The 122,948-nt window shown below is 52.6% G+C and overlaps 8 protein-coding genes, 2 long non-coding RNA genes and 4 pseudogenes across 15 annotated transcripts; 2 read left to right on the forward strand and 12 right to left on the reverse strand.

The window, feature by feature from the left end:
• Nucleotides 1-4,913: 4,913 nt before the first annotated feature.
• On the forward strand, nt 4,914-13,248 carry SERPINE1 (serpin family E member 1). The gene is made up of 9 exons (XM_006047297.4): nt 4,914-5,070; nt 5,715-5,986; nt 6,636-6,869; nt 7,410-7,604; nt 8,231-8,429; nt 9,536-9,636; nt 9,761-9,847; nt 11,168-11,251; nt 11,592-13,248. The coding sequence occupies exons 2-9, from the start codon at nt 5,716-5,718 to the stop codon at nt 11,627-11,629; spliced, it is 1,209 nt and encodes a 402-aa protein (XP_006047359.1). The 5' UTR covers nt 4,914-5,070; nt 5,715; the 3' UTR covers nt 11,630-13,248.
• A 4,354-nt stretch (nt 13,249-17,602) lies between these two features.
• Nucleotides 17,603-19,030, reverse strand: LOC102392251. The gene is made up of 3 exons (XR_003106530.3): nt 18,971-19,030; nt 18,496-18,598; nt 17,603-17,821 (listed from the first exon to the last, which is right to left on the reverse strand). It is a non-coding gene; the product is annotated as an uncharacterized LOC102392251 (long non-coding RNA).
• A 5,158-nt stretch (nt 19,031-24,188) lies between these two features.
• Nucleotides 24,189-31,216, forward strand: AP1S1 (adaptor related protein complex 1 subunit sigma 1). 2 transcript variants are annotated; one of them, XM_006047298.3, is made up of 5 exons: nt 24,189-24,312; nt 26,668-26,846; nt 27,675-27,783; nt 29,025-29,162; nt 30,431-31,216. In XM_006047298.3, exons 1-5 carry the CDS (start codon nt 24,310-24,312, stop codon nt 30,476-30,478), a joined length of 477 nt encoding a protein of 158 aa, XP_006047360.2. In that variant the 5' UTR covers nt 24,189-24,309; the 3' UTR covers nt 30,479-31,216. The 2 variants fall into 2 exon arrangements, with proteins under 2 accessions (XP_006047360.2, XP_006047361.1); XM_006047299.3 differs by lacking the exon at nt 24,189-24,312 and adding an exon at nt 25,636-26,043.
• Nucleotides 31,217-32,094: 878 nt separating this feature from the next.
• On the reverse strand, nt 32,095-40,065 carry VGF (VGF nerve growth factor inducible). 2 transcript variants are annotated; one of them, XM_044936239.2, is made up of 3 exons: nt 39,739-40,065; nt 35,013-35,232; nt 32,095-34,492 (listed from the first exon to the last, which is right to left on the reverse strand). In XM_044936239.2, the coding sequence occupies exon 3, from the start codon at nt 34,470-34,472 to the stop codon at nt 32,613-32,615; it is 1,860 nt and encodes a 619-aa protein (XP_044792174.2). In that variant the 5' UTR covers nt 34,473-34,492; nt 35,013-35,232; nt 39,739-40,065; the 3' UTR covers nt 32,095-32,612. The 2 variants fall into 2 exon arrangements, with proteins under 2 accessions (XP_044792174.2, XP_025131213.2); XM_025275428.3 differs by having other exon boundaries at nt 39,724-40,065.
• A 1,836-nt stretch (nt 40,066-41,901) lies between these two features.
• NAT16 (N-acetyltransferase 16 (putative)) lies at nt 41,902-49,066 on the reverse strand. The gene is given in 10 exon segments (XM_045164263.1): nt 41,902-42,301; nt 42,303-42,442; nt 42,445-42,579; nt 42,582-42,671; nt 43,164-43,520; nt 43,522-43,680; nt 44,317-44,384; nt 44,456-44,569; nt 44,657-44,760; nt 48,507-49,066. Coding segments are annotated over 9 exon segments (1,305 nt in total). The 5' UTR covers nt 44,757-44,760; nt 48,507-49,066; the 3' UTR covers nt 41,902-42,159.
• Nucleotides 49,067-60,842: 11,776 nt separating this feature from the next.
• LOC102394405 lies at nt 60,843-66,399 on the reverse strand (annotated as a pseudogene).
• A 1,708-nt stretch (nt 66,400-68,107) lies between these two features.
• LOC123331590 (2-acylglycerol O-acyltransferase 3-like) lies at nt 68,108-71,486 on the reverse strand. Its single transcript, XM_044935984.2, has 7 exons — nt 70,916-71,486; nt 70,595-70,702; nt 70,437-70,507; nt 69,971-70,175; nt 69,494-69,668; nt 68,591-68,802; nt 68,108-68,500 (listed from the first exon to the last, which is right to left on the reverse strand). Exons 1-7 carry the CDS (start codon nt 70,986-70,988, stop codon nt 68,346-68,348), a joined length of 999 nt encoding a protein of 332 aa, XP_044791919.2. The 5' UTR covers nt 70,989-71,486; the 3' UTR covers nt 68,108-68,345.
• A 3,311-nt stretch (nt 71,487-74,797) lies between these two features.
• LOC102393115 lies at nt 74,798-80,803 on the reverse strand (annotated as a pseudogene).
• Nucleotides 80,804-80,847: 44 nt separating this feature from the next.
• Nucleotides 80,848-82,836, reverse strand: LOC102394721 (annotated as a pseudogene).
• Nucleotides 82,837-83,006: 170 nt separating this feature from the next.
• LOC102395049 lies at nt 83,007-85,105 on the reverse strand (annotated as a pseudogene).
• A 7,855-nt stretch (nt 85,106-92,960) lies between these two features.
• Nucleotides 92,961-96,652, reverse strand: LOC102396022 (2-acylglycerol O-acyltransferase 3). Of its 3 annotated transcripts, XM_044935605.2 has the most exons (7): nt 96,022-96,646; nt 95,479-95,586; nt 95,148-95,218; nt 94,676-94,880; nt 94,191-94,365; nt 93,420-93,622; nt 92,961-93,330 (listed from the first exon to the last, which is right to left on the reverse strand). In XM_044935605.2, the coding sequence occupies exons 1-7, from the start codon at nt 96,092-96,094 to the stop codon at nt 93,176-93,178; spliced, it is 990 nt and encodes a 329-aa protein (XP_044791540.2). In that variant the 5' UTR covers nt 96,095-96,646; the 3' UTR covers nt 92,961-93,175. The 3 variants fall into 3 exon arrangements, with proteins under 3 accessions (XP_044791540.2, XP_044791539.2, XP_044791541.2); XM_044935604.2 differs by having other exon boundaries at nt 92,961-93,622; nt 96,022-96,652; XM_044935606.2 differs by lacking the exon at nt 95,479-95,586 and having other exon boundaries at nt 96,022-96,640.
• A 2,956-nt stretch (nt 96,653-99,608) lies between these two features.
• Nucleotides 99,609-100,461, reverse strand: LOC102395348. Its single transcript, XR_006548163.2, has 3 exons — nt 100,315-100,461; nt 99,961-100,162; nt 99,609-99,874 (listed from the first exon to the last, which is right to left on the reverse strand). It is a non-coding gene; the product is annotated as an uncharacterized LOC102395348 (long non-coding RNA).
• A 5,211-nt stretch (nt 100,462-105,672) lies between these two features.
• Nucleotides 105,673-109,578, reverse strand: LOC112577784 (2-acylglycerol O-acyltransferase 3). Of its 2 annotated transcripts, XM_025275433.3 has the most exons (7): nt 108,912-109,537; nt 108,097-108,204; nt 107,766-107,836; nt 107,294-107,498; nt 106,809-106,983; nt 106,038-106,240; nt 105,673-105,948 (listed from the first exon to the last, which is right to left on the reverse strand). In XM_025275433.3, exons 1-7 carry the CDS (start codon nt 108,982-108,984, stop codon nt 105,794-105,796), a joined length of 990 nt encoding a protein of 329 aa, XP_025131218.3. In that variant the 5' UTR covers nt 108,985-109,537; the 3' UTR covers nt 105,673-105,793. The 2 variants fall into 2 exon arrangements, with proteins under 2 accessions (XP_025131218.3, XP_044791861.2); XM_044935926.2 differs by lacking the exon at nt 108,097-108,204 and having other exon boundaries at nt 108,912-109,578.
• A 1,872-nt stretch (nt 109,579-111,450) lies between these two features.
• LOC112581855 (2-acylglycerol O-acyltransferase 3-like) lies at nt 111,451-113,480 on the reverse strand. The gene has a single exon (XM_044935738.2). It carries the CDS (start codon nt 112,288-112,290, stop codon nt 111,862-111,864), a length of 429 nt encoding a protein of 142 aa, XP_044791673.1. The 5' UTR covers nt 112,291-113,480; the 3' UTR covers nt 111,451-111,861.
• Between the last annotated feature and the right edge of the window lie 9,468 nt (nt 113,481-122,948).

Here is a 122,948-nt window from a genome sequence, read left to right on the forward strand (position 1 = left end):
AGAGGCCCTTTCAAGAGACTACTGCCCCCCAGTGACCTTCCCCCAGACAAACGAGGATAAATGAGGCATGGCGGTGGCCACAGCAAAGTGAAGGGCAAGCACAGAAACTTGAGGGAATTCCTGTAAAAGTGGTTCAGTTGTCATGGGGTGTCAGGGAGGAATCAACAAGACACAGGGGATGTGGGTGGCAGAGAAGGGGCCAAAGAACCAAGACTAGAAGAGTAGGCCAAACTCAGCCTAGCTTTTACCAGCTGATAAAACAAGCCCCTCTCCTTCCTGGTATGCTGGAGGGTTCAAGATTTGGGTCACGTATCCATGGGGTCCACATGTGACCCTGCAGCCCAGGGAGGAAAATCTTCCCAGGATCTAAAGACTGAGAAAGGGGGCTTTCCCTGACAGCCTAGTGGTTTAGAATCTGCCTGCCAATGCAGGGGACACAGGTTCGATCCCTGGTCCGAGAACTAAGGTCTCAGATGTTACAGAGCAACTAAGCCCGTGCACTGCAGCTACTGAAGCCTGCGCTCTAGAGCCCGTGCTCCACAACAAGAGAAGCCACCACAATGAGAAGCCCGCGCACCCCAACCAGAGAGTAGCCCCCACTTTGTCACAAGCAGAGCAAAAGAAGCCCGCGTAGCAGCGAAGACCCAACACAGCCAAAAATAAATAAACAACTTTTAAAAATATTAAAGCTTGCAAAATCAGTCAGTGGAGAGCATGTCAGGACTCACATGAAATCGGGGATCTGGCCTGAAATGGACAGAGGGGCTGGCAGCCTTTCTCTTGGGTAACCAGCCAGTCCACTTCCTAAGGCCTTCCATCCACTCTGCTTATCACTGAGAGAAGTCAAAATATGTAACCCAGGCGCTTGCCTAAGGCAAGAATTAACAGCTCAAGTTGTCTGGGTTTCTGTCATGCTTCTGCCCCAACTGGGAGCGGCTGCCTCTTGGTGAGAGACTGGAACATGCCAGACACAATATTTCATTTCATCTTCACAACAAGCCTGAAGGGTGGGAATCGGTGTCTGTCTAACGAAAAACTTCTGTCTACCTACCTACCTGCACATAAAAACCCCGATGCCTGCAAAGTTTAGTTCTGCCCAAAGACGCATAAGTAGCTAAGTGTCAAAGCCCTGGCCAGGCCAGGTCAATGGGCACTACTGCTCTCTCGTTTATGGGAGGTCGCTGTGTGGCCTCACACATATCGCCCTGCAAATTCAAAGGACTGGACCAGATGGTTCTTAGAGCCCTCCTGCTCTGAGACTCTGCAACATAAGTGGAGAAGAAAAGCTTCCCATGGCGGAGGCATTCCTATTTTCCTGTTTCGGGAATGTAAGATGGATGGCGAGAAGTGGGGGCTGGAGAAGGCAGAAAGGAGAGGGGCTCCATGGAATCGGACTAGGGGGGCAAGTCAGGCTTGGCGCTACTGTGAGGGGGGACCCTGGACGGGCCTAGGCTGTCCCAGGGCCGTGATCTTCAACAAGAAGAGGCTGACACAGAGCCCTGGCCTCTGCTCACTCTTACGAAGCAGGGAGAGGAGGGCTGGCAGGAGCCCAGCCCAAACGTAGGCTATTTTGGGCCCTGTGATGTTTGGAGAGCAACCAGGCCAGAAATAGCACTGTGAATTAGCAGGACCCCAGCCTCCTGCCACCCCCGGCTCTCCCAGTGAAATCACCAAGAATCGGGAGGCCGGCTCCAACATTCCAGAGAGCCTGTGTAACTAACAGGAGGCCCCTCCTCTCCCCAAGGAAGGCCCGGAGCAGAGAGAGCCTTTGACTGTAAAAGGGATTCTGCACACGAGGACGAGGGCGAGGGAGAGAGGGACTGAGTCACGGAGAGCAGAGTGGGAGAGTGGGGAGAGATCTCGTGGGGCTGAGACTAGAGGAGACCACCGCGGGGTGGGGTGGGGGGTGATGAGGGTCCCCAGTGGATGGAGGAGTGAGCAGAAGAGATAAGAGCAGGGGAGTCTCGGAGGCAGAGAAAGGGAAAGTGAGAAAGAGGCGGGTGGCTGGGACTTACAGAGCAAATGGGGAAAGAGGAAGAGCAGAGAGCCAAGAGGGCAGCCAGAGGGCAGGAGATGAAGAGTTGGAGGGGAGACCCAAGGCAACAACGGAGCCAGGGCTGCAGGGGTGGGAGGGGGCGGGGGCAGGCCTGGGGACAGTCAGACTCAACAGAAAGCGTTGAGTCTGGCCTTGTCACGAAACACCTGCAGTTGGAAACAGCTTTCCTAGTTAGCTACAACTGGAACTTCCCTGAGCAATCCACAGCCATGTAACTCATCCTCTTATCTCTGATTCTCCGGGAATCAGAGATCCAGTTATTTCAACAGCAGGGACTTTTGACCTCTTACAAAAGAGCCAAGGCTTAAAAGAAGTGATGGGGTCACAGCTGTTAGTTTGGGGGGATCAGGGAAAGGATAGAAAGTGACATCCCCTTGAGTCAGGCTAAGTTTTGAGGAGAATATTGCCGGGAGGTCTACTTTAGGGCCTGCTTCCCCGGTGGCTCAGTGGTAAAGAATTCGCCTGCAATACAAGAGTGTCAGGGGATGCAGTTTTGATCCCTGGGTCAGGAAGATCCCCCTGGAGGCCGGCATGGCAACCCACTCCAGTATTCTTGCCTGGAGAATCCCATGGGCAGAGGAGCCTGGCAGGCTCCAGTCCATGGGGTCACAAAGAGTCCACGACTGAGCACTCACGCACGTACTGCTTTGGGACAGCGGGCCATCAGGCTGCCCCTGCGGCGAGGAAGGTCTCCCCAGGGCACACCAGGGTGTGGGTGGGGGGAGACGAGGCCATTTCACAGAGAAGAGCGGCAGGGGCCACAGTCAAGTCTGAGTTCAGATCATATGGTGGCCCCAGCTGCTCAGAAAGACGAAAGGACACCATCAGAAAACCCAGCGTGGGACCCAGTTCCACTAGACTTTGCCTCCGCTTCTAATCCACACCCAAACACTTAGAAGGGTTCCCTAGTTTGGGAAACAACCCCTTAGTAAGTCAGCCCTTTCTGTTTCCAAAGTAAAAATGTGCTCCTTCTCTCCCCAGCAGGACACAGAGCTGATTCCAGGTGCTGCCCAGGAACAGAATGGCTTTTCTGGAATGACCTCAGAATCATTCAGGTCCAGGGATGGGGACAGAAGTGGTCACGTCCTTGGCAGGGCCCAGGTGATCCCAGAAAACAGCAGGCCCTTTGTGGCTGAGGCCGCAGTAGCCCACGGAGGGAGGGATGAGACTCAGCTGAATGACTGGAGAGGCCAGGCAGCGGGGCGCCTGGGCAGGTCCTGCAGACTCTAGACCCGCTGCTCTTCCAACCTGGGGCTTGGCACTCCCAATCCAGACTCCCAGCTCCCTGTCCCCCTGTGGCCCCCAAGGGTGGAGGGCAAGTCACTGGGGCCTTTCTGGGAGTCGGAGATGGCTGGGGGACTGGACTTCTGCTTTCTCCATCCGAGGGACAGCAGGCGTAACTGCTCTTCCTCCTCGCGGCTAACCACTTTCTCAGGGACTCTGAACCAGACGAAGAAAGAAAGACATAAACAAGAAGCAGTGACCGATAAACAGTCTGGTCCTGGGAATGGGTCGGTGACCCTAACTTTCCAGCTGAGGTTTCCCCTTCTCTCCCTGTTACCCGCACCCCCACCTGGATCCCAGGAGCAACGGAGAAAACAAAGGCGGGGGCACAGTGAAAGCGGGAAAGCCCTCCAGCTGTGGTTGCCCTTGGTATCTGTTTACTGAAAAAATCCAAAACAAACATCCCGACACATCCACCCACTTCAGCTTCCTGTGATGCTGCTGTCGGCTGTCTCCATGGATACCCCCAGTTGAATCCCACCACCCACACAAAGCATGACAGTGTGTGGACCCTCAAGTCAAGGGCACCGAGGCCCCCAGGACCCTTTCAGCCCCACCCTGTCCATGACATCCAGCTACACAGCCAAGGGTGCCTGACCCCACCAGAGCCCTAAACACAGCAGCCCAATCCTACTCACTAGCCTCCAGCCAATACCCATCATCTGTAGAATTCTTGGGTCACTTTTCCACCCCAAACTCCAGTGCCTTAGCAGCACACTCCACACACCCCGCCATGAATGAACGCTTTTAGTCTCATCCCTCCTCTTGCCACTCCAGCCCTCTCAACGTCTGCATCTGGAGGAAAAGGTTAGGAAATATTCCTCCGCAGCCGCAGCAGGCAATTCAGAGAAGTGAAACCTACACCCTGAGCTCCTGATCCCCTGCCAAGGCTTTACCCTTCTGCCCCGGTAAGCCACCACCCCACCCAGCACACCTCAAAACCCAGCCAGACAGAGCTGTTGACACAAAGAGAGCCCTGGGGGCACCGGGAGAGTCTGGACACGTGGGGGAGTCAGCCGTGCCTCACCCGACGGCGGGCGGGCACTTGGCAGAAAAGAGAGAAAGACGGGAGGGAATCCTCATGTCCTAGACAGTCAAAACCCAGACAATCAACAAGGCACGCTGTGTGCCCTCTGGCTTCTGGGATGCGGCCAAAAGGAGGGTGGGGTGTTCTTCCCAGTTTAACCAGCGCACCGGGCTGATGGACAAGGAATTTGCAGGATCTTGAGCTTTTTTGATAACTATGCACTGATCCGATTCTCCCAAGAACAAAGAGGAAGTGTAAACTCTCCCCACGCTGAGGTCTGGGGAACGTAAACCCTGGGTGCCAGGGGTCAAACTGGCTTAACATCCTGAGACCGAGGGCAGCAAGATCAAGGGCGGCCCTGGGCCCAGGCCACCAGGGTTGGCTCAGTTGTTCCAGAGCCCCCTCTCTCTCTCTCTCTCTCTCACGTACACACACGGATGCCTCAGCAAGTCCCACGGAGGGAGGCGCTGAGAGGGCCAAAAAGTGGGCGGGGTCGAACCATGAGTTAATCGACTTCCGGCTCACGTCTGGTATAAAGGGAGGCAGCAGCCTGCGGTGGAGCAGAGCTGCTTCTGGGTGAAGGGCAAAGAGCACCGTCCAGAGAGAGCCACACCTCCTTTCCAGTGGGGGAAGGGCTACCACCACCAACACCCGCAGCGGCAGCAGGAACAAACCGCCCATCCCAAGGCACTGAGAAATTCAGGTAAGAGCAAAGCGAACCCTCTCCATCTCTGTACCTCCGGCTAAGGCAGAGAGCTCCCGTCTGCAGAGTCCCTTCTGTCCGTGGTCCCCAGTGTTCCTCTTTCTTCCCTCGGCCCGGAGACCTGCAGCCCTGAGTTGACCCCCGTTACAGCGGTGATCACAGGGGAGCGGGGAAGATGGTCAGGACGCCCCAACAATCCCACCACCCAGAAGCAAGGGCCTCGCCTCTCTAGGACCCTCTCCGTGGAAGACATTCCCCCCTTCCCAGCTCAAGAAAGGGGTTTTTCACGCCTGCTAACTTGAATAAAACAATTGTGAAAGCATTATAAAGGAATTAGGAAGCATCGTGTAAATCACAGATGCTATTACAATTTAGCCTTTCAGCCTCCTGGAAGGGAAGGGAGATGCCACCGGGCTCCAGATTCCCACAGGTGAAAACGCACTCAAGATTCCCCAGGGCTGAGACAGAGGGGGAAAGGCCCAGGATCTGAACCCACCGCGGTTTCTATCTTGCCCGCTTGTTCACATATCACATGCCAGCGACAAACATGGGAGCCTGGCCGTGGCTGGGCTGCCATCACCCCTACTCCCTCTCTGTCCTTTCAGAACTATCCACCTCATCCAATCTTTTCCCACTGATTCCAGGATGCGGATGTCTCCGGTCTTTGCCTGCCTCGCCCTGGGCCTGGCCCTCATCTTTGGTGAAGGGTCTGCCTCTTACCAGCGCCAGTCTCCGGTGGCCAGCCTGGCCACAGACTTTGGGGTGAAAGTGTTTCAGCAGGTGGTGCAGGCCTCCAAGGACCGCAACGTGGTTTTCTCACCCTATGGGGTGGCCTCGGTCCTGGCCATGCTGCAGCTGGCCACAGGAGGAGAAACCCGCCAGCAGATCCAAGAGGCAATGCAATTCAAGATTGAAGGTGAGAGACGATGGGGCAGAGAGGGAGGCGGGCACTCAGGGAGTCTTCCCAGGACAGGGGTGTAGCTAACCAGAAGCAGAGGGAGGGCTGACCCCGGCTTAGTGAGCCAACCCCTGTCCTGACAGCCCACAGGGATGGACCACTGCATCTCCTTCCCACCACATCTCGTGTCACTTGGCTCTAGGCCAGTCACAAGGTGTATGAGCCAGTGGATCTGGTGTAAAATGGCCCTGCCTCACTACTCCTGCACTTTGTGATCTTAACCCCTCTGAACCTCAGTTTTCTCAGCTGCAAAAGGGGGACAGAGTATCTACCACATGGGGCTGTTGTAAGGATTAACTCCAAAATGATGCATGTGAAAGGCCTACCTAGCATAACTATTATTGTTATTAAAAGAAGAAGGTTAGGGTTTATAACTTAAAAACAGATAAAAATATTCTAAGCCAAAGCAAGGGTTAGGACCCGCGATTTTTGAGGAAAAGAGGGAGATGCAGGAGAGTTTCAGATTTGGAATAAAATCTCCCTTCAGAGATCCTTGGGGGAGTAGAAGAGTCCTGTCCATGTGGGCAGGTTTCGGGGAAGTCGGCCCTGCTGGGAGCCCTGGGTTCAAGAGGAGCTTAATGTGTCTTCCCTCCCTGTTTTGGCCCAGAGAAGGGCATGGCCCCTGCCCTCCACCGACTGTACAAGGAGCTCATGGGCCCGTGGAACAAGGATGAGATCAGCACAGCCGATGCCGTCTTCGTGCAGCGGGACCTAGAGCTGGTCCATGGTTTCATGCCCAACTTCTTCAGGCTGTTCCATACCACGGTCAAGCAGGTTGACTTCTCTGAAGTGGAGAGAGCCAGGTTCATCGTCAACGACTGGGTGAAAAGACACACAAAAGGTGAGCAGGCAGAGAAAGGCGGGCGGTCCCAGGGCCTGCAGAGACGGGGGTTCAAGTCTCAAGCGTCCTGACCCCTCCCTTCCAGCACCTTCTGCTCTGTGGACAGAAGGTCAAGTGCTTTAACAATCAAAGCATCTTGTTTTTTCCATAATTAGACTTGCCCTCTGAACCACCTCTAAAGGCATCCCTAAAAAGTACTGTGAGATGTTATAAGAACAGTAATAACCCATGGCAGGGGGCAAACACAGCCCTTCAAGATTATAGCTTAGGGAACAAAGTAAGGGGAGACTTACATTTCCAGGTCTGATCCTAGACAGGATCCCAGGACCAAGGCAGTGTGGTGAGCCAGAAGGCTTTCTGAGACACTTAGAAAGATGGAACGGGTTGAAAGCAGCTAGACTGGTTCACTAAACCTTACCCAGTCCATCTTCTGATGGGATCCCTTCTGACACACATCCATTTGAGGACTGGGAGCTCGAGGGAACCATCTAAAAGGATTAAAACAATATCCAGCCTCCTGATCACCTGGATTTCCCATAGGCATGATCAGCGACTTACTTGGTGAAGGGGCTGTGGACCAGCTGACACGCCTGGTCCTGGTAAATGCCCTCTACTTCAACGGCCAGTGGAAGATGCCCTTCCCAGAGGCAAACACCCACCACCGCCTCTTCCACAAGTCCGACGGCAGCACCGTCTCTGTGCCCATGATGGCGCAGACCAACAAGTTCAACTACAGTAAGTGCAAGACTCTCCCTTCTCCAGGTCCCACAAGGACTGAACCTCATCCCTGGGGTGGTCCACTCCAAGGGAGGAGAAACCCTAGAACACACCCCAGCTGCAACAAAGACTCCCCAAGTAGGAGACACAGGGATTATCAGAGTGGCAGAAAGTAGCTTGTTATCTTGTGCAAGATGAAGCTGAAATCCAGAAATTACCTTAGGATCCCACTTGACCACTTGATACAGTCTCTCATCTTCATGTGGTTCTGGTGTGATAACCTGGGCTTCCCAAATCCTCCTGGGGAAGAGCTATGTGAAGGCTGAGATTCAGGATGTGGGGATCGGAATGAATTAATAGCTGGAGATTGGGGAGAAGGGTGTGAAGGTAAAGAAGGCCAACCAGAGACAGAACGCCCAGAAGACACTGAACGGGCAGAAGAGAAGGCAAATGGAAATAAAAACACTGAACAGGAGAGTGCTGGTGGTGGTGGTGGGTGCGTGGGGAGCCTCAAAAGCTAGGATGGAGAGCTGGCTTCCAGAGAGGATGCACGGCCCGGGAGGACTAGTGGGAAAGCCAACGCCGGGTTAGAATCAACAGGAGCTGGAGTTATTGCCAATGCTCCATCTTGGTGTCTTTCCCAGCTGAGTTTACCACCCCCGATGGCCATTACTACGACATCCTGGAATTACCCTACCACGGGAACACTCTCAGCATGCTCATTGCTGCCCCCTATGAGAAAGAGGTGCCGCTCTCTGCCCTCACCAGCATTCTGGATGCTGAGCTCATCAGCCAGTGGAAAGGGAATATGACCAGACTGACCCGCCTCCTGGTTCTGCCCAAGTAAGCCACCCCTTGCTCTAGTCCCCTCTGCCTGCCCCCTCCCACCTCCTCTGGCTCCTTGCTGTTGCCACACACGCACCCCCCCACCCCACATGGAGTTTCCCAAACCTCCTGACGTTTTCAGGGCAGCGAGCTGCTGCGTGGGTGCGGATGGGACACACTCTGGCCTGGGTTTGATTAAGATTCTGCCCATCTTCCCTCTTGCGGTCGAGGGCAGCGGGGGTGGGGGTAGGGGGGAGCTTTTTGAGACCATGCCACATCCACCACCCCCGAATACCCAGCAAAAGCTAGCCAGAGGAAGAGCCAGAGAGATGATGGGAGGTGGGGGGCCGGGGAATACACTGGTCCTCACCCTTTTATGAACACCCCTCACTCCCACCTCCATCTCTTCAAGTCGACATCCACACAATGGAGACAAAAAGAATCACTTGTGCAGATGAAGCAAGCCTGAACTCTGGCTTCTAGCTGGCTTGCCACGAAGCAGATTTTAAAAATTCTTCTGCAGAAGTGAAGAGGGTGCTGGAGGCTGAGGCTAGGTCCATCCCAGAATCGTGGGGAAGCCTCCCACTCTGCCAACCCCACATTTCCGGATGCCATAATGCCAGGCTTAGGGAAAGAGGACAATTTAGTTGGTTAGCACGCCCTCTCTCTCTCTCAAAGAACGGAGGTAATTAGTCGTGCCCTGGTGGGAGGCAGAGCGAGCTCCCCAGAGCCTCGCTGCTGGAGTCCTCTTTGGGCTCAACTCTCAGAAACACAAGCTACAGACCAGATTTCTGTTCAGCTAGCCTTTGCAGGGAATTTGCCCTTCCCCACTCCCACCCCAGTCAGACTGAACACAATTGTGCTGCAACCACTGCCTCGTTTGAGGAAAGTAATTAGTCACAGATTTGAGGGGGTGGGGAGCTTGCAGAAGAAATGTTCATTAGGATCAGAATCTTCCCAGCAAGGAGAAAGACCTTGCCAACAGACTTGAAAGAAAAACAAGCCTCCCACCTCTGCGTTCACATCAGTCCCCCTCCGCTGGTCTCTGTGTGTGTAGGGGGCAGGGACACCCGGTAAGGCTAGAGGTGGCCTGAACTGGAGCCGTGTCCTGCTGCTGTGTGTAGGTTCTCCCTGGAGACTGAAATCAACCTCAGGAGGCCGCTGGAGAACTTGGGAATGACCGACATGTTTAGGCCGAGCCAGGCGGACTTCTCCAGTCTTTCAGGTAAGAGGTTTCCCTTTCCTTTTCTTCCCCTGGTGGACAGTGGGGTCTCCCGAGGACCGAGGAGCTTCCCCCCTCACCCCCGAAGACCAAGGCTAATGCGCTCTGGGGTCCACCTCCATTTCAGATCAAGAGTTTCTGTACGTGTCACAGGCGCTGCAGAAAGTGAAGATTGAAGTGAATGAGAGCGGCACGCTGGCGTCCTCCTCCACAGGTGAGTCAGGCTCAGGTGAGGCCTGGCGAGTCTCAGCCCCAGGCTTCCATGAGGGGCCATGATCTGGTACCCACACCCGGGGTGCACCGGGAAGACCCCACTGCTGTTGCTGCTGAGTCGCTTCAGTCGTGTCCAACTCTGTGCGGCCCCATAGATGGCAGCCCACCAGGCCCCTCCGTCCCTGGGATTCTCCAGGCAAGAACACTGGAGTGGGTTGCCATTGCCTTCTCCAGTGCATGAAAGTGAAAAGTGAAAGTGAAGTCGCTCAGTTGTTTCTGACTCTCAGCGACTCCATGGTCTGCAGCCTACCAGGCTCTTCCGTCCATGGGATTTTCCAGGCAATTCCATGGGATTTTCCTGGTAGAACAGGGCTTCCTGTGTGGAGAGCATTACCATTACCTGATCCCACTAGAAAATGGGCCTGCTTTCCCCAGGACCCCTTTCCCTCCCCCACTGGCTCTGAAGTCCCCCTGAATGGGAGGTCCTGGCTTGCTCTCAGAGTGGCCAGTCGACTTAAAGGCGCTTGCCTCCGAAATGCTTGAAAGAGTTTAGATAAACCCACCTTTGAGTGAGTGGGCTTTCCTTGTGGTTTAGCTGGTAAAGAATCCGCCCGCAGTGCAGGAGGCCTGGGTTTGATCCCTGGGTTGGGAAGATCCCCTGAAGAAGGGAAAGGCTACCCACTCTAGTATTCTGGCCTGGAGAATTCCATGGATTGTATAGTCCACGGGGTTGCAAAGAGTCAGACATGACTGAGCGACTTTCACTTTCACTACTCCAGTGAGTAGCTGCTAGGTCTCTACCCAACTGCCTTAGAGGACATCCTGACACTTCTGGCTTCACATTACGGGCTCAGTAGTCGTGGCACTTGAGCTCAGTTGCTCCGCGGCTTGTGGAATGCTCCCGGACCAGGGAGCAAACCCATGTCCCCTGCATTGGCAAGCAGATTCTTATGCACTATGCCACCAGGGAAGTCCCTGCTATGATTATTTGGCTTCCCAGGTGGCACTGTGGTAAAGAATCTGCCTGCCGATGCAGGAGACGCAAGTTCAATCCCTGGATTGGGAAGATCCCCTGGAGTAGAAAATGGCAACCCACTCCAGTATTCTTGCCTGGAAAATCCCATGGAAACAGAAGCCTGCTGGGCTACAGCCCATGGGGTCACAAAGAGTCGGATATGACTGAGCACACACCACCGGGAAACAACGGAGCCTCCCAAACCACTCCCCAACCCCCAGCGCTGGTGTTACTGGCTCACTTGTGACCGATGCAGGCGCCAGCGCCCACGCCTTCTGTTCTAAGATTCTGTCCTGTCTCTTCCAGCCCTTGTAGTCTCAGCCCGAATGGCCCCCGAGGAGATCATCATGGACAGACCCTTCCTCTTCGTGGTGCGGCACAACCCCACAGGTGAGCGGGGACCTGAGAGACCCTGCCACTCTCGGCGCCCCCTCCCCATTCTCCTGGACTCGGGTACCATCCAGGCAGGTGTAGACGCCCCCACTTCCCCCAAGAGGACTCCAGGCAGTGAATCACGGCTGTGTTCCCCTTCCACTTCTTGGAGGGGAGTGCTCTCTCTCCAGACAGGGTGCTCGTCTGTCCCTCAGTTCCAGCTTCGTCACTAGAGCAGCTGTGCCTCTGAACACTCACTCTTGTCCCCATTATCTCAGTTCATCCATAAACACCGAGCTGGGTGAGCTGGCCCCCGCCTCCCCCCACTTCTCATCCCCTGTGATGCTTCCGTCCTCAGGAACTGTCCTGTTCATGGGCCAAGTGATGGAACCCTGACCATGGGGAAGACAGCCCTCATCTGGGACGGAATGGAGATGTCCAAGAGGAAGAAAGTCCGGAGCAAAGAATTTTTATTAATTCATTTTCCTGGAAAAAGAGAAGATGTTTATTTATTTATTTTTCCATGGTAAATTCTTTTGAATCTGCCTCTTAGACCTAACTTTGGGCTCTCTCAGGAGGGGCAAAGAGGACCTTTGAGTTAAACCCTCCAATGGAGACCCTGGGAAAGACTGGGAGGCATAACACCCAGCCGGCCTCCCAACTGGACTGCAGGACTCCCAGGACTGCTGGCCCAGCTGCTTCTGCCCATCGCTCTGCCTGGTTGGGTCTTGGGTCCTGGATCCCACCGAGGCCCTGGTAGGATGGCACCACAAGGCTTACATGAAGGAGCTTTTGTGTGTTCACTAGAAATGTGTGTTCCGGTTACGTTGCTGTCAGTCTTGTGCTGCCTGCCACTGCTGAGAAGCCTGGCAGCAGGCCCGGAAGGCCAAGGCGAGAAACACCCTTTCATGCCAAGGTCCATCCTTCCTCAGCTCCGAGGTTTGAGACCCACCCAGGCCTGGCTGCTCCCTCCCCAGGAAACAGTGTGTATATATTATTTTAGAGTGTAGATGACTTGTTTACTCAGAGAAGCAGGTTTCTGCTTCCCACAAACTTTATGTTGCAGAAACGGAAGGAGAGACAAGGTGTGTGCCTGGTTCTTGGCTCCCATCTCCTGGTGGGGAGGGTGAGATGCCAGGGGTATGCCTGAATATTTATCACATCCTTGTCCTTGTGCGCTTGGGAGAGAGAAAGGTCTACTGAGAAAACAGATTATTTAGCCTTGTTCACCGTGTTCCCTTTGGGGGGGGGTCTGTGTCCTGCATCTCAGGAGAGGCCTCTTGACTGTCCCTCCCCTCCACCAGGTGGCAAGCCTCCCGGGGTCCATACTGCCACCTGGCGGAGGCCCACCGCCCCCGCGCCTCTCCTTTCCTTGATTTTCCACCCGATGGAGCCGAGTCCCTGGCAGGACCATCCAACTTCGGCTCACTTTTAGGGACCGAAAGGATGTGGTGGGTGAAGGGAGACGGAGTGGTTTCAAAATTTTCCAGTGTATTTAGGAGCGGGAGAGCAAGGGGCTCCACGACCTAGCAGGACAGAACTTTCCCCAATTACAGGGTGACTCACAGCCTCACTGGTGACTCATTTCAATGTGTCATTTCCGGCTGCTGTGTGTGAGCGGTGGACACGTGAGAGAGAGAGAGAAAGAGAGAGACGGTGAGCTCGGGCTCAATTACCTCCGGCAGATAATCTTTCTGAAAGCCAGCTAGCTGAGGGGGTACAGAGAGAGGACCGATTTACTGAAGAATTGCACAGAGATGTCGAATGAATGTAACCTAATAGAACCCTAATCACCCCGCTGTGCCCTTCAGCGAAAACTCTCCCTTCTTTGTGTATATGTTTTGTTTTGTTTTTCTTTTTTCTTGATGCACTGGACAGTGACAGCCACACTCAGTACCCCCACGTGTGGGGTCCATGGCTCTTGAAATTGCTTTTTCACTTTTGATATAGAAGCAAGTAAAAAAAAATGTTTTTTAAAAAATAATAATAAATAAATAAAAGAATGTTCCAAAATAGTCCTTGGCTGTGACTTCCCTTGTTTCACACAGCACAAAATCCAGACCCTATCAGTTTACAGACCTGATGAACTGGGATCTTTATGAAACACACACCCGCAAGGGGCAAGGCACACCGACCTGTCCTGGGTGAATCTGCAGGGCTGGCCACTGGACCCTGCAAGAAGACCCCCGGGGGCACACATTGTGTAGGACGGGCTTCTCCCTTTGGGCCTCATCCTTGAAAAGAAAAGAGGGACTTCCTCGGTGGTCCAGTGGTTAAGACTCTGTGCTTCCACTGCAGGGCGCGTGGGTTCCATCTCTGGTTGGGGAAGATCCCACATGCCGCCTGGCATGGCCAAAAAAAAAAAGGAAAGAGGGTTCCCCATACACCTGCCACCCACCCAGACACCCCTTTTTACTGTCCCTGTCACTTCCCATCTGTTCATTTCTTTCCCCACCAAATGTTCCCATCCTCCCCGTACCTACCCCACTCCCCATTTCTCAAAACACAAACCAAATCCATTTCCTCCACCCTGGATTCCCAGTGGATCCAGTCAACATTGTCGCTCTCTACTTGGCAAGTACTCACCTTCCTTTTTCCTGGTGTGTAATGGTGCATGCATGTACGCTCTTTAATTTGGGGTGTGCATGTTATCCTCCCCACCCCCATCGACATGTCAGGTTCTTTGAACGGAGGCTCTTTTGTTACATAGATTGTTAATAGCCTCCTTAAAATGTTATCCTGAACAGTCCTTTATTGTCTTCTTCCAGTATCTTGAAGGCTCTTGCCAGGGGACCTTCTTCCCCCAATTATTTTCCATTTATATATTCCACAGGAATTTTTAAATGGAAAAAATACCAAGAACTAGCTCTCAAATCTTGTGCTCTCCAGCTCCAGAGCCCTAAAGATGGGACTGACAGACCCAGCCCCCGGGAAACTTGGATCATGTCTTAATAGGAACCCATTCTTGTCCCGGGGCTGTTGGTCAAAACATTGTCTGGTAGTGAGCTTTCCATCACTGGAAGTGTTCAAGGACAGCCAAGATGACCTGCTGGTGGGCATCATTCAGCAGTCAGGGTAGAGGAGGTGAATTTTTTTTTTAATGGTAAGGAATTCCTTCTCATACTAAGACATTTGAACAGTTTGAAAGGGTAGAAGTGGATTGCTGATTGACATTTTGTTTCCTGGCTTAAAAAATATGTCATTGCTGTTACCAAGAATGCGGAGATGGACATCCTGGTACCTTCATCCCCCTGGATGTGTGCTCCCATATCCATAAGATAACTTCCTAGCAATGGGATTAAGTGTCTCTTAAGAACCTCCCAATCCCACAAGTATGTGATTCTGGTCACACAAACATCTTCAAATGGTATACAAAACAATTTAAAGTGACCATTTTGCCTGGTATGAATCTTATCTTTTCTGAAGCTTAAAAAAGCCGTCACAACTTTCCTAACTAAGCGCACCACCATGAATAAAGACAGACTTTAGGACTTCCCTGGTGGTCCAGTGGCTAAGACTCCAAGCTCCCAATGCGAGGGGCCTGGGTTCGATCCCTGGTCAGGGAACTAGATCCCACGTGCCACAGCTAAATTTGCCTGTTGAAACTAAAAAGACGCTGCATGCCGCAACCAAAACCCAGCACAGCCAAATTAAAAAAATAAAAAATAAAAAGATAGACTTCAGATCTTGAACTAAAAGAAGCTTCACATTATAATTTTCCCTAAAATTATGTTAGCCTGCCTTGGAGCAAACTTTGATTATAATGTTTTGGAGAGTAAATCCAGAAAGGGTCTTCATTCATTGCCTCCCTCCTCAATCATTCAGTATGTACTAAGGCTTTCTCGCTACCGGGGCCATTCCTGTTTCCCTCCCGAGGGTCAGTCCAGGGGCATCCTTGGGTGCCTCCAACATGATGTACAGGATGTTCTGAGGAGATGTGGTTGTCACACCTCCTTGTGGATTCCTCTCTTTACATTTCAGGCTGTCTTGTCTCCCATGAGGCTGTTGCAGTAAGAGGGGCCCCACAGTGGAATCGAGCCTGGAGGGGAAGTCTTCTTTTCTCCTTAAAAAGCCAGTGGGAATCAGGGCAAGACCCAGAAGAAAGAGGCCAAGGGTGAGCAGCTCCCCAAACCTACTCTCAGCTTTATTTTTATTTATTAAAATTTGTTAATAATAAGTTTATTATTTCTGGCTATGCTGGGGCCTCGTTGCTGAGCTTGGGCCTTCTCTAGTCGTGGTGAGTGGGGGCTACTCTCTACTTGCGTAGCACAGGCTCTAGGCCCTCATTTAGTACTTGTGGCACATGGGCGTAGTCACCCCAAGGCATGCGGGATCTTCCCGGACCAGGGATCGAACCGGTGTCCCCTGTACTGCAAAGCAGATTCTTAACCACTGGGCCACCAGGGAAGCCCTTAAAATTTATTTTGTCATTTATTTGGCTCCATTGGGTCTTAGTTGGGATTTCCCAGGTGGCGCTAGTGGTCAAAGAAACCATCTGCCAATGCGAGAGACATAAGAGACATGGTTTTGACCCCTGGGTCAGGAAGACTCCCCTGGAGGAGGGCATGACAACCCACTCTGTTATTCTTGCCTGGAGAATCCCATGGACAGAGGAGCCCGGCGGGTTATAGTCCATGGGGTCGCAAAGAGTCGGACATGACTGAAGCGACTTAGCACGTACGCACAGGTCTTAGTTGTGGCACATGGGCTCTAGAGTGGGCTGGCTCAGGAACCCCACGATATAGAGGATCTTAGTTCCCTGACCAAGGATCGAACACGTACCCCCTGCATTGAAAGGCAGATTCTTAACCAGTTGGACCGCCAGGGAAGTCCCTACTCTCAGTTTTGGATGAGAGATGCTCTCATTTAACCTCAGGGGCTTCTCCATCTTTCCTTTCCTATTCTCACCGTGCAACTGACAAGCCTGGAAGGGCCAAGATATGACTGCAGAACTAGTGGGGAGGAAAGGCCATAGAGGTTACTTGGCCTCTTCCGAGCTGGCTTAGACCACAGACACAAAGCCTAGACGTGGCGTCATTTAGTTAACAAGATACTTCTATAATGAGACCTGTGCCCAAAACTTCAGCTGGTGCCAAGGCATCCCTCCTACTTCCTGCCTCCTAGACAGATCCCGCTTTGGGCTCACAGCGGGTAGCTGCTCTCATGAAGGCAAAAGTCCAAGAATTCAGGGCACCAGGATCCAGATTTATCTTTTGTCCTCTTTATACCCTGAAAAGATGACCGATATCAGGCACTGGGCTAGTTGTTGAGGAGTTACCCATTTGAAACAGATCTGCTTAGAAACCACAAGAGCCTCCTTTTTCTGCACAAGATGCTGCTTTCAAAAGCAGGACACATTGTAGCCTTAATTCTGCAGGATGTAGTTCAAACACTGTCCGTACACGCTGAGAAGGCTCAGAAGAAAAGAGTCCTTCAGAAAGGACCTCTTCACCACCGAGGGAGTTCGCTCCAGGAAGTGCCCCAGTTAACAGCCCCTTTTGCTCTTCTTGGATATTTTGAGGACAAAGACCGGGACGCAGCCTCAGAGTGCAAAGCCAGCCCTCCTTGGCTTCACCTGGGCCCCCTCCATGGCTCTTCCAACCCACCCTTTCTTTATTTCTAGGGATGAAAACCCCACAAGACCTGCCCTGCCTCCATCGTAAAACTACCGGTTTCCTGTTCATCTCACCCAGTGGAAATTTTGTCTGCCCTCGTATAGGCAATGGCTATGGATTCTATAAATCCTTCAATAGTAAAATGACTCTATCAGAGGGAAGCTCGTCAAGGAGACACCATCTGTTTTCCAAATCATTTTTTAAAGGCGGTTCCTCAAATGAGTTTCCTTGTGCTAACCGTAGCAGGCACTTCTGTAGAGACAAAGAAGTTGAATCACTCGCCCCAGGCTACCAGGCATTACACTGTACCGCCCTCTCTGTGACACTGGTGAGCCCAGGTCACCCTGAACACACAGGAGGGCTCAAACGCAGCCAGGGTCAAGGCTGCTGCCCTCATGTGTCCATCACTAGGACATCCTGCCTGCACACCTGCGCCTTTCCAGCTTGAACACCAGCATCCTGAATGCAGCCTTTTGTCCCCTGGCCACCAGAGGGCGCTTTGACTCCAGTGGAAAGTGTCTGAAGCAAAGCAACTGAGGCTTTCACCATCATCTTGCCAAGTTTGAACTCCAATAAATTTAACACGTTTTTCTTTAAACGTGTCTGTATACTGGGGGCTATGAAGCACTTTTTTTGTGTGGAAAGCACTTTTAAAACTGAGCGTAAAGTGATGTTTCTTATTATCAAGTACAGGCATACCTTGGAGAGACACACCTTTGGTTCCAGAATCTCGAAATAAAGTGAGTCACACAGATTTTTCTGGTTTCCCAGTGCATGTAAAAGTTATATTTATACTGTGCTGAAGCCTATTAGGTGTGCAATAACATTATGTCTAAAAAAATGCATGGACTTTACATAATAAAGGACATCTTGCTGTCTGTGACAACACGGATGGCAGGAAGTTGAGGGTATTCTGCTAAGTAAAGTGAGTCAGAGAAAGACTAACACTGTATGGTTTCCTTGTTTGTGGAATCTAAAAAACAAAACCAAGAATAAATGAAAGGAAAGAAAACAAGACAACACTCACAGATACAGAATAGATTATCTGTTTATGAGAGGGGAAGGAATTCGGAGGGGAAAAAGATTTAAGGGGGTCAATTTTATGGTGGTGGGGCATTCACTAGACTTATTGTGGGGGTCCTCTGCAGTGAGTGCCAATATCAAATTATTATGTCATACACTTGAAACTAATATAATGTTGCACACCAATTCTACCTCAAAATAAATAATAAGAAACATGTATAGACTTTATAAATACTTTATTGCTAAGAAATACTGACCATCATAATTTTAATCTCTTTGCTGGTGGAAGGTCTTGCCTTGATGTTCATGGGTGCTAACTAGTCAGGGTGGTGGTTGCTAAAGGCTATGATGGCCATGACAATTTCTTAAAATAGGACAACAATGATCAACTGCATTGACTGACTCTTCCCTTCACGATTTCTCCGTAGTATGCTGTGCCATTTGATAGCACTTTACTTATAGCAGAACTTCTTTCAAAATGAGAGGCAATGCCCTCTAACCTTGCCATAACTTTATCAACTAAGTTTATGTAATGCTCTCACTACTTTCTCGTCACTTCAGCCTTCTTCACAGCAACAGCACCAGGAGTAAATTCTATCTCAAGAAACTATTTTCTTTGCTCACCTGGAATAAAAGACTCTTCATCCACTAGTTTTATCTCGAGATTACAGGAATTCACTCACATCTTCAGGCTCCACTTCTAGTTCTCTTGCTTTTCCCACTGCATCTATAGTTACAACAGTAATGTCAAAGGTCACTGATCGCAGGTCACCATAACAAAGATCATAGCAATTTCAAAGTTTAAAATATTGTAAGAATTAGGAAAATGTGACACAGAGATGCGAAGTGAGCAAATATTGTTGGAAAAATAGTGTTAATAGGCTTGTTCAATGTGGGGTTGCTAAAAACCTTTAACTCATTAAAAAAAAAACACACACAACTCAGTATCTGTGAAGCACAATAAAACAAAGCATAATAAAATAAGGTCTGCCTGCTTCTACAGAGAACAGACACCAAAAAGCTGAAATGCTGTGGGTGGACTGTGTGCTCATTCACTCGTCGTGTCTGATTCTTTGCAACCCCATGGACTGTAACCCACCAGGCTCCTCTGTCCGTGGAATTTTTCAGGCAAGAATACTGGAGCGAGTTGCCATTTCCTACTCCAGGGGATCTTCCCAATCCAGGGATGGAAGCTGAGTCTCTTGCATCTCCTGCATTGGCAGGCAGCTTCTTTCAACTGTGTCACCTGGGAAGTCACTGCAAAAATGGTTGAAAGGAACATTGTAGAAATAGTCACTGGGGTCTAGACTGGAGTGCCAAGGGTCATCAGGACTGGCTGCTTGGTTCAGACTTATAGGATGGATAAGAGGGATTTGGGTCTGTCGGGAGGGCATGGCAGGGCATTCCAGAAAACAATGTGAACAAAATCACAAAGAAAAATAAATAGTAGCAAGGCAGGTTCAAGTCACCGGAGAATGAAGTCCCAAGTCACCGGTGGTTTCCAGACTGCTGCCTCCCTCCTCTGATAACCTAGCCAGTGGATCCCCCTTTTTCATACACATTCTCTTAGTCTAACCAAGCAGTCTGATCTTTGTCCCTTGAACAGCCATGCTTTTGTTACCCTTCGTGTCCAAGGCTTAGAGTCTGCAAAATGAGAAAAAGGTAGCTGGAAAACCAAGAGATGGGATGGTTTCAGGGGAAGGGAGAAGGAAGGTACTCATTTGTGGCAAAGGAAGTTTGAGATGACAATGGAACTTTCCAGTCGGGGAATCCAGTACATTTATTCAGCCAGTGGCGGCACCTGCTGTGTGCCAGGCCCTGTGCTCAGCACAGGAGAAACAGAATATGAAGCCCTGGTGGTCCAGTGGCTAAGACTCCATACTCCTAATGCATGGAGTGGAACCGAGGTTCCGCCTCAGGTTAAGGAACTAGATCTCACCTGCCCCTACTAAAAATACTGCCTGCCATAACAAAGACCCAGTGCAGTCAAATAAACTATTTTTACAAGAAAAACAAAATGAAGACAGCTTGTCCTCCAGCAGGAATAATAGATATTGGATAGGTACTACTATTTAGAAATTAGAATTTAGCATATTTGGGGTGAGAAGTAAGATTTAAATATCTAGGACTTCCCTAGTGGTCCGGTAGTTAAGAGTCCACCAGCTGCCAATGCAGGGGACTCAGGTTAGATCCCTGATCTGGGAAGATCCCATGTGCTTTGAGACAACAGCCTGCACACCAAAATTACTGAGCACGAGCTCTAGAGTCTCTGAGCTACAACTACTGAAGCCTGAGGCCGCAACAAGAGAAACCACTGCAATGCGCACCACAACTAGAGAAAGCTCCAGCATAGACAAAAATAAATGAATAAGCTAAAATTAAAAAAAAATCTAGATGAGGTAACCATGCACACCAGTCATAACTGAAGTCAATCACCAAGCACCGTGAGAGGTACTGTAAAGAAATAAAAGATGAGTAAGACACCATCCCACGAGGCGCTTCCAAACCAGCTGAACAGGTGGGGCCAACTCGCATGTGTGGCCAACGGAAGGTACAACCTGATTACCAAGTTTACCAATCAGAGTTCTGAGTTACTGGGGACTGAAACCAACCCTGGCTAAATGAAACACAAAAGGAAACTGAGGAGCTCAGGGAATTGTCCGGAGGGCCAGAGAACCAGCAGAAGGTCTCATGCTAGAGACAGTGGCCCAAATCACAGATCATGGGATGCCTACAGGGTACCCCTTGCTAGCACAGGATGCTGCCGTTGGTGCCACTCCACCTGCGCCCTAGGCTTTGTCTTCTGACCCTCTGCCAGAATTCAGAGGTATTCAAGACCCTTCAGAATTCAAATTCAATACTTTGAATTCAGAATTCAAAATATTCAGGACCCTTACCTGTCCTCATTACCCCATCCCCACCTCATTCCCTCCTGGATCAAAGTCCAAGTTGGTGGATGGACTAGCCGAGTCCAGCAGACAGGCTCATGCTGTGGGCACAAAAAGCAGATTTAAATGCTACACTGAGAGGTTGTGCTATTTCCCCCTGGCATCATAATGTGAGGATTCCCAAACCCTAGGAAGGGGGTTTAGAGCCAGTGAAGTGAAAAAGAATGGCAAACATCTACCACACAAAGTATTCAGGACTATTAGGAACAGCACACGATAAGGTCCTAATTGCTTAGTTAAAAAAAGAAGAAGTTAAAAAAAACTCGAGATGACTCAAATGACATCATCAGAGAACAATGATTACTTACAGAATGAGCCAAAAATGGTTGCAGGGAGCATCATCATGAGAGGGAGAAAGACAGATCACAGACTCAGAAATGAAAGGCTTCAGGGGCCATCTGGGCCCCCCTTCCACCCACTGCAGGAACTGCTTCTACAACCAGATGAGGGAAGGCTCAGGGAGGTGTCAGCATGGGCTTTGCCAGATAACAATACAAACACCAATCGTACCTGTGAAGAAGAATCTCACCTCTTCTATTTTTCCATTTATACAAGTGGCACCACTAATCCTTCAGACTCATCTTTGATTCTTCTTCCTCCTCTACTTAGATGAGTTCGCAACTTCAATTGATTGGCCCATTACAGGTATCTCTCAAATTTGTCCAACTCCATGGGCTTCCCTCATAGCTCAGTTGGTAAAGGAGACCCTGGTTCTCAATCCCTGGGTTGGGAAGATCCGCTGGGGAAGGGATAGGCTACCCACTCCAGTATTCTTGGGCTTCTCTTGTGGCTCAGCTGGTAAAGAATCTACCTGCAATGCGGGAGACCTGGGCTCAAACCCTGGGATGGGAAGATCCCCTGGAGAAGGGAAAGTATTCTGGCCTGGAGAATTCCATGGACTGTATAGGTTATGGGGTCCCAAAGAGTCAGACATGACTAAGTGACTTTCACTTTCACTTTTCATTTCATCTTTATGTCTAGATTCCCAAAACTGCCTCCTAGACTGGTGGTCCCCAACCTTTTGGGCACCAGGAGCTGGTTTCATGGAAGATAATTTTTCCACAGATGGCTAGGGGTGGTTTTGGGATGATTCATGCACATTATAATTACTGTGCACTTTATTTCAATTATTATTACATCAGCTCCACCTTAAGTCATCAGGCATTAGATCCTCGAGTTGGGGACCCCTGTCCCAGATGATCTTGCAGCCTTCCATTTGTTCTTTCAAATTGTCCCCATATTACGATAAGATTAACCTTCTGAAAATGTTTTCCACTAAGTTATTCACCAGCTTGGACAATCATAATGACTCCCAACTTCCCACTGCATCAAATCCAAACTTACCTGCAGATACAAGTTTATTGGAGCCACTAACTCATAGATTATCTATGTATATCATTCACTAACAATGAAGAAATGTAGTCCACCATCTTCTAGCTAGTTTAAACCACTTAGGTCTGTGATTCTACATGAGCAAAACCCATATTTCTAACAATTCTCTCATGAATCTTATCTTCTCTGCAGCTAGGAACAGCATATCAAGATAAGGAATTCTAGAAAATGCCATCTTTTCAAGGAGTGTAGGTGCTTACATCTCTGGATCTTCCGCACTTCTTCGGGCTGTTGCCTAGATCTCTTCTTTGCCTCACTTCTCATTACTTCTTTATAAACAACCTTCTCCTCTCCCCCATGAGCACATTTTATTATTTTGCCTTCTGTCCTTCTTACACACTCTGATTCCTTCTTTTCACTCTGTAACAAAAGACTCTTTCTAACTCTAACAACTTACCTTATTGATATTATTTCTGACCTAAAAAAATAACACCAAGATAGTTCAGCCAACATTTATGCCATTGGCAAGCCTATGACATAGGCAGAGGAGAAAAGGACATGAAAAAGAAAGGATGAAGAAAAAGTACTAGAAGAAAGAAGTTGAGAAAAGCAAATAGTAGTAATTACTACTGATATTGCAATATCAACTGTTGACAATGTTTCAGATACTTTCTGCTACTGCTGCTGCTAAGTCACTTCAGTCGTGTCCGACTCTGTGTGACCCCATAGACAGCAGCCCACCAGGCTCCCCCGTCCCTGGGATTCTCCAGGCAAGAACACAGGAGTGGGTTGCCATTTCCTTCTCCAATGCATGAAAGTGAAAAAGTGAAAGTGAAGTCGCTCAGTCGTGTCCATCTTAGCGACCCCATGGACTGCAGCCTACCAGGCTCCTCCATACATGGGATTTGCCAGGCAAGAGTGCTGGAGTGGGGTGCCATTGCCTTCTCCCTCAGATATCTTCTATCCAGCCTCAAATCAGACCTGCAAGGTTGGTATTGCTATCTTCATTCTTAAAATGAGGAAATGGAGGTTTAAATGACCCACCCAAGACTGTACATCAGGTAAGGGTCAGAGACCAGATTGCATTGCAGGTGAATTAAGCCCACCCTCTTGCAACTAAAGCATATGACCTCCATAAAAAAGAGTAAGAAGAAAAGAACACAAAGCGGAGACAGGTAGGGCCTTACCAACAATTTCTTCAAGTGCTACTCAAAAATAATAGCATCATTAGTTACCAACAATTGTCTAGAAATATACCATTAAGCTTTTGGCATGACAAACTTTAAGATTTCCTCTTATCCATTTATATGCAAAGTCCTTTAGCTAGTCCTTTAGCACACACTCACACTTGCAAATCCTCTCAAAAAACATGTATTGCAATTTACCTCCGTCTCATCTTTACACCCTTGTCTGGGTTACACCGTCCCTTTTTAGCTTTGACCCATGCTAACTTTTCAAGATTTTCTTTATTTCTTCCTCTTTCTTTCCTCTTAATCATGTTTCTCCTCTTCCTTACATCACTTTTCTATCAGCTTCTCCTCTTCTCTTTTTATTTCTTGTCTGCCTCATTACCTATACCTTTCTCTTACTTTGAGTGTTGTTGCATCCAGCAGGTTCTCAGTAGATATCTGTTTTGAGCTCCATACTTTTCTCATACCTGCCCCACCACCACCCTTTGTCTTTGCCTTCCTCGTCTTTCCTCCTTCTCTACAGATAGTTTCCACCCTGCTCCCTCTCAATCGCCCACACCCCTTCCATTAAATCACCCTACTTCCTCACAAACTCCAGGGGTCATCTTATCCACCTCTCACCCCTTTTCCCGCCTTTTCCCCCCTAGGTTCCAAAGCGCGAGGACCTCATTGTCCTCCTCCATCTTCCAACCAGCCCACAAGACAGCCTTGTTACCATGACGACAGGGCACGCAAAGCTGAAGTCAAAGACCTGGTTGCCATGGCCACCGCTTCTCCGCCTCCGGCCCCGCCCGCGCGCCTCGCAGCGTCGGCGCCTGCGCAGTACGCAGCACATAGGTCCCCGGCGCCCGGGCGGACGGGGCGGGGCTTCAAGCGAGAGGGAGGGAAGGAGGCGAAAGGGTAAGAAAGGGAGTGGAGTTGGCGCCTACGGTGGCCGAAGAGGGACGCGCAGGGCCGGAGGCTGCAGGATGGTAGGCAGTGTGAAGAGGGAGGGGAGGGGGGACCGAGGGGCGTGGGCTGCACCTGCAGGGGTCCTTGGGGGCTGCCCTCTGTGTGAGCCGCTCTTTTCCTTCCTCCAGTTCTCAGAGGCCCTCACTTACCTGGGCGTGTGGGCGAGCCGGCCTCGGAAGGAAGAGCAGCTGAAAATGGCTTTCGGGAGAAGCGGCGGGGAGTGGGCGCGTTTGTAGGGCCAGAGGGAGGTGACTAGGGGGCGGCGGGACCGTCCGGAGCCAGGGGGAGCGCGCGGGTCGCGATCTCAGGGGTCCGAATCACTGCCGCAGGGAACTCGCGCGAGGAACGGGGGCTCTGGGGCCTGTTGGAGGACGGAGGCGGCGGGGGTCGCCAGTCTCCGAGACCCTCCGTCCACGTGCAGCCCAGAGTGGAGCGGAGGCCGGCGGGGAGGGCGGTGTGTGGGAGGGGATCGTTCAGGGTGCGAGGAGTGGACGTCCTGCCTCGGTTTGTCGTCCTGCCCACCTGGAGGCGGGGATGAGGTGGGGGAAGACAGGTGGGCTCGAGTTTTGCTCTCTGGGACCCAGGCTTTGGCTTCCCGGCTCCGGTGCTCTTGGTTCTCCGCCCCCCTGCCCCATCCTTTTTCCGGAACGCAGGCCTTCCTTCTTCCTGCTCCCTGGCCCACCCTCCCATCCTAGCCTCCCTTGCACCACTCTTTTGCCCTCCGGCCACGCTAGCAGCGCTTCCCCTTCCCCGCTAGCAAAAAATACAGTTCTTTTGAATTCTGATCTGTAGCCGTCTAGACTAGTAGTGTTCCTCACACCCAGGACTCCAGCCCTGGTGGCATACACGGAGAGAAGAGCTACAGGGGGAGGGAGATCACTCCAGGATGTGGCCTGGAGCCCCCGCCCCCTGGAAATGGGAAACTGGGGGTGCACGGGGTAGTGAGAGCTCTGCACGTCTCCCCGCTCCAACTCCTTGAGCTTGTTCCAGGAACATTCCCTAGGCGAGCCACCCAGAATGGCTGTGTCCAAACTGAAGAACTGAAACGGAAATTGATCACCTGATACCTGGGGAGGTGTGGGCATGTTAGGGAGGCACCCTAAAAGGAAGAAAAAAAGGAATACCTCTGGCTATATGCCTGGATGGCTGAGTAGAGTGGAGGGTGGTGGAATCTAGGGGGTCCTGGTATCATGTTATGGACTTCCCTGGTAGCTCAGACGGCAAAGCATCTGTCTACAATGCAGGAAACTTGGGTTCGATCCCTGGGTCGGGAAGATTCCCTGGAGAAGGAAATGGCAACCCACTCCAGTACTCTTGCCTAGAAAATCCCATGGACGGAGGAGCCTGGTGTCCATGGGGTCGCAAAGAATCGGACACAACTGAGCGACTTCACTTGGTATCATGTGCTAACATAAAGGATACCGCTGGGCATAGGAATGGAGGGCAGTGTGTTGAGGACATTGGCTAGGGTGTATGGCTAGGATGGGGCAGAGGGCTGAAGGAGCTTCTTGGAAAGAAAATACCTGATTTTAGGATGGTGGTGGGTAGAAAGAGCAGGAAAGAAAGCAAGCATCTCTTTGCCATCAACTAAGGAGCTGCTCATCACTGTGCTAGCATTTTACCCACCTTTGGAAACCAGGTTTAGGAAACAGTAAGTCAGGGAATAATAATAATGTGTTCCAAGGTGTTATAGCGCTTACTTCATGCCAGGCGCTATTTCCTATGTCAGTTCCACCTAACAACTCTGTAAGGTAGGTACTTTTATTATTTCCATCTGACACACGGGGGAACTGAAGCCCAGAGAAATAAAGTAATGCCCAGGGCAAATTTCTCAACTAGTAGAGCCAGGATTCGAACCCACATGACAGACTCAGAAGCGCTGATGCTCCCTCCAAGAAAGGCACTTGCTAATGGGAATACCCAGTTGACCAGAAGGGCTGATGTTTTGAAGAAAGTAGGGTCTGTGAGGGAGAAGGCAATGGCACCCCCCTCCAGTACTCTTGCCTGGAAAATCCCATGGACCGAGGAGCCTGTTAGGCTGCAATCCATGGGGTTGCTAAGAGTCGGACACGACTGAGCGACTTCCCTTTCACTTTTCACTTTCATGCATTGGAGAAGGAAATGGCAACCCACTCCAGTGTTCTTGCCTGGAGAATCCCAGGGACGGGGGAGCCTGGTGGGCTGCTGTCTATGGGGTCGCACAGAGTCGGACACGACTGAAGTGACTTAGCAGTAGCAGCAGCAGGGTCTGTGAGGAGAAAAGAGTTGAATGGGAGGAGTTTGGGACTGGGGTTTTGGAGGAAACAAGCTCAGAGAATCAAAGCTCTAAACCTTGGCTCTGACTCCTCCTTCCTCTCCCTACCCCCCACCCCCAGATGCGATTCATGCTGCTGTTCAGCCGGCAGGGGAAGCTGCGGCTGCAAAAATGGTACCTGGCCACCTCAGACAAGGAGCGGAAGAAGATGGTTCGGGAGCTTATGCAGGTGGTTCTGGCTCGCAAGCCCAAGATGTGCAGCTTCCTGGAGTGGAGGGACCTCAAAGTTGTCTACAAGAGGTGACTCCTTACCTACTTTCAGACCTGCCTGGATCCTCCCTGACTGGGGTGTGGGATGGGTTCACCTGGCTGGGAAATAGGCAGTCCCTTAGTCTGGCAGAGGTTCCCTGGTGGCTCAGACAGTAAAGAATCTGCCTGCAGTGCAGGAGACCTGGATTCTATCCCTAGGTTGGGAAGATCCCTGGGAGAAGGGAATACTTATCTGCTCCAGTATTCTTGCCTGGAGAATCCCATGGAAAGAGGAGCCTGGCAAGCTACAGTCCAGAGAGTCGCTAACACTAACTAACTAGGTCTGGGAGAGCTGAGAGCTAAGGACATCTGGAAGGCAGTGATGAACTCCAGCCAGCCTTTACTTTCCAAATTCACCTTGAAGAGAGTCTTGTTCCCTCTTGGTTTTGCTCAAGCCTGGTGCCTACTTCACGCACCTACCTCTGTCCCAAAGGCCCGATCTTACCGATTGCACACATCCCTTGCAGCCTCACCGAACAGTCGTAGACCCTGGGCCACTTTCCCAATACACACACCCACAGACACACAAACCCTTTGTGGTTCCTTCTCTGAGCAGGTGAATTTGTTGGCTCAGGTTTTTGCTGAGTCAAACTGAATGGGTCAGAGGGAAAGAGCCTGTGTCTTTACCTGTGTTTATGAGAGGCACTAAGAGACACAGTGAGTTACTATTTGCTTACCCTGGAGCCACCCCACCTGTGTCCAGTAAGGACACAGATCAGGAATGGGGGAAATGGGAGGTTCGGGCACAGAATGCCTGGGTCCCGAAGCAGCCCCGGCAGCACTTCCAGCCATCCATCCCTCCTGTGTCCCCGTCCTCAGATACGCCAGCCTCTACTTCTGCTGTGCCATCGAGGGCCAAGACAATGAGCTCATCACACTGGAGCTGATCCACCGATACGTGGAGCTCCTGGACAAATACTTTGGCAGCGTAAGTCTCTCCACCCACCCGTTTCCGTGCCCGGCAATCCCCTTTTTCTACCAGATTCTGGGACCCTTCCAGTCTCTGTCCTGATTCAGGAAAGGGGAAGTTGGAACAGTGAGAACAGTAATTAATCTCCCTCTTTAAGCCTTAAGCCTATTAGCCATGCGTCTTAATCAGCCCCCCGAGGGAGAAGGGTAGGAACCAGAATCTGCCACTTAATCAATCCATCTAGAGCTCAGCTCAAACTTCCTACACAAGGACGGAGGCCATGTTCAGATAGTATCAGTGGTTCCTGACCTTGACTTTGCTTTGGAGACTTCTGGAGAGTTTTTTTTTAAACAATAGCGATGCCTGGGAATCACCCCCAGAGATTCTGAATGAACTGATCTGGGCTACAGCCTGGGCACTGGCAGTGAGCTCATATCTTAAATGGGGAATAGTAATAACTCCGTAATTTGTGTTTTACTTAACAGTTTACAAAGAGCTTTCAGGTTCTCCTGTTTGTTCCTCATTCCATGAGTAGGTGTTGGTGTCTCCATTTTTGGAAGAGAAAATGGACTCAAGAGAAGTTAAATGGCATGTACAGTTAGCTGGTTTCCTTCTAGGCTTTCCTGGCTCAGTGATAAAGAATCCGCCTGCCAATGCAAGAGACGTGGGTTCAATCCCTGGGTTGGAAAGATCCCTTGGAGAAGGAAATGGCAACCCACTCCAGTATTCTTGCTGGGGAAATCGCATGGACAGAGGAGCCTGGCGGGCTACAGTATATGGGGTCACAAAAGAGTCAGACACGAGTTAGCGACTAAAACAAGAGTTAGCTGGTTAGTGTCAGAGTGTGGCCTAGAATTGAAGTCATTTACTCTGTGATCCAGAGTCTCCTTCCCTGCCCTGTCACAGTGCCTGGGGGTGCGGGGAGTGGGGTGGGGATGGGCGGGGAAGCTGACCCAGCCTCTGGTAGGATTTGTGTCATAGATTTAGGGGAGAAGGCAACAGGAGTCAGGGTCAAGGGTAGACTCGAGCAACTAATATCTCATGATCAGAGGAAGAGGCAAGAGAAGGAGAAGGAAAAGCCAAATCCAGGACGAAAGCCTAGGGGTCGGGAGGACATAGAGCTGGGGCAAGAACCCAAGGTGGAGAGTGGTCATGAAAGCCATGGAGCCAAGGTGGGGAAAGAGCTGGGGAGGCTGGGGTGCAGGCGAAGGGGAGAATGCACCTTGACCCTCATGTCTGCCTCCTCTCCTGCCCCCCAGGTTTGCGAGCTGGACATCATCTTCAATTTTGAGAAGGCCTACTTCATCTTGGATGAGTTTCTGATGGGGGGAGACGTCCAGGACACCTCCAAGAAGAGTGTGCTGAAGGCCATCGAGCAGGCGGACCTACTGCAGGAGGTACGGGTCCGGGACAGTGAGGAGGAGGAAGAGGACCGTGGCCGAGGGCACTCTCCCTACCCTGGAGCCCTCACCTGTGGACCCCAGCTGCCCCCTTCCCGCCGCTACCGAAACGGCCCCCCTCCCTGTGGCGTCTGGCCCCCACGCTGCCAGGTTGGCCAGCTGGCCCTCAAGCCCTGACTGCTCAGGGTAGGAGGTAGTGGGGGTGGCAGACAGCCCGCCTGGACCAAGTCTTCCCCCTCCTTCTCCTGAGACCCAGAGTGTCTCATCCCAGCCAGATCGCCTTTGTCCCACGCTTCTCTTGGCATTTAGTGTTGCCCGGAGAATTGGAGAAGGGGCACTCAATAGGTCATTCTTTTTCTTCCCTGGTGTCTTCCCTTTTTTTAAAACACACACACATACTCAAAGCCTCTGCTGCTGAGAAGCAGAATTTTGCCCTGGGGATTTGGGGGTTGGGGTTGAGGGCACCTGGTTGTTGATTCTCTCTTCTATCCAACACCCCCGCCCTCACCCCATTACTGCCTGCCCCCTCTCTGCTGTGCCACTGCTGAGCCTTGGTGCAAGGAGATGAGTCACCGGAACCTGCAGTGATGAGCAAGCCGGCCTGAGCTGGCTCTGAGGAGGGGGAGAGGGGAGGGGGGGCTTATCCGTGCAGCAGGAGAAAGGGTAAAATCCAACTTGCTACCTCACTGGTCTAGCTCCCCCATCTCACACACACACACACACGTGCCCTGGCACTCGCACACCCACCCTGTTACTAGTGCTCTGCTCAGACCCTTATGACTCATCTCTCTGCAGTCTGGTCCACTTTCCTCAGGGACCCTTTGCCAACTTCTTAATGCCTCCCCCAACTCTGGAGAAAAAAAAAAAGGTCCCACCCAACCATCTGCCACCTCCAGCCCTGGGAAAGCAGGTTTCCCAGCTCCCAAGCCCCCATTTTACACCCTTCCCTTCAGCTAGTAAGGTCGAGCCCCCTGCTCACCAAGCTCCTGGCTTTGGGTTCTCTGGGTGGTGGTGGACTCAATCTGGTTGCCTCAGTTGGCTCTACAGGGTGGTCTCAGGAGGCTGGGGAGCTCCCCTAAAGGGTCCCCAGCCATTCCAGCCTTGGGCTTACTTGGGCTTCTCTCTCCCCTCTCCCCCGTGTCTCTGTGTCCGCCCCACCCCCCAATCCCGGTCTGCCTCTGTGATTGCTGCCCTCCCCGCCCCCCTCACCCTCACCCCGTCTCTCCTGGTGTCTCCCCATCACCCTCTGTCTGTCTCTGCCTTAGGAGGATGAGTCGCCACGCAGTGTGCTGGAGGAGATGGGTCTGGCATAGCCCTCACCCTGGGGCCGAGTGGAGATGTGGGGATCTGGTGGAGAGGTGGGGCATCGGTGGCCCTTTTCCTCTTGGTGGGACCCAGCTGCGCCTGCTCTGCCGCCTCACCTTTTTCTGCAGTGAGCTGTGGGCTCAGGACCCTCAAGCATTCCCTCCTTCCACCCCCTACCTCCTGTTTCCCCTTTTCTCACTGAAGGTTTTAAGGAGCTAGGAGGCAGGAAAATGTGACCAAGTCGGGGGTGCTATTTGGCTTTCATTCCCTGCCTTTGAAGAACCAGTGTCACCCCAAACTTCCCCCACCCTTATAACTGTAAATATATAAATATGTCAGGTTAAAGGGAAAAGGTTTTCAGGGCTCTTCTCTTCTCCCTGCCCCATAACCTACCTCCAGCCCTCCCCGCAGCCAGCCGGGGGCGGGCGGCCTCTCTGCCTGGGAGGGGGACTTCTGTGTCTCCAGAGGGAAGTCCTTTTCCCTCATCTGCCCCTCCCCTTCCTTCTTGGCTGCAGTGGGGCCTCTGTCCAGTGCCCGGGGAGGAACAGCATAGTTAATTTTTTTCTAACCTTGCTACTTTGAGGGAAGGGAGGGCTGGGGGGAGGGCAGGCTTTACGGAAGACTGGGCCCTGTCCCTCCTTCACTCTTCTTAAATTCTGGGTGAGGCAGGAGCTAAGGGGGTGGGGTGGGGAAAGTGTCTGATTCTTTTTCCTTCTCTCTGAAATAAAAGGAAAAGCATTTCTGGACTTTGGCTTGCTTAGGCTCTGTGAAGGAAGGCAGGGCTGCTGGAATCAGTGAGGACAGAAACAGAACCCTGCCCATTCCATTCCACTCTTCCCTGGAACTAGGATTGCCAGATTTAGGGCAAAAAAAAGAGGACGCCCAGTTCAACTTCTTATAATAATGAATAATGATTTTTTAGGATAAGTATGTCCTATGCAGGGCTTCCCTGTTGGCTCAGTGGTGAAGAATCCGCCTGCCAATGCAGGAGACTCAGGTTCAATCCCTGAGTCACGAAGATCCCCTGGAGAAGGGAATGGCTACCCACTCCAGTATTCTTGCCTGGGAAATCCCATGGACAGAGGATCCTGGCGGGCTACAGTCCACAGGTTTGCAAAAGAATTGGACACGACTGAGCATGCATGTATATGCTTAGAAAAGGTTTGACAAGCGGCTAAAACCAGGATGTTTCTTTAGCTGCCAACACCTCCCCATAGGAGGTGTTGATCATGTGAAGAAGATAGGACCAGGGAATTTAGGGAGCAGTTAAGGAAGGTAGGTGGGTAAGGTGGAGCAGGGGCCGTGGGGGGCCACCCATACTGCCTAAGTGGCCCTGAGATGGTTCAAAGAGCTTAACTAGGTGGCTCAGAGCTGCAGTTCCTTATTCACTCTGCATCTCTCTGCCCAGGGCCTGGGGTCTTGTGACTAATGGTCAAGCTGGCAGTGGAACTTAGCGCTTTCTAAAGGATGTGAACCCATTCTACCGCCGCCCCTCAAATATGGTTGAAAGAGGTTCTATCACTCAACCCTCGCTTTTGAGCAGGAGGTGGCTGGCGCTTCCCTCACCGCCCCTTGGGAAGGACCACACAGGCCCAAGGGGACGGGTGAATAACCGAGAACAAAGTCCTAATAAAATAGTCACTTTTATTTCTTAGCAAAACTATTTCCTCCGTGAGGGGTATTTACAACAGAGTAGGGAAAGAAGGGGTAAATTCACAGCGATCCAGAGAGGGCAGAGTGGCTCTTGGGAGGCCCAAAGGGCGGGAGACAAGACCTTTCACATAGTTAACTGGAAATGCTTTTTCCGGTTTCAGATCGGGACATCCCGAGAGAGGGACTAGGTGGGGACTGGGTCCCGCATGGGGAGTCGGGGGGGTGGCGGGCAGGGACTCGCACAAACTACCCGTCCGCCCGTGCTGGCCCCGAGATCCCCGCGAGTGAGTTTGAGGATTTCGGGCTTCCCACCAGCGAAGTCTTGACGGGTCTGTGCGCAGCGCGGGGGCGGGGCGGCCCGCGGGCAGAAGGGGGGCGGGGGCGGGGCTGAGTGGCGGCCGAGGGCGGGGCCGGGCGCATGCAAACACCAAGGGGTAAAGGAGCGACACGGAGGGGGGCGCGCGGGGGCGGGGCCGGGGCCGGGGCGTGTCACGGGCGCCGGAGCAGCACGTGCTCGATGTAATTCTCCAGCTCCTCCTGCTCCTGCAGCCGGCGCTCCTCGGCCTCCGCCTCCTCCTGCGCACGCCGCGCCTGGGCCTCCCGGTCGAGATAGTGGCGCGAAGGCGGCAGGGCGTGGTGGTAGTGGCGGCGGCGCGAGGCGGCTGGCGGCTGCAGCGTCCGCGGCCGGATGTAGTTGGGGAAAGGGTGATAGGGCCCCGGGGAAAACACCTCGTCCTCCTCCCGATCCCACGGCGGAAGCACCTCGTTCCAGTCGGGCAGCTCTTCCCGGGCGGGGGCGGGGGCGGGGGGCGGGGGCTGCGGGGAGCGGGCGTGAGTCGGGGCCGGTGCGGCCCGGGGGGGCGGCACAGGCTCGGGAGGGGCGTTCTTCTTCCGCTTCCGCTTCTCTTCCACCTCCTCGATGATGCTGACCACGTCGTCCGCGGGCAGGTGGAGTTTGGTGGACAGCTCAATGAGGCTATCGATCGTCTGCGGGTCCATCTCTTCGTCGTCGTCCTCGTCCTCCGCCCCGCCCTCCTCTGCCCCCTCGGCCTCTTTGCGGCGGTGGCCGGGCGTCTCCTCCTGGGAGCGCTTGTCTTCGGCTCCGGCTTCGCCGTCCTCCTCCTCGGCGAACAGGAGCGCGTTCTGTCGCGCCCTCTCCGCCTCCTCCGCCTCCGCCTCCGCCTCCGCCGCCTCCTCATCCTCCTCCCCCACCCTCTCCTCCCCGCCGCGTCTCTCCTGCTCCGCCTCCTCCTGCTGCCTCGCTGTCTCTCGCCCGCCCCCCTCCTCCTCTTGCAGCCCCCGACCCCCCAGGCCGCGCTGCCGAGCCCCGCCCTGCAGCAAATACTGGAGCAGCAGGTCAGAGGCGAGGTCGGCCAGCCGCTCTTCCTGCGCCGCCGCCTGCCGGGTGGCCTCCGCCTGCCGCCTCCCGGCTTCTACCTGCGCCAGCCCTTGCTGTAGAAGGCGCTCCCCCGCCTCAGTGCCGCCCAGGAGGGAGGTCTCCGGCCGGCGCGCCTTGGGAAAGGGAGCAGCCAGGCCTTGGTACGCCTTGGACAAGGGTGCCAATGCCTCACCTAGGTGTGTTTTGGGGGAGGACCCTCCTTCCCCGAACTGGTGGGCTTCGGGAAGGGGTCCGCTCTCTGGCACACGCGCCTGGAATTGCGGGGGAGCAGGGGGCGGCAGGGGCGCGCGCTCCGGGACGCGCGCCTGGAACTCTCCCCAGGAAGCGCGCCACACACGCTCCGGCCCGGGGCTCTCCAGGTTGACTCGGGTCAGCGTGTGCGTGCGGGTTTCCGTCTCTGCTGCTGCCGTCTCTTGCTGACGTTTGGCGCTGCTCGGACTGAAATCTCTCAGTTCCTGAAGCAGGGAAGCTAGCGCCTCGAGCTCCTCCGAGGGATCGGGCGCCTCGGCACCATTCTCCTGAGTCTGAGGACGAGGAGGGGCCGCGGGCGCCTGGGTCTCTGGCGCTGGGAGACTGTGGGTCTGGCTGCGCACGGTCTCGGTCAGCAGAGATTCTGCTGTTTCTTCCTCTGGCCGCTGCTGGGAGCCGCCGGGCGCCGGGGGCGAGGCCGGGCGGTCGAGCGCCTGCAGCAGCACCGCGGCCAGCGCCCGGGGATCCACGCCCTGGAAAAGCTCTCCCTCGTCCTGCGGCTCTGAATTTCGAGCGGCTCGGACCTCTAGGGCGCTAACATCCTTCGGCCCGAGCACTGCGTCCCCAGCTACCGGCTCTTTATGCTCAGAGCTGGGAGGAGGTGGCTGAGCCTCAGGGTAACCGGGGGGCGCTGCTCCCAACCCCTTGATCAGTAGAAGCAGGCAGAAGAGGACAGTAGCCGGCAACCTGAGCGATTTCATGACCGAAGGACTGCCGGAGACTGTGGGGAAAAAAAAAAAAAAAATAGAAGGGACCAAAGAAAGAGAGGGTTTCTGTAAGAATTTTTCCGCTCTCTGATTTTATATCCCCTTCCCCCATATTTAATCAGGAAATCCGGGGCTTCCCTTGTCTCCCTGACCTTACCCAGAAAAGGGACGTTTAGGAGCAAAGGAGGACGATGTTGTGCCGATCTCTGGAATCGTGTAAATGGGGAAACGCCTGCAACCCTTGCTCCCCCAGTGCCTCCTCGCCCCCTTCCCTGAGCCATCTCACTGCCAGCGCCCACATACTAAGCAGCAAGGATGCAGGGGGGAAAAAATCTACTCCCTCCCCGCAGGACTCCCCGGATGGTGCGTGGGCGACTTCAGCAGCAAGAGAAAAGCGGCGACTCCCCCATTTACAGGGACCCTTCCCGGGGGCTCCCCGCTGTGTTTTCAACACTCCCATCTGTGGGGAGAGAGAACCCTCCCTTCACGCCCACGACTGCCGAGGGTTTGAGGGACGGACAGCAGAGTATTTACCAGCTGGTGCCACGACGCGGGAGGTGGAGAAGAGGGTCGGGGCGGGGTGGGGACAGGGGAAGATCGGGATGCGTCCGCCTCGGCTCCGAGCGGTGGCTAGGATACGAGCGATGGTCGAGGTCTGGCGTCCAGTGCGCTGGGCTCAGCTGGGTCCGCGCGGCTCCGGGAGACTCGCTCGCTCAAGCTTCAGCACGCTGGACAGCGCCCGCGCCGCCACCGCCTTATAAAGAGGAGCGCGCGGGGTCACGTGGGAATCGCCCCGCCCCATTGACGTCAATGTTCATTCATGGGGAAGCGGGCGGGCGCCTAGAGGCGGGAGGACGCCCAACGATTGGAGGATGCGTGCCTCTCGCGGCCCGCGCCTGCGCGCCGCGGGCCTCGGTTGGAGGGGCGTGCGCTAGCCTAGCACCGGGGAAATGAATGAATGAAGGAATGAATGAATGAAATGCTGAGGCGGGCGGGGCAGGGGGCTATGAATGAATGAAGGAGGGACGAGGAGAAAAGGATGAATGAATGAATGGAAAAATGAATGGAAGGGTGAATGCAGAGCCGCTGCAAGGCGGGAGGGTGGGTTACAGAGCAACCTGCAGCGGCGGGAACCCGGCGAGTGGAATAGGGTGGGGGCACTCTCAGCGTCTGACTGGGCCCCAGTAGGAGATCCATACTGGGAAGGGGGAAGATAAGACTCCAGAACTGAGGAGGGAGCCAGACTCCCCGTCTCCTGACTGCAGGGTCCATGGGAAACACGCCCAAGGACGGCGTGAACCTGAAGAGAAGGGATGGTTCTGCGCGCCTGCGGGCGCTGTCCGCGGACCTGCGGTGCGGGGTGCGTGCCCTGGGCTGGGGCACATGGGTGGATCTTGCGGTTTGAATGATCTGGACGCAAAGGATCCGAGTTGGAACAGACAGGGGAAAGACTGAGGATATGTGTGCCTCTGTGTCGTGTCTGTCCGTGGTCGGTGCGTGTCTGGAGAAAAAGGTGTGTCTGCCCTTCTGTCCAGTTGACTCTGTAGCGTGTGTTGGCGCCCCCGCAGTGCCCTTTTTCAGACCACCTCTCCTCACCACCTTCTTGCTTCTTCCCCTCCCGCTGCTACCCACCAAAGGACATTTGGAGGACGAGAGCAGACCTGGTGGGGAGGGGGTTGTGCAGGTGGGGGGGGGGGGTGACTCAGTTCAATCTCTCTTCGTTGCTTAAAGGGAAGATTTGAACGCGATGCGGGTGGGGGGTGGAGGGTGGGAGTGCAACGTCAGAGATCACCCCTCTCTGCCACCAGACCCCTTGTCCGAATCTCCTGTCAGAGGGGTTGGGGTTGGGGCTGGGGGGCTTGGATAGTTAGAGATTCGGGGAGTGGGGGACGGTGGGGGGCGATGACGCACAGATTGCGCAAAGAGAATCCATCAGCGAGCCGGGTCCAGTGAAGGGAGACCAGCCGTAGGCGGGGGTGCGGGGAGGGGGGGGGGACGGAAATGAGGAGGGGGCAGGGAAAGGGGAGGAGGCGAGGGGAGCAGCCACTGCAGGAATGAAGGGGAGGGAGGGGAGCTGGAGGGGGCTGCGGTGCAGGCAGAGAGCTGTGCGGGGGTGTGGGCAGGGAGAGCGGGGAGTGGAATGACACATGCCAGACACACAAGAACTGCGGACACAGGGCTGCCCATGGGCACATACAGGGCACCCTCGCCCTAAGACTCTGGAAACCAGGATTGGGGCTGCCTGCCAGGAGCTCAGAGACTCTTTCAGAGCTAGTCCTCACCCCCTTCCTCATCTTCCTAGTATTGACCCTCATCCTCTCCTCTCTCTCTCTCTCTCTCTCTCTCACACACACACACACACACACTCACGTGCTTTCCCTCTATAGCCAGCAGTGGCTTCTCGGGTCCATCACTGGCTCCACTTTCCCAGAAGAAAGCCCATCAGCTCTGCGGGGAAAAAGGTGGGGAGGAGTAGAGATAGAGGAAAGAGAAGAGATGGGGGCAGGAGAGGGAGGCAGGGAGGCAGGCATCTGGAACAGGTAGAAGGATCAGGCTAAAGAAAAAAAAAAGAAAGGAGAACCAAGGTGACTGTGAAGATGCCAAAGAAAGGAGGGAGAGGAGGGGGCAGCAGACCTGAGACTGGGCTTCATCCCCCTCCCCCCAAACTATCTAGGGCCTCCCCCTACCCCTATGGGTTCCCCTTATTCCTCTTCCTCTTCATCCCACCTCCCCTTTATCCTCCCTGCCTGGTTACTGAGAGCAGTGGAATGGGGAGGGGGGGGTCACGTTACCTTCTTGAGGAGGATGAATCAGAGAGAGATGGCTCAGACATCTGGTGGGGGGAGGGGAAGCCATCCAAGAGAGAAGGAAAGAGGGAGGGAGGCAAGGGGGACAGAGCGAGAGGCTGATGGGGCTAAGAGACCAAGTATGAGATGAAGGAGACAGGCATCTAGAGAAACTGTGTTCCCGCAGGCTTGTGTATGTGCATGTACATATGTATGCATTGTGTTTGTGTGTATAGAGATTAATGAAACAGGGGTGGAAAGAAAGGGAATGGGGAGGCCAATTATGCGTTTAATCAGATAGAGAATGGATAGGCATGGGAACGTTCCAATTTAAATACGTAAATTTTCTCTTTCAATCTGTGGGGCTGTGTTTTTGCCTGTTTCCAGGTGTCTGTGTGTGACTATTAGTGTTTGTGGGTCCTGATTCCTCTGAGTGCCTGTATACCTGTGCGGTTGGGAGTCTGAGTGCATCCACTCTGGGCATCTGCTGGTGTCTGAAAAGCATCAACTGGCTTGATGCATCAACAATGTATGTGTACCCCTGTGTCTGTGCATTTCTCTGGATCCTTCCGTGCTTATTGATATATGTTGTTCTGTGACTTCCACATGCCTTTGATCTGTCCTACCCCTCCCCCACATTTACCTTCATCTCTAAATTTCTGTGCAGGAAAGTCTCAGTGTGCTAGCCACTCTTCTGCAGCCCCCAAGCTCAAGCTCCCCCCACCCCTTTTTTTTTGCGTGTTCCCTCCTTCTTTCATTCTTCTCTAACCTTTTCTTCCTCCACTCAGCCCAGAAGTCCAGGGGAGCTTCAGTCATTATGGCATGGGGGAGGGGACAATGAGGGAGAAGCCAAGGCAACAGTGTTGGTGATTCCACCATCTAGAATATGTCTGCATGGGCTCTGAATCTCTGGGTCTGATTGTGCCTCTCTCCATCCCAGTTCCCTGCCTGGGGTCAGTTCATTCACACGCACCCTACCTCGCAAAGACGTGCTGTGCCTTTCACATCCTACCGCCTCTAGGGGGGCTTCTGGAAAAGAGCTGGACTAGGGACAGGTTCCTGGAATTGGAGAGAGGAGGGAGATGGCAGGAAAGAAGGAGCAATGAGAGAGACAGAGCTGGAAAAGGCAAAGCTGAGACGGGGAGTAGGAGGAGATGCCTGTTTGCTCTGAGATACTTGTACAAATCCATCTCTTGGTCTTTGTTTCTGAATCTCTCATACTCTCCAGGAGGGTGCTAAGAGAAGATGGGGTCCAACCAAGTAGAGATCCAAGCTGAAGGTTTGGAAAACCAAGGAAGAGGGACAGAGCACTGGGTCTTTTCCCTGAGAAGGTTTGGGAAAGAAGAGGGTAGGGGGTTGGGTCCCCCTCCCCACAGTGCAGCTCACTCCCCTCTCTTCTTCCCTTCCCCCCAACCGGTGACTCACCTCTGCAGCCTTTAATGCGTCATCGATGGTGGGGGGTGGGGGACCGGCAGGGAGGGGCACTTTATGAGGGAGGCTGGGGTCTTCACTTTGAATGGAAAGAAGGTGCTTTAGAACCCCCTGGAAATGACCCCATTAGAATGCATCATTGCCTATCCCCTGCCCACCCCAGTTCAGGAGGGTTTGGAGTCCTGGGAAGGGGACTGAAAGAGGGCTAGGGGCTACTGGTGGGTCTGGGAAGGATGAGTAATAGGAAGGGGGTCCTCACCCTGATTTTTAATCCCAGGGTCCTATTACCTCATACCCCCACCCACTCCTGGGTGGGGGAGGGGAGACCCAGCAAGACGGAGGAGGGCAAAGCCGCAGAGATGAGTCACCAAGACAGGAAAAGAGAGAGAGCAAAAGAGACAGAGATGAGGAGAGACACAAAGAGAGACAGCTACTGGAAAGACTGAGAAAGGAAGACACACACACACACCATCACACCATCACATCATCACACCATGAAGATGGTATCCACAAACTAACAAGAGAAAGGAGACTGTATTTCCATAATCCTGAGCCAGACTTCTCCAACATCCACTTGACACACACACCACTATCATTCACAGTTGCACTGATATCCTGAGACACACCCTCTTACACAAACACAATGTCACACCTAGTCTAGCAGAGTCACCCAGACACATGTTGAAGATGTAACCAAGACAGTGGAATGGAGGTTCAGGTTGAGAGCCCTCGATGTCTTTTACACGGGATGATGGGAGGGGGTAAAAGCGCTAAAGGGATATAACTTCAAAAATCCAAGGCTCACAGGCTATGCCTTGCACACGCAACAATAAAGAGTCCCCCACCTCCCCATGCCCACATACATGGTAACCTATCAAGAATCCTCCTTATCAAGAAGCCACTTGAAGTGCCTGGTTGTGGGGTACGCCAGGCGCGTAGCCCCGAATACATCCCACCCAGACACCCCCTGACTCGTACACACATGTACAGAAACACAGACACACAAAGACGCCCATGGACACACTCACACGGACGGAAACCACCTTGCGCTGCCTCGCCCGCGTCCGCGCAGGTCCTGGCGCCCCCGCGTGGTACTTTTCGGGATCGCAGTCCCCGCCGCTCCGGAGCTCGGCTCCCGCGGGGCGGCGCCCAGGCTCCCTCCACCTCTTGCCCCTCCGGTGCGGTGCCCACCCAGGAACGGGGAGAAGGGGAGCGCACTGGCCACGAGAGAGCCGACAGCTGTGAGTTAGACCCCTGAGTCGTGGGGATGAGGCAGGCTGGTTCCGGATGCCAGGGGGAACTTGCGAGAAGAGCAAGAATTTGAAACAGCACTGGACCACCCCTCCACCGCCCCACGCCGGCCAACACACACACACCCGCCCCCGGTCCAGGGGAAAGCGAGGCCCAGGGCCGGTCCAGGCGCCGCGCCGCTGCCCGCCTCGGTTCTGAGCAATCACTTCTTTCTGCCGCTTGGTTGGGGTGGGGGTGGGGGCGCGCCACGGCCAGCAGCCCTCCCCAGCTCCCCTCCAGGAAGTCATTAGCCCCGTTGCCACAGGGCTTAGAGATCCTCTCTAATACAGGCTGCTGGGGAAGTGGGGGAGGACAATGCATCTCAGCCCTCCTCACTGACAAGAAGTGAAACAGACACAGAAGGTGGGCTAAGGGGCCCGTTTTATTGCAACACAGCCATGGTTGAAGTGGCAAGGAGGCTCGGCAGCTCGACCAGGCACAGAAAGCCGAAACGGGGGAAAGTGGTTCCCTTGGTCCACCCCCGTGCACCCCCTGTCGCCCTCCTCTGTCCACGCCTTTGATTCCATCCCCCCCACTCCCCCACCCCGCCGTGCCGGCTCTCAATGACTCCCTTTGGACAATGACTGTCCATTGTCCAACAGGAAGCTCCAGCTACAATGAGGTTCCGACATGTGCTCTGGGCTGGGGACACCTGGTTTCTAGTCCCTGCCAGGCTCCCAGCTATTGTGAGCCACTTGGAAGTCACTCGGGTCTTTCGGAGCCTCCGTGTCCTCCCTCTGCGGGAGACGTCAGAATCCCGTGTTGGAGACAGCGCTGTGCAAGTGCAGCTGTTACTACTTGCATTTAAATAGAAGACTGTCAAAGTCCACAGAAAGCGTAAAAAGGATGGGAGGGGTGTCCAGAAATATCTGGAGGTGGGGGTTCCAGTTGTGCTAGAAGGCAGCCCCGCTAGAAGGACGAGATAGCCTCGCACCAGGCTCTGGGACCTGCCCTCCGCTATACCAGACCTCCCCACCCGGAACTCTCTGATTCACAGGCCTGGTTCAGGCTCCCGGTTGGTGGCATAGGGAAGGGAGCCAGCAAAATCCTGCAAAGCTGGGGGAAACCCCAGTCAGGGGAGGCAGCCTCAAAAAGGTGCATCGCCAGAGCACAAGCAGGGGCCAGATGGAGGTGGAGCATTATAAATTTATTTCCTTTACAGAGTCTTTCTCCATATTACACACAGAAGGTGAGGAAGGGTTCATGGGGAACGGCAATGAGAAGTGGAGAACTAAGAGACGTCCAGGCACAGGGGGCTAAGACTAGGCGAGGCAGGAGCGCGAGGCAAGCTCTGAGGGCCTGAGAAAGATGGGGAGGAAGAAAACAGTATGAATTGAGCTGTCGGCCGGGCGCGGGGCGTCGCGCGTACTTCTGACAGCTTCTCTCCACGAGGGGGCAGAAGGGAGAAGCCGGAAAGGGCAAAGTACATTCCTAGACCGGGGCACCGACTGGGAAAGGCTCTGAAGCTGTGAAGGAACTCATTCTTTGGCCGGGAAAGGGGATGGGTGGACAATAGCCGTAAGTGGCCTCCCCCAAACTCGGCGGTTCAGATCAGGGTGTGGGCAACTGCGTTTAGGGGCGCTAGAGTCCAGATGGCAGAGAGGTAAGGGGGATAGGGAAGGGAGGAGCAGACCGCGGGTAAGTGTAGGCGTCAGAGCAAGGAAGAATTGATGCTTTGAACTGTGGTGTCGGAGAAGACTCTTGAGAGTCCCTTGGACTGCAAGGAGATCCAACCAGTCCATTCTAAAGGAGATCAATCCTGGGTGTTCATTGGAAGGACTGATGCTGAAGCTGAAGCTCCAATACTTTGGCCACCTGATGCACAGGGGCGACTCATTAGAAAAGACCCTGATTCTGGGAAGATTGAAGGTAGGAGGAGAAGGGGACGACAGAGGACGTGATGGTTGGATGGCAAAACCGACTCAATGGATGGACATGAATATGAGCAAGCTTGGGGAGATGGTGATGGACAGAGAAGTCTGGCAAGCTGCAGTCCATGGGGTCGCAAAGAGTCAGACACGACTGAGCGACTGAACAACAGACTGAGGACCAAGAGCAGGGGTAAGGGGCGGAACTTGAAGCAGTAGGGCCAGGGCTTGGTGGGGGCGGGGATCCGCGGAAGGAGGTGGGTCTAAAGTGCATCTTCTCTCCTCTCCAACTTGACTGGGGAGGCCTTAGTTGTCGGCCTCCAGCAAGTACTGTTCAGTATAACCCTTGACCAGTGCGAGCCCCCAGTCAGCCTGGTGGAAGTCAGCCACCAGTTGTGACCACAACTGGGGCGCCGGGAAGAGTTGGCACACGACGTTGAGACTGAAATGGGCTCTGGAGCTGCAGATGCTACAGAAGCTGGCTCTGCCTCTGCGCACTGTCGCTGCTGAAGGCATCGATGCGGAGGTAGCGCCACGTGCTGTTGCCGCGGTGCGGGACGTGGAAAGGGCGCGTGCACAGCGTGGAAAGGGCGCGTGCACAGCGTGAGCACCGCGCGGTCGCGCGCGGCTGTCCATGCGCCACTTCAGGCCTTTGGCCGCCAGGAGGCGCAGGTTACTCTCACTCGGCCAGTAGGGCGGCCACTTCTGGGATGGTTTCTCCTGTCGGGCTGCAAGGAGGGCGACAGCAGGAGGCGTGCCAGGTCGCTGCCAGCCTTCCACACGGCCTCCCCGGGCAGCTGCGAGAAGACGCCGGAGGCCTAGCAGCGCCTACGAGTTGAATTGGACCAAAAGGATGCCCTGCGTGGGGCACGAGCAAGCACGGCTCTGGGCGGCGGGAGAGCTGAAAGCCTGGCGCCTCTTGGCATCTTCACTTCCACAGTCACACGCATGGGCTCCCATCTGCGTCCCTGGGGAGGGCCGACGGTGCGAGGCTGGGTGGGGTAAGGTATGTGAGAGCATGGAGGAACCAGGGGCAAGGCCTCCGAATACCTGGATCCCCGAGGAGAGCGGGGATCGACGTGGAGTAGTCAGGGAACTGGGGATGTGGGCCTCAACAGTGGAAGCAGGGGAAGCTGACTGCGGTAGGCCCCTGATGGCGGTAGGATGGGGGAGGCGGAGGTAAAGGACAAAGGCTCAGATTAGGATGTTTCGGTCCCTGGACTGAGGCGGGATCCATGTAGGGGAGGCAGGGTCACGAAGCCTGGACGCCTGGTCTCCAGCCTCCCAGAGTAAGGATCCAGGGTTTAAAGATTGGAAGTGGAAGCTGTTTGATTTTCCCTGGACAACAAGGTCTGGGTAAGGACTGGGATTCCCAGGGCAGGGATCATGGGCGCCTCCACTGGGCAGAGCGGGCAGTGAAAGAAAGGCGGTGACTGACTGCAGGAAAGGGGGGACAAAGCCCGGAGGCCCCTTGAGGAGAGGCCGGCCCTCCGAGCTCCTTTGTTCTGCTTGGTGATTAGGCGGAATTTCTTCAGCTCCTGGGGCCCTAGCTGATCGTCCCTGGTGAGTCGTGCCACTTCGATTCCCCGGGTGCTGTCTCTTACCAGCTGCGAAAAGAAGTGCTCTAGCAGCCGGGCCACCCTCTTGCAGTGCTCCGGGGACGCCACTGCGCAGTCCCTCCGCCAGCGGCGTCTCCCCGGCGTCGATCCGGTGTACCGACTCCCTCTCGATCTGCGACGGAAGCCATTGTGTGTGTGGGGAGTTGCTCTCCGACGGGGCTCTCCGTTCAAAGGACTCGCCTCTTCTCACACACTGAGCACTCCGTTGTCATTCCCCCGGGGCGCCAGGCCAGACCCGTGACCTGCCCAAGGAGCTCTCCTCAGCACCCGGGTCTCGGATTCGAAAGCCTGCAGAAAGATCATCCCGGGCGTCTCTTCCACCGCTTGAGATGCTCCAGACCCGGGGCGCGTCAGGTCCCTGCCCGTTCGCCACGCCCCCTCGCATTGGCTCCACCCCAGGCGCTTGCCACGCCCCACTGCCTCTTAGCCCCGCCCCCAGCCATCTCTGAGCCAACCCTGTATCCAAGCAGGCTCTCTTGCTGGGAGAGTTAAGTCTACTCAGGGGTCTGGACCCCATTCTAGCTGCTCCCATCCCCAGACTCCTCCTTCTTGACTGCTCCCCTCTTTCTGTGTTCTTACCCCCAGAAGCTCCTCAAAAGAATCCTAAAATACTGAAGCTGTCATCGTTCTCTTGGGTTCCTCCGCCATTCCAAGCTCTACACATCGCCCACCCACCCTCACTGACCAGGCCCCTGGAGTCACACGCCCTACTCTTTGGTTCCAAAAGCCGATTCTATTTACTCAGCAACCGGACCAGGGCCGAGGAGAGGCTCCATTTGTCCTCTCCCAAAGACCCATGCACCCAAATCCCTTTTCACCTGCCTCCCAAACCCTCGGCTCTCACCTGTTCCTCCGTTGCACTTGGCCGGCACTGCTCTGTGGTGGGGATCCTAGAGCCAGCTGTGGGAGCGGCTGGGAAGGTAGTCAAGGTCACCGTCGATGCCCCCCCCCCCCCCCGCCCCACCCCCAACACACACACACACCCGAGACAGCCAACACCTCTTCAAATTCCCTTTCTGTGGCCACTATGAAGTCCAAAGGGCCGGTCTCGGCCTCAGGCCCTGATCCAGAACTGGGCTTGGACCCAGGGACTTGCCCTTGGCCTCAGGTCCTGACTCGGTCCCAAGCCCTGGGAGCTTTAACTCAGCCTCAAGCCCTGATCTGGGATTGAACTCGGCCCTGGCCTCCTGGGATCTCTGAGCATACCTCTGCATCTGGCTCCATGTCTTTTTTGGGCTTAGAAAGCCCTGAGGTGGCTCCATCACTGCTGGCTTCCAGCTTCATGATCCTGAAGAAAAGAGAAAACCCAGCGCGGGGGTCAGAGCACCCCATTTCCACAGCAGGCCCCCTCCACGCGATCCACACAAGACCTTCCTACTTAAAAACCCCTTCTCTTCTCACAGACCCTGGAAATAGAGGGCTGGCAGCTCCCCTCCCACCACCAGCTACTAGAACTCCCAATCTTGTGCTGTTCCACCCTCTGGGATGCTCTTCACACACTCATTACCCCTTGAATTCCTTCATCCCTGATCACCCTGGTCACCCCTTGAACTGAGATTAAGAACAGAAGGCCCCTGGGGGGATAATAGAGGGACCCCACCCCCCTTCAAGGGCTGCACCAACTCTCTGCAGAACGACAGGTGAAGAAATTCCCATCACCTCCACTCCCCCCAGGCGGGTTCCCAGAGCCCTCTTTCCCAGCTGGCAGAAAGAGGGGAAGGAGAGGGTTCAACTGCCCGGACTCCCACTACTGCTCATCCCAGAGCAAAGAGTGGGGGTGTAGACATCAGATCTCTCCATATCGCTGCCCCAGTGCCCTCCACCCCACATATTCAAACATAAACTAAGGAGTGGACAGATGGACAGTTCTATTAGAAAATGTCAAGCCGTTCCTCTCAGGGTAATCAAAACCGCTCTTTCCTTTTTGAGTCTGTTCCCTCCTTTTCCAGAGGGAAACTTGGCTCCATTCCAGGGCTAGGTGATTATTTTGAAAAAAGCTCTCTTGGAGCTTCAGCAAACAAATATCTGGCAAGATTACCTACGCCCTCTCCCCACTGACTTCACCTGTAGAGATGCAGTCCCTTCCCTTCTCTCTCTCTTCTTTTTTGGAAATTTCTTCCTGTAATCCTTGCTTCATGTCCCACTCAGGCTGCCCCTGCTCTTTCCATTCCTCCAAGTCTCCTTTTTGGGTCAGTACCCTGTGTATCTGCTACCCCTTTGGCATCCAGTTCTTTTCCCCTGCTGCTTAGAGACAGGGCCAAAGAGAAAGCTCCCTGCCCAAGCCCAGATGACTCCTCATTTCTAGACCTCTCTTCTCCCCACCAACAAAATAAACCAATCAAATCCCCTTCTCTCTCTTTCAGCCAGGTAGAATTGTTCCCTCGTGTAACCTACATAAGCCTCAGTAACCAACATCCCAAGGGACACACATGCCAGCTATTTTGTGGGCAGCGATATTAATTTGAGATTGAGAGAATGAATACAAGGATGATAAGGAAAATGCTGCCCCCTTTCCTGGAACCTGGCCCAGGGGGTGCTTGAACTACATCTCCCATAGTGCCCTGGGGCACAGGGCTGCCTCAGCCTTATAGAACATGACATGGGTTTGGGAGATGGTACCAGCAAGGGCAGCAAGGTGTGGCTTAAGGATGATTTCCTGGTGGCTCAGCTGGTAAAGAATCCGCCTGCAATTCAGGAGACCTGGGTTCGATCCTTGGGTTGGGAAGATCTGCTGCAGAAGGGAACGGCTACCCACTCCAGGTATTCTGGCCTGGAGAATTCCCTGGACTGTATAGTCCATGGGGTCACAAAGAATTGGATAGGACTGAGCGACTTTCACTTTCAGTTTAGTTTCCATATCGCAAACATGGCTTATGTAAACACAATGTGCTTCCTATACCAGCAAGTTTCAAACAAGGGCTCCATCTCCTTTTTTTTTTTTTTTCAGTCTAATGTTGATTCTCAAGGCTCTGCCACGTAAGCTGGGGTGAGGTCAGATAGCTCAGGCCAGTATCATAAGAGGGGGAGGGGAAGCACAGGCTCAGAGGATCTTAGGATCTTAGGGCCATCAGGGACCATCTGGCTCCATCCTTTCATGGAGATAAAATCAATCAAGGCCCAAGATGGTTAAAATCTTGCCTAAGGTGACTCAGCTTGGGCAAAGCCAGGCAAAAAGTTCCATTTTCCTGGCTCTGAGGCCAGTGGGGAGATCTCTGACCCCAGCCTGAAGAACAAGAATAGGAATGACTGGGTCCTTGGCAGGAGTCAAAGGTTCCAAGTGCTAAGGGCTAAGCTGACTCAGAACCAGAGATGAGCTTGAGAGAGGAACCCCCACTGCCATCTCTCCACTGTCAGCAATTTCTATGCCAAAAATGAGCTCAATCAGACTCCTCGTGCCAGGCTCTAGGAATGACGGTCCCAGAGATAAGTAGGTTAGCTTGAGGCTCCCATTTGGATTTCCAGACAACCTCACCAGCAGTCCCTGAATCCCTGGAAGATACAAGCTGGCAGTTCAGCGATAACTCCAACAATTCTCCACTGCTGCCCAAAGCGGGCAGAATGTGAGCAACCTGAAGACTGCCACACACGCAACTGGATGTTGGTTTCCCTCTCTCTTTCAAGATGGGGAGACTAGCTCCAAAGAGTGTGTCTACATCTCAGATATGGATAGGTATAAGGGGAGGGGATTCCCAGGGCCACAGGAAAGAAGAGGGAGCTTGCCAATTCACCCTGCGTCTTTTCTTCCCCAGCACTCTCTACTCCTATTCCCTTTGCGGGAGCTGGAAAGGTTCCAAGGTCCGTAAACCCTGGGGGAGGTGGGTGCTGGGATCAAAGTACGTTAGGGGTTCCAGGCCAAGCCAAAACAACCAGCTGGCCCCCACAACTCTTGTTATACACTCTGATCCATTCCCACCCTCCAACCTGGCTCCTTGAGTTATAACTTCCATTAGGTGTAGAGGCAGAGGCGGAGGCAGCCCTATGCCCCAGGGCACTATGGGAGATGTAGTCCAAGCACCCCCTCTGGGCCAGGTTCCAGGAAAGGGGGCAGCATTTTCCTTATCATCCTTGTATCCATTCTCTCAGTCTCATAAATATGAATGATCCACTCTGGTGAGAGGATAGCTGTAGTCATCCCTGGGTATGCCGGGAGCCCAACTCTCCCCTCCTCCCTCACCCCACACACCTGAAATATTAATGCCCCTGAGGTCGCAGCTTCTCTGAGCTGGAAGACAAACGGAGAGAGGAAAGGCAGGGACAAAGAGACGGCGGCTATACGAAGCACCCAAAGAAGAGAGAGACAAGGATCAAAATTGAGGCAGAAAGGAGACAAAGGCCATCAAGAGAGAATCTGGAGGGCACGGTTAATAACAGACATGACACCTAGTGATTCAGAGCCCAGTAGACGCCAAAAAACCCCACAAAACTTCCTAGCTTGCACCCCCTCCCCAAGGAGGCCAGAAATAGAAAGCAGAGTGACACACCCACCCCCTTCTCCCAGCGGGTGTGTGGTGGGGAAAGGGGTCAAGGAGGGAGAGGAGAAAACCAGGAAAGAGGCTCAAAGAAAACAGACTTGACAGCAGAGGCAGGGGAGACAAGGTGAAGTGGGGCAGAGGCAGGGGATGAGGAAGACCGTGAAGCTGGGGAGACGGGGATGCCCGGGGGCCCCAGAGGGCCAGAATCATGGAGAGGGGGTGCTGGAGGGTCGTCCCGGTCTGTTGGGGAAGCAGGAGGCAGGGAGATCCCAAAGGAAGCTGTCTACTTGGCAAGGGTCTCCCCGGACACTGCCAGACTCTGGGGAACGGTGGGAGCCAAATGATGATGCGGTGAAGGAGGGAAGGCGCCTCTGAACATCTGAACAAAGTCGGGTCTCAAGTTACTATCATCCCCGGGACTTGCAGGGGTTGGGCAGTAGGGGGCGCGGCGGCTTGCTTCTCCGTGGTGGGGGGGGGGGAGGGCGTGGCCTTCCGCTGTCCCCATCCCGCGGGGGAGGAGCACTCCAGCCTCCCGCCCCCAGGCCCCGCTGCATCCCCCTACCTCTCCCGAGCCAGGGCCAGGGCGCTGAGAAGCCGATCGAGGCCGGCAGCGCAGAGAGGGGTCACCTCGGAGCTCCGAGGGTCAAATTCCGATGAGGCGCGGGGACCCGGCCGCGCCGTCCGGTCCCGACTCGGAGTTCTGATAGAAGGGGGGGTCAGCACCGCCGCTCAGACCCGCTCGCGGGCTCGGGCTCCCAGCGCTTCGGGATTCCGGAGGTGCGCGTGGCTCCCGCCGCTACGCTCCGGCTCGGCTCCGGCGGCGGCGCTCGGAGGGGCGGAGACCCCAGCGATGCGAAGGAAACCTGGCGCGGATCTGGAGCGGACTGTGCTGTGGCCGGGGGCTGGCTGGGGCGCGGGGCAGAAGATGGGGTGGCGGGGCGCGGGGGAAATCGGAGCTGCCGTAGGCGGTGAGGTGGGCGCAGCTGGGTGGCCTTTAGCGTTGCAGATGAGACCTCTCCCCTTGTCCCCGGTGGGGAGCGGGACTGAGGGTGGGGAAGTGTCTTGAGTTTTGGTGGAATGGAGTGACAGAGTTATCGCATCGTGCCCGCAGCGTCTTTAAATTCGGTCCCGGGAGTTCGCCCCGTCGCTCAGTTCCCCTTCTCCAGGGCCCCTAGCAAAGTCAGCCAGGCTCTCCGATCTCCGGCCGCCAGATTAGTAAGAGCAGCTGGAAAGGGGACACGGAGCCGAACACCCTGCCCCGGTCGGAGAAACTGATAGGGGAAACCGGAAACCCAAGACGGTTGGGAAGGGAGGAGACCCCAAGAGGCAGAAGCTGGACGCTGAAAGGAGCAGAGCGAGGCCTGCTCTGGGCCAGATAACCCCCGCGCCCCGGGGTCGCCTAGCAGCCCCGCTCAGCTCCGCTCAGCCGCGGGCATCTCACCCGCCGTCAGGCCGCAAGGCCCCCGCGGGGCAGCACGAGTGCACGGGGCCGTACACCTGTGGACTTCCAGGGACACCTGTGGGCATCCGAGTACACGAACACAGACCTCTGTGCACACGCCGGGCTCCTGTGCTGACCCCGGTGGGTGGAAGGAAGGGCCCAGCGTGCCGACCGGAACTGGAGGGACTGCAGGGCCCCCTCTGACTCTAACAAGCTAGTGGCCCAGGCTCTTAACTCCTGGTGGGGGCTCCCCACCCCCATGAAGTGAGGTGAAACACCTGCAGTTGTACCTGCAAGGAGCCAGGAAAGTGATGGATGTGAATGTCCTTTAAAACCCGCAAAGTGCTACTGAGGCTGGGACACCCTCCCTGTCCCCCTCCCACCTCCTGCCCAGCTCCCATGCTCCCTCTTGCCACCAAAGCTGACCTCTCACCTACCTCTTTCTAGTTTTATGCTTTCCAAGGTGTTTGCTCCACAACCTGATAATCGGATCCCATTGGCTGAGCTAATGTGACAAGATGGAGGATTTGAAGTTCCCGGACTCCCGCAAGCAAAGCCACCCCAAGAGTTAAAGGGATCAGGGGCATCAATTCAGTTCAAAGCCAAGCAGGCCAATAGGTAAGTCTCCCCCATTTTTGATTTTTGAAACTGCTAACACAGTATGCATCTCATAAAGCTTCGGTTATGGTGGAATATGTTCATTCATGGGAAAGGACCTCAAAAAGCTAAAAGATGGAGGAAAAAGTCACCAGTGGCCGAAAGGAGAGGCAATTGTACTCTCATTCCTCGCCTTTTCCCGAAGCCTCTCCTCTGTGATCAGAAATGCTTGGATTGGTCCAACTTTCACCCACCTCCAGTTCTCTCAACCAATCAGAATGGAAAGTTTCCCAAAGTTCCAGTTCTCTCCTGTCCAGTCTATAGGTGGTGCTGCATTCTTCTATAAAAGGCTCATATATGGTTGCATTATTGGAATTTTCTCAGATATGAATGCTCAAGATTTAAATCCAATCAGTTGTTAGGGGCTGCAAAATAATGATATTCTTGTTCTTTCATTTTTTTTTCTTCTTTTTTCCCTAACTGGAATATGCCTATAAAAGGAAACTTGTTCTCTTTTACTATGATTACTCTCAGAGATAGTTTGTGATGGAAAGACCGGATAAATGCTTGAATTTCCCCCTTTATTTATTAACTTTTAAAATAATGTGATGGTTCCCCAGCATCCTTCAATGGTGATCGATTATTAACTTTCAGGACCATTATGAACTCATGGATTTTAAACAAGCTTAATGTAATGCATTAGGGCTTCCCAGGTGGCTTAATGGTAAAGAATCCACCTGCCCATGCAGGAGATATGGGTTTGATCCCTGGCTCGGGAAGATCCCCTGGAGTATGAAATGGCAAACCCACTCCAGTATTCTTGCCTGGGAAATCCCAAGGACAGAGGAACCTGGTGGGCTACAGTCCATGGGGTTGCAAAGAGTCAGACATGACTTAGTGACTAAAACACAAAATATTGTGATGCAACCCAACGCAGTTATTGTTCTTAACGCTGAAGCTATCCAATTCTTTTGATAAATTGATATTTTAAAGCGACATAGAAGACAGTGCTAGATCTTCAGGAAGTGCAGTGTGGATGCAGAGGGGAAGGTGTCCTGGACCAGCTTGGCAGGTTGGCAGGTAAAAGGATATATCCTGGAAGTGAGACCCAAACTGAAACTCAAAAATTCCTCACCAGGTAACAAAGGACAGGGTCCCTCCTGTGGGTGGGGAAACCTGAGCTAAGCCCAGAGCTAAGAAACAGCCTGCTTTGCAAGAACAAGCAATGCTGGGTTACTCCCATCCTGTAGACTGGGAATGGCCAGTCAGCGAAGGGCTTTAAGCAGGAAAGTGACAGATTTGCCTTGTGAGTAGAGGTCGCCCTCTGGTGGCTACACGCAGAATGGCAGGGAAGGAAGACGTCCTGCCAAGAGGCTGTGCTTACAAGGCAAGGGGATCAAACCAGTCAATCCTAAAGGAAATCAACCCTGAATATTCATTGAAAGGAATACTGCTGAAGCTGAAGCTCCAATACTTTGGCCACCTGATGCGAAGAGCCAACTTATTGGAAAAGAGGCTGATGCTGGGAGAGACTGAAGGCAAAAGGAGAAGGAGGCGGCAGAGGATGAGATAGATGGTTAGATAGCATCACAGGCTCAATGGACATGAATTTGAGTAAACTCTGGGAGACAGTGGAGGACGGAGGAGCTTAGCATCCTCCATGTAGGACATAGAGGATATGGACTGGCGTGCTGCAGTCCACGGGGTTGCAAAGAGGCGGACGTGACTTAGTGACAGTACAACAACAATAAGGCTTAGATTCACAAGTTAGACTCTTCCAGATTGGAGGAGAACTCACACAGTTCAGGGAGTCATTATTGAGATACATGTGAGGAGAAATGGTGCAGGGAAGCTCCTTAATGGCTCTGAGAATAGATCCTTTAGGAAGTCTAGTGATCCATCTTCTCTCCATGCACTTGGCATGTACATTTCCCCAAAGAAATGCTCACACAGCAAATGTTTGTTATTGCCCAACCAGGAAAATTCCTTTTCTAGTTTGCACAAAGACCACCTCTCAGTGGATGCAACCCCAGACACGAGCAGACAGTACTTTTGTGTGTCTGGGTTGGGCTCTGTTTGTGGAATGTCTCATATGCTGTGCCCAGGAGTTCATACCTTCTAACAATGAGGATCCAGCACCAGTGAGTGGAAACAATGGCATGATGAAAGCAGTGTTTTAAGAAAAGCCATCTCTCATCTAGCCAGCGTGAGAAAAAGTTAGATGGGAGATGAGAGGCAAGACCTCTGTCACTGAAGAGTGGTCACAGAGGAAGTCCACGGGAGGGATGGGGGCCTGGAGTAAGAGAAGAAGCTAAGAAGCACATAGAAGGAAGCCAGGAGGCCAGGAAGTATGACTGGGGTTCTGGAAGGTGTGGAGAGAGGAAGGAGGTGAAGGTGATTCTGGCATCCCCAACATGGAATCAGGGAATGATGTTGTCTGATGGCAGCAGGTAGTACAGGATATAGAGCTCGTTGGATACAAAGATTCTAGGCTTTGCCAGTAGATAGGTTGGCTTTTTCGGCTTCCCTGATGGCTCAGATGTTAAAGAATCTGCCTGCAATGCAGGAGACCAGGTTCCATTCCTGGGTCAGGAAGATCCCCTGGAGAAGAGAATGGCAACCCACTCCAGTATTCTTGCCTGGAGAATTCCCCATACAGAGGAGCCTGGCAGTCTATAGTCCTTGGTATCACAAAGAGTTGAACATGACTGAGCGACTAACACACACACACACACGTACACACAGGTTGGCTTTTCAGGGCCAGAGGGACGAGCAGTTGGGGAGGACACACAGGGGCTAGAGCTCAGGTGAAAGGACCAGTAGAAGAAGTGGGGAGAAGCCCACAGCAGGGTCCTCATGCGCAGTGGTTGAATGGGCATGGCGCCAGGCACAGGGCTGAAGTCTGACCCAGTGGGATTCTGTCTGGGGCTGGAGCTTCCCAAACAGCTGTAAAGATGCTCTAATCTCCCTTAACCTCCTGCAGCCTCCTGGGTCAACTCCTCTACCATTTCTAAAGGCTCCGCCCCAGCCAAGCCCTTCCCCGTGCTGACCCATCTCTGCTTTCTCTCAAAAGGCTTCCATATGTTTGTTCCTGGCTCCCTGCTGGGTGAATGGGCAAGCACCCAGCAGAGAAATCCAAGGGTTGTGTAGCGGGGGAGCCAGTGGGTGACAGTTTCCTCAATCCACACACAAAGACGCCAGAGCTGCTATCCTAGAAGCTTGAGTGCATCTCATTCACTTCCCAGGACCATCCTGTGTAAGTTCAGTTGATGAAAAACTCGACTAGTGCCCTTGTGACTCAGGTCACAAGGTCTCCCTGGTGAGGGGCTTCCTTGATGGATCAGATGGTTAAAAAAAAAAAAAATCCGTGTGTAATGCGGGAGACCCAGGTTCAACACCTCAGTTGGAAAGATCCTTTGGAGAAGAGAATGGCTATCCACTCCAGTATCTTGCCTGGAGAATTCCATGGACAGAGGAGGCCTGGCAGGCTGCAGTCCACGGGGTCTCAAAAAGTTGGACATGACTGGGGGACTAACACTTTCACTTCACTGTGTTATATTTCAGTAAAAAGTTTAAAGATCCCACAACTCTGAAGTAAGTAGCTCCACAGTACCAGGGGGAAACTGAGGCTTGGAAGGTTAAGTGACTTGGCCAAGGTCATGGTCAGTTGCTGGTGCCGGGTCTGTGGGACTTGCTGCTGGATGCTCTTTCTGTGCTGACCACTCAGTGGCCCTTTCTCCCTAGTGCTTCCCCATTGATGCTGAGATGGTCCGTGGACCACTCTGGGTCCACAAACCCAGGTTCTTTGTCAAGCCTCTCATTGGAAATATATGTCATCCAACGTTGTCCTATCTCTGCTCCCCCAAAATGACCAGCGTCACAGCACCAGGGCAGCCACGTGGCACACTTCTCTTTGAGGACCCAGGACCTGGAGGCTGGAACCAGAAGGAACAGGCTGCCTCCTCTGAGGCCTGGGCTCAAACTCGTCCTGTTTCGTCTCGATTCCTGTGAGGGCCTGGGTCTGGGTCTGAATCCATTGGCCAGGTTGACAGTTGAGTTGAGGGGCTTTAGTTCCAAGTTTGGAGCCCACATGACAGCAGCTCCTGGGACTAATGTGCTAAATGCCATTCTGGGGACTCCCCTGGGGGTCTAGTGGTGAAGAAGCCACTGTGCAATACAGGGGACACAAGTTGGATCCCTGGATGGGGATCTAAGATCCCACATGCTGCAGAGCAACTAAGCCCACACAACTCCCGAGACTTGCAACTCTGGCCTGGCAGAGCTCACGTGTCACAGTTGGAGAGCCTGAGTGACAGAACTGGTGAAATCAACATGCTGCAACTAAGACCCTGCACAGCCAAATAAACAAATAAACATGCATATTTTTTTAAGAAGACAGTAGCACATCCATCACTCCCCAAAGTGTTCTAAAAAGAAAGGCCATTTAAAATGATTTGCCTGGTACCTCAGTACCACATCCCTTGCCCGGATGTGGTCTGTGGTCTGCATGGACCAGAGGGAGATTGTGCCAGGGCCCTGCCACCAGGACTGTCTACCCTTCTCCATGCCAGGCTGCAGCTCCTTAGACCAAGTCTCAACCGAGACAGATGTCTGCTGCAGAAGGGCTAGAAAGTCAGATGACAGGAGGGAAAAGGGAGGGAGGGGACATTTCCTGTACCCTTAGAGAGGCTGGGGTCAGAGCATGTCAGCAGAGCTTACCTGGGGCCCAGCAATGGGTGAGAAGCATGGCCCATGGCTTCCTCCCAGTTTTGGACGTCTTCCTGCAGAGAAGGATGGTGGTAGGGGAGGCTGCCTGTGGCCAGTCACATGGGACAGGAAGGATGCAAAGCTGACAAGTCATTAGCAAGTGGGATTTACCTGACTTAAGTGGGCCCTGGGGGGACATTAATGGGAGCGGCACACCTGTCGTGTTTCCAAGTTTTGGGACCCAGCGCACTTCTCACAACCCGCAGCAGTAACAGCACCTTCTCTTTGGCCCACTCACCTCTGGATGCCAAGTCTCCCTTCCAGACCCAGAAGCCTCATCTTAACCTTCCTGTGATTTTCTGCTTCATGTAGCGGCCCCTCCCCAACCCAGATGCTTTCCATGGAGGGTCATGTCCCCTTCAGACTCTTGTCTCTCCATTGGGATCAAATCTGGCCCCTTTTCTAAGAAACCTGCTCAACTGGCATCACAGGTCTTGGGAACACTTTTCCCCTTTGATTACATCTCTGCCTCCGGGGCTTGTCTCACTTTCTCACTGGACTCCTTGACTTCTTCTACTTCTCTCCAGACTCGGGCCATCACCACCCCCCGACGCCTGCAACCCCAGTTTTGTTGGGCTTGGATTGCAGACAAAGAACTGATGGGAGATGAAGTCCCCACCTCCCTCCCCCACCCCTACTCCTATACAAAGGTCTCATTACTCACCTACAACCTGGCACAACCCCACTGCTCCAGAGAAAGACATCTACTGCTCACCAGGAAGAAGGGCAGGGGGCTTCTTGGAGGAAGATCTGATCCTCGCACCCCAGCTCTTGGTAGCTGGTTCTCACTGAAGAGAGTCCATTTGCCCCTCAGGGTAAAAATCCAGGGAAAAACACATACAATGCTGATCTTGAAGTCTGGGATCTTCATAAACATAAAATAACTAGGTCCTGCTTTCCAAAAAGGGCCAGACCAGATCACATGCAGTGTGTTCCAAGCCAATGGTTGAGAAAGCAACTCTTGAGCCCCTTCCCCTCATAAGATCAGAGTTTGGAGAAGAAAGAGAAAGAGGTTTGGGGAGGACTTTTAGAGCCCTACCTGCAAAGGGGAAGTCAACCAGGTTGGTGGTGAAAGGCTTCAAGACTCAAAGGACCTTGGGATGTCCCCAGTGTTTAGGGGCTGTGCTTGTGCGAGAAATGGAGTGACTGACTAGATATGCCCATCCAAGAAAGAAGGGTGGACAAGTGGATGCCCTCCAAGTGTATCCAGGCCAAGGATGCCCAAGCCTGGAGCTGTTTGTTTTTTTTTTCCCCATCCCTCTCTCCCATCTCTCTTCTCATCCTCTGACCTGGGAGAGTGATGGAGTTCCTACAGGGAAACCTACATGGAATCCAAGGGCAGAAAACCAGGGCCCAATGCTGAGGTATGGAAGTTCCCAGGGGACCTTAAGGGAAAACTCCAAAGAAGCCATGAGAAGACTCACAAGGAAAATAAATTAGCTTCAAAGACCTGGAGCCAAGAGAACACAGGACAGAGCAATCAAGAACTTGGGGGCTCCCTTTCCGCTGGTGAGTGAGGGGGTGGCGCGACATCTCTCCACTGCCTCTATTTCTGGCCAAGCAGGTGCCCCCCCCACTCCCACCCCCTGCTTGCAGCCAACTCACCCTCACTGTAGATGGGAAATTTCTGTCTGTGATGAAGATCAAAGTGTTTGCTAATCCCACTGAGCTTTTCTAGGTACCAACATTAGTGAATGTAGAACTCATCTATCACCTGAGAAGGGCCCAGATAAATTACAGGACTGCCAAGATTTTTATCTAGCAACAAAAGAAAAAGTTTTCCACTGAATAAACTCTGAGATGGCAAAAGACAGAATTGCACTCAGTTACCTTCGAACAACTTCTTCTCGTTTAAGTTATGGATCCAGACAAAGCCAGTCAGCAAATAGGATGGACACAAGTCAAAGGACACTATGACCTCCTAAGGTCGCTCAGACTGTTTCAGTTGGCATCTCCTTTCCTTCATGCCCTGACTGTGATGATGAAGGTGATGATCGTAGTAAATTCATTGGCTCATATAACCAACCTCTGTACTAACTCCTTAAATCTTAATAATTTAATCCTCACAACAGTTCTCTCTATTTGAGCAAATGATTTTACGTGGCCCTAAGGCTAGGCTTAAGGACCTAAGGAGCGGTGGCTGTGCGGGCGCAGGAGGGCCGAGAGGAGCTACTCCATGTTCAAGGTCAGGAGGGGCGGCCGTGAGGAGATACCCCTCATCCAAGATAAGAGAAACCCAAGTAAGACGGTAGATGTTGCAAGAGGGCATCAGAGGGCAGACACACTAAAACCATAATCACAGAAAACTAGTCAATCTGATCACACGGGCCACAGCCTTGTCTGACTCGATGAAACTAAGCCATGCCGTGTGGGGCCACCCAAGACGCACGGGTCATGGTGGAGAGGTCTGACAGAATGTGGTCCACTGGAGAAGGGAATGGCAAACCACTTCAGTATTCTTGCCTTGAGAACCCCATGAACAGTATGAAAAGGCAAAATGATAGGATAATGAAAGAGGAACTCCCCAGGTCAGTAGGTGCCCAATATGCTACTGGAGATCAGCAGAGAAATAACTCCAGAAAGAATGAAGGGATGGAGCCAAAGCAAAAACAATACCCAGTTGTGGGTGTGACTGGTGATAGAAGCAAGGTCCGATGCTGTAAAGAGCAATATTGCATAAGAACCTGGAATGTTAGGTCCATGAATCAAGGCAAATTGGAAGTGGTCAAACAAGAGATGGCAAGAGTGAATGTCGACATTCTAGGAATCAGCGAACTAAAATGGACTGGAATGGGTGAATTTAACTCAGATGACCATTATATCTACTACTGCAGGCAGGAATCCCTTAGAAGAAATGGAGTAGCCCTCGTAGAGAACAAAAGAGTTCAAAATGCAGTACTTGGATGCAATCTCAAAAATGACAGAATGATCCCTGTTCGTTTCCAAGGCAAACCATTCAATATCACAGTAATCCAAGTCTATGCCTCAACCAGTAATGCTGAAGAAGCTGAAGTTGAACGGTTCTATGAAGACCTACAAGACCTTTTAGAACTAACACCCCCCAAAGATGTCCTTTTCATTATAGGGGACTGGAATGCAAAAGTAGGAAGTCAATAAACACCTGGGGTAACAGGAAAATTTGGCCTTGGAATATAGAATGAAGCAGGGCAAAGGCTAATAGAGTTTTGCCAAGAGAACACACTGGTCATAGCAAACACCCTCTTCCAACAACACAAGAGAAGACTCTACACTTGGACATCACCAGATGGTCAACACCGAAATCAGATTGATTATATTCTTTGCAGCCAAAGATGGAGAAGCTCTATACAGCCAGCAAAGACAAGACCAGGAGCTGACTGTGGCTCAGATCATGAGCTCCCTTATTGCCAAATTCAGACTTAAATTGAAGAAAGTAGGGAAAACCACTAGACCATTCAGGTATGACCTAAATCAAATCCCTTATGATTATACAGTGGAAGTAAGAAATAGATTTAAGGGACTAGATCTGATAGACAGAATGCCTGATGAACTATGAACAGAGGTTCGTGACATTGTATAGGAGACAGGGATCAAGACCATCCTCATGGAAAAGAAATGCAAAAAAGCAAAATGGTTGTCTGGGGAGGCCTTACAAATAGTTGTGAAAGGAAGAGAAGCAAAAAGCAAAGGAGAAAAGGAAAGATATAAGCATCTGAACACAGAGTTCAAAAGAATAGCAAGGAGAGATAAGAAAGCCTTCTTCAGCAATCAATGCAAAGAAATAGAGGAAAACAACAGAATGGGAAAGACTAGAGATCTCTTCAAGAAAATTAGAGATACCAAGGGAACATTTCCTGCAAAAATGGGCTCGATAAAGGACAGAAATGGTATGGACCTAACAGAAGCAGAAGATATTAAGAAGAGGTGGCAAGAAGTTCTTCATGTCCCAGATTATCACGATGGTGTGATCACTGACCTAGAGCCAGACATCCTGGAATGTGAAGTCAAGTGGGCCTTAGAAAGCATCACTACGAACAAAGCTAGTGGAGGTGATGGAATTCCAGTTGAGCTATTTCAAATCCTGAAAGATGATGCTGTGAAAGTGCTACACTCAATATGCCAGCAAATTTGGAAAACTCAGCAGTGGCCACAGGACTGGAAAAGGTCAGTTTTCATTCCAATCCCAAAACTACCACACAATTGCACTCATCTCACACGCTAGTAAAGTAATGCTCAAAATTCTCCAAGCCAGGCTTCAGCAATACGTGAACCGTGAACTTCCTGATGTTCAAGCTGGTTTTAGAAAAGGCAGAGGAAGCAGAGATCAAATTGCCAACATCCGCTGGATCATGGAAAAAGCAAGAGAGTTCCAGAAAAACATCTACTTCTGCTTTACTGACTATGCCAAAGCCTTTGACTGTGTGGATCACAATAAACTGTGGAAAATTCTGAAAGAGATGGGAATACCAGACCACCTGACCTACCTCTTGAGAAATTTGTATGTAGGTCAGGAAGCAACAGTTAGAACTGGACATGGAGCAACAGACTGGTTCCAAATAGGAAAAGGAGTACATCAAGGCTGTATATTGTCACCCTGTTTATTTAACTTATATGCAGAGTACATCATGAGAAACGCTGGGCTGGAAGAAGCACAAGCTGGAATCAAGATTGCCGGGAGAAATATCAATAACCTCAGATATGCAGATGACACCACCCTTATGGCAGAAAGTGAAGAGGAACTAAAAAGCCTCTTGATGAAAGAGGAGAGTGAAAAAGTTGGCTTAAAGCTCAACATTCAGAAAATGAAGATCATGGCATCTGGTCCCATCACTTCATGGGAAATAGATGGGGAAGCAGTGGAAACAGTGTCAGGCTTTATTTTTTGGGGCTCCAAAATCACTGCAGATGGTGATTGCAGCCATGAAATTAAAAGAGGCTTACTCCTTGGAAGGAAAGTTATGACCAACCTAGATAGCATATTAAAAACCAGAGACATCACTTTGCCAACAAAGGTCCATCTAGTCAAGGCTATGGTTTTTCCTGTGGTCATGTATGGATGTGAGAGTTGGACTGTGAAGAAAGCTGAGTGCAGGAGAATTGATGCTTTTGAACTGTGGTGTTGGAGAAGACTCTTGTGAGTCCCTTGGACTGCAGAGATCCAACCAATCCATTCTGAAGGAGATCAGTCCTGGGTGTTCTTTGGAAGGAATGATGCTAAAGCTGGAACTCCAGTACTTTGGCCACCTCATGCAAAGAGTTGACTCATTGGAAAAGACTGTGATGCTGGGAGGGATTGGGGGCAGGAGGAGAAGGGGACAACAGAGGATGAGATGGCTGGATGCCATCACCGACTCGATGGACGTGAGTCTGAGTGAACTCCGAGAGTTGGTGATGGACAGGGAGGCCTGGTGTGCTGTGATTCATGGCGTCGCAAAGAGTCGGACACGACTGAGCGACTGAACTGAACTGAACTGAAGGCTAGGCGTGCAGTAGGGCTGCATGCTGGTAAAATAAATCCATGCTTCATCTGGTCTTCCATCCCCCAGGGAACATGAAGGATGGAAAGAGATGCAGAAATAAGCTATGTACTTAACTCTATCTTTCTGTTATGGGGGGGTCAGTCCAACACTCCCTACAGTCAGGCACCCCTGAGCTTTATCAGCTTTTGTTCATAGTATTTCACCTTCTACCCTATTGACTCTTCCTACCTAACCTTGTTCACTCTTAAAAGCCAAGCCCTCTGGGGAGCTTCCCTCCCCAACAGCTCTTAGCTAAGTACATGCCTTTATTTACAGAGGGAGAAGGGACCCGCCAAAGGAAGAGACTTTAGCAAATTCATGCAGCAGAATTAAGTTTCTGGGAGGAGAACGTATGGGCCTGATACTCGGTCAAAGGCAGAAACTGTATCCGTTAGGATGGAGGTGGATTACATGTGGGCATGCTCACACGCAGAGGGAGAGCCTGAGTTCTGCAGGCATCTGACTCTACCGAGCAGTGGAGAGAGAACTGGCTCTTATTGGCACAGTAGCTCGGCAGTAGGTGGGGGTCTCAGGCACGGGGATCAGGGGCTGGGGGCGGGGGGCAGGCTGTGAGGTGGGGAGGGGTGAGGCCAAGGCTAGATGAAGGTGAGGTGAGTAGAAGCCAGGAGGCCGCAGCTCTCCTTGTGCTCCTCAAACAGTTGCTCCAGAGCCTTCATGTACAGCGTGTGATAGTGGTCCACCTGCTCCTCGGTGGGCTGTGGGCACTGGGGCACCGGGATGGGGTGGCCCACTGCAGGGACAGAGGGACACAGGTCGGGGAGGGGCCTCGGCTGCACGCACAGCAGATAGCGGCCTTCTTTCCTGGACACGGCGCTCACCCACAGTGGTGATGGGTCTGGCGAGGGGCACCAGGCCCCAGGACTTGGCTGAGAAAAGACCACGGCCCCAGAAGATGCAAGGAGAGAAGCTCAGGAGTCTCTTGATGGTGATCTGGAACAGACGCTGCCAGGAGTCTGGGGCAAAAATCTTAACTCTGAAGATGTCATTCTCCCCAAAGGAGTACATGGGCACCAGGGAGGCGCTGGGAAGGGAGGGAAATAAGATAGAAGAGGGCTGGTCAGGTCAGGGGCTCTAGGAGTGCCCCCACATTCCTCCCCCACAGGTTCCCACTTCCCAAGGCCATGTGAAGCAATGACACGGGCTATGAAGAAAGATCTGGAAGAAGGGACTTATATTTCTTAAGAGGAATGTGTACTGGGCAGTCCTATAAACATTTTCTCATGCAGTCTCAACAAGGTGGCAAAGTGAATATTAATTCTTTCCCAAGTAAAGAAGCATGCAAGGTCTTGCCTGTGAGAGGGTGTCATAAAAGAATGTGAGCTGAGGGAGACGGAGCCCCAGGGTCCAGCGATTCGCACTGTGATCCTGTGTCTCCCTGTGTGGGAGGAAGCCTGGGGAAGGGGTTCAGGGCTGAGCACAGAGCACACTCTGAAGGGCTGACCACAGCGCCCTCTAGAGGTGGTCACGGTGTAAGCTCTGGGGACACAGTCCATGTCCAGGGGGCAGGTGTGTAGGGATGGAGTGCAGATCCCCAGAGACACTGTGAGGTTCTGACCATTGAAGGCAGCCCTGGTTGGGCCCCCACTCATCCGTGCCTCAGTGCCAGGAGGACGAAGCCTTTACGATTCTGGAGAGTGAGGCAGCGCTCCCCTGGGATGGCATGCAGGGCCTCATGGGCTCCGCCGACCAGAATGAACAGCCTGGCCCAGCTGGGGCTGGGACAGGATAAAATCCAGGCTCTGGTGGTTTGCAGAACACAGTCCTGTGGACAAGAGAGGGTGCAGGGACAGTCAGTATCCACTCCTTGGCTCCCTAGTCCCTCACCCCACCCTTTAGCACACAAAGTATTAGACATCATCCCTTTCTTCCCAAGCTCCCCACCCCTGTCGCTCTGTCCTACAGCACCTCTCCCAGCAAGAATACAGGACACTTGCCCCAAAGCCACTCCCTGACCCCCACTTGACGAGTGTTCAAGCCAAGCGCCTGTGATGGGTGGTGAGTAGGTGCCTCTCAGGCCGGGGTGGGGTTGAGTTGCCTTCTGTCACTCAGCTCAAGACTCACCACAGGACATAACATGGTCTCGATAGCCTGGGAGGTGGATCTGGCCATTCAACCCGGCCACTAAGAATCAAAGCCCTGGAAACTCCTGAGAGAAGCCCGTGCTCTCCGTGGCAAAGTTACAGAAGCATCTGATGCCCAGGATCCTATGTGGAGGGGGGCTAGTACACAGTTCCACTCTGGGGACAGCTGTTTTCACCAGCTGTGGGGGCAGGAGGCAGGATGTAGGAAACAGCAGTATTGGATACCAGTATACCAGCTGAAAAGACTTCCCTCCCAAGCAACAGATTTCGGAGTTCAGGATCTAAGATGGAGTCAAGGACACAAGGGTCCAGAGGGGTCTGGAACACCACCCTACTCCCTCCCCCATTGCTTGAACTTAAGAAGTGAGTGGTCAAAATTCATCATAGGGAGGGGTGAGTAGGTGGACAGGGAGGAGTGGAGCATCCCTTGGAGGGTGACCTGTTGCCTTAATGGGGGAAATAATCCCTTCAGTGTTTCCAAACCTGCCAGTTCCTCACCCACTCATTACGCCTTCCTACCTGGGCAGAGTAATAAGGGTGGAAGATTTCCTGGAGATAACCATTTGTCACCTCTCACTACCTGGACTCTTTAGCACTCACCTTGCTGGGGTGAGTCCCGGTCCAGAAATAACCATACCAAGTAGAGAACAGAGAAACACCAGAGCAAGGTACAGAGGAGGAAGACGCCAACAAGGGAAAAGAAAGTGCCTGGAAGAAAGATGAGAAAGAAAAATGATTTAGATCTTGACACCACAATGACTGCTCCTTTCCTTCTCAATGAGATCCTTGGTCCCCTCCCAGCTGGACCTCTGGCCCTTCCCTCCTTTTGCCCTGGTGTCCAGGTAAGTGGGGTTCCTGCCTTCTCCCCACCAGTCTCTCCCCTCCCTCCCTCCCTAGAGGACTCCTGCCCAGCTCCCCTCACCCACGAAGAGGAAACAGCACGTATTGGGAGATGCTCAGTACTTGTAGCCATTGTTTCTTCAGGGTTTCCATGCTGTGGGAGGGTGGAGGGGTGGTGGAGACTTCCCATTGCTCTGCTTCCGCCAGCGGGGCTCCAGGACTCGGGGGGAAAAAGGATTAAGGTTACAGTAGGAGCCCAGGAAGCCTTTCCGGTCTGAGTGGACAACCCCTGGGGCCTCCTGGGATGGCTTGTAGGGCTGTGTGTAGGCAGAGACTCTTGATCAGGAGCCTCAGAGGTCTTCAGCCTCCTCACACACTGATCACTGAACCTCTCCCCTGAATGGGGCTGGGAGGCGGGTTGGGGGCTTGCCACCGAGATGGCCCTGAGGCGCATTAAGGATCTTATGGGGGAGGGTTCCTGAAGGAGACAGAGAGCCCACTTCTGAGGTCCCAGGCGAGACCATGTGATCTGGTGTGTGGCCAACTGATTGTGGACTCGAGCCCTGGGTCTGTTTTCAGATCTCTCAGAGTATCTAGGCTACTGGGAGGCGCCTAGACACTTGGACCTCACCTCCAAGCACAGACACATCAATACCACATCCATTCCCACCTTTAATTTCAGTCTCCTCCATAGTCATCGAAGGGGCTGATAGCAACCTAGGTGAGGAGGAGGTGCCTGCTGGGGACCCTGTAGCGAGCCTCGTGCTCTTCAAACAGTTGTGTGAGCCGCTCCACCTGGACAGAGTGCAGTGTGCCCACCCGCCCTGGAGTGGACCACCTGATTCCTTGTACCAGAAGGGGGGCCCCACTGTACGGGAATAGGAGATAAGAGGTGTGGTTGCCGTTTTTGTTGTTCAGTCAACAAAAACTAAGTCATGTCCGGCTCTTTGTGGTCCCATGGACAGCAGCACGTCAGGCCTCCCTGTCCTTCACCATCTCTCAGAATTTGCTCAAACTCAGGTCCATTGAGTTGGTCATGCCATCCAACCATCTCATCCTTTGTCACCACTTTCTCCTCCTGTCATCAATCTTCCCCCAAATCAGGGTCTTTTTCAATGAGTCAGCCTTTTGCATCAGGTGGCCAGAGTATTGGAGTTTCAGCCTCAGCATCAGTCCTTCCAATAAATATTCAGGATTGATTTCCTTTAGGACTGACTGGGTTTGATCTCCTTGCTGTCCAAGGGACTCTCAAGAGTCTTCTCCAACACCACAGTTCAAAAGCATCAATTCTTTGGCGCACAGCCTTCCTTATGGCCCAACTCTCGCATCTGTACATGACTACTGGAAAAAACTATAGCTTTGACTACATAGCCCTTTGTTGGCAAAGTAACGTCTCTGTTTTTGAATACGCTGTCTAGGTTTGTCATACCTTTCTTTCCAAGGAGGAAGTGTCTTTTAATTTCATGGCTGCAGTTACGGTCCGCAGTGATTATGGAGACCAGGCTCCCTTCCTCCCAACAGATCAACTGGGACAGAGTTCATGGCTGGCACCTTAGCCAAACGCCAGCCAAGGCTTGAGGGCCGCAGCAAGGATTTCAGGCCCCAACCGTGGACCTTCACCTCCCGATGAAGGGAGGATGCAGGGCGTCTTGAGCCCATTGTAGCGGGCGGGCGAGTGGGCCGGGGAGCAGGGCAGGTAGAGGCTGGGTCTCACTGACTGCTTACCAATGACGGTGTGGATGGGCTGGAGGAAGGGCAGGAGGAGGCCCAGCAGGGCCACCCTCAGCACCTACCGCAGTGCTTTCTGTGCCCATCTCACCCAGGAGCCTGGCGGGCTTGGAAACTGCTGGAAGACCTTGTTCTCCACACAAGAGAAGATGGAACCAGGGATGCACTGGGAGAGCAGGGAGCACCTGACTTCCGGCCCTGTGGGTGCTGGGCTCCTCCCCACCAGCGCCACCCCAGAGGCCCCCACAGTGGACACCTCACTCGTGTTCGAAGGCCAACTTGACAAATTCCTTCTTCTTGTGGATCAGCAAGCTCCACTTTGCCTCCAGGGTGCCCGCCTCCCCCCGGCTCCCTGGACCCGAGGTCGGGTCAAGTGATAGGAGGTGCTGGCCTTGTTAGAGGACACCAAACCTGGTGGGGAGGGAGGAGGCAGGAAGACCTGAGCCCGAGTCTTCCAGAAAAGAGGGAGGAGGGCACGGGGAAAGGACAGTGATTCTTCACCAGCTGGGGACACAGGGTGAACACCCCAGGTGGGGAGGCACTAATGTTGGATTTTGGGGATGACGGTCCCAAGAGTCTACTCGGAAGCCCAGCTCCCACGCAGCACAGAGTTCCAGATGGGTAGAGTGTCCTGGACACGCCTCCAGATGGCCTGGTAAGGACTCAGACAGAGCCACGGCCTCCTTCCCGAGATATGCTTCTGTCTCCATAGAGCCCGTCCAGGTTGAGGACCGCTGGGATCCAGGCCCGGCTCAGGAGTACAAGGAGCAAGGCAGCCAGACACCCCTGAGCTGGAGGTGGGGTGTGTGAGTGAGGACTCTGACACCAGAGGTTTAGGAGTCCCAGGTCCCCCCTTTACCCCCTTCGCTGCTCCATGGCTTCAGGCCCATCTGTCCTGAAGGAAATCACTGCCTTTCTCACTCCTTGAAGGATCCCACCCCAGTGATCCCAGCCCCACCTCCCTCCCACCTTGGCATCAGGAAGCAGAGAGCCAGGCCCAGGGTCCTCAGGGTTTCAGGGGCTCACCAAGCTCCAAAATGGAGAAGATCCATTGCAGGAGGGCACACACCTGGAGAGCCAGGCGGAGAAGACTGGAGGAGACTGGCCTTCTGCAGAGGGGAGTCTCAACACTATGTCTCTAAGCTTTCTGTCTTTTGGCCCAATCCCCTGGCCCTACCCATGACCTGGGTTCTGCCTTCATTTCTGCCTCCTCTGATGATGAGCACACTGGACAACGGTGAGCCCTGGCAAGGAAGGGTTATCACTATTTGGCTTCACAGAGCTGTGACCAAAAGGGGAGGCCAGGGGTGTGACTGGGGAACCTGGGGGTGAGGAAAGTGCTTGGATTTTGTGGCGGTCAGGACTGGCTCCCTGTGATGACAGACTGGACCAGTGGGGGATGACCTGTGTGTGTGTACCCTGAACAGCAGGGCTCCCCATTTGTCACCCGGGCCTGACCCCTGAGGGGTAGAGGGCCCGCATGACGAGTTATTCCCTAAGGAGCAGCTTAGGCCTCTGTGGGGAGACCTCCAGAGGGAAGGGCTTTGTGTGAATGGCTAAGAATTGGGGAGCCCCTCCAAGAGAGAGCCCATCAGTCCAAATGACCCAAATTCATTCATTTTTATGGCTGAGAGTATTCCATTGTATACACGTGCCACCTGTTCTGTATCCATTAATCTGTCAGTAAACATTTACGCTGCTTCGATATCTTGGCTATTGTAAACAGTACTGCAGTGAATATTGGGGTGCATGTGTCCTTTCTGACCACGTTTTTCTCCTGATAAGGAGAGGGTGTGCAGGGACATATGGTAGCTCTATTTTTAGATTTTTAAGGAAACTTCATGGTGTTTTCCTTAGTGGCTGGACCAATTTACATTCCCACCAACAGTCTAGGAGTCCCTTCTTTCCAAAAAACTCTGAAAAATCCTTGAAAGGACCCAAGAGGGAAAGAAACTAACTTCAAATATCTGGAGCCCATTGCTGTCTTAGGCCAATGCAGTTAAGAACTTTGGGGGCCATTTTCCCCTCCTCTGCCCCACACACCAACCCACAGGGGACCAGTCACAGAAGCTGGAGAGGGAGGGAGAGAAAACACTTCCCTCCTTCCCTTTCTATTCTCTCTTCCCCCAACTGCCACTTCTGGCCAAGCACACACTCTGGATGCAATTAGTTGGCCCTTGCTGGAGATGGGAAGTTGCTACCCTCAGATGAAGATACAAGTGTTGATTGATACACCAACTAAACATTTCTAGGCACCAACATAAAGTGAATGTAGAACCCATCACCTGAGGAATACCAGGTAAGTCACAAGAGTGCCAAGATTTTTTTATCCAGAGACAAGGAAAACTCTTCCGCCGAATGAATTTTTAAAGACAGCAGAGGAGAAATAGACTTGCATTTAGTTGTGCAACAAGTTCCAACTTAGTTCCAACAAGACTTTCTCATTAAGCCATGGATACAGAAATAAAGCCAATCGGGAGACAGGACTGACACAAGGCGAAGGGCGCTATCACCACATAAGGACCCTCAGAACTTTCGACTGACCGTCTCGCATCTCACTGGGCAGGTGCCTGCAATGACGGTGGTGGTGATGGTGATGACGGTGGTCGAGTCATTGGCTCTTATTTTGTCGGTCTCCAGTTTTTAAAATGTTAAATGTTGGTAGTTTACATAAGGATGGGAAGAGATGGAGAAGCAGGTATGTTCTTAACTGTACCACTGTTATTGTCTATCACTGGGGGTCATGCCAACCCTCCCTGCTGTTAGGTACACTTGATGCTTGCCAGCAGTATTTCACCATGTACCCTATGAAAGTTGCTCAGTCGTGTCTGACTCTTTGTGATCCCATGGGCTATACAGTTCGTGGAATTCCCCAGGCTAGAATAGCGGAGTGGATAGCTGTTCCCTTCTCCAGGGGAATCTTCCCAACCCAGGGATCGAACCCAGGTCTCCCACATTGCAGACAGATTCTTTACCAGTTGAGCCACTAGGGCAGCTCATGTACTCTATGGTCTCCCCCTACTTAAATCCTGTCCACTCTGCAAGCTTACCTCTTGGGGGAACTCCCCTCTCCAACTCCACTGTGATGCTCAAGAACTCTTAGCTAAGGAGATGCATTCATTTACAGAGGCAAAAGGGAACCCAGCCAAGGGAAGAGACTCATGCAAGTTCATGTAGCAGGATTCGATCTTTGGGAAGAGAATTCAGGGCCCTGCAGCAAGTCTAAGGCAGCAAGTCTGTATCAGTTAGGGTGGAGGTAGAACACGAGTGGGCAGGCTCACTCCTAGAGAAAGGTTCTACCAAGCAGTGGTGAGAGAACTGGCTTTTATTTGCACAGTAGTGTGGAGTCAGTGGGGGCTCAGACACTGGGATCAGGGGCTGTGGGGCAGGTGGGTGGGGCTGTGAGGTGAGGAGGGGTGAGTCCAGGCCTAGAAGAAGGTGAGGTGAGTAGAAGCCAGGAGGCCGCAGCTCTCCTTGTGCTCCTCAAACAGTTGCTCCAGAGCCTTCATGTACAGCGTGTGATAATGGTCCACCTGCTCCTCGGTGCGCTGTGGGCACTGGGGCACCGGGATGGGGCGGCCCACTGCAGGGACAGGGGGACACAGGTCAGGGGAGGGGCCTCGGCTGCCTATGCAGCTCACATTGTCCTTCTTCCCTGGACACGGGCACTCACCCACAGTGGTGATGGGTCTGGCGAGGGGCATCAGGCCCCAGGACTTGGCTGAGAAGAGACCACAGCCCCAGAAGATGCAAGGAGAAATGTCCACGGACTTCTTGATGGTGACCTGGAACGGACGCTGCCAGGAGTCTGGGGCAAAAGCCTTAACTCTGAAGATGTCATTCTCCAGAGCTGCTGGGAAGGTGAGGAGACAAGAAAGAAGAGGGCTGGTCACATAAGGGGCTCTGGGAGGGCCCCCACATTCTTCCTCCATGGGTTCCCACTTCCCAAGGCCATTTGAAGCACTTTGTAGGCCAAATGATGTTACTACAAGGAAAGATCTGGAAGAAGGGACTTATGTTTCTTTTTTTAAAAAAATATTTTTATTTAGTTATTTGGTTCTGCCATGTCTTTGCTGGGGCATGTGGGATCTAGTTCCCTGATCAGGGATCAAATCCAGGTCCCCTGCATTGGGAGTATGGTGTCTTACCCACTGGACCACCAGGGAAGTCCGGGACTCACGGCTCTTAAGACGAATGTGTACTGGGCCACTGTATATACATTTTCTCATACAGTCTCAACTACAACATGGTGGCAAGGTGGGTGTTCACCCTATTTCACAAGTAAAGAAGCCTGCAAGGTCTTGCTTGAAGGATTTCATAAAGCAATGAACTGTGGGCATCCAAGACAGTGGGTCCAGCGATTTGCACTGTGATCCCGTCTCTCTCTGCGTGGGAGGAAGCCTGGGGAATGGGCACCAGGGCTGGGCACAGAGGAAACACCCAAGGTCTGCCTAGAGCGCCCTCTAGAGGTGGTCACGGTGGAAGCTCTGGGGACACACAGTCCAGCTCCAGGGGGCGGGTGTGTAGGCACAGAGTGTAGATCCCCAGACACACTGCGAGGTGGGCCACCGCTCACCCATGCCTCAGTGCCAGGCGGACAAAACCTTTACGGTTCCGGAGAATGAGGCAGTGCTGCCCTGGGATGGCATGCAAGGCCTCATGGGCTCCCCCGACCATGATGACCACAGCCTGGCCGAGCTGGGGCTGGGACAGAATAAAATCCAGGCTCTGACGGTTCATGGAACATACTCCTGTGGACAAGAGAGGGTGCAGGAACAGATCTTACCCACTCATTGGCTCCCTAGGCTCTTCTCCCTTTAGCACAGGAAGAGTGAGATCCCACCCCTTTCTTTCCAAACTCCTTACCCCTGTCCCCCTGCCCCCCAGTCCATGAACCCTACAGCACCTCTCCCAGCAAGGATGCGGGACCCTTGCTCCAAAGTCACTTCCTGACCCTCCACTGTGAGTTCAAGCAGAGTGCCTGCAGTAGGCTGTGAGTGGGAACCACTCCAGCCAGATGGAGTTGCCTTCTGTCACTCGGCTCAAGACTTACCATAGGACATAACATAGTCTCGATAGACTGGGAGGCAGAAGAACCTGTTCAATATGGCCACCGAGAACTGAAGCCCTGGGAACTGCTGGGAGGAGCCAGTGCCCTCCGTGCAGAAGTTACAGAAGCTTGCGATGGCCAAGATCCCATGTGGGTGGGTGACAGGTACATAGTTCCCGTCTGAGGGCAGCTCTGCTGTTTTTATCAGCTGTGGGGACCAGGGGACAGGGTGAGGGAAATAAACAGAGAAGACTTACGGGAAAAGACCTCCCTCCGCACTAACAGACGTCAGAGTTCAGAATCAAAGATGGGGTCAAGGGCACACGGTTCACTCTTGAAACACCACCACACTCGCTGCCCCATTGACTGAACTGAAACAGCCGTCATAGGGAGAGGTGAGGAGGGGTGAGGAGTTGGCGGGGTAGGGGAGAGGGAGGGGGAGAGCATCCCTTGGAGGGTGTCCTGTTACCTTAATGGGGAAATAATCACTCAGGTGTTTCCAAAGAGCCCAGTTCCTCGTCCACTGACAACACCTTCCTCCTTGAGCAGAGCGATAAGGGCGGGGGAAGAATTCCTACAGACAGCCTTTATCACCTCTTCTCCCTGGGCCCTTGTTTAAGCGCTCACCTCGGTGGGGTATGTCCTGGTCCAGGAATAACCACACCGAGTAGAGAACAGAGAGCCACCAGAGGGAGGTGAAGAGGAGAAAGGAGGCAAGAAAGGAAAAGAAAGGGCCTGGGTACAAAGGAGAAAGGAGAATGATTTAGATTCTGAAACTGCAGTGACTTCTCCACCCTCACCAATGAGACCCCTGCCGGTCTCCCAGCTGGACTTCTGGGCACCCCCTCCCTGGCCCTAGAGATCCGAGTGACAGTGGGCTCCAGCCTTTCTCTTCCACCCTCCCCTCTTTCCATCTTCCCTAGTGGACCCCAGCTTGGTTCCCCTCACCCATGAAGAGGAAACAGAACACGTATTTGTAGATGCTCAGTACTTCTAGCTGCTGTTTCTTTAGGGTTTTCATGCTGGGGGAGGGCAGCGGGGCAGTGGAGACTCCCAGGTGCTCCCCTTCTGCCAGCTGGGCTCCCGGACTGGATGCTGGAAGCCTTTCTGGTCTCAGTCACCAAGCCCTTGTGGCCTCCAGGGATCGCCTGTGGATGTGGAGACTATGTTCAGAGCCCCAGAGGTCTCCAGCCTCCCTGCACTTATCATGAACTTCTCCAGTGGGTTGGTCTGGGCTGGCCACTCCCTGGGGCTGGGAAGCGGGGAGGTGGCAGGGGCGTGCCACCGAGGTCCACCCCCGGGTGCAGTAGAAATCTTGTGGGAAATGGTTGCGGAAGAAGCCAGAGAGCCCACCCACTGGATCCCAGCCCTGACTGCATGATATCACAGACACTGGACAAGCGCACCCTAGTGTTCACAGGTCTGGGAGTGTTTAGGCTACTTGGAGGCATTACTCGGCACGGGGGTCTTAACCCTAAGGACAAACACAGTAATACCACATGTATATTCCCAGTGTGAAATTCAGTCCCCACCCACACTCCTCCAGGGCCCTGCGGCTGCCTAGGTGACAAGGAGGTGACTGTGGGCAGGGACCCTGTAGCACAGGGAGTGCTCTTGGAACAGCTGCCTGGGTGGCTCCACAGTGGCCCCGTGCACCGCGTCCACGTGTGTTGAGGCGGGTCACCTGGTTCACTGTACATGGATCGGGGCCTGCAGTGTGGGCAGAAGAGGAATAAGACAGGTGGTCACTGAGACCCCTTCAGGTAAGTCCCTCTCCCTCCTGAGGGATCTAGTGGGACAGAGTTCAGGGCTGGTGGGTTTGCCAAATGCCAGCCTGGGGGTGGGGCTGGCACCAAGTATTCAGGTCCCAACCTAGGACCTTCACCTCCCAACCATGCGGGGGGCCTTGAGCCTGGGAGTGGGGAGCAGGCTGGGGAGCCTGGGAGCAGAGCAGGCAGAGGTTTCAGGTATGGAAGGGCAGGAGACCCTGGGGCCTGGAACATTCGCAGGGCCACTCTCAGCAGCGACCCAGTGTTTCCTGCATCTTTCCACCCAGGACCCAGGCGGGTTCAGAAACTGTGGGAGGGCTCATTCTCCCCCAAAGAGAAGACTGGCACTGGGGAGGCTCTGGGGGCACAGGGGAAGCCTGACTCCAGGCCCTTGTGGGCGGGGCTCCTCCCCAGAGCAGTGCTGCCCTAGAAACCCTGCCTGGCCACCCCCGGGTTCCTCACTGGTGTTCTAGTGCCAGCTTGACAAATCCCTTCTGATTGCAGATCTGCAAGCTCAGCGATCTGATCTGGGATCTGGGCATTGACTCCAGCTGGTACCGGGGCCCATCCAAGGCCAGAGGTCTGGGCCAGTGGGGCTCGCCATGGTGTGTACCCTGAATAGCAGGGCTCCCCGTTTTTCCCCGGGGCCTGGTCCTGAGTGGTAGAGGATGTGCAGGAAGCTTTAATCCCTAAGGAGTAGCTTAGGCCCCCATGGAGAGACCTCTGGGGGCATGGCTTTGTGGGAAATGCTAAGGATTGGGGAGCCCCTCCAAGAGAGAGTCCACTGGGCTCTGGGCACATGTTCCAAGGGGTCGGGGGCCAGCGTTCGCTGTGACCAGGACCTTGTTCAAGCCTGACCAGAGGCAGTGGGCCAGCATTTTTTCGAGGTTACTGGAAGTCCCCTTTTTTCGATACTTGGCCTTGTGGGATTTTAGTTCCCCAACCAGGGATTGAACCTGGGCCCTAGGTAGTATGAACTGAGTCCTATTCATTGTACCACCTGGGAATTCCTGGATCATCACTTAAAAAAAAATTAGACTTCCCTGATAGTCCAGCAGTTAGGAATCTTCCTGGCAAGTCAGGAGACACAGGTTCGATCCCTGGTCTGGGAAGATTCCACATGCCATGAGGCAATTAAGCTCATGCAGCACAGCTACTGAGCTGCGGCCACAGACACTAAAACCCAAGAGCTCTAGAGTCTGTGCTTGGCAACATAGAAGCCACGGCAATGAGAAGCCCACGCACCACAAATAGAGTGTAGCCCCGGCTTGGTGCACCTAGAGTAAGCACTGCATGCAGCCAGAAAGATTCAATGCAACCAAAAATAAAATATAAAAAAGAATTAAATTTAAAAAGTTGTTGCGACTATTTAAAATTATTTACTTATTTATTGCTGGCTGTGCTGGGTCTTTGTTGCTGTGCAAGGGCTTTCTCTGGTTGCAGTGAACAGGGTCTACTCTGCTTTGCTGGACATGGACTTCTCATTGTGGTGCCTTCTCTTGTTTCAGGATACAGGCTCTGAGCTCATGGCTTCAGTAGTTGTGGCATCTGGGCTCAGTAGTTGCAGCACCCAGGCTTAGTGGCTGAGGCTCTTGTGCCCTAGGCATCCCAGGCTTCAGCATTTGTGGCCCTCGGGCTCAGTTGCTCCATGGCATGTGGGATCCTCTCCAACCAGAGACTGAACCTGTGTCCCCTGTACTGGCAGGTGGGCTCCCATCCATTGTACCACCAGGGAAATCTAAATTATTATGATTTTTAACAGCTACTTTCCATTTATAGTTCTTAAAAATATTGTCAATATTCCCTGTGTTGAACAAACATTGTTGAGTCTATCTGGCATTCAATAGTTTGTGGTGACCTCCACTCCCCACACCTACATTGCCCCTGTCCTCACTGGAAGGACACTTCTGTTTTTTGTGAAGGTTACTTTTTTTTTTTTTTAATATTTATTTATTTGGCTGCATCAGGTCTTAGCGTCACACGGGATTTTCATTGCAGTGCAGGTTTAGCTGCTCTGCAGCATGTGAGACCTTACCTCCCTGACCAGAGATCAAACCTGTGTCCCCTGCATTGCAAGGCAGATTCTTAACCACTGGCCACTGGGCAAGTCCCAAGGTTACTTTCTTTTAGGGAAGTCTGATGTACACCCATGAGAAGCCTCTGTCACACATCACATTGTCTCCTGACACAAAGCGCTTTCCCTCTGTCATGATCACTTTCTGATCAAAGTCTCCCGCACACTGTGAGCAACAAGAAGAGAATTGGGCTCATCACTGCAGCCGCCATGATGCGTCCCCAGCATGTGGAGATGCTCCATGAATGAAGGGTGGGTTAGTAGGAGACAGGATAGGCAGATTCTAGTATGGCTCAGGCTGGCACACCTTTCTCTCCCTGTGCCAGGTCTCACTCACTTGAAGCTTCCTGGTCCAGGGACCTTTTGGCAAGAGATATTTCCTCCTGTCCCTGCTCAACCCACCTGCATCCAAGGGCAAGTGATGAGGGTGGTGGGGGCCAAGGGTAAGAGGGACTTTAGAGTCTGGCCAGAGCGATGCTCAGTCCACAAGAAATGGTGACACAGCCAGGGAGCTAGCCCCATCCACTGGAAGGAAGGCTCAACGGATGAAATTTTCATGGGAGTCTGGGTGGGAAGAAGGAAGAAGGACAATCTAGCTGTGGGTGCAAGTGGGGTGTCACAGGCTGGAAATGTCCAAGGACAGTGGTTTTTGTTTTTTTTTTTTTCTTTCTCAAGTTCAGTCTCACTCGGCTTATTTAATTACTTAACTGTTGGTAGCAAAACCATGAGAATTTTAGTCAAAATGAGCTGACCACACACCCAGGAGGAATCTGGAGTCTAATTATTTTGAGTGTAAATATGTGCCCAAAATGCTCTTGGGGCCGTGGGAAGGTCCAAGTGCACAGAGGGTAGAGATGACCGGGAGAGAGTGATGGGCGGGGGGCCGGCAGGGTCACTGAGTCCTCACTGCGCCTTCCTACTCGAGTGGCTCCAGCTTTAAGGGGATGAGCAAGTACACAGGGCCCAGTGGAGGCTGCACCACGGGCCTCAGAAGCAGTAGGACGTGTGGGTGACCCAGTGGGCCGATCCTCCTTGGAGGGCTTGGCAGAGTTGTGGGTGGTGAGGGAGACTTGTAAGCTTCTGACTCTTCACTGTCAGCGATGGACCTCTTGGCGGCTTTTCGAGAAGCACTCCTGGGTGCTGCTGCACTTTTGGGAGCTGAGTTAGTTGGTCTTCTTCTCTCAAGAGTCAAGACGGGTTTCTTCGGGCTTCCCTGTCTTCATTTTTGATGGTCCTGGGGCTTCTTCACTGACACCTGATTTTGAGACTCTGCCGCCTTGGGTTTCTTTGTTTTCTTCCCCAGCTTGGCTCGCAGCCGCATCTCCTCCATCCTGCTCTTCAGCAGCACTTCCACGCCTTCCTTGGTGCCATTGAGCCTGATGACCTCATCCCCTCCTGGAAGGCAGCCCTGCACGTGTGACAAACTTCTGCTTTGATCTCTTTGAGGGCTTACCCAGAAAACACACAACCAAAGCACGGGAGGAAGCAACAGCTGTGTTGGCTGTTCATCTCCAAGCCCACGAGGGAGGGGGGGGGCAGATGAAATGTGCCGGCTGGAGGTTGTCAGGCTTGTCACCTTTAGGGTTTCCTTGATCGCCTTCCCAGGCGGGGTTGTCAGAGAGCCTGAGTTCTGTCACATTCTTAATGCTTTTAATGTGAGAGGCTGCCTTCCCAAGAGCCTTTTCAGAAGATTTGGCCAGTAAAAACTCAATGATGGCATCTTTGTTGTAAAGTCTGCCAAGTTCACAGGCAACCACTGGTCGTCTTAACATTTCCTGACTTAGAGTATAGTAGTTCCACTTGGCCACTAATTCAGCATCCTTGTTGACCTTCTTAACCTTCTTTGGCCCCTTCACCGGTTTATGACTCTTAGGGACTGTTCCCTGTTGTAACCCACCCGCAAGCCAACTGAGTCCAGAGCAATCACCTACAGCAGCAATTTCTGGAGCCCAGCAATTTTTGGCCCTGTTTGGTTTTTAAAAGGACTTCTGCAAGGGAACATTGGGAGGTAAATTCAGGAAGGCAGCTGGTGCAAGGCTGGGGAGGACCAAGCTAAAGGGGCCTGCTCTGCTGTCCTCAGGGCACCTCCAGGGGTCTCTGCAAGGTTCTGATGGTTTCGTTGGGACTGGAGGCAAGACCAACTACAGGAGGTTTATTTTTTTCAAGGCTGCTTTCATCCCCCACTTACAGGAAGCTCTTATGTGTTGACCCTCCGGATTCCCCTTCTCTGGATCCCATGGAACTAAAGCTTAGATCCAAGAAGCCACAGTAAGCTTCCAATCTGTCTTCCCTCCTAGAACACATGGTCCAGCACTGTCCCTGGACCCCAGCCAGGGCTATGCCTCCCTCATCCTTCCTGCATGGGAGAAGATGCCATCAGGTGAGGAGAGAATCGGGAACGGGAGACAGTGACTGTGCTGGGGTGGGAGGCTCTCATCTTATCCTGACAAGGGAAGTCCTTTGGGTCCAGCCTTACACAAGCCCTTCTTGTCTCTAGCAATATTACACATGGGATCCAGGAAAGCTTCCAGGCTCCTGTGCACAAGCCTGCTAAGTCACTTCAGTCATGTCTGACTCTTTGAAATCCTATGGACTATGGACTTCCAGGCTCCTCTGTGCATGGTATTCTCCAGGCGAGAACACTAGAGTGGATTGTCATGCCCTTGACCAGGGGATCTTCCCGACCCAGGGATCAAACCTGAGTCTCCTGTGTCTCCTGCACTGCAGGAAATTCTTTACTGCTGAGCCACCAGGAAAGCACTTCCAGGTTCCTCAGTTTAGTTTGGTTGCTCAGTTGTGTCCGACTCTTTGTGACCCCCATGGACTGCAGCACGCCAGGGTTCCCCGTCCATCACCAACTCCTGGAGCTTGCTCAAGCTCATGTCCATGGAGTCGGCAATGCCATCCAACCATTTCATTCTCTATTGTCCCCTTCTCCTCCTGTCTTTAATCTTTCCCAGGATCAGGGTCCTTTCCAATGAGTCAGTTCTTCACAAGAGGTGGCCAAATTATTGGAGCTTTGGCTTCAGCATCAGTCCTTCCAATGAATATTCAGGACTGATTTCCCTTAGGATGGACTAGTTTGATCTCCTTGCAGTCCAAGGGACTCTCAAGAGTCTTCTCCAACACCACAGTTCAAAAGCATCTTCAGTGCTCAGTTTTCTTTATAGTCCAACTCTGACATCTATACATAACTACTTGAAAAACCATAGCTTTGACTAGATGGACCTTTGTTGGCAAAGTAATGTCTCTGGTTTTTAATATGCTGTCTAGATTGGTCATAGCTTTTCTTCCAAGGAGCAAGTGTATTTTAATTTCATGGGTGCAGTCACCATGTGCAGTGATTTTGGAGCCCAAGAAAATAAAGTCTGTCAGTGTTTCCATTGTTTCCCCATCTATTTGCCATGAAGTGATGGGATCAGATGCCATGATCTTCATTTTTTGAATGTTGAGTTTTAAGCCAGCTTTTTCACTCTCCTCTTTCACTTTCATCGAGGCTCTTGAGTTCCTCTTTGCTTTCTGCCGTAAGTGTGGTGTCATCTGCATATCTGAGGTTATTGATATTTCTCTGGGTAATCTTGGTTTCAGCTTGTGCTTCATCCAGTCTGGCATTTTGCATGATGTACTCTGCATATGAGTTAAATAAGCAGGGTGACAAAATATAGCCTTGATATACTCCTTTCTCAGTTTGGAACCGGTCTATTGTTCCATGTCCAGTTCTAACTGTTGCTTCTTGACCTGCATACAGATTTCTCAGGAGGCAGGTCAGGTGGTCTGGTATTCCCATCTCTTTCAGAATTTTCCACAGTTTGTTGTGATCCACACAGTCAAAAGCTTTGGCATAGTCAATAAAGCAGAAATAGATGTTTTTCTGGAACTCTTTTGCTTTTTTGATGATCCAACGGATGTTGGCAATTTGATCTCTCGTTCCTCTGCCTTTTCTAAACCCAGCTTGAACATCTGGAAGTTCTCGGTTCATGTACTGTTGAAGCCTGGCTTGGAGAATTTTGAGCATTACTTTGCTAGGGTGCGAGATGAGTGCAATTGTCCCGTAGTTTAAACATTCTTTGGCATTACCTTTCTTTGGGATTGGAGTGAAAATTGACCTTTTCCAGTCCTGAGGCCACTGCTGAATTTTCCAAATTTGCTGGCATATTGAGTGCAGCACTTTCACAGCATCATCTTTTAGGATCTGAAATAGCTCAGCTGGAATTCCTTCACTTCCACTAGCTTTGTTCGTAGTGATACTTCTTAAGGCCCACTTGACTTTGGACTCCAGGATATCTGGCTCTAGGTGAGTGATCACACCATCGTGATTATCTGGGTCATTAAGATCTTTTTTTGTAGAGTCCTTCTGTGTATTCTTGCCACAGTTTCTTAACATCTTCTGCTTCTATTATGTCCATACCATTTCTGTCCTTTATCGTGCCCATCCTTGCATGAAATGTTCCCTTGGTATCTCTAATTTTCTTGAAGAGATCTTTAGTCTTTCTCATTCTATTGCTTTCTTCTATTTCTTTGCATTTTCACTGAGGAATGCTTTCTTATCTCTCCTTGCTATTCTTTGGAACTCTGAATTCAGGGTATATCTTTCCTTTACTCCTTTGCCTTTTGGTTCTCTTCTTTTCCCAGATATTTTTAAGGCCTCCTCAGACAACCATTTTGCCTTTTTGCATTTCTTTTTCTTGGGGATGATCTTGATCACTGCCTTCTGTACAATGTCATGAACCTCCATCCATAGTTCTTCAGGCACTCCTTCTATCAGACCTTGATAGAAGGTCCCTTGAATCTATTTGTCACATCCACTGTATAATCGTAAGGAATTTGATTTAGGTCATACTTGAATGGTCTAGTGGTTTTCCCTACTTTCTTCAATTTAAGTCTGAATTTTGCAATAAGGAGTTCTTGATCTGAGTCACAGTCAGCTCATAGTCTTATTTTTGCTGACTGTATAGAGCTTCTCCTTCTTTGGCTGCAAAGAATATAATCAATCTGATTTCAGTACTGACCATCTGGTGATGTTCATGTGTAGAGTCTTCTCTTGTGTTGTTGGGAGGGGGTGTTTGCTATGACCAGTGCATTCTTTTGTCAAAACTCTGTTAGCCTTTGCCCTGTTTCATTTTGTACTCCAAGGTAAAATTTGCCTGTTACTCCAGGTATCTCTTGACTTCCTATTTTTGAATTCCAGTCCCCTATGATGAAAAGGACATCTTTTGGGGGGTGTTAGTTCTAGAAGGTCTTGTAGGTCTTCATAGAACCATTCAACTTCAGCTTCTTCAGCATTACTGGTTGGGGCATAGATTTGGATTACTGGGATGTTGAATGGTTTGCCTTGGAAACGAACAGGGATCATTCTGTCATTTTTGAGATTGCATCCAAGTACTGCATTTTGGACTCTTTTGTTCTCTACGAGGGCTACTCCATTTCTTCTAAGGGATTCCTGCCCATAGTAGTAGATATAATGGTCATCTGAGTTAAATTCACCCATTCCAGTCCATTTTAGTTCACTGATTCCTAAAGTGTCGATGTTCACTCTTACCATCTCCTGTTTGACCACTTCCAATTTGCCTTGATTCATGGACCTAACATTCCAGGTTCCTATGCAATATTGTTCTTTGCAGCATCAGAGTTTATTTCCATCACCAGTCACATCCACAACTGGGTGTTGTTTTCCCTTTGGCTCCATCTCTTCATTCTTTCTGGAGTCATTTCTCCACTGATCTCCAGTAGCATTTTGGGCACTACTGACCTGGAGAGTTCATCTTCAGCATCATATCTTTTTGCCTTTTCCTACTGTTCATGGGGTTCTCAAGGCAAGAATACTTTAAGTGGTTTGCCATTCCCTTCTCCAGTGGACGACATTTTGTCAGAACTCTCCACCATGACCCGTCCGTCTTGAGTGGCCATACACGGCATGGCTCATAGTTTCACTGAGTTAGACAAGGCTGTGGTCCATGTGATCAGATTGGTTAGTTTTCTGTGATTGTGATTTTCACCCTGTCTTCCCTCTGACAGATAAGGATAAGTCAGAGGAAGCTTCCTGATGGGAGAGACTGACTGTGGGGGAAACTGGGTCTTGTTCTGATGGGCTGGGCCATGCTCAGTAAATCTTTAATCCAATTTTCTGTTGATGGATGGGGCTGTGTGCCCTCCCTGTTTTTTGACTGAGACCAAACTATGGTGGAGGTAATGAAGATAATGGGGGCTCCTTCAAAAGGTCCTGTGCCACACTCAGTGCCCCTGACTCTGCAGCAGGCCACCGCCAACCTAGGCCTCCACTGGAGATTCCTGGCACTCACAGGCAAGTCTGGGTCAGTCTCCTGTGAGGTCACTGCTCCTTTCTCCTGGGTCCTGGTGTGCACAGGTTTTGTTTGGGCCCTCCAAGAGTCTGTTTCCCCAGTCCTGCGTAAGTTCTGTAATCAAATTCCACTGGCCTCCAAAGTCAAATTCCCTGGGAGTTCTCGGTCCTTTTTGCCAGATCCCCAGATTGGGAAATCTGTTGTGGATCCTAGAACTTTCTTAACAGTGTGAGAATTTATTTGTTATAATTGTTCTGTAGTTTGTGGGTCATCTGCTTGGTGGATTTATTGGTAGGGTTAATGGCAACCTCCAAAAGGTCTTATGCCACATGATGTGTGACCCAGGTCTGCTGCATCCCGAGTCCCTGCCCCTGTGGCAGGCCACTGCTGACCTCTACAGGAGACATGCAACACTCAAAGGCAGGTCTGGCTCAGTCTCTGTGGGTTCTCTGGGTGCTGCTGTGCACAAGATGGTGTTTGAGCCCTCCAAGCATCCCTGGTGGGTGTGGGGCTTGGTTATAAAGGCAATTATGGCCCTCCTACCATCTTTCAAGGGCTTCTCCTTTGCCCTTGGATGTGGGGTATCTTTTTTTCGTGGGATCCAACATTCTCATGTCAATGGTTGTTCAGCAGAGAGTTGTAATTTTGGAGTTCTTCAGGGAGAAGATGATTGTACATCCTTCGGCTACGCCATCTTGACCTCATCCTGTGTGTAGGAATAGAGTGTAGATCCCCAGAGACACTGTGAGGTTCTGACCATTGAAAGCAGCCCTGGCAGGGCATCCATTCACCCGTGTCTCAGTGCCAGGTGGACGAAGCCTTTACGATTCCGGAGAGTGAGGCCATGCTCCCCTGGGACGGCATACAGGGCCTCATTGGCTCCTCAACCACCATGGGCACAGCCCTGCTGAGCTGTGGTTGAGACAAAATAAAATCCAGGCTCTGACAGTTCACAGAACATAGTCTCATAGGTATGAGGAGGTTCAGGAACAGTTAGTACCCACTCATTGGCTCCATAGTCCCTCACCTCTCCCTTTAGCACACTGAGTATTAGACATCATCCCATTCTCTCCAAATTCCCTACCCCTGTGCCCCTGTACACATGTCCCACAGTGCCTCTCCCAGCAAGGATGCAGGACACATGGGCCAAGCCACCTCCTGATATCTATTGGGAACCTGGCCAATTCAAGCCAAGTGCCTGGGGTGGGTGGTGACTGGGGGTCACTCTGGCCAGATTGGGGTGGGGTCATCCTCTGTCACTCAGCTCAAACTCACCACAGGACATAATGTACTCTTGACAGACTGACATGTACAAGAGGCCATTCAACACGGCCAGTGAGAACCAAAGCCCTGGGAACTGCTGGGAGGAGCCAATGCTCTCAGTGCAGGAGTTACAGAAGCTTCCAAAGCCCATGATCCCATGTGGGTGGGACACTAGAACGTAGCTCCTGTCTGGGGGCAGCTCTACTGTTTTCACCAGCTGTGGTGGGAGGGGGCAGGATGAGGGAAAGAAAGCAGAGAAGGCAGGCCCCCAGCTGAAAGGACTTCCCTCCCCACCAAGAGACCTGAGAGTTCAGGGTCTAAGATGGGGTAAAGGCACAAGGGTCCACTCGGGAACACCATCCCACCCCCGGCCCCGTTACCTGAACTTAAGCAGCCAGAGGTGAGAAGCCATCATGGGGAGGAGAGAGGAGGTGGGAGGTAAGGGAGCGGGAGGAGTGGAGCATCCCTTGGAGGATGACCTGTTACCTTAATGGGGAAATAATCGCTCAGGTGTTTCCACACAGTGCAGTTCTTCAACCACTGATTATGCCTTCCACCTTGGGCAGAGGGATAAGGGGGGAAGAATCACTACAGACACCATTTATCACCCCCTTCTACCCGGGCCTTGTTTTTGTTGTTTAGCTGCTAAGTTATGTCTGACTCTCTGTGACCCATGGACTGCAGCATGCCAGCCTTCCCTGTCCTTCACTATTTCCCAGAGGTTGCTCACACTCGTGTCCATTGAGTCCGTGATGCCATCCAACCATCTCGTCCTCTATCACCCGCTTTTCCTCCTGCCCTTGTTCAGCACTCACCTTGCTGGGATGTGTCCCAGTCCAGGAATAACCATACCAAGTAGAGAACAGAGAGATACCAGAGCGAGGTGAAGAGGAGGAAGAAGCCAACAAGGGAAAAGAAAGGGCCTAGGGGAAAGTTGAGAAAGGAAAATGAGTTAGATTGTGAAACCACAGTGACTTCTCCCCTCTACCCTCAGCAGTGAGATCCTTGCCCATCTCCCTGCTAGACTTTGGCACACCCCTCCCTTTGCCCTGGTCCCATAGGGGGTGCTCCAGCCTTCTTAGCCTACCTTCCCTTTTCCCACCTTCCCAAGTGGGCCCCTGATCCTCTTACCCAGAAAGAAGAAACAGAGCACAAATTGGTAGGTGCTCAGTACTTCTAACCACTGTTTCTTTAGGGTTTTCATGCCGGGGGTGGGTGGTGGGGTGGTGGAGACTCCCAGGTGCTCCTCTTCAGCCAGCAGGGCTCCTGAACCAGGAAAAATGGGATGCAGGCTATGGTAGGAGCACAGGAAGCCTTTCTGGGCTGAGTGGTCAAGCACTTGGGGCCTCCCAGGATCACTTGTAGGGGGCTGTGTGCATGGGGAGCCTCTTTGATCAGAGCTCCAGAGGTCTCCAGCCTCCACACACTTATCATGAACTGGTTGGTCTGGGCTGGTCTCTTCATGGGACTGGGAGACGGCCTAAGGGGCGTGCCATGGAGATCCAGCCCTTGGTGCATTAGAAATCATTGTGAGGAGGGCTGCAGAAGCCAGGACCCACCGGGTCCCAGTCCTGACTGTGTGATCTCGCGGATCCTGGAAGAGCGTGCACTTGTCTTTTCCGGTCTGGGAGTGTCTAGGCCACTCGGAGGCTGCCCACATTGCTCATAGCAGCCTTCTTCCCTGGAGCTGGGCACTTACCCACAGTAGTGATGAGTCTGGCCAAGGGCACCAGGCCCTAGGACTTGGCTGAGAAGAGACCACAGCCCCAGAGGATGCAAGGAGAAAAGTACATGAGCTGCTTGAAGGTGGTCTGAAACAGATGCTGCCAGGAGTCTGGGGCAGGAGGCTTAACTGTGAAGGCTTCATTCTCTCCAAAGGAGTACACGGGCACCAGAGCGACACTGGGAAGACAGAGGCGAGAAGAGGACATCAGGGGCTCTAGGAGCACCCCCAAGTTATCCCCCACTGGTTACCACTTCCCAAGTCCATTTGAGGCAAAGAGAGTTCTACTCAGATAGATCTGGGAGACGGGAATTACATTTCTTAAGAAGACTGATGCAGGGCCTTCCTGTATATAGTTTCTGATACTGTCTCTGTTACAACACGGTGGCAAGGGGAATACTAACACTATTTCACAAGTAAATGAGTTTGGAAGGTCTTGCCTTCATGGTTGTCAGGAAGAATTTCAACAGAGGGCACATGAGCCCCAGGGTCCTGTGGTTAGCACTGTGACCCTATCTCTCTTTTCGTGGGAGGAGCCTGGAGAATGGACACTGGTGGTGGGCACAGAGAAACACTCAAGGTCTGCCAGGGTCGCTCTGTAGGTGGTCACAGTGGAAGCTCTGGGGACACACAGCCCACCTCCAGGGGGCGGGTGTGTGGGGATAGAGTGTAGATCCCCAGACACACTGTGAGGCTCTGACCACTGAAGGCAGCCCTGACTGGGCCCCGGCTCACTCGTGCCTCAGTGCCAGGCTGAGAAAGCCTTTACAATTCCAGAGAGTGAGGCAGTGCTCCCCTGGATGGCATACAGGGCCTCGAGTTCTCCCCCAACCAGGATGACCACAGCCTGGCTACGCTGGGGCTGGGACAGGATAAAATCCAGTCTCTGGTGGCTTGCAGAACATAGTCCTGGAGGAAAGAAGGTATGCAAGAATATTACAGTCCCATACTTGGCACCCTATTCACTTACCCTACCTGTTGGCACATGAAGGCTGAGATAACCATCCCTTTCTTTCTAAACTCCCTACCCCTGTGCCCTTGTCAGCATGCCCCCTACAGCGCCTCTCTCCTTAAGGAGGCAGGACATTTGCTCCAAAACTATCCTATAAAGCCCACTGTGAGCCTGGCCACTGTTCAAGTCAGGTTCCTGCTCCAGGTGGTGGTTGGGGGCACTTGTGATGGACACGGAGTTAGTTTGCTGTTTCCCACTGAGCTGAAGACCTACCACAGCCCATAATGTCGTCACGATAGACTGGGATGTAGAAGGTGCTGTTCCTCATGCCTAACCAGGCCCGAAGCCCCAGGGTCAGGTGGGAGAATCCTGTGCTCTCGGTGCAGAAGTTACAGGAGGTTCTGATGCTGGTGGTCCCATGAGGGTGGGCTACCAGCCCGTAGTTCCCATTGGGGGCCAACTCTGCGGTTGGAGGTGGAGAGGATGATAAGAAAGGAGTAGAGAAAGCAGGATACCAGCTGTAAAGAGTCCCCTCTACACTAAGAGACTTCGGGGTTCAAGGTACGACAATAGGGTCAAGAGCATCAGGGTTCCCTCTGAAACACCATCCCAAAACCTGCCCAGTGTGGGAACTTAGGCAGCCGGGGCTCACACTCCAGCATGGGGAACGGTGAGGACGTGAGAGCGGGTGGGGGAGAGGGTGGAGAGCATCCCTTGGAAATAATCCCTCAGGTGTTTCCAAACAGTCCAATTCCTCATCCACTGAGAATGCCTTCCTCCTTGGGCACAGATAAGGGGGGAGAATTCCTGGAAACACCCTTCATCACCTCTCACTACCTGGCCCTTGTTTAGTGGGCCACTTTGCTGGGGTATGTTCTGGTCCAGAAACAAACCTTATGAAATGAAGAACAGAGAAACAGTGGAGTGAGGTGAAGAAGAGGTAGAAGGTGAGAAGAGACCAGAAAGGGCCTGGGGGAAAGATGAGGAAGAAAAAGGAATTAGCTTTCGGAAGCGCACTGATTTCTCGCCTCCTGCTTACCAGTGAGATCTTTGCCCATCTCCCAGCCTGCCCTGTGTCCCTTCCCTTCCCAGGGCTTTGACGCAGGTGGGCCTCCAACCTTTCTTCTCCTACCCTTCCCCTTCCTTCTGTCCGCAGTGGAAGCATGGCCTGCTCCCCTGGCCCATGAAGAGGAAAGAGAGCGCGCTTTGGTAGGTGCTCAGTACTTCGAGCCTCTGTTTCTGCAAGGTTTCCATGCTGCGGGAAAATGGGTGGGCGGTGGAGACTCCCAGGCACTGCCCTTCTGCTGCAGGGCTCCAGGTCCCCGGGGGCGGGGCGGGGGGCAGGGATGAAGGTTTCCGTAGGAGCCCAGGAAGCCTTTCTGGTGTGAGTGGCCAAGCCCTTGGGGCTTCACAGGATTGCTGAGATGGGGAGCAACGTGTGGATGGGGAGACCCTGGGATCTGGGATGACATCTCCAGATGTCTCCAGCCTCCTCTCAGTGATCACTGACCTTCTCCAGGGGTTGGATTGGGTCAGAATGGGTCAGGCTGGGCAATCTGTTGGGTGGGGTATGGGGCGTGCCACCCAGGTCCAGTGCTTGGATCATTAGGAATCTTTAGGAATCTGAGGGGGACGGGTATCTGAAGAAGCCAGAGAACACACCCACTGGGACCCAGCGGATACTGTATGATCTGGAGTAGACAGCTGATCCTTAATGTGAGCCCCTGCTCTGTTTCTGGGTCTCCTGGAGTATCTAGGCCACTGGGAGGTGAGGCTGGGCATCGGGATGTCTGCCAAAACAAACACACAAACACCGCAGGTGTGTTCCCACCTTTTTTTTTAAAGCTTAATGTACTTAAAAATATTTTAAAGCATTTTTTACATTTATATAAAAGCTGTATAGAAAATAGCGTTCTAACATGGAACACATCTCCACCTGTGCTTTACCCTGTTGTAAACACCTTGCATTATTAGGAATGTTTGTTACAACTGATGGAACACATTTGACACAGGACTGTCAGCTAAAGTCTGTAGGTCCCATTCGGGTTTGCTCATTCTGTCCTGCAGTTCTGTGGGTTTTGACAAATATACCTACCATTACATAAAATACAGGATATCCTAATCATCGTTAAAATCCCCTATGCACCATGAAAGTGTTAGTCACTCAGTCGTGTCCGACTCTCTGTGACCCATGGACTACTGATTTCCACCAAGGCTCCTCTGTCCTCGGAATGCTCCAAGCAAGAATAATGAGGTGGGTTGCCATTGCCTTCTCCAGGGGATCTTCCCTACCCAGGGATCGGACCTGGGAATCTGCACTGCAAGCGGTTTCTTTACCAACTGAGCCATCAGGGAAGACCCTGATGCAGCATGGTCCAGCCTTTAATTTCAGTCTCCAGCACAGTCATTGAGGAAGCTGCTGGGGCCCAGAGGTGCCCCTAGGTGAAGACGCCATGCCTGTGTGCGGGGATGCCACAGCACACCTTGTTCTCTTCCAACTGTTGCGTCAGCGGCTCCATGTAGCCGAGTACACCTGTGCGCTTCTGGGCCTCCAGTCCACTGTACTGGGGTCGGGGACCCCCACTTTGCCCAGAACAGGAGACAAGAAGGGTGGTCATAGAGCCACCTGCAAGGCCCCTTTCCTCCCACTGGGATCAACTGAGACAGAGTTCAGGGCTGGCGGAGTTGCGAGAGGCCAGCCTGGGGGCGAGGCTGGCAGCCAAGAAGTCAGGCCCCAGTCTGCGAACCTTCAGCCTGGGAGTAGCCAGCGGTGGGCAGGCATGAGAGCCTGCAATGGGGCCTGTGGAAGGGCGGGAGGAGGCCCCGGGGGATAGCGGGGTTGGGGACGGGGAAGAGCGGAGGGACCCCTCTCCGTATGTGCTGCAGCGCTTCTCACCCAGGCACTCGGCCAGTCTGAAATTGCTAGAAGATCTCGTTCTTCCCCAAAGAGAAGATAGCACTAGAGAGACCTGGGAGAGCAGGGGCTGCGTGGCAGCAGAACTCTGCGCTCCTCCCCCGAAGTGCTGCCCCAGCGGCCGCAGGCAGGCTGCTCCCCCGTGTTCCCACCCTGACTTGAGAAATCCCTCTGATTGCAGCTGCGAAAGCAAAGCGATCCAGGCTGTGCCTCCGGGGCCTCTAGTGGCCAACCCATGGCTAGGACGGCCACCAGCCCTGGACAGGAGACAGGAGTCACCGGCCTTACAGGCGACACCAAAGCTGGTGAGGCACGAGGACCTATCGTCTGAGTCTTCCAGAAAGAGGGAGGAGGGCACTGGGAGATGGAGCTGGACCAGATGCCCCCAGGGGGAGGAAGACAGGGAGGAGGTGACCGCAGGGACTGGGGGTCCTGACACCCAGGGCTCCCCTGCTCACCAGCACACAGGCTGTAGTCCCGGAAGACAGGAAGATGGATGCGATGGGGCAGCTGGAGCAGGTGGGGCTGGAGGCCAGGCAAGAGGCGGGAAAAGCCTCTGGTCTCTGTGCTGAGGGTGCTGAAGACCCCAAGGACCAGGAACCCAAGAGGGTGGAAGCTCCACCAAGAGGTAGTTGTGGGAGGGACCCAGCTCCGTGAGCCTCCAGCTGGGGACACAGGGGAGTGGGGGTGCCATGTTCGGACTTTGAGGGTGACTGTCCCAAGAGTCTACCCTGAAGCCCAGCTCGCACCCAGCACAGAGTTCCAGAGTGCCTCACCAAGATGGGGAGGTGATCTTGGAAATGTCTCCAGATGGCTCAGTGTGGACCCAGGCAGAGACATGGTCTCCTGCCCAAGGTATGTTTCTGTCTCTGTCGAGCCCGTCCAGGTTGAGGACCGCTAGGATCCAAGCCTGGCTCAGGAGTACAAGGAGCAAGGCAGCCAGGCACCCCTGGACTGGAGGTGGGGGCACGACTTGGGAGGACTCTGATTTCAGAGGTTTAAGTCCCAGATCCCCCTTTTGCCCCCTTCTCTCTTCCATAGATTCAGCCCCAATCTGTTCAATCCAGAGATCCCAGGACCACCTCCCTCCCGATTGGCATCTGGAAGCAGAGAGCCAGTCTGGGAGTTCTCAGGGCTTCAAGGACTCACCCAGCTCCAGGAAGGAGAAGATCCTTTGCAGGAGGGCAGACACTTGGAGGACCCAGGTGATTGGAGAGGTGATTGGAGGTGATTGGAGAAGGCTGGCCTTCTGTAGAGGGGAGTCACACAGGGGCCACTGTGGCTATGATACTACCGTCTTTTGGCTTAATCTCCTGGCCCTGACCCCTGATCTGGGTTCTGCCCTGGTTCGGCCCCCTCTGCTGACCAGCACAATGGACCATCATGATCAGGAGCCCCACAAGGAAAGTATAACTACTACTTGGGCACACAGGGCTCTCACCAGTAAGACAAAAGGGGAGATCAGGGATGTGGCAGAGCGTCTAAGGGTGAGGAAGCTGTTTGGAATTTGTGAAGGTTGGGACTGGCTCCCTGTGTCTTGCGGGGCTGGCAGACGTCTGTGTCAGTGGGGGTCGCCTTGTGTGTGTGTACCCTGAATAGCAGGGTTCCTCATTTGTCACCTGGATATGGCCCCTAATGGGTGGAGGACCCGTACGAGGGTTTGTTACCTAAACCTAGCTTAGCCTTTGTGGGGAGACCTCCAGAGGGAAGGGCTTTGTGGGAAAGGCTAAGGATTGGAAAGCCCCTCCAAGAGAGAGCCCACAGGGCTGTGAGCACGCCCTCCAAGTGGGCTGGGGCCTGTCCTCACCGTGATGATGAGTGTGCTCAACACTGATCGGCGCCAGCTGGTTTCCAGGTCAGGGAAAGTCACCTATTTTGTTGCTGTTGTTGTTTGGCAGTGCCCCGCCTTGTAGATATTTAGTTCCCTGACCAGGGATTGAACCTGGACCCTGGGCACTGAAATCTGGAGTCCTAACTGCTGGACTGCCACGGAATTTCCAGAATGTGACTTTTTTTGTTTAAATTTTATTATTCTTTTAATTGAAGTATAATTGTTTTACAATAGCATGTTGTTGTTGTCGGGGAGGCAGTGTTGTCGACCACTAAATGCTGTCAGACTCTTTGTGACCCATGGACTGCGGCGCTCCAATCTCCCCTGTCCTCCACTATCTCCCCGAGTTTGCTCAAATTCATGTGCATTGAGTCAGTGATGCCATCCTACCATCTCATCCTCTGTTGTCCCCTTCTCCTTTTGCCTTCAATCTTTCTCAGCATCAGGGTGTTTTCCAGCGAGTCAGCTCTTTACCTCAGGTGGCCAAAGTACTAGAGTTTCAGCTTTAGCATCATTCCTTTCAATGGATACTCAGGGTTGTTTCTTTAGGATTGAGTAGTTTGATCTGTATGCAGTCCAAAGGACTCTCAGGAGTCTTCTCCAGCACCACAGTTTGAAAGCATCAATTCTTCAGTGCTCAGCCTTCTTTATGGTGCAACTCTCAAATCCATCCATGACTATCGGAAAAAAACATAGCTTTGAATATATGCACTTTTGTCTGAAATGTGATGTTTCTGCTTCTTAATAGGCTGTCGAGGTTTGCCAAGTTTTCCTTCCAAGGAGCAGCAGCACCTTTTAATTTCACAGCTATAGTGACTCCCCAGTGATTTTGGAGCCCAAGAAAATAAAGTGTCACTGCTTCCACTCTTTCCCCTTCTGTTTGGCATGAGTGCTGGGATTGGATGCCATGATCTTAGTTTTTTGAATGTTGAGTTTTAAGTCAGCTTTTTCGCTCACCTCTTTCACTTTCATCAAGAGGCTCTTTAGTTCCTCTTCATTTTCTACTTTTAGGGTGGTATCATTTGCCTATGTGAGGTTGTTGATATTTCTCCCAGCAATCTTGATTACAGCTTGTGATTCATCCAGCCTGGAATATTGCATAATGTACTCTGCATATAAGTTAAACAAGTAGGGTGACAGTATACAGCCTTAACAGACTCCTTTTCCAAGTTTGAATGAATCCGTTGTTCCATTTCCCTTGTTAGTTTCTGCTGTGCGTGTGGGCTAAGTCGCTTCAGTCATGTCTGACTCTTTGCTACTCTAGGGACTATAGCCCACCAGATTCCTCAGTCCATGGGGTTGTCCAGGCAAGAACACTGGAGCGTGTGGCCATGCCCTCCAGCAGGGGATCTTCCAACCCAGGGATTGTACCCACATCTCCTATGTCTCCTGCATTGCCAGACTGGTTCTTTACTACTAGTGCCACCTGGGAAGTCCCAGTTTCTGGTGTACAACAAGGTGAATCAGCTCTATGTATACATATATCCCCTCCCTCTTGAGATTTCCTCCCACCCCACCTCTATCGCACGCCTCTCGATCATCACAGAGCGCCAAGCCGAGCTCCTTGTGATATGAAGCAGCTTCTCACTAGCTATCTACTCCACACACACTAGTGTATAAATGTCAGTGCTGCCCTCTCAAGGCATCACACTCCATGAACCCTCTCCTGCCCTGTGTCACCAAGTCCGTTTTCTCCATCATCATCTCTATTCCTGCCCTCCAAACACGTCCATCCGTACCATGCTTCTAGAGTCCATATATATGCGTTAATACAGGATCTTCATGTTCTCTTTCTGACTTATTTCACTCTGTATGACAGACCCCAGGTGCACTCATATCACTACAAATGACCCAAATTCACTGATTTTTATGGCTGAGCAATATTCCATCACATACATGTACCACGTGTTCTGTATCGACTCCTCTGTCAGTAAACATTTGGGTTGCTTCCATGCTCACCATTGTAAACAGTGCTGCAGTGAATATTGGAGGTGCATGTATCCTTTCAGTTCAGTTCAGTTCAGTTGCTCAGTCATGTTCGACTCTTTCCCCCATGAATCGCAGCACGCCAGGCCTCCTTGTCCATCACCAACTCCCGGAGTTCACTCAGACTCACGTCCATCGAGTCAGTGATGCCATCCAGCCATCTCATCCTCTGTCGTCCCCTTCTCCTCTTGCCCCCAATCCCTCCCAGCATCACAGTCTTTTCCATTGAGTCAACTCTTCGCATGAGGTGGCCAAAGTACTGGAGTTTCAGCTTTAGCATCATTCCTTCCAAAGAAATCCCAGAGCTGATCTCCTTCAGAATGGACTGGTTGGATCTCCTTGCAGTCCAAGAGACTCTCAAGAGTCTTCTCCAACACCACAGTTCAAAAGCATCAATTCTTCGGCGCTCAGCCTTCTTCACAGTCCAACTCTCACATCCATGCATGACCACAGGAAAAACTATAGCCTTGACTAGATGAATCTTTGTTGGCAAAGTAATGTCTCTGCTTTTGAATATGCTATCTAGGTTGGTCATAACTTTCCTTCCAAGGAGGAAGCGTCTTTTAATTTCATGGCTGCAGTCACCATCTGCAGTGATTTTGGAGCCCAGAAAAATAAAGTCTGACACTGTTTCCACTGTTTCCCCATCTATTTCCCATGAAGTGATGGGATCAGATGCCATGATCTTCATTTTCTGAATGTTGAGCTTTAAGCCAACTTTTTCACTCTCCACTTTCACTTTCATCAAGAGGCTTTTGAGTTCTTCTTTACTTTCTGTCATAAGGGTGGTGTCATCTGCATATCTGAGGTTATTGATATTTCTCCTGGCAATCTTGATTCCAGCTTGTGTTTCTTCCAGCCCAGCGCTTCTCATGATGTACTCTGCATATCCTTTAGGACCATGTTTTTCTCTGGATATATGCCCAGGAAAGGGATCGCAGGGTTATATGATAGCTCAGTTTTAGATTTTTAAGGAACCTCCATGCTGTTCTCCATAGTGGCTAGACCAATTTACATTCCCACTGACAGAGTAGGAGGGTTCCTTTCTTTCCTCACCCTCTCTAGCCTTTGTTGCTTCCCAGAAGGACCTTAAAAAACAACTCTAAATAATCCATGAAATAACCCACAAGGGAAAGAAATCAAGTTCAAAAATCTGGAGCTCAGAGAACACATGGCTGTCTTAGGACAGTGCAACCCAGAACTTTGGGCCCCCTTTCTCCTCTGCCCCATATTCCAACACCAAGGGGACCAGTCACAGAAGCTGGTAAATGAGGTAGAAGAAAGACATTGCTCTTCCCCTTTCTATTCTTTCTTCCCCCAGTTGCCTCTTCTGGCCAAGCAAGCACCCTCCTTGCAGCTAGCTCCCCCTTGCTTGGAGATGGGAAATTGCTACCCTCAGATGAAGACACAAGGGTTGATTGACACAGCAACTAAACATTTCAAGGTACCAACCTTAAGTGAATGTAGAACTTCTCACCTGAGAAGTAACAGATAAGTCAGAGGACTGCCAAGATTTTCATCCAGGTAAAAAGAAAATTCTTCCACCAAATAAATTTTCCAAGACAGTGGAAGACAAAGAGTTGCATTCAGTTACACTCCAACAAGTTCTTTTAAAGTCATGGATACAGACAAAAAGCCAGTTAGGCGATAGGACTGGGCACTCATCAAAGAATTCTATAAGCACGTAAGGTCCCATAGACCTTAGCTGACTATCAAAGTGCCATGCCTGGGGTGATGATGGTGGTGATGGTGATGATGGTAGTCAAGTCATTGGCTCTTATTTTGGAAGTCTCCATTTTTTAAGACTTTAAATGTTGATAATTCACATAGGGATGGGAGGAAATGCCAAAGCAGGTATGTACTTAACTCTGGCATTTCTGTCACTGAGGATTATTCCTACCCTCCCTACTAGCAGGTACCCCTGGCCCTTGTCAGCATTTATTCACAGTATTCACCATCTACTCTATGGTCTCCACCCACCTATATCCTGGCAACTCTGCAAGCTTTCTTCTCCGGGGGTCTCCACTCTCAGATTCCATCCTGATGCCCAACAATGCTTAGCTAAGCACATGCCTTTATTTACAGAGGGAGATGGGACCAAGCTGAGAGAAGAGACTTAGGCAAGCTCAGGCAGCAGAATGAATTCTCTTGAGGCGAATGCAGGGTCCTGATTCCCAATTTAAGGCAGCAAGTGTGAAACCATTAGGATTGTGGGGATTACACGAGGGTATTCTCACATCCAGAGGGAGAGCCTGAGCTCTGCCAGTGTCTGACTCTACCAAGCAGTGGTGAGAGAACTGGCCTTTATTTACGCAGTAGCATGGCTGTTGGTGGGGGGCTCAGGCACTGGGATCAGGGGCTGGGGGGGCTGTGAGGTGGGGAGAGGTGAGGCCAGGGCTAGATGAAGGTGAGGTGAGTAGAAGCCGGGAGGCCGCAGCTCTCCTTGTGCTCCTCAAACAGTTGCTCCAGAGCCTTCATGTACAGCGTGTGATAGTGGTCCACCTGCTCCTCGGTGGGCTGTGGGCACTGGGGCACCGGGATGGGGTGGCCCACTGCAGGGACAGAGGGACACAGGTCAGGGAGGGGCCTCGGCTGCACGCACAGCAGATAGCGGCCTTCTTCCCTGGACAAGGGCACTCACCCACAGTGGTGACGGGTCTGGCGAGGGGCACCAGGCCCCAGGACTTGGCTGAGAAGAGACCATGGCCCCAGAAGATGCAAGGAGAGAAGCTCAGGAGCCTCTTGATGGTGATCTGGAACAGACGCTGCCAGGAGTCTGGGGCAAAAACCTTAACTCTGAAGATGTCATTCTCCCCAAAGGAGTACACGGGCACCAGGGAGGCACTGGGAAGGGAAGGGCAAGAGAGAAAATGGCTGGGCACATCAGGGGCTCGAGAAGCACTCCCAAATTCCTCCCCCACAGGTTACCACCTTCCTAGGCATTAGGAGCAAAGGATGGTTCTACAAGAAAGATCTGGATGAAGGGATTTTCTTTCTTAAGACCAATGTGTCCTGGACCTTCCTATATACATTTTCTCACACAGTCTCAACTACAGTGTGGTGGCAAGGCGGGCGTTAGCTGTTTCACAAGAGGTGTGCAAGGTCTTGCCTGTGAGAGGGCATCATAAAAGAATGTGAGCCGAGGGCATACGAGCCCCCAGGGTCCAGCGCTTCGCACTGTGATCCTGTCTGTCTCTCTGCGTGGGAGGAAGCCTGGGGAATGGGCACCAGGGCTGGACACAGAGCAAACACCCAAAGTCTGCCTAGAGCGCCCTCTAGAGGTGGTCACGGTGGAAGCTCTGGGGACACACAGCCCACCTCCAGGGCGCGGGTGTGCACAGATGGAGGGCAGACGACCAGACACTGTGAGGTTCTGACCATTGACGGCAGCCCTGGCTGGGCCCCCGCTCACCCGTGCCTCAGTGCCAGGCGGACGAAGCCTTTACGATTCCGGAGAGTGAGGCAGTGCTCCCCTGGGACGGCATACAGGGCCTCATTGGCCCCTCCGACCACGATGACCACAGCCCTGCCGAGCTGTGGTTGAGATAGAACATAATCCAGGCTCTGACGGTTCACAGAACATGTTCCTGTGGGCATGAGGAGGTTCAGGAACAGTTAGTACCCCCTCATGGGCCCGATAGTCCCTCACCTCTCCCTTAAGCACACTGAGTATTAGACATCATCCCATTCTCGCCAAATTCCCTACCCCTGTGCCCCTGTCCACGTGTCCTACAGTGCCTCTCCCAGCATGGATGCAGGACACTCGGGCCAAGCCACCTCCTGACCCCCATTGTGAACCTGGCCAATTCAAGCCAAGTGCCTGGGGTGGGTGGTGACTGGGGGTCACTCTGGCAGGATTGGGGTGGGGTCACCCTCTGTCACTCAACTCAAACTCACCACAGGACAGAAAGTACTCTCGATGGCCTGGCATGTACAAGAGACAATTCAACATGGCCACTGAGAACCGAAGCCCTGGGAACAGCTGCGAGCAGCCAGTGCCCTCCGTGGCGAAGTTACAGATGCTTCCGACGGCTACGACCCCATGTGGGTGGGACGCTAGCACGTAGTTCCTGTCTGGGGGCAGCTCTGCTGTTTTCACCAGCTGTGGTGGGAGGGGGCAGGATGAAGGAAAGAAAGCAGAGAGGGCAGGCCCCTAGCTGAAAGGGCTTCCCTCCCCACCAAGATCTTGAGAGTTCAGGATAAGATGGGGTCAAAGGCACCAGGATCCACTCTGGAACACCATCCCACCCCCGGCCCCGTTACCTGAACTTAAGCAGCCAGAGGTGAGAAGCCATCATGGGGAGGAGAGAGGAGGTGGGAGGTAAGGGAGTGGGAGGAGTGGAGCATCCCTTGGAGGGTGACCTGTTACCTTAATGGGGAAATAATCAATCAGGTGTTTCCACACAGTGCAGTTCCTCAACCACTGATTTCGCCTTCCACCTTGGGCAGAGAGATAAGGTGGGAAGAATCACTACAGACACCATTTATCACCTCCTTCTACCCGGGCCCTTGTTTTTGTTGTTTAGCTGCTAAGTTGTGTCTGACTCTCTGTGACCCCAAGGACTGCAGCATGCCAGCCTTCCCTGTCCTTCACTATTTCCCAGAGCTTGCTCACACTCGTGTCCATTGAGTCCATGATGCCATCCAACCATCTCGTCCTCTATCACCCGCTTTTCCTCCTGCCCTTGTTTAGCACTCACCTTGCTGGGATGTGTCCCAGTCCAGGAATAACCATACCAAGTAGAGAACAGAGAGATACCAGAGAGAGGTGAAGAGGAGGAAGAAGCCAACAAGGGAAAAGAAAAAGCCTGGGGAACGATGAGAAAGGAAAACGAGTTAGATTGTGAAACCACAGTGACTTCTCCCCTCTCTCCTCACCAGTGAGATCGTTGCCTGTCTCCCTGCTATACTTTGACACGTCCCTCCCTTTGCCCTGGGCTTCCCTAGTGGCTCAGACGGTAAAGCATCTGTCTGCAATGCAGGAGACCCAGGTTCAATCCTTGATTCGGGAAGATCCCCGGAGAAGGAAATGGCAGCCCACTCCAGTATTCTTGCCTGGAAAATCCTGTGGACGGAGAAGCCTCGTAGACTACAGTCCGTGAGGTCGGGAAGAGTGGGACAGGACTGAGACTTCATGTCCCTCTCTTTGCCCTGGTGGTCCAGTAGTGGGGGCTCCAGTCTTCCTCCCTCTACCCTCCCCTTTTCCCACCTTCCCAATTGGACCCCTGCCCGGATCCCCTTACCCAGGAAGCAGAAACAGAGCACGTATTGGTAGGTGCTCAGTATTTCTAACCACTGTTTCTTTAAGGTTTTCATGCTGGGGTGGGTGGTAGGGTGGTGGAGACTCCCAGGTGCTCCCCTTCCGCCAGCAGGGTTCCCGAACCAGGAAAAATGGGATGAAGGCTTTGGTTAGAGCACAGGAAATCTTTCTGGTCTGAGTGGCCAAGCGCTTGGAGCCTCCCAGGATCGCTTGTAGGGGGCTGTGTGCGTGGGGAGACTCTCTCATCAGAGCCCCAGAGGTCTCCAGTCTGCTCTCACTTATCATGAACTTCTCCAGTGGGTTGGTCTGGGCTGGTCCCCTCTTGCGACTGGGAAATGGCCTAGGGGGCGTGCCGTGGAGGCCCAGCCCTCGGTGCATTAGAAATCATTGTGGGCAGGAGTTGCAGAAGAAGCCAGAGAGCCCACCCACTGGGTCCCAGCCCTATGTGATCTCGCCGTTTCTGGACGAGCGCGCCCTAGTGTTTGAGTCTAGGAGTGTCTAGGGCACTCAGAGGCGTTAATTAGCGCCGGTATCTCAACCCCGAGGACAAACACACCAACACACAAATTTATTCCCAGGTTGAATTTCAGTCGCCAGCCACACTCCTCCAGGGGCTTGAGGCCAACTAGATAAACAGGAGGTGCCTGTGGGCGGGGACCGGGTAGCACAGGGTCTGATCTTTAAACAGCTGCGAGAGCCGCTCAACTGAGACGGGAGAACGAGAGCAGCGCGTGCGCATGCGCTGAAGTACCCCTTCAGCCCCCACAGCCCACACAGTTGTACCCGGATGGGAGCCCCCACTGTGGGCAGAAGAGGATCAAGAGGGGTGATCGCTGAGATGCTTTGACGTCCCCTTCCCTCTAAAGGGATCCAGTGGGACAGAGTTCAGGGCTGGTGGGTTTGCCAAATGCCAGCCTGGGGGCGGGGCTGGCACCAAGTATTCAGGCCCCAACCTGGGACCTTCACCTCCCAACCATGCGGGGGCCTTGAGCCCGGGAGGGGGCAGTGGGCTGGGGAGCCTGGGGGCAGAGTAGGCAGAGGTTTCAGGTGTGGAAGGGCAGGAGAAGGCCCTGGGGCCTGGAACATTCGTAGAGCCACTCTCAGCAGCTGCCCAATGTTTCCTGTGTCTTTCCACCCAGAACCCCGGTGGGTTCAGAAACTGTGGAGGGCCTCATTCTCCCCCAAAGAGAAGACTGGCACCGGGGAGGCTGTGGGGGCACAGGGGACACCTGATTCCGGGGTCCTGGAAGCGGGGCTCCTCCCCAGCCGCCTTGCCCCAGAGGCCAGGCCCAGCTACCAACTCCCCACCCCGCACCTCCCGGGTTCCTCACCGGTGTTCCAGTGCCAACTTGACACATCCCTTCTGATTGCATATCTGCAAGCTCAACGATCTGATCTGGGATCTGGGCATTGACTCCAGCTGGTCCCTGGGCTCACCCAAGGCCAGAGGTCTGGGCCAGTGGGGCTTGCCATGTGGGTGGTACCCTGACTAGCAGGGCTCCCCGTTTAACCCCAGAGCCTGTCCCTGAGGGGTAGAGGATGTGCAGGAAGCTTTAATTCCTAAGGAATAGCTTAGGCCCCAGTGGAGAGACCTCTGGGGTCATGGCTTTTTCAGAAATGCTAAGAACTGGGGACCCCCTGTAAGAGAGCGTCCACTGGGCTGGGCACACCTTAAGTTGACTGGGGCTGGTCCTCACCGTGACCATGGCCCAGTTCAACAATGACCAGAGGTGATGAACCAGTAGTTTTCAGGTCAAGGAAAGTGTTCTTTCTTCTTGTTGTTGAGCTCCGCTGTGCCTTGTGGGATTTTATTTCCTGACTAGGGACTGAACCAGGGCCCTAGGCAGTGTGAACTCACAGTCCCGTCCATTGTACCACCTGGGAATTCCTGGATCATCACTTTTTAAAATAATTTTTTAATGAAAAGAAAATTGGACTTCCCTGGTGGTCCACACTTAGGAATCCTCTTGGGAAGGCAGGAGTTTTGAGTTCGATCCCTGGTCTGGGAAGATTCCACATGCCATGAGGCAACTAAGTCTATGTGCTACAACTACTGAGCTGGAGCCACAGCTACTGAAACCTGAGCATTCTAGAGTCTGTTCTCAGCAACATGGAAGCCAGGGCCATGAGACGCACGCACACTGCCAGGAGAGAGTAGCCCTGGCTTTGGGCAACTAGAGAAAGCCCTGCCTGTCAAAGCAAGACCAATGCGGCTAAAAATGAAATAGAAAAAAATTAAATTAAAAAAGCATTACAAATATTTCAAAGTATTTATTTCTCATTGGCTGTGCTGGGTCTTTGTGCTGTGTAAGGGCTTTCTCTGGTTACAGTGAATGGGGGTACTCTGCCTTGCTGTGCATGGACTCCTCATTGTGGAGCCTTCTTTAGTTTCAGAATACAGGCCCTAGGCTCATGGCTTCAGTTGTCATGGCTCCCAAGCTCAGGAATTGGGGCTCCTGGTCCCCAGAGCTGCCAGGTTTGAGTGGCCTTTGGGCTTAGTTGATCCTTAGCATCCTTAGTTGCTCTGTGGGATCCTCTCGGACCAGGGGTCCCATCTGTGTCCCCTGCACTGGCAGGCCTGTTCCCGTCCACTGGCTCATATAAAGTCCCTTACAATATTTCACTGGTGCCATGCCTGTGATCATGATGGTGGTGGTGATGGACATGATAGTGATAAATTCATTGGCTCTTCTTTTGCCAAACTCTTTTAAATTTTTTGATCCTAATAAGTTACTTTTGGCAAGAGTCCCTTCTCAATGAGTGAATGAGGTCATGTGGACCTAATGCTGGGCTTGCAGTAGGACTTCATGCTGCTGCTGCTGCTAAGTCGCTTCAGTCGTGTCCGACTCTGCGCGACCCCATATACGGCAGCCCACCAGGCTCCTCTGTCCCTGGGATTCTCCAGGCAAGAACACTGGAGTGGGTTGCCATTTCCTTCTCCAACGCACGAAAGTGAAAAGAAAAAATTGAAGTCACTCAGTCATGTCTGACTCTTTGCGACCCCATGGACTGCAGCCCACCAGGCTCCTCCATCCATGGGATTTTCCAGGCAAGAGTACTGGAGTGGGGTGCCATTGCCTTCTCTGATAAAATAAATCCCTGCATCAGGTGATCTCCCAGCCCCGAGGGAACAGGAAAGATGGGAGGAGAGGCAGAAGGAAGTGGTGTACTTAACTCTTTCTTTTCTATCACGAAGGCTCATTGCAACTCTCCCTTCTCACAGGTACTCTTGACCCTTGTCAGCTTTTGGTCACAGTATTTCACCATCTACCCTATTGTCTCCACCTACCTAAATGCTGTTCACACTTCAGAGAATAGTTCTTCATGGATCTACCCTCCCCAATACCATTCTGATGCCCTATATCTCTTAGCTAAGCAGATGCCTTATTTAGAGGGAGAAAGACCCCAGCCAAGGGAAGAGACTTAGGCGGAAGCTGAAAGAGCAGAATTCAGTCTCTGGGAGGAGAATTCAGGGCCCTGCTATCAGTCTAAGGGAGCAAGTCTGTCTCTATTAGGTGGAGATGGAACACCCGTGTGCAGGCTCACTCCCAGAGAGACTCTACGAAGCAGTGGTGAGAGAACTGGCTCTTATTGGCACAGCAGCATGGCAGTCGGTGGGGGGGCTCAGGCACTGGGATCAGGGGCTGGGAGGCTGTGAGGTGGGGAGGGGTGAGGCCAGGGCTCGATGAAGGTGAGGCGAGTAGAAGCCAGGATGCTGTAGCTCTCCTTGCACTCCTCGAACAGTTGCTCCAGGGCCTTCATGTAGAGCACGTGACAGTGATCCACCTGCTGCTCAATGGCCTGTGGGCGCTGGGGCACCGGGGTGGGGCAGTCGACTGCAGGGTCGGGGGACACAGGTCAGGGAGGGACCTCGGCTGCACACAGCTGATAGCGGCCTTCTTCCCTTAAGCCAGGCACTTACCCACAGTGGTGATGGGTCTGGCGAAGGGCACCAGACCCAGGCCCTGGCTGAGAAGAGACCACGGCCCTAGAAGATGCAAGGAGAAATGTCCACGAGCTTCTTGATGGTGACCTGGAACAGACGCTTCCAGGAGGCTGGGGCAGAAGCCTTAACTCTGAAGATGTCATTCTCCTCAAAGGAGTACACGGGCACCAGAGGGGCACTGGGAAGGTGGGGAGACAAGAGAGAAGAGGGCTGGTCAGATCAGGGGCTCTAGGAGGGTCCCCACATTCCTCCCCCACAGGTTCCCACTTCCCAAGGCCATCTGAAGCAAGTGATGGTGCTACAAAGAAATATCTAGAAGAAGGGACTTACCATTTCTTAAGATTAATGTATACTCTAACTTTGGAGAAGGCAATGGCACCCCACTCCAGTACTCTTGCTTGGAAAATCCCATGGGCGGAGGAGCCTGTTAGGCTGCAATCCATGGGGTTGCTAAGAATCAGACACGACTGAGCGACTTCACTTTCACTTTTCACTTTCATGCATTGGAGAAGGAAATGGCAACCCACTCCAGTGTTCTTGCCTGGAGAATCCCAGGGACGGCGGAGCCTGGTGGGCTGCTGTCTGTGGGGTCACACAGAGTCGGACACGACTGAAGTGACTTAGCATAGCATACTCTAACTTCTTATATACATTTATATAAGTATACATATATATACTTCTTATATACATTTTCTCATACAGTCTTAACTACAACGTGTTGAGAGCTGGGTGGCAAGGTGGATGTTAACCCTATTTCACAAGTAAAGGAGCATGCAAGGTATTGCCTGTGAGAGGGCGTCATAAAAGAATGTGAGCTGAGGGAGACTTAGCCCCAGGGTCCAGCGATTCGCACTGTGATCCTGTGTCTCTGCGTGGGAGGAAGCCTGGGGAATGGGCACCAGGGCTGGGCACAGAGGAAACACCCAAGGTCTGCCCAGAGCGCCCTCTAGAGGTGGTCACCGTGTAAGCCGTGGGAACACACAGTCCACCTCCAGGGGGCGGGTGTGTAGGCATAGAGTGTAGATCCCCAGACACACTGTGAGGCTCTGACCATTGAAGGCATCCCCGGCTGGGCCCCCGCTCACCCGTGCCTCAGTGCCAGGTGGACGAAGCCTTTACGATTCCAGAGAGTGAGGTAGTGCTCCCTGGGATGGCAGAGAGGGCCTTCTGGGCTCCCCCGACCTGGATGACCACAGCCTGGCCAAGCTGGGGCTGTGAAAGAATAAAATCCGGGCTCTTGTGGCTTGTAGAACATAGTCCTGTGGACAAGAGGGGGGTGCAGGAACAGTGAGTACCTCCTCCTTGGACCTTTAGTACCTCATCCTGCCCTTTAGCTCAGGAAGGGTGAGATACCACCCCTTTCTTTCCAAACTCCTTCCCCCTGTGCCCCAGTCCATGTACCCTACAGCACCTCTCCCAGCAGGGATGCAGGACACTTGCTCCAAAGCCACTTCCTGACCCCTCGGTGAGCCTGGTCAATGTTCAAGCCAAGTGCCTGCAGTGGGTGGTGAGCGGGGACCACTCTTTCTGGATTGAGGTGGTGTTGCCTTCTGTCACTCAGCCCTGGATTCACGCAGGCCGTAACATGGACTTCACAGACTAGGCGGTGGGACATGCCATTCAGCGTGAACCTGAGAACCGAGACGCTGGGAACTGCTGGGAGGAGCCAGTGCTCTCAGCGCAGGAGTTACAGAAGCTTCCGACGGCCACGGTCCCATGTGGGTGGGACATTGGCACATAGCTCCTGTCTGGGGGAAGCTCTACTGTTTTCACCAGCTGTGGTGGCAGGGGGCAGGATGAGGGAAAGAAAGCAGAGAAGGCAGGCCCCCAGCTGAAAGGACTTCCCTCCTCACCAAGAGACTTGAGAGTTCAGGATCTAAGATGGTGTCTATAGTAACTAGCACGAGGGTCCACTCGGGAACACCATCCCACCCCCTGCCCCGTTACCTGAACGTAAGCAGCCAGAGGTAAGAATCCATCATGGGGAGGAGAGAGGAGGTGGGAGGTAAGGGAGCAGGAGGAGTGGAGCATCTCTTGGAGGATGACCTGTTACCTTAAAAGGGAAGTAATTGCTCAGGTGTTTCCAAGCAGTCCATTTCCTCATCTCCGGAGAACCCTTCCGCCTGGGGCAGAGAGATGGGCGCCGGGGGGAAGAGTTACTATAGACACCATTTATCACCTCTCACTACCGGGGCCCTTGTTTAGTAACCTTGGGGAGCTGTATCCTGGTCCAGAAAGAATCACACCATGTAGAGAACAGCGAAAATCAGATGGAGGTAAAAAGGAGGAAAAAGGCTAGAAGGGAAAAGATAGGGCCTGAGGAAAGATGAAAAAGGAAAATGACCTAGATTGTGAAACCATGATGACGTCCCCACTCCATGCTGACAAATAAGATCCCTGGGCATCTCCCAGCTGACTTCTGGCCCCTCCTCCCTATGCCCCTCGCGTCCAAGAATGGGGTGGGGGTCTGTAGCATTTTTCTCCCCACCCTCCCCCTTCCTTTCGTCCATCATGGACCCCACAGCCTACTCTCCTCACACAGAAAGAGTCAACAGAGCATGTATTTGTAGATGTTCAATACTTCTAGCCACTGTTTCTGCAGGATTTTCATAGTGGGGGAGGGCAGCCGGGCGGTGGAGAATCTCTGGTGCTCCCCTTTTGCCAGCAGGACTCTCTGCTATGCTAAGTCACTTCAGTCGTGTCTGACTCTGTGCAACCCCATAGACGGCAGCCCACCAGGCTCCCTCATCCCTGGGATTCTCCAGGCAAGAACACTGGAGTGGGTTGCCATTTCCTCCTCCAATGCATGAAAGTGAAAAGTGAAAGTGAAGTCGCTCAGTCGTGTCCGACTCTTTGCGACGCCATAGACGGCAGCCCACCAGGCTCCTCCGTCCATGGGATTTTCCAGGCAAGAGTACTGGACTGGGTTGCCATTGCCTTCTTCTTCTGCTGCTGCTGCTAAGTCACTTCAGTCGTGTCCGACTCTGTGCGACCCCATAGACGGCAGCCCACTAGGCTCCCCCATCCCTGGGATTCTCCAGGCAAGAACACTGGAGTGGGTTGCCATTTCCTTCTCCAATGCATGAAAGTGAAAAGTGAAAGTGAAGTTGCTGAGTCGTGTCCCACTCCTAGCGACCCCATGGACTGCAGCCCTCCAGGCCCCTCTGTCCATGGGATTTTCCAGGCGAGAGTACTGGAGTGGGTTGCCATCGCCTAGGACTCTGGAAAAAGGATGCTGGTTTTTCTAAGAGTCCTGGAAGCCTTTCTGGTCTAGTGGCCAAGCCCTTGTGGCCTCTGGGGATCTCTTGCAGGGGCTGTGTGGATGTGGAGACTCTTGGGTCCAGAGCCCCAGACGTTTCAGGCCTCCCTACACACTGATCATGAACTTCTCCAGTGGGTCAGTCCTGGCTGGCCACTGGGTAGGGCAGGGAGGCAGGGCAGGGAGCGTGCCACAGAGGTCCACCCCGAGGTGCAACCGAAATCCTGTGGGGCAGAGGTTGCAGAAGAATCCAGAGAGCCCACCCACTGGGTCCCAGCCCCGACTGTGTGATCTTGAAGATCCTGGACAAGCCCCCTTGTCCGTTTGTGGGCCTCTGGGAGTGTCAAGGCCACAAGGAGACGTGGCTTGGAGAGGGTATCTCATCCCCAAGGTCAAACACATCAGTGTCACAAGTATTTTCCGACTTTTAATTTCAGGCCTTGCCCAGAGTCACTGAGGGGGCCAGTGGTTGCCTAAGTGAGGAGGAGGTGCCTGTGGGCGGGGACACGTACCGAGCCCTGAGCTCTTGGAACAACTACGTGCGTGGCTCCATCTGAGCGGGAGTGGGCCCCCTGGTTCCTTGTAACCTAATCGGGGTCGCCACTGTGGGCTGAGGAGTAGTCAAGAAGGGTGGTCACTGAGATGCCTTTAAGTCCCCTTCTCTGCTGAGGGATTCACTGGGACAGAGTTCATGGCTGTCACCTTGGCCAGAGTCCAGCCTGGGTTCGAGGCCGACAACCAAGTGTTCAGGTCCCGTCCTGGGACTCCCAAGCCTGACCATGCCGGGGCCTGAGCCTGCAGTGGAGTTGGGGACAGAGCAGGTAGATGCCGGTCTCATCGTCAGTGTGGATAAGCGTGAGGATCAGCAGCAGGAGGATACAGAGCACGTGGAACATTGGCAGGGCCACTGTCATCAGTGGCTACACCTCCGCCTCTGCCCTTCCCTGGGTGCAGCTAGCTCCCTCTTGTTGTGAGTGAAAGTCATTCAGTTGTGTCCGACTCTTTGGAACCCCATGGGCTGTAGCCTGCCAGGCCCCTGTGTCCATGGAATTCTCCAGACCAGAATACGGGAGTGGGTAGCCTTTCCGTTCTCTACAGGATCTTCCCGACCCAGGGATCGAACTGGACTCTCCTGCATTGCTAGTGCATTCTTTACCAGCTGAAGAAGTGAAAGTTGCTCAGTCGGGTCCGACCATTTGCAATCCCATGGACTTTACTCTAACCAGCCGGGTTCCACTGTCCTTGGGATTCTCCAGGCAAGAATACTGCACTGGGTTGCTATGCCCTTCAACAGAGGATCTTCCTGATCCAGGGATTGAACCTGGGTCTCCAGCATGCCAGGTTGATTATTTACATCTCAGCCACCAGGGATGCCTTTAGCACCTGAGTTACCAGGGAATTCCTACCCTCAGACGCAGATGCATGTGTTGATTGCTAACCCACCTGAACATTTCTAGACATGAATGTTAAGTGAATGTAGAACTTGTCACCTGAGAACGACCCAAGGAATTCATGAGACTGCTAAGACTTTTCACTTGGATAGAGAAAATTCTTCTACTGAATAAAATTTCTAGCATGGTGGAGAGCAAATCGATTTGTACTCAGTTACTTTGCAAAAGGTGCTTCTCATTTCAGTCATGGACACAGGCACAAAGATAGTCAGCTAGTAGGAGGGACGTGAGTCAAGATAGCAAATAAGAGGCATGTAAGTCAAAGGATGCTATGACCACACAAGTTCCCTCCCAATGTTTCAGCAGATCCTTGGTACTTCACTGATGCCATGGCCTGATGATGATGGTGGTGATGGACATGATGGTGATACATTCATTGGCTCTTATTTTCCCAAACTCTTTTAAATTTTTTGATGTTAATAAGGCAATTTTGAGAAGAGTCTTTCTCACCCAGTGAATGAAGTTCCTGTGGACCTAATGCTGGGCTTGCAGTAGGGCTTCATATGGTAAAATAAATCCCTGCATCACGTGATCTCCCAGCCCCAAGGGAACAGGAAGGAGTGGAGGAGATGCAGATAGGAAACTCTTTCTTTTCTATCACAAGAGGTCAATCGAAATCGCCCTACTTCAGGTACCCTTGACCCTTGTCAGCCTTTGTTCACAGTATTTCCCCAGCTACCCTATGGTAGCTTACCTATACCTGTCCCCACTTGAAAGCCTAGCCCATTGGGATCTATCCTCCCTGAAACCGTTCTGATGCCCTATGTTTCTCAGCTAAGCAGATGCCTTTATTTATAGAGGGAGAAAGGCCCCAGCCAAGGGAAGAGATTAGACGGAGGCTGATAGAGCAGAATTTAATATCTGGGACGAGAATTCAGGGCCCTGCTCTCAGTCTAAGGTGGCAAGTCTCTGTCGATTAGTGTGGTAGTGGAACACACGTGGGCAAATTTGCTTGAAGAGAGAGATTCTATCAAGCAGTGGCGAGAGAACTTACTTTTATTGGTACAGTAGCACGGCAGTAGGTGGGGGGTCTCAGGCACTGGGATCAGGGACTGGAGGTGGGGGGCAAGCTGGGAGGTGGCGAGGGGTGAGGCCAGGCCTAGATGAAGGTGAGGTGAGTAGAAGCCGGGAGGCCGCAGCTCTCCTTGTGCTCCTCAAACAGTTGCTCCAGAGCCTTCATGTACAGCGTGTGATAGTGGTCCACCTGCTCCTCGGTGGGCTGTGGACACTGGGGCACTGGGATGGGGTGGCCCACTGCAGGGACAGAGGGACACAGGTCGGGGAGGGGCCTCGGCTGCACGCACAGCAGATAGCGGCCTTCTTCCCTGGACAAGGGCACTCACCCACAGTGGTGATGGGTCTGGCGAGGGGCACCAGGCCCCAGGACTTGGCTGAGAAGAGACCATGGCCCCAGAAGATGCAAGGAGAGAAGCTCAGGAGCCTCTTGATGGTGACCTGGAACAGACGCTGCCAGGAGTCTGGGGCAAAAACCTTAACTCTGAAGATGTCATTCTCCCCAAAGGAGTACACGGGCACCAGGGAGGCGCTGGGAAGGGAGGGGCAAGAGAGAAAATGGCTGGGCACATCAGGGGCTCGAGAAGCACTCCCAAATTCCTCCCCCACAGGTTACCACCTTCCTAGGCATTAGGAGCAAAGGATGGTTCTACAAGAAAGATCTGGATGAAGGGATTTTCTTTCTTAAGACCAATGTGTCCTGGACCTTCCTATATACATTTTCTCACACAGTCTCAACTACAGTGTGGTGGCAAGGCGGGCGTTAGCTGTTTCACAAGAGGTGTGCAAGGTCTTGCCTGTGAGAGGGCATCATAAAAGAATGTGAGCCGAGGGCATACGAGCCCCCAGGGTCCAGCGCTTCGCACTGTGATCCTGTCTGTCTCTCTGCGTGGGAGGAAGCCTGGGGAATGGGCACCAGGGCTGGACACAGAGCAAACACCCAAAGTCTGCCTAGAGCGCCCTCTAGAGGTGGTCACGGTGGAAGCTCTGGGGACACACAGCCCACCTCCAGGGGGCGGGTGTGCACAGATGGAGGGCAGACGACCAGACACTGTGAGGTTCTGACCATTGACGGCAGCCCTGGCTGGGCCCCCGCTCACCCGTGCCTCAGTGCCAGGCGGACGAAGCCTTTACGATTCCGGAGAGTGAGGCAGTGCTCCCCTGGGACGGCATACAGGGCCTCATTGGCCCCTCCGACCACGATGACCACAGCCCTGCCGAGCTGTGGTTGAGATAGAACATAATCCAGGCTCTGACGGTTCACAGAACATGTTCCTGTGGGCATGAGGAGGTTCAGGAACAGTTAGTACCCCCTCATGGGCCCGATAGTCCCTCACCTCTCCCTTAAGCACACTGAGTATTAGACATCATCCCATTCTCGCCAAATTCCCTACCCCTGTGCCCCTGTCCACGTGTCCTACAGTGCCTCTCCCAGCATGGATGCAGGACACTCGGGCCAAGCCACCTCCTGACCCCCATTGTGAACCTGGCCAATTCCAGCCAAGTGCCTGGGGTGGGTGGTGACTGGGGGTCACTCTGGCAGGATTGGGGTGGGGTCACCCTCTGTCACTCAACTCAAACTCACCACAGGACAGAAAGTACTCTCGATGGCCTGGCATGTACAAGAGACAATTCAACATGGCCACTGAGAACCGAAGCCCTGGGAACAGCTGCGAGCAGCCAGTGCCCTCCGTGGCGAAGTTACAGATGCTTCCGACGGCTACGACCCCATGTGGGTGGGACGCTAGCACGTAGTTCCTGTCTGGGGGCAGCTCTGCTGTTTTCACCAGCTGTGGTGGGAGGGGGCAGGATGAAGGAAAGAAAGCAGAAAGGGCAGGCCCCTAGCTGAAAGGGCTTCCCTCCCCACCAAGATCTTGAGAGTTCAGGATAAGATGGGGTCAAAGGCACCAGGATCCACTCTGGAACACCATCCCACCCCCTGCCCCGTTACCTGAACTTAAGCAGCCAGAGGTGAGAAGCCATCATGGGGAGGAGAGAGGAGGTGGGAGGTAAGGGAGTGGGAGGAGTGGAGCATCCCTTGGAGGGTGACCTGTTACCTTAATGGGGAAATAATCAATCAGGTGTTTCCACACAGTGCAGTTCCTCAACCACTGATTTCGCCTTCCACCTTGGGCAGAGAGATAAGGGGGGAAGAATCACTACAGACACCATTTATCACCTCCTTCTACCCGGGCCCTTGTTTTTGTTGTTTAGCTGCTAAGTTGTGTCTGACTCTCTGTGACCCCAAGGACTGCAGCATGCCAGCCTTCCCTGTCCTTCACTAGTTCCCAGAGCTTGCTCACACTCGTGTCCATTGAGTCCATGATGCCATCCAACCATCTCGTCCTCTGTCACCCCCTTCTCTTCCTGCCCTTATTTAACACTCACCTTTCTGGGGTGTGTCCCAGTCCAGGAATAACCATACCAAGTAGAGAACAGGGAGATACCAGAGAGAGGTGAAGAGGAGGAAGAAGCCAACAAGGGAAAAGAAAAAGCCTGGGGAACGATGAGAAAGGAAAACGAGTTAGATTGTGAAAACGCAGTGACTTCTCCCCTCTCCCCTCATCAGTGAGATCGTTGCCTGTCTCCCTGCTATACTTTGACACGTCCCTCCCTTTGCCCTGGGCTTCCCTAGTGGCTCAGACGGTAAAGCATCTGTCTGCAATGCAGGAGACCCAGGTTCAATCCTTGATTCGGGAAGATTCCCCTGGAGAAGGAAATGGCAGCCCACTCCAGTATTCTTGCCTGGAAAATCCTATGGACAGAGGAGCCTTGTAGACTACAGTCCATGGGGTCGGGAAGAGTGGGACAGGACTCAGACTTCATGTCCCTCCCTTTGCCTTGGTGGTCCAGTAGGGAGGGCTCCAGTCTTCCTCCCTCTGCTGCTGCTGCTGCTAAGTCGCTTCAGACATGTCCGAGTCTGTGCGACCCCATAGACTGCAGCCCCCCCATCCCTGGGATTCTCCAGGCAAGAACACTGGAGTGGGTTGCCATTTCCATCTCCAATGCATGAAAGTGAAAAGTAAAAGGGAGGTCGCTCGGTTGTGTCCGACTCTTAGCGACCCCATGGACTGCAGCCCACCAGGCTCCTCCATCCATGGGATTTTCCAGGCAAGAGTACCGGAGTGGGGTGCCATTGCTTCCACCCTCCACCCTCCCCTTTTCCCACCTTCCCAGTTGGACCCCTGCCTGGCTCCCCTTACCCAGGAAGCAGAAACAGAGCACGTATTGGTAGGTGCTCAGTATTTCTAACCACTGTTTCTTTAAGGTTTTCATTCTGGGGGTGGGTGGTAGGGTCGTGGAGATTTCCAGGTGCTCCCCTTCAGCTAGCAGGGCTCCCGAACCAGGAAAAATGTGATGAAGGCTTTGGTTGGAGCGCAGGAAATCTTTCTGGTCTGAGTGGCCAAGCGCTTGGAGCCTCCCAGGATCGCTTGTAGGGGGCTGTGTGCATGGGGAGACTCTCTCATCAGAGCCCCAGAGGTCTCCAGTCTGCTCTCACTTATCATGAACTCCAGTGGGTTGGTCTGGGCTGGTCCCTTCTTGCGACTGGGAGATGGCCTAGGGGGCGTGCCGTGGAGGCCCAGCCCTCAGTGCATTAGAAATCATTGTGGGCAGGAGTTGCAGAAGAAGCCAGAGAGCCCACCCACTGGGTCCCAGCCCTGACTATGTGATCTCGCTGTTCCTGGATGAGTGCGCCCTAGTGTTTGTGAGTCTAGGAGTGTCTAGGCCACTCGGAGGTGTTAATTAGAGCCGGTATGTCAACCCCCAGGACAAACACACCAACACACAAGTTTATTCCCAGGTTGAATTTCAGTCGCCAGCCACACTCCTCCAGGGGCCTGAGGCCAACTAGATGAAGAGGAGGTGCCTGTGGGCGGGGACCCGGTAGCAAAGGGTCTGACCTTGGAACAGCTGCGAGAGCTGCTCAACTGACCGAAGACCGAGAGCAGCGCGTGCGCATGCGCATGTGCTGAAGTACCCCTTTCGCCCCCACAGCCCACACAGTTGTACCCGGATGGGAGCCCCCACTGTGGGCAGAAGAGGATCAAGACGGGGGATCGCTGAGATGTTTTGACGTCCCCTTCCCTCTAAAGGGATCCAGTGGGACAGAGTTCAGGGCTGGCGGGTTGGCCAAATGCCAGCCTGGGGGCGGGACTGGCACCGAGTATTCAGGCCCCAACCTGGGACCTTCACCTCCCAACCTTGCGGGGGCCTTGAGCCTGGGAGCAGGGAGCTGGCTGAGGAGCCTGGGGGCAGAGTAGGCAGAGGTTTCAGGTGTGGAAGGGCAGGAGAAGGCCCTGGGGCCTGGAACATTCGTAGAGCCACTCTCAGCAGCTGCCCAATGTTTCCTGTGTCTTTCCACCCAGAACCCCGGTGGGTTCAGAAACTGTGGAGGGCCTCATTCTCCCCCAAAGAGAAGACTGGCACCGGGGAGGCTGTGGGGGCACAGGGGACACCTGATTCCGGGGTCCTGGAAGCGGGGCTCCTCCCCAGCCGCCTTGCCCCAGAGGCCAGGCCCAGCTACCAACCATCCCCCCCAACCCCCTGCTACCTCCCGGGTTCCTCACCGGTGTTCCAGTGCCAACTTGACACATCCCTTCTGATTGCATATCTGCAAGCTCAACGATCTGATCTGGGATCTGGGCATTGACTCCAGCTGGTCCCTGGGCTCACCCAAGGCCAGAGGTCTGGGCCAGTGGGGCTTGCCATGTGGGTGGTACCCTGACTAGCAGGGCTCCCCGTTTAACCCTGGAGCCTGGCCCTGTAGGGTAGAGGATGTGCAGATCAGATCAGATCAGATCAGTCACTCAGTCGTGTCCGACTCTTTGCGACCCCATGAATCGCAGCACGCCAGGCCTCCCTGTCCATCACCAACTCCCGGAGTTCACTCAGACTTACATCCATCGAGTCAGTGGTGCCATCCAGCTATCTCATCCTCTGTCGTCCCCTTCTCCTCTTGCCCCCAATCCCTCCCAGCATCACAGTCTTTTCCAATGAGTCAACTCTTCGCATGAGGTGGCCAAAGTACTGGAGTTTCAGCTTTAGCATCATTCCTTCCAAAGAAATCCCAGGGCTGATCTCCTTCAGAATGGACTGGATGGATCTCCTTGCAGTCCAAGGGACTCTCAAGAGTCTTCTCCAACACCACAGTTCAAAAGCATCAATTCTTCGGAGCTCAGCCTTCTTCACAGTCCAACTCTCACATCCATACATGACCACAGGAAAAACCATAGCCTTGACTAGATGGACCTTTGTTGGCAAACTAATGTCTCTGCTTTTGAATATGCTATCTAGGTTTCTCATAACTTCCCGTCCAAGGATCAAGCATCTTTTAATTTCATGGCTGCAGTCACCATCTGCAGTGATTTTGGAGCCCCCCAAAAATAAAGTCTGATACTGTTTCCACTGTTTCCCCATCTATTTGCCATGAAGTGATAGGCCCGGATGCCATGATCTTTGTTTTCTGAATGTTGAGCTTTAAGCCAACTTTTTCACTCTCCACTTTCACTTTCATTGAGAGGCTTTTTAGTTCTTCTTCACTTTCTGCCATAAGGGTGGTGTCATCCGCATATCTGAGGTTATTGATATCTCTCCTGGCAATCTTGATTCCAGCTTGTGTTTCTTCAAGTCCAGCGTTTCTCATGATGTACTCTGCATATAAGTTAAATAAGCAGGGTGACAGTATACAACCTTGACGTACTCCTTTTCCTATTGGAACCAGTCTGTTGTTCCACGTCCAGTTCTAACAGTTGCTTCCTGACCTGCATACAGATTTCTCAAGAGGCAAACCCTACAGCTCTTAGCTAAGCACTTGCCTGTATTTACAGTGGGAGAAGTGACCTAGCCAAGGGAAGAGACTTATGCAAGCTCATGCAGCAGAATTAAGTCTCTCTGGGAGGAGAATTCAAGGTTGTGATACTCAGTTTAAGGCAGCAAGTCCATACCCACTAGGATGGGCTGGAATATACGTGGCATTGGTTACACCCGAAGCGGGAGTCTAAGCTCGGCTGACATCCATTTCTAGGAAATGGTAGTGTGGGAGAACTTTAGCTTTTATTGGCACAGTAGCATGGCAGTAGGTGGGGGTCTCAGGCACTGGGATCAGGGGCTGGTGGGAGTGGTGGTGTGAGGTGGGGAGGGGTGAGGCCAGGGCTAGATGAAGGTGAGGTGAGTAGAAGCCGGGAGGCCACATCTCTCCTTGTGCTCCTCCAACAGTTGCTCCAGAACCTTCATGTATAGCGTGTGATAGTGGTCCACCTGCTCCTCGGTGGGCTGTGGGCACTGGGGCACCGGGATGGGGCGGCCCACTGCAGGGACAGGGGGACACAGGTCAGGGGAGGGGCCTTGGTTGCCCACATAGTTCATAGAGGCCTTCTTCCCTGGACATGGGCACTTACCCACAGTAGTGATGGGTCTGGCCAAGGGCATCAGGCCCCAGGACTTGGCTGAGAAGAGACCACGGCCCCAGAAGATGCAAGGAGAAATGCCCACGAGCTTCTTGAAGGTGATCTGGAACCAGGAGTCTGGGGCAAAAGCCTTAACTCTGAAGACATCATTCTCCCCAAAGGAATACATGGGCATCAGCGAGGCTCTTGGTTGGGGGGCAGGGGGCAGTGCAAGGGGGCAGGGGGCAGTGCAAGGGAGCAGAGGGCTGGTCAGGTCAGGGGCTCTAGGAGTGCCCCCACATTCTCCCCAACAAGATACCACCTCCCAAGACCATTTGAAGCGAATGACAGTAGCTACAAAGAACTCTCTGGGAGAAGGGACTTATGTTTCTTGAGAAACGAGTGTGTACTGGGCCATCCTCTATACATTTTTCTGCACAGTCACCAACCACCATATGGTGGAAAGGTGGGTGTTAACCCTGTATCACAAGTAAAGAAGCGTGGGGCCCTCGTGGTTGTCCAGTGGTTAAGAATCCACCTGCCAATGCAGGGCACAGGGGTTTGATCGCCGGTCACCGAAGATCCCACATCCGGCAGGGCAACCAAGTCAGTGTACTCAACTGAGCCAGTGAGCCTAGAGCCTGTGCTCTGCAACAAGGGAAGCCACCACAAGGAGATCCCGCGTACCACAGCTGGAGACTAGACCCCAGTCACTGAAACTGGAGAAAGCCCACACGGCAACGAAGACCCAGCACAGCCAAAATAAACACATAAATAATAGATGGGGTTTTTTTTTAAAAAGAAGTTTGCAAGTTCTTGTCCGTGAGACGGTGTCGTAAAAGATTGTGAACCAAGGGTGTCTGAGTCCCAGGGTCCAGCGATTCGCACTGTGATCCTGTCTGTGTCTCTGTGTGGGAGGAAGCCTGGGGAATGGGCACCAGGGCTGGGCACAGAGGAAACACCCAAGGTCTGCCAGGAGCGCCCTCTAGAGGTGGGCACGGTGGAAGCTCTGGGAACACACAGCCCACCTCCAGGGGGCCGGTGTGTAGGGATAGAATGTAGATCCCCAGACACACTGTGAGGTTCTGACCATTGAACGCATTCCTGGCTGGGCCCCCGCTTACCTGTGCCTCAGTGCCAGGCGGACAAAGCCTTTACGATTCCGGAGAGTGAGTCAGTGCTCCCCTGGGATGGCATGCAGGGCCTTGTGGGCTCCCCCGATCACGATGACCACAGCCTGGCTGAGCTGGGAGTGGGCAGAATAAAATCCAGGCTCTGGTGGTTCACAGAACATACTCCTGTGGACTAGAATGCGTGCAGGGACAGTCAGTACCCGCTACTTGGCTCCCTAATCCCTCACCCTGCCCTTTAGCACAGGAAGTATGAGCTCTCCACCCCTTTCCTTCCAAACTCCATATTCCTGTGCTTCTGTGCCTGTGCCCCACAGCACCTCTCCCATCAAGGAGGTGGAACGCTCACTTCCAAACCAGTCACTGACCCACACTGTGAGCCTGGCCAATGTTCAAGTCAGGTCCCGGGGCTGGGTGGCGTGTTGGGGGCCACTCTGGCAGGAGTGGGGGGGCCCCTCCTCCGCCTCAGGTCAAGACTTGAAAGAAAAGTGAAGTCTGTCAGTCGTGTCTGACTCTTGCAACCCCATGGACTGTAGCTCACCAGGTTCCTCTGCCCATGGGATTTGGAGTGGGTTGCCATTTCCTTCTCCTGGAGATCTTCCGGACCCAGGGATTGAACCCAGGTCTCCCACGTTGTAGGCAGATGCTTTACCTTCTGAGCCACCACAGACAAGACTTACCATAGGACAAAAAGTAGTCTCGATACACTGGAAGGTAGAAGAGGTCGTTCAGACCGGTGGTCTAGGGCCAAAGCCTGGGGAACTGCTGGGAGAAGCCAGTGCTCTCAGTCGTGAAGTTACAAAAGTGTCCGAAGCACATGCAGGTGAGTGACCAGCAGGTAATTGTGGTCTTGGGGCAGCTCTGCCGTTTTCACCGGCCATGGGAGGGGAGGTGGGCAGAATGAGGGGAAGAAAGCAGAGAGGGCAAGATACCAGCTGAAAAGACCTCCCTCCCCACCAACAGATGTGAGAGTTCAAGGTCCTACTAGGGTGTCAGGGCACAAGGGCTACACTCTGGATCACCATCCCACTGCCTGACCTGTTGCCTGAACTTAGGCAGCCAGGGCTCAGACTCAGCCTGGGGAGGGGCAGATAAGGGACAGAGAAGAAGCAGAAGGTGGAGGGTGGCCTGTTACCTTAATGGGAAAATAATCCCTTCAGTTCAGTTCAGTTCAGTCACTCAGTCGTGTCCGACTCTTTGAGACCCCATGAATCGCAGCACGCCAGGCCTCCCTGTCCATCACCAACTCCCGGAGTTCACTCAGACTCACATTCATCAAGTCAGTGATGCCATCCAGCCATCTCACCCTCTGTCGTCCCCTTTTCCTCCTGCCCCCAATCCCTCCCAGCATCAGAGTCTTTCCCAATGAGTCAACTCTTCGCATGAGGTGGCCAAAGTACTGGAGTTTCAGCTTTAGCATCATTCCTTCCAAAGAAATCCCAGGGCTGATCTCCTTCAGAATGGACTGGATGGATCTCCTTGCAGTCCAAGGGACTCTCAAGAGTCTTCTCCCAACACCACAGTTCAAAAGCATCAATTCTTCGGAGCTCAGCTTTCTTCACAGTCCAACTCTCACATCCATACATGACCACAGGAAAAACCATAGCCTTGACTAGATGGACCTTTGTTGGCAAAGTAATGTCTCTGCTTTTGAATATGCTATCTAGGTTGGACATAACTTTCCTTCCAAGGAGTAAGCCTCTTTTAATTTCATGGCTGCAATCACCATCTGCAGTGATTTTGGAGCCCCCAAAAAATAAAGTCTGACACTGTTTCTACTGTTCCCCAATCTATTTCCCATGAAGTGGTGGGACCGGATGCCATGATCTTCGTTTTCTGAATGTTGAGCTTTAAGCCAACTTTTTCACTCTCCACTTTCACTTTCATTGAGAGGCTTTTTAGTTCCTCTTCACTTTCTGCCATAAGGGTGGTGTCATCCGCATATCTGAGGTTATTGATATCTCTCCTGGCAATCTTGATTCCAGCTTGTGTTTCTTCCAGTCCAGCGTTTCTCATGATATACTCTGCATATAAGTTAAATAAGCAGGGTGACAATATACAGCCTTGACATACTCCTTTTCCTATTTGGAACCAGTCTGTTGTTCCATGTCCAGTTCTAACAGTTGCTTCCTGACCTGCATACAGATTTCACAAGAGGCAGGTCAGGTGGTCTGGTATTCCCATCTCTTTCAGAATTTCCCACAGTTTATTGTGATCCACACAGTCAAAGGCTTTGGCATAGTTAATAAAGCAGAAATAGATGTTTTTCTGGAACTTTCTTGCTTTTTCCATGATCCAGAAGATGGTGGCAATTTGATCTCTGGTTCCTCTGCCTTTTCTAAAACCAGCTTGAACATCAGGAAGTTCACAGTTCACATATTGCTGAAGCCTGGCTTGGAGGATTTTGAGCATTACTTTACTAGCATGTGAGATGAGTGCAATTGTGTGGTGGTTTGAGCATTCTTTGGCATTGCCTTTCTTTGGGATCAGAATGAAAACTGACCTTTTCCAGTCCTGTGGCCACTGCTGAGTTTTCCAAATTTGCTGGCATATTGAGTGCAGCACTTTCACAGCATCATCTTTCAGGATTTGAAATAGCTCAACTGGAATTCCATCACCTCCACTAGCTTTGTTCGTAGTGATGCTTTCTAAGGCCCACTTGACTTCACATTCCAGGATGTCTGGCTCTAGGTCGGTGATCACACCATCGTGATTATCTTGGTCATGAAGATCTTTTTTGTACAGTTCTTCTGTGTATTCTTGCCACCTCTTCTTGATATCTTCTGCTTCTGTTAGGTCCATACCATTTCTGTCCTTTATCGAGCCCATCTTTGCATGAAATGTTCCCTAGGTATCTCTAATTTTCTTGAAGAGATCCCTAGTCTATCCCATTCTGTTGTTTTCCTCTATTTCTTTGCATTGATTGCTGAGGAAGGCTTTCTTATCTTTCCTTGCTATTCTTTGGAACTCTGCATTCAGATGCTTATATCTTTCCTTTTCTCCTTTGCTTTTTGCTACTCTTCTTTTCACAGCTATTTGTAAGGCCTCCCCAGACAGCCATTTTGCTTTTTTGCATTTCTTTTCTATGGGAATGGTCTTGATCCCTGTCTCCTGTACAATGTCATGAACCTCATTCCATAGTTCATCAGACACTCTATCTATCAGATCTAGGCCCTTAAATCTATTTCTCACTTCCTCTGTATAATCATAAGGGATTTGATTTAGGTCATACCTGAATGGTCTAGTGGTTCCCCCTACTTTCTTCAATTTAAGTCTGAATTTGGTAATAAGGAGTTCATGATCTGAGCCACAGTCAGCTCCTGGTCTTGTTTTTGCTGACTGTATAGAGCTTCTCCATCTTTGGCTGCAAAGAATATAATCAGTCTGATTTCGGTGTTGACCATCTGGTGATGTCCATGTGTAGAGTCTTCTCTAGTGTTGTTGGAAGAGGGTGTTTGCTATGACCAGTGCATTTTCTTGGCAAAACTCTATTAGTCTTTGCCTTGCTTCATTCCATATTCCAAGGCCAAATTTGCCTGTTACTCCAGGTGGTTCTTGAATTCCTACTTTTGCATTCCAGTCCCCTATAATGAAAAGGACATCTGTTTTGGGTGTTAGTTCTAAAAGGTCTTGTAGGTCTTCATAGAACCGTTCAACTTCAGCTTCTTCAGTGTTACTGGTTGGGGCATAGACTTGGATTACTGTGATATTGAATGGTTTGCCTTGGAAACGAACAGAGATCATTCTGTCCTTTTTGAGATTGCATCCAAGTACTGCATATCGGACTCTTTTGTTGACCATGATGGCTACTCCATTTCTTCTGAGGGATTCCTGCCCGCAGTAGTAGATATAATGGTCATCTGAGTTAAATTCACCCATTCCAGTCCATTTTAGTTCGCTGATTCCTAGAATGTCGACATTCACTCTTGCCATCTCTTGTTTGACCACTTCCAATTTGCCTTGATTCATAGACCTGACATTCCAGGTTCCTATGCAATATTGGTCTTTACAGCATCGGACCTTGCTTCTATCACCAGTCACACCCACAACTGGGTATTGTTTTTGCTTTGGCTCCATCCCTTCATTCTTTCTGGAGTTATTTCTCCACTGATCTCCAGTAGCATATAGGGCCCCTACTGACCTGGGGAGTTCCTCTTTCAGTATCCTATCATTTTGCCTTCTCATACTGTTCATGGGGTTCTCAAGGCAAGAATACTGAAGTGGTTTGCCATTCCCTTCTCCAGTGGACCACATTCTGTCAGATCTCTCCACCATGACCTGCTCGTCTTGGGTTGCCCCACGTGCATGGCTTAATTTCATTGAGTTAGACAAGGCTGTGGTCCTAGTGTGATTAGATTGACTAGTTTTCTGTGAGTATGGTTTCAGTGTGTCTGCCTTCTGATGCCCTCTTGCAACACCTACCGTCTTACTTGGGTTTCTCTTACCTTGGGCATGGGGTATCTCTTCACGGCTGCTCCAGCAAAGCGCAGTCGTTGCTCCTTACCTTGGACGAGGGGTATCCCCCCATTCTTAGGCTCCCCTCTTTCCCTAGTTACCCTGGGCACTGCTCTGCTCACCCATGAAGAGGAAAGTGAGCATGTATTGGCAGGTTCTCAGTACTTCCAGCCACTGTTTCTGCAGGGTTTTCTGGCTGCAGGAAGGCAGCAGGGCGGTGGGGACTTTCAGGTGCTGCCCTTCTGCCAGCAGGGCTCCTCACCCCGTTTCTGTTTGCGGGTCTCCGGGAGTGTCTAGGCCACTGTGGGGTGCAGCGAGGCACGCGGATATCCATGCTCAGCACAAACCCACCAGCCAGTTCAGTTCAGTTGCTGAGTCGTGTCCGACTCTTTGTGACTGCATGGACTGCAGCATGTCAGGCTTCCCTGTCCATCACCAACTCCCGGAGCTTGCTCAGACTTCTGTCCATCGAGTCGGTGATGCCATCCAATCATCTCATCCTCTGTCATCCCCTTCTCTTCCTGCCCTCAATCTTTCTCAGCATCAAACCAACCAGCACAGCAGGTCAATCAGGACAGAGTCCAGGGCTGGTGTTGTTGCGAAAGGGCAGCCAGGATTTCAGGCCCCAAAAGCAAACCTTCACTTCCCAGAGCACACTGGAGCAAGTGGGAGGAGTTGGGGGCATGACACCAAGACCCACCCCCAGGTGCTTTAGGGACTCTGTGATCTCTAGCGTGGCCAGTGGATCCTGCAGGTCTTTGGCAGTGTCTAGGCCACTGGGAGATGCAGCCAGATGTGTCAATATTCCAGCCAAGCACAAACACAGCAACACCACAGGTGGTTTCCACCTTTAATTTCAGTCCCCATGACATCCACCGAGGGAACTGTTAGGGGAAGCACACTGATTGAAACCGCCCACCCTGGCCAGGAACCATAGTAACCATTTGCATGAGTTGTTTTACGACAGGAGGTCCTGCTAAGGAACACGGAACTAATAAGCCACCGGAAGAGCTCGGGAAAGGTCAAAAGGAGATACTACATGTCCAACCACCTCCCAGAATCCTCTCTGGCATCCATCTTGGCTGAATAAGACGTGCACCACCAGGAAGGACTCTGAGTCAGAATGATTGGCCAAGGACAACCTGGAAAATAATCCCATCACCATAAAACCCGAGACTGCAAGCCATGTGGCAGAGCTGTTCTCCTGGGTTCCCTTACCCTACTGCTCTCCACCCAGGTGCCCTTTCCCAATAAAATCTCTTGCTGTGTCAGCAGATGCATCTCCTCGGACAATTCATTTCTGAGTGTTAGACAAGAGCGCAGTTTCGGGCCCTGGAAGGGCTCCCCTTTCCTACAACAGAACCACCGAGGGCTGGGGGCCGCCTAGCTGAGGAGGAGGTGCCTGTGGCTGGGGATCCCATAGTGTGTCTCGTGCTTTTGGAAAGCTGGGAGAGCCGCTGCAGGTAGTCCACACTCAGCCGTCCATCAGCACAGGGGTGAGCCTCGGGGTTCACTGCACTGGGATTGGGGACCCAGCTTGGGCAGAAAGAGGCCAGAGGGGTGGCTGCTGCAACTCCTCTTCCCGGCCCCCGGAATCAACTGGGACAGAGTTCACGGTTGGCCCAGGTGTCAAGGACCAGCCTGGGGACAAGGCCAGCTGCCAGAATTTCAGGTCCCAAACACGAACCTTCACCTCTCAGTGCAGGTAGAGGCCTGAAGACTGACGTCTGAGTCCTCCTGAAAAGAGGGAGGAGGGCACTGGGAGATGGAGCTGGGACCAGGTGCCCCCAGGGGAAGGAAGGCAGGGAGGAGGTCACCACAGGGACTGGGGGTCCTGAGACCCAGGGCTCCCCTGCTCACCAGCACACAGGATGTAGTCCCGGAAGACAGGAAGATGGCCAGGATGGGGCAGCTGGAGCAGGTGGGGCCGGAGGCCAGGGACGAGGTGGGAGAAGCCGTTGGTCTCTGTGCTGAAGGTGCTGAAGGCCCCAAGAACCTGGACTCCGAGAGGGTGGAAGCTCCACCAAGAGGTAGCTGTGGAAGGGACCCAACTCTGTGGTGTCCACCAGCTGGGGACACAGGGTGCACACCAGTTTGGGGCTTCTAAGTTTGGACTTTTTGGGTCACGGTCCCAAGGGTCTACCCTGAAGCCCAGCTCCCACCCAGCACAGAGCTCCACAGTGCCTCAGTGAGATGGGGAGGTGGTCCGGGAAATGTCTCCAGACGGCCCAGTTGGGGACCCAGGCACAGCCGCGGCCTTCTGCCCAAGGTGTATTTCTGTCTCCGTAGAGCCCATCCAGGTAGTGAATTCTAGGATCCAAGCCTGGCTCAGGAGTACAGGGAATAAGGCAGTTAGGCACCCCTGGCTGGAGGTGGTGGGAAGGGGTGCGAGGACTCTGACTGCAGAGATTTAAATCCCAGCTTCCCCCTTTACCCCATTCCCTGTTCCATGGTTTCGGGTCCATCTGTCCAACATACATCTTTGTTATCTCTTGAAGGAACCCCTCCTGCCCTACACTGTCAAGAGATCCCAGCCTCGCCTCCCTCCCACCTTGGCATCGGGAAGCAGAGAGCCAGACCCAGGGGTCTTCAGGGCTTCAGGGACTCACCAAGCTCCAAAATGGAGAAGATCCATCGCAGGAGGGCACACACCTGGAGGCCGGTGAAGGTGGCTGGCCTTCTGTAGAGGGGAGTCACAGAGGGGCCACTGTGGCTCTGAAGCTTTCTGTCTTCTGGCCCAACCCCCTGGCTCTGACCCCTGACCTGGGTTCTGCCCTCTTTTCTGCCCCCTCTGCTGACCTGCACAGTGAACCATCATGAGCTCTGGAAAGGGAGGGCTAACCAACTCTTTGGGTTCACAGGGCTGTGACCAATAGGACCCAAAGGGGAGACCAGGGATGTGGCTTGGAGTCTGGCGGTGAGGAAGGTGTTTGGACTTGGTGGAGGTCAGGACTGGCTCCCTGTGACGAGCAGACTGGCAGGGTCCTGGGCCAGGGGAAGTTGCCATGTGTGTACCCTGCATAGCAGCATTCCCCATTTGTCACCCAGGCCTGTCCCCTGTGGGTTAGAGGAGGTTAGACCTGCAGGAGGATTTATTCCCTGAGGAGCAGCTTAGGCCTCTGTGGGGAGACCTCTGGAGGGAAGGGTTTTATGGGAAAGGCTAAGGGTTGGGGAGCCCCTGCAAGTGAGAGCCCCCTGGGCTGTGAGCACTCCATCCATGTGGGCCGGGCCAGTCCTCACTGTGACCATGGCCCTGTTCAACATGACTAGAGGCTGCGGAGCAACCACTTTTTCCAGGTCAGAGACTGACACCTTTTTAAATTAATTAATTAATTTTGGGGGCTGTGCCTTGCTTTGTGACCAGGGATTGAATCTGGGCCCTTGGCCATGAGAGGGCGGAGTCCTAACCACTGGACCTACAAGGAATTCCTAGAATGTCACTTTAAAAATCTTTTTAAAACATTTTGATACAATTTTTAAAGATTACTTTTTCTTTTTTAAAATTTTTTATTTATTTTTTGGCCACACAGTGTAGCCTATGAGATCTTAGGTCCCCAAACAGGGATCGAACCCTGGCCCCCTGCACTGGAGAGAGGGAGTCGTAGCCACTGACTGGCCAAGGAAGTCCCTAAAGGTCACTTTTCGTTTCTAGTTCTTACAACACGTTGGCACTATTTCCCATCTTGGACAAGCATCCTTGAGCCCATCTTAAACTCAGTATTTTATGATGATGCTGATTTCCCCACCTCTACATCCTCCACTGGTAGGACGCGTCTTTTTTTTTTTTTTTTTTTTTGAATGTCACTTTATTTTTTAACTTACTCATTTGGCTGCATTAGGCAGGACCTTTCATTCCAGCACACAGACTCTCTAGTTTTGGCACAAGGGTTCCCCATCCAGAGGAGCCAGGAGTTGAGCTGCACGGGCTTAGTTTCTCTGTGGCATGTGGGATCTTAGTTCTCCGACCAGGGATTGAACCAGCATCCCCTGCATTGTAAGGTGGATTCTTAACCACTGGACCACCAGGGAAGTCCTGAGCCACGTTGAATGTCACTTCAAAATTTTATGGAAGTCTGACACATAACTGTCAGAAGCCTCTGTCACATGTCACATTCTCTCCTGGCACAGAATACTTTCCCTCCCCATCACCATGATTTTTTTTTTTTTTTTAAACGGGGACCATTTTTATAGTCCTTATTGAATTTGTTACAATGTTGCTTCTATTGTTTACATTCTGCTTTTTTGACCATAAGGCATGTGGGATCCTAGCTCCCCAACCAGGGATCAAAGCCACACCCATTGCATTGGAAGGCAAAGTCTTAACCTTTGGACCACCAGGGAAGTCTCCCATCATGGCGATTTTCTGATCAAAGTCTCCTGCATACCGTGAGCAACAAAAAAATTGTGCTCATCACTGCAGCCGTCACGATGGGTGCCCAGCACATGGGAGATGCTCCATGAATGAAGGGTGGAGACAGGATAGGCAGCTTCCAGTACTGCCTAGGCTGACACACCCTTTCTGCCCCTGTCCTTGGCCTCACACCTGTGCAGCTTCACTGACCAGGGACCTTCTGTTAAGAGAGATATTTCCTCCTATCCCTGCTCAGCCCACTCGCATCACAGGGCAAGTGATGAGGGTGGTGGGGGCCTGGGTGAGATGAACTTTAGAGTCTGGCCAGAGACTCAGTCCATGTGGGAAGGTGACCCGCCCAGGGGGCCAGGAAGGATGGAAGGATGGTTTCATGGATGAAGTTTTTCTGGGAATCCGGGTAGGAGGAAGGAAGGACAATCTAGCTGTGGATGCAAGTGGACTGTTAGAAGCTGGAAATGTCCTAGGGCAGGTGCCTGGTTTTTAAAAGGCTTTTGCCAGGGAACATTGGGAGATCAACACAGGAAGGTAGCTGGTGCAAGGCTGGGGAGGACCAGGATAAAGGGGCCTGCTCTGCTGTCCTCAGGGCACCTCCAGGGGTCTCTGCAAGCCTTTGATGGTCCCCTTGAGACTAGCGGCAAAACCAGCTCCAAGAGGTCTTTTTTTCAAGGCTGCTTCCCTTCCCCTTCTTCCAGGAAGCGTCCTTGGGTTCACCCTCCGGATTCTCCTCTCCTGATTCCATGTGACTAAAAGCTGAGGCCCAAGAGCTCCCAATAACTTTCCAGCCTGTCTTCCCTCCTACAATGCATGTCCCAGCACTATCCCTGGACCCTAGCTCAGGGCTGTGCCTCTCTCATCCTTTCTGCATGGGAGAAGATGCCATCAGGTGAGGAAAGAATT

This window comes from Bubalus bubalis, chromosome 24 (genome assembly GCF_019923935.1).
Source record: "Bubalus bubalis isolate 160015118507 breed Murrah chromosome 24, NDDB_SH_1, whole genome shotgun sequence".
NCBI classification, from domain to species: Eukaryota; Metazoa; Chordata; class Mammalia; order Artiodactyla; family Bovidae; genus Bubalus; species Bubalus bubalis.

Excerpts from the sequence above, each read along its gene's own strand:
- SERPINE1 (XM_006047297.4), top strand. The coding sequence starts at position 5,716 with ATGCGGATGTCTCCGGTCTTTGCCTGCCTCGCCCTGGGCCTGGCCCTC. Across the intron at positions 9,848-11,167 it reads GCTGGCGTCCTCCTCCACAG|CCCTTGTAGTCTCAGCCCGA; the intron begins GTGAGTCAGGCT and ends TGTCTCTTCCAG. Across the intron at positions 11,252-11,591 it reads GGTGCGGCACAACCCCACAG|GAACTGTCCTGTTCATGGGC; the intron begins GTGAGCGGGGAC and ends TTCCGTCCTCAG.
- AP1S1 (XM_006047298.3), top strand. Across the intron at positions 26,847-27,674 it reads CTCAAAGTTGTCTACAAGAG|ATACGCCAGCCTCTACTTCT; the intron begins GTGACTCCTTAC and ends CCCCGTCCTCAG. Across the intron at positions 29,163-30,430 it reads AGGCGGACCTACTGCAGGAG|GAGGATGAGTCGCCACGCAG; the intron begins GTACGGGTCCGG and ends TCTCTGCCTTAG.
- VGF (XM_044936239.2), bottom strand. The coding sequence starts at position 34,472 with ATGAAATCGCTCAGGTTGCCGGCTACTGTCCTCTTCTGCCTGCTTCTA.
- LOC123331590 (XM_044935984.2), bottom strand. The coding sequence starts at position 70,988 with ATGAAAACCCTAAAGAAACAGCAGCTAGAAGTACTGAGCATCTACAAA. Across the intron at positions 70,703-70,915 it reads GTTCTGTTTCCTCTTCATGG|GCCCTTTCTTTTCCTTTCTT; the intron begins GTGAGGGGAACC and ends CTTTGTACCCAG. Across the intron at positions 70,176-70,436 it reads GTGATTATTTCCCCATTAAG|CTGATAAAAACAGCAGAGCT; the intron begins GTAACAGGACAC and ends TGGTCCCCACAG.
- LOC102396022 (XM_044935604.2), bottom strand. The coding sequence starts at position 96,094 with ATGAAAACCTTAAAGAAACAGTGGTTAGAAATACTGAGCACCTACCAA. Across the intron at positions 94,881-95,147 it reads TTGATTATTTCCCCATTAAG|CTGGTGAAAACAGCAGAGCT; the intron begins GTAACAGGTCAC and ends CTCCCACCACAG. Across the intron at positions 94,366-94,675 it reads AGAGTACTTTCTGTCCTGTG|GAACATGTTCTGTGAACCGT; the intron begins GTGAGTTTGAGT and ends TCATGCCCACAG.
- LOC112577784 (XM_025275433.3), bottom strand. The coding sequence starts at position 108,984 with ATGAAAACCTTAAAGAAACAGTGGTTAGAAATACTGAGCACCTACCAA. Across the intron at positions 108,205-108,911 it reads GCTCTGTTTCTGCTTCCTGG|GCTTTTTCTTTTCCCTTGTT; the intron begins GTAAGGGGAGCC and ends ATCGTTCCCCAG. Across the intron at positions 106,241-106,808 it reads CGCCTGGCACTGAGGCACGG|CGCCTCCCTGGTGCCCGTGT; the intron begins GTGAGCGGGGGC and ends CTCCCTTCCCAG.
- LOC112581855 (XM_044935738.2), bottom strand. The coding sequence starts at position 112,290 with ATGCCCATGTATTCCTTTGGGGAGAATGATGTCTTCAGAGTTAAGGCT.